This window comes from Pungitius pungitius, chromosome 5 (genome assembly GCF_949316345.1).
Source record: "Pungitius pungitius chromosome 5, fPunPun2.1, whole genome shotgun sequence".
In the NCBI taxonomy this organism is placed as follows: Eukaryota; Metazoa; Chordata; class Actinopteri; order Perciformes; family Gasterosteidae; genus Pungitius; species Pungitius pungitius.
The window spans coordinates 16,516,908-16,661,086 of NC_084904.1; the positions used below are offsets into that span (position 1 = coordinate 16,516,908).

At 44.2% G+C, this 144,179-nt stretch overlaps 4 protein-coding genes and 1 long non-coding RNA gene across 6 annotated transcripts in view; 4 read left to right on the forward strand and 1 right to left on the reverse strand.

The window, feature by feature from the left end:
- The first annotated feature begins 21,963 nt into the window (after window positions 1-21,963).
- Window positions 21,964-51,177, forward strand: mvb12bb (multivesicular body subunit 12Bb). The gene is made up of 10 exons (XM_062562434.1): window positions 21,964-22,003; window positions 23,548-23,647; window positions 27,419-27,514; window positions 29,210-29,300; window positions 30,304-30,433; window positions 30,566-30,676; window positions 36,196-36,257; window positions 45,881-45,936; window positions 46,390-46,449; window positions 50,640-51,177. The coding sequence occupies exons 2-10, from the start codon at window positions 23,555-23,557 to the stop codon at window positions 50,679-50,681; spliced, it is 741 nt and encodes a 246-aa protein (XP_062418418.1). The 5' UTR covers window positions 21,964-22,003; window positions 23,548-23,554; the 3' UTR covers window positions 50,682-51,177.
- Window positions 51,178-51,816: 639 nt separating this feature from the next.
- On the forward strand, window positions 51,817-62,571 carry LOC134129070 (uncharacterized). The gene is made up of 3 exons (XR_009956262.1): window positions 51,817-51,830; window positions 61,132-61,199; window positions 61,846-62,571. It is a non-coding gene; the product is annotated as an uncharacterized LOC134129070 (long non-coding RNA).
- Window positions 62,572-62,638: 67 nt separating this feature from the next.
- lmx1bb (LIM homeobox transcription factor 1, beta b) lies at window positions 62,639-103,852 on the forward strand. Of its 2 annotated transcripts, XM_037481763.2 has the most exons (9): window positions 62,639-62,774; window positions 63,078-63,200; window positions 63,631-63,817; window positions 97,238-97,470; window positions 99,143-99,318; window positions 99,833-99,910; window positions 100,261-100,327; window positions 101,330-101,491; window positions 102,670-103,851. In XM_037481763.2, the coding sequence occupies exons 2-9, from the start codon at window positions 63,131-63,133 to the stop codon at window positions 102,825-102,827; spliced, it is 1,131 nt and encodes a 376-aa protein (XP_037337660.1). In that variant the 5' UTR covers window positions 62,639-62,774; window positions 63,078-63,130; the 3' UTR covers window positions 102,828-103,851. The 2 variants fall into 2 exon arrangements, with proteins under 2 accessions (XP_037337660.1, XP_037337659.1); XM_037481762.2 differs by having other exon boundaries at window positions 62,649-63,200; window positions 102,670-103,852.
- A 24,063-nt stretch (window positions 103,853-127,915) lies between these two features.
- Window positions 127,916-136,788, forward strand: zbtb34 (zinc finger and BTB domain containing 34). The gene is made up of 2 exons (XM_037483040.2): window positions 127,916-128,262; window positions 131,897-136,788. The coding sequence occupies exons 1-2, from the start codon at window positions 128,245-128,247 to the stop codon at window positions 133,451-133,453; spliced, it is 1,575 nt and encodes a 524-aa protein (XP_037338937.2). The 5' UTR covers window positions 127,916-128,244; the 3' UTR covers window positions 133,454-136,788.
- A 5,326-nt stretch (window positions 136,789-142,114) lies between these two features.
- angptl2b (angiopoietin-like 2b) overlaps window positions 142,115-144,179 on the reverse strand; it is a 10,189-nt gene continuing 8,124 nt past the window's right edge. The window contains exons 4-5 of the mRNA XM_037483554.2: window positions 143,269-143,539; window positions 142,115-143,144 (exon numbers count right to left, since the gene is read on the reverse strand). Coding sequence (XP_037339451.1) covers window positions 142,945-143,144; window positions 143,269-143,539 — 471 coding nt within the window. The 3' untranslated portion in view covers window positions 142,115-142,944. The remainder of the gene's footprint in view (window positions 143,145-143,268; window positions 143,540-144,179) is intronic.

The window sequence follows — 144,179 nt, forward strand, 5'->3', positions numbered from 1 at the left end:
GCTTTATTGAAGACACAGGCAGGAGACATTGATTTATTGTGAGTAGTCTGTACCTTACGACAGTGGGAGGAAACACTTGATTAAATAACAAACACACATTGCTGTGACTCAACATGCAAAAAAATGTCTTTTTTTTCATGGGACTCAAACAGCGGCCTCCTGAGTTGTTTGACCCATCCAGCGATGTGTGGACTATCTCTTGCTTTATACTATGTCACTTGTTTAATAATGCCGTCTGTTGAAAGCACAGTGCATGACGTGTCTGGAGTGAGATTGGGTTGAAGGGGTCAATAAAACAGTACTTCCTGACTCGTTGGAGTCACTGCACCACACTATCCCCCAAAAAAACACCACTTTGGGCTTTGAATGCATTAAACACTTGAACTCGTTAATTTTTGTTAGGTATATTTGGTTTCCTATACACACGCTAGCTTTTAGTCAAATTTGGGGGTTACGTACTGTATATTGTGCACTTTGTAGTTTGCTTCTACCACTGAAGTCATCATTTGTATTGTATTATGAAATTCAGTCTATAATCCTTTTTCAGCAGTGGCTGAAAACCTGCATTGTCTTCCTTTCGTAATCAAATGCATGTGTTTAGTAATGTGAGCTAGATTTGGGTTGTAAACACTTGGACCAGAGTTGCCTGTTTATTTGGCCCAATTCTCTGGTGAAAGGATTCACTGAATAGTTTTTCATGAACACATAATGGCTGCCTCATGGATTATAATCCATTTCACAGGTTTTGCCAGGAGACAGCCTGTACAATCTGAATTGGCAAACTCTTATTTTTACACAGCCAAAGAGGTCATTTTGCACTATTTTCAACAATACATCAAAGTGTTCACACCAGACAATCACCAATTGTTCCCGGCCTCAAACAAAGAGGAAACACAGGACTATGAAGGGGAATGAATGGGCTTCACATTTGCCCGATCTGCCTAGCAAAAAGCAGCGTTTGCTACAAAGAGTAATACTACCTATAATTTCATTCTGACTACCATGCAAAATGTATTCACAAGTATGCTACATGTGTAGCAGACATTTCAGCTAATTTGCCAATTTTGCCAATTTCATCACGCTTCCCCATCACAACAGAATGTGAGAATGTTCAGTGCAACATTACCACCTTTGTTTAACTTAAAGGCATCGGGGGAAAATGACCTATATGAGTTTTTATTACATATAAAACCTGTGCAAAGTAGTTTTCCTGTGTGGGACCCAGTTCCATCACAACGTTTATATGTAGTGGCCAGGCAGTGGCCCTGTCAGGTTGGTGGAGTCGGGGCAACATTAAGCACAGACAACATTATTTCCCTTCTACATATCTTAGGGTCAGACAGGAGCCATTTCTCATTTCACTGTCTTTGATTCAATAATACACCCATACTCTGGAAAATGAGCAGCACGACTGATTGCTTTTTTACTTTTCTCTGAAGTTGGCTTGTCATCGCCCCCACCCCTCCCTTCCCTCTCTTTAACAGCCCTTCCCAAACTTGAGTGAGTCCACCCTCTTCCCCCCCAGCCACTCTAAAATCCATCACCACACATCTCTGTCCGTGCCGGGGAGACTTGGAGTCGGGTGCACTGAGTTGTCCACGCTCACCCAGGCACCAGTGGACCTCCGATGGGGGGGGACACACGCTCGGCTGCAGGGAAACCTGCACGAAATTAAATTCCCCACTTGGCTGGGTTAGGGCGACTCGTCCTGGTCTGCCGGCCGGTTCCTTCATTATTCCTGGGCTGATAACTGAGTGAATGGGATGTCTTGTCTGTTTAATGCCAGCTCAGCTGCTTCATGGGAGGAACGGGCTTGTCACTCTCCGCTGTAACACACTGTATCACCATCTCCACTTCATTTATTTGGCTCAGATTTCCTTCGCCCGTCAAGACACCAAGTCCCCCCCCCCAAAGACACTTGCAATTCACCACCGCTCAACCCTCAGCATCTTTTCGGAAACTATTCAAAATAACCTGTCTAAAATTTTCATTAAATTGTCATTTAGATGTCACACCGGCGATTCAGATTGGAAACAATAAAGTGGGGCCTTAATTGGTGGTTTTTGTCATACCCCCACAGAGTGTTCCCGTGGAAAGCATTGTTTAGGATTTTCTCTAATCTGTACATTTCATCAGCAGGTGGAACAAATAAATAAAAATAAATCACTGGCCACAGGAAGTGTTACGGTCGCGATGCCGGAGCCGACGGGAGGATCCGCTTCCCTGCGCTCACGAGCATCCAGCTAAAGGTTTCCGCATGAGGGCACTGCATGATTGAACGGCGTGATATGGAAACACAGGCAGGCAGCCACTGTCAAAGACGCCGCTCGCACTTGACCCCGCAAAGCACTCAGGCCCTGCCCCCCCCCCCCCCCCCCCCCCCGCCCCCTTCCTCCTCTCAGCCTCGCTTGGTGGCCTTTGCCGAATTTGAATGAATAAGTCTGTTGGTAATGCTGTGGCATACAGCGCGCTCATCGTAATTCACAGCCTTAATGCGGGCCTTTAAGTGCACGCGGCGGTGTTGAGCCCTCGGTGCCCAGTAGGGCCAATCAATGGAAAATGCTATTTTCTTATTGGCACGCGGTCGCTTAGCGCTCAGCGTCAAACATAAGCGAAAGCTTGCTGCAGAGCAAAAGCTTTCCAGGGACAATAAGTGTTTGAAAGAAGAGAGAGAGAGGGAGAGAGAGAGAGAGAGAGAGAGAGAGAGAGAGGGGGAACAATATTTGGAAGTCATTAAACATCCAACGCCCACTCCTTCTTTGTAACCACAAAGCCAATAGCATTGTTGGACAAAATGCTTTCCAATGTGACAATTGATTGCTGTTTGAGGTAGTTTTTGGCTGATTTCATAATTGGTATAATTTTTCACAAGTACATGAGTGTCATGCCATGATGGGCTTTAGAATCCTGGTAATGCAGTGGCCCATAGTTCAACCTTAAGATCAATAATGTATTAAAACCAAGAGCTTATTGAAATAATAGAAGGGGGGGGGGGGGTTCCAGGGAAGAAAAAAAAAGCACCAAAGAGAAGCATTTGATTCTACGCCAGGCCTTCACTGTGAAGTGCATTGTTTTCATGCCAGCGCTTTTACTCCAAGAAATAAAAGGACGGAGCGCGCCTCGGTGATGTGAAAACGCCGGACTCGGTGTTATTGACAAACAGTACAATGTGCGAGCAGCATGAAGCAGCACTTGATCACTCGCAGTGCAAACGAACTGTGAACACAAACTGTTCATTTTTGGGTTATTTGCATACCAGTCAGCAAGTTGATGAAATAAATGATCCCAGACGGGTTTTTTTCAGCCTACACAGGTCACGATTTTCCAGCGCCTGATCATTGTATAACATTTGGCAATTTGTGGCTCCCCACTGCTATCTCTTCCCGTTGGATCTCTCTATTTTGACAGTGTTTGAGAGAGGAACGCTCTGTGAGGTGTCAGGTGAAGACTATATGTGACAGATTTGGAGGGGGAATCAAGAGAAGACAAACAGGCAGCTAAATGCCTGGGAAATGTCTCAGCACTCAGACAAAAGGCGATAAGTGCTGTTGACGTGGACATGACAGGCCAGCAACAGTAAACCTCAGGACACGCAGTCCCACCGGAGGCCCTGGAGTGGACACGATTCTTGATGACTGCTGAATGAGCTTAACGGCTCTCATAAAGTAAATTAACATGCTCTCACACACACACACACACACACCATCAGCACACAGACCTAACTTCAACCGCCCAGGCCTTTCTACTGTAAGCGCTTTGATGTTCCCTTGTTTTTCCTCGACAGTCGGCTCGGGTTTTGATCAAGGTTTGATTTCCCGTGACATATTTGATGAAAGCGATACATGCCCTCATAGAGAGGCAGGGTGTCTCCGAACGTTAACTGTTGCAGAGCGGTATGGCGAACAGGGCAATGACGGAGGAATGTCTCCCTTTCACATTGGCGGGCAAAAAAAAAAAAAGATCCGTACCTGAGAAGTCATAACGCGCAAAATGAATGTGTAAAGTTTCCTCTCACTGGTGAGGTGATTTCTTTTCAAAGTACTTACGGCTGTACACTGGCACCAGTGTCTGACAGAGAAATGGGAATTTTGTGCTTTCATTTCAAGAACATCACAAAATCTGACTTTTCTGTTCTGAACACTGAGGAGAGCAATGCAGAATCAATATCACATGAACATACGCCTTTATTAAGTTGCCCACATCAACGTAACACCAATAAAAGGAAGATATGTCATAAAGTTGAAGGAAGGATTTTATTTGATGCATTTCAGTTTTTAAAAATGAGCCATTATCTTTTAAATAAAGAATAATTGTGAGGTACTTCATTTCAATTTTCTTTTTTTTTAAACTGTATTCTATCCTAAGTTATTATTATTATTTTTAGTGAACTAAAACTTTATTAGCAAATAATTGACAGTTGACTTAACAGTTAGTGATTTCCAGCTACAACGTTATATTCCTTTTAGTCATCACTGAAGTTAATGCTTCAGTGATGATGATCTGAATAGTATAATGTGGCTCTTCAGCCACTGGATGCTCCACCGTGTCTACTAGCTAGTAGTTGCTCACTGGGTCACTGGGTCTCAATTTTAAAGCTTTTCTGCAGGCAAAAAACATTGATCTGAAAGCAGTGAAAGTTGTGTGCCCCGATAACCCAGACAATGAGCTGCAAGAAGCTGAAGCGTTCCATGTGGCTGAAGGGAAGTGACTCAAGTGATCATTCTCATCTGCACCTACAAGTGACTTCTGTCGCATTTAAGTATTCATTTGAGCCATCACTTGTATGAGATAATGATTTTAGCGTCTTTAAGTAGAGAAGAACGCCTCCCTCCATCACTACTAGTTGCTCAGAGGAGGCAGATGGTACATACAGCTTGCCCAATATGTGACCATCCCAGTGCCGTTCCAATAACACACACATCATACAACATTCGCATCAGATGCCACGGCTCTATCCAGTTGTATTATACCCTAAAAAAAAGGATGCACACCCTGGTTCCAAACATCTGCCGTGAAATGTTTGGAGAATCAAAATTGGGATAAAACATTTGAATTACAGAACACAATGGTGATGTCTGCCCTCCTGGACTGCCAGATCATGAATATATATTGCATTATGAGGATGTGATGACATTTGGAGCAATCACATTTAACCCTCTCCTCTTGTGCCTCTGTTTCTCCTCTCTCTGCTAATGCATTTTGCAGCAAGGGATGCATCTTAAAAGATTCAGGGAGAAATGTCAGCCACGAGCAAGACACTGCTTGAGAGCCAGGGTCATTTCAGACTGGTTTCTGAATTCCGGAGAGCACATGCACGCACACACAAAGGTGCTCTGTCTTTTACGCATTCCCTCCCCCACCCACCCAAGCACCCACCCTTTTTTTTCCTTTTTCCTTTTTCCGTTCTTCCTCTTTCCACTCGAAATGTTTCTGTTGGTGTACCCTTGTCCACGTGCCTGTGTTGCAGGTAGCAAAGACGCAGTACCCCGAGAGAAAGGAGAGGCTTGACCGGTCGGGCCGCCGTCCACCACCTCATTACCACATGCAAATGGAACGGGTACACATGTTTAATATTTAGTGGCAGCAGAAATGTCAGTCTGCCACAAGATGGAATTAAACAGCACTGTCAGCGCAAGTGAACTCAAGGCTTTCTCAGCTATTTCACTTCATATTGAGTTACTGTCACAATTTATTTCACAGCGGTGGGACGACCAGTGTGAAAATGTTCTCTGATGGCTTTAAGGATGTAAGGGGAATCAGGGAAGAAGTGTGAAGGGTATTGTTCAGATGAGGCTTTGTATTTATTTCTGAGGTCTGTGACAAAGCTTTATTGTCTTAACAAAGCCCTACTATTCATCAGGATGTTTTTTTTTAGATTCTAGTTCTGTTCCATTGGATAGTATACTGATGAAATGCAAACGTGAGAGCTGGCAAAATGTTAATATTGTTAATATGCACATTGAACTACCCGCCACATACCTCCCAAGAGAGGGCTTGGGTTTAACTAATCCTGATGATCCTTCCCCGTGTCAAATGCGTTCATCCAGGCCACCCCAAGAAGGCATAAAGGATTTAAAGCGATGTGATGTTTCCTGCTCCTAGCAGCAAAGTAATATCTCTAATAGCTCAAAGAAACATCATATGCACAAAAAAACTCGCAAAAATTCGCAAAGAAAATTCCAATTGGGTTTTTTTCCCCTCTTGTCAGCACACACCGATGCTTATTATCAGATTTAGGGCTAAAGCAAGTTAATGTTCATTCTAATCAGCATGGAAGATAACACTGGGACCCACAGGGACCTAATTAAAGATACTGTACATGAGAGCTTTATCTTCGCAGCTCTGGTGAAAGTCCCCGCACCGGTTTATCACGGCAAAGAGGCAGGAAGTAGAATTAAGTGTATTTTCGGGTTTCTTATTTCATGTAAGAGGAATGTTTTTGAATGATGCATTTTTAAGTGATTTTTCTTTCATCATGTCATATTTAAAGGGCTTAATGAGACGTGAGGTGGGATCAAAGGAAAAGGGGACCTTGGACAAAAGTTGTATTCTTAATTAATTGAAAGCATTATCTTATATTGTATGAGTGAATGGCAAATGAGAAAAGTTTTACCGTGGACAAGCAGTCAATGAACTCCCACTGCCTTTTAAAAAAAATAGAAGCGTTTCATTATTCCAAGGTGAGGGCTTTAAAACAGCATTTTAAATGTTACCCCGCTGTTCAAGATCATGAAAACCTTTAATTTCATGCAAATGAACCGCGAGGAGCATGGAGCTTAATGTAAACGAATGCTTCTTTTGTACTGCTGTAAAAGTGAGCTGGAAAGAGAGGCCTGGATGAAAATTCCCAAGGATTCTTTAATTGCTATCTGAAATTATGTAAATCCCTTTGCTAGGCTGAGTGCAATTATCCAACGCCTCTCGCTGCCAGCTTTACTAATGTCTAACAAAATATCGGTGGCTGACATTTAGACGTTGTAATGCAAATGAGAATTCATTTTTCTTCCAAGACAAAGGGCAGTGGAAAGATCACACCATTTTATACAATAAAGGCTGAAAAAAGTAGGGTTTGCAAGATGAAAAAAAAAAGTGTTGATCAAGAAATGAGCCAAGCATTGAAGCTCATTTTATATCGGTGCAGCATGGTACCGAATAAGATTATTTTCCCCATTCTGCACTATTAATCTACTTCTATTGCCAGAGAGAGGCCATTCAGCAAGCAGTAGACATTAATTTAGGGTTAGAATTAATTGTAGAGCGTGTCTCATTTCTTAGTAATGATATGGGGAACCCCATTGTTGGAACACGTTCCCGCCATGGCTGTAATGTTGGACTGTTTGGGTCACATTCTTCCATTCATCTCCCCAGGTACAGAGATGGATGTAGGCCTGGCGCTGCAGCCCGGTGAGACTCCCCCACGTGTGCCGCCGCGCGTCGACACTCCCAACCTCGACCGGGCCGAGGAGCAGCACCATCTCCCCCCGTGACGCTTACAGGGTGAAACGCCGCCCTAAACGACATTTCTAAAAAAAACTGAAATCAAATTACCACCTTGCTGACATGGAGAAAGAACAGGATATTATTATTATTATTATTATTTCAGAATGGGCATTGGGTGCCAAACACACCCAGCTGTGAGATAATTCTCCGATTCAGGGAATAAAGCATACACCAACAAGTGCCCCGTCTACGGCCCCTCTACCCCTCCCGTGTGTGGTAACAAAGCCTCTGTGCTGGGATTGACACACACTTGGAGACAGTGGTAACCAGGGTTCATCTTGTGAAAAGAGCCAGCTATAATGCACTAATTTAATATTGAATCGTACGAATAAAGTTGTGTCAAAAAGTAAAAGAATAAGGTTGTTTCCTTGGCTCAAAAACAATCTTCACACTATTTTTTGAATTCTATTGTATTATTAAACACATAACTTCCATAGGAAGGCAACAGATAAGATAATGCCACATTTCCCTTCATTCCTTAAATTCATATCAGCTAATAGATACAATTATGTTCTGTTTAACATGATGTCAAGACTATAGACGGCAATGTCTAATGGGTCACACTTTGATGTACACATATTTGGATTGAAATGGGGTGTAATCAGTCTGTTTCTTCTAGAGGAGAATCCTCCCGGAGCACCACCAATAGTTTTGAATTCACCACACGGGGCCTTTATTTGTTTCAGAGATGGCCTGTCGAATGGAGGCTTTATCGCGCATACTTATGTTATCTCACATTCCCCACCTACTGCTAATGCTTCGTATTTGTAGGTATTTACTATTGAGCGTAACCCCCACAGCACCTCAAACCACCCTCCTTCTTCTCCTCATCTGCAGCTCTCTAACCTCCATCTTCCCCTGCCCCTCCACCACCTGTACATCCATCAGAGGGCTGTCAGGGTGGAGGAGCTTCGATGCTCCTTCCTGATGCGGCCATCAAGGGCCCTCCATCTAACACAAGCCGACACATCATAATAACAGTAAGAGGCCTTTCCTGTCCAGTGTCATGCTTGGGGAGATTAGTTCCCCTCCACAAAACCCAGGTAATTTGCTTTTGCTGAAACACATTTGTAGATCGTATTCTTTCAGGTTAACTAGTTCATGAGAGAAGATGAGACACTTGCTGCACAGTGTTTGCTTCTTTATACCATTATTCCCCTCAGCTGCTTTAAGTACAAACCAAAGAGCCTTTCTTGCATCTAAATGGTTTGTGTCTGTGCTTAGAAGGAGCAGTTTGAAATGTAAGAATTCTAGTGCACATTTTAACTTTATTTGTTCAGTCCATATATCTGCAGTCACTTCCTAGGATAAGAACCAACGTGGCATATTCAAATAGTGTTAGTGTGTTTGCTTGATGAACTTGAATAAAAGTTTGACTTATTTTACTTTGTCTAGTAGACGTGATGATTGTCATTATAATGACTGCGTACCCGAGATACATCCCTCATTTAATGGGAGATTAATCCGTCTATAATGCTGATGTAACAACCGTAAATTATCAAATTTGGTCTAGGCTTTTATAAAATATGTATTCATACTGAAAATAATTATACTTATTTTTTCAACAAAAAAAAAAGCAGACATCAAAACAAAAAGTAATTGAGCAGGGATTAATTCAGTTCTTTATTAATCACAGAGGGCTGCCCTAAATCCCCTCTGTGTATGAATGGGCTGTGCTCTATGTCTTCTCACATTTGCTGCATGATCATATTTCATAAACACTGCATTTGAATTTTTATGTACAGAGTATGCAATATTCATGATAAACTGAATATGTAAATAGGTAACCTTTATTTATGAGCCCCTGCCAGACTCGTGCTCTTAAGTATTACTTTGGATACTAAGATGGATGGACAAAAATTGTTAGTTAGGGGAATACTTGTGTGGCCATGGAATGATTGATAATTAACAGCTTAATCTACAAACGTCATAATTCGGCTTTCCTCTAACTTTTTTATAAGGCAAAGAAAAAAATCATCATATTTGAAATTCTAAACAATCCTCCAAAAATCTACTTGAGCTAAAATCTCCTTAAAAGGAGACAAAAGGGTTTGTTTGTGTGCTGCCGGGGGACTTCTATTAGGATGCATAGTGCTGCTGTTCAGTGCAGAGAATAGCTCCAAATTTATTTGAATGAATCATCCATAAAAGGGCCCAAAACTAGTCAAGGCTGTATTTTTTTTAGTCACACACTTAATCCTAATGCTACATTGCATTACATTTCCAGCCCGTAAGTGCCTTGGAATTACCCGTCCCATCCGGAATGAGTCCTTTTTCTTATTGTTTAGAGAGTGGTTAGCATGCCGGGGACGCTCCAAATACGATTTTACATCCACTTATGGAAATCCATTGTTCCTCGAACATTTCCACATACAAACCAATATATGCTTTTCTAAGAGGTCTAAGACCTCAATTACATCAAAAGTAGTTTGTCCTGCTGCTGGGCTGCCGGCTAAAGGGCTTGAACAACTGTGTCAATGCTACCCCCTTGTGACCGCACTGCAGCAGAATCCTTTCCTAACCTCCATCTTTCAACATAAGAAATACTGCAGAAAGGCTTCACTTCAGAAACAAAAGAACCCAACATTTAGACTGGAGGGAATCTCAACAAGAAATTGTATGAAGAAAACATTTTTCAACATCACAATGTTACAATAATGTCCATTGTTGTGCACGGGTTTCTGTGTAACACACCTTAATGACAAAAGTGTGCGTGGTATGACTTGTTTTGAAGGGCAATTGTCTTACATCCTCTCTGTAGTTTGAACTATGAAAAAAAAATTGAAGCAATAATAAAGATTAAAAGAAAGTCAGAGGGATTCTATTTGCACAATGAAATTGAAATGTGTCATCACTGCACCGATTGCATTTGTAGCTCCCAGATCCCTTTCATTAAAACCAAAGACGTCTGAGAAAGTTGCTGTGCTGACGTGCAGACAGATGTGCATGTCAGAGGCATGAGAGAGAATATTTTGGAGGGCACTCCTCCTGCTGTCCCGGCCCAGGCAAGAGAAAAGCATGCAGTCTTTTATTGTATGGACTTGAAAAGAAATAATTAGACACACAGCTATATAATTCTGCAAAGCTGCATGGCTCACTTGTCACATGTGGCAGGAAGAAAAAAGGAGGCTGGATTCTCTGAAGTGCAGTTTGCCATAGGCCGCCACTTTTATTTCCACGAGTTTGCTCTACCTTCAAACACACACAGAAGTTTGAGTGCGCTGTTTTCTTTTCTTTGTTATTGCAGAAGAATGTTGAGAAACCTAAAATATTAGACAAATATTCACATCGATTAGCGAATTAGCCACATGAGACAAATTAAACCTAGCCTAGCTATAACCTGCATGCACAATGGTAACCTAAATGAGTTCCTTGTAACTGATTTCGGGTATTTAGCGATGCTGCCACAGCCTGGTTGACAAATACGTGTCATGTTCGGTACAATTCTGGCAATTTTCTTTTACAAAATAACAACAATTTCCATCAACTTCAAAAAAGGCTGGAGGATGTTTATCATTCAATAGAAAGGATGTGCTCATACTAATAAGCATTGACACTAGCTGATACATTAGTGATGTGAAAGCAGCTTTGTAACCAACATTATCATGTATTGTTATCCTTTAACTCCAAACTAAGGGATGATGATACTTTTACTCTAATGCTACTATTTTATAATATTCACTTGCATCCCAACAAAAAGATATCGACACAATTTAAATGAAGTCGTGTAAAACGTCAAAGAGACGGGATCAGCTGACTTTGCCCATAACTCCCGGTGCTCCTCCGAGGACGTATCAGGGGACGGCACTACGTCGACGTCTTACACAGCCCCCCAGGTTAGGCCACGTCAGTCACAGGACACATGATTGCTGGAGTCCCCGCCTGCCCTCTCATTGACACCTCCCATTGACTTTCCTTCACGCAGATCACTGAGCCTAAACCATTTCATTCAGGGTGACCCCCCCCCCCCCACACACACACACACACACAAGGACAGGTTGATTTGTGCCTCGCTGGCAGGCTTCAACGCAGCTATGACTTTTATCCACTTAAGTATGTATATTTGACCTGACTGCATGGTTCCATCTCTCATTAATAGTCCGTGCACACTGGAAGGCTCCGAGCCCCGTGGATGTACAGCACGCTACCAAAACAATGTTCACATCAAAAGAAGAGAAATGGGGTTTGAATTGTTTCCCTCCCTGACCTTAGGTCCACGTATGTAAACATGTGACCTAATATCACGCTACGCCGCTGTTATTTATGTCATATAATCATTTCAAGTCCCCCAGGATGTAGTCGGCGCACAAACATAACCAAAATAAATATTTAGATTTATGTGTCTGCAACTGTCCAATAAAACATATCCTTTGCATTTCCATCCCTGGGCTTTAGTCCCAGTGGGAGTTGCTGGCTGAGAAATGTTGTGCTTTCAAGCTTCAGGGAACAACGATGTGAGCAATGTTCAGGGTGGAGACAAAAAGTGGCCTAAGTGTTGTACTGCACAGAGAGAAGAAGTAGGTTTTCACATTCCCAAAGCCTCCAAGGGTTTTAACTCTGCAGTAGAATGTGGGTGCAATCATCACACTCATCTCGGGAGAGACTAGAGCCGCCTCTCAACCGCTCACTTCATCTTTTTGTCTCATTTTTTCCGTCTTGCGCGTCGTTTTCGGGCTTCTTCACTTTGCCCGTCCTCTAATGCGCTCCGGCACTGAAATGACACATCTGCACGGCGTGTTTTCTATCAAGGGGAAGCATTGTGAAATACCCAAATGAGCCCTGCTTGTGTCATTCCCGTTTGATGAAATAAAATGGACAACTTTGGTGCGAAACAAAGTCGATAGTAAAAGAGGAATGGAACATTTTACGACGTGCTTACGAAGAGAAGGCAGAGTGTCTTGATGAAAGCTGTGCCCTTCAGTGCATTGTGAATTTCATCCTCATGCCATCCACACATGTTTTAGGGGGTTTGTGGCAGGAGAGGCATCCCCTCTGTAACCAGAGTCATAAATGAATCACTATAAAAAGGGTTACTCAAGGGCTACATGGCTTTTACGTAATTGTGCAGTGGTGAAAGGGGGTAGGGGTCTTTCCATAAAATTTCAATAAATTGTGCATTTTCTCAATGACTTGTTGCCCCAGTGAGAATAACAGACTGGAAGGAATGAAGTGCAAAAGCTGACAGAGGCGATGTCATTTTGAAATGTGACCTGTTATAAAGGTAGCAAAATGCTTTAGAGGTATTTGCATATTTAGGCTAATTTAATATAATGCCATTGTAGGCCGTCTACATACAGGACACGTGTAAAGATTGACCGCTCATTACATTTACAGAGAGTTGAATAAAAATTCACGACCAGACGGACATTCTCCCCTGAGTAAACCAGAAGCCTTCCTCATTTAATACACCTTGTAAGTATAACAGCAAGTTAAATGTATTACAATATAACACATTTGTAGCTTAAAATGTTTCATTTTACTGCAGACAACTAAATTAAAGCAAATTCCATCAAATATACTAAAGCAAACTAGTGCTGACACAGGTGAGGAAACAACATAATACTCCTTAAAGCTGCTTGACTTGGAGTATCTGTCTCTGGTATTTAATAATTCTCAGTAAATAAGTAATCATTTTAATTCAAAAAGTCCCCTTTTTCTAACCGATCCCCGCCCACTTCAAATTACAGAGAAGATGCTCAACGAAACATCAGAAACAGAAATCAGGTTGAGTAACAGAAAGCTATTCCAACTTTTGAATTTGGACCCCAGCAGATGCTTTAGAAAGCCCGATTGAGAAAATAAGTTTTTCAGGGTCTTTAAAGTTGGGATGCAATGAAATCAAGTCATCGTTCAGACTAACTGATCTTAAACCGTCTCGCCCTGCCTCCCTGAAATGGTTGGCAGCTGCTCTCTGGATATCTGGAATATTGGTTTCTCCCACTTTGTGTAATTAGCAATGATCAAGAGGGATTATAAGCGGCGGTTAACAACATTGGACTCCTCAATGACCCTGATAGATGGTCAATTATAGTGATCAGGTCGTGGCGTTTATTGGATTTAAAGTGGCAGTGATGGGCCCTTTTGGCCTGCTGTGGGTAATTATCACATTTATGCAATATTTAAGGAGACAGTGTAGAACGAGAAAGACTTGACTTAAATTTAATCATTTTCTTATCTATGTATTTATGCGAGAGTTACCAATGGACGCTCATGAATGGAATAATGTGATGAGCCTGCGATTAGTGTGGTATCCACGTGCTGTGCGGGAAACGTCACTTCTCAGGCTGAAGCTGCATTTACCGTTTCAGGCAACTTGTGCCAGAACTCGTTGTTTTTTTTGCATTTCATGGACTTGGCATGTGTGTGTGTTTGTAATTCATAGAAAGATACACTGAAAATACACTTTCAATTCTATTCTGTTTCTTCTGTTTTTCATCGTGACCCCGTGAGGTTCTGCATTTTTAAACAATGCTGAGACTTAAACACCTCATGGTCAACAGCTGCTAGTTTTTCCGGCAGGGGGATTGTCCGGATAGTGAAAAAGTGCTGTACACCAACCACAGTTGTCAATAACTCCTTCTCTTCCTCCCCATCATCCGTTACCCTCTTCCTGTTGCACAGAGAAATGCATCCCGCCGCTCTCGCTTAGGCAGCCGCAGACAGCTTTCTGATTCCAGACACCTGAATATGATCAACTATGAATGTTGCTGCTCAGCTCCTCTGCTAACCGAGGAAATACATCAGCGCTGTGTTATTTACTTTGCCCACATGGGAGAAAAAAAAAAAAAGGTCAGAGTCAGAGGATTATTCTGCACGGATCAAGTGGAACTCGATAAAAGCCTAGCAATGAAAACAATATCTTCCATATTTTAAACAGCTGGCACCAAACAGAGGGAGCCCTACTCTAGGGTGCCAATTATTCTACGGCTCAGGGTTTCCACAAACCACAGCAGCTCAGGTGTACTCTGCAAATAACGCTATTATTCCATACGATTTGTGAACAATCTAGCACCTATGCTAGTTGGCATTTATGCTACATTTTGGCATATTTCGATCGTGAGCAACTAATACTTAACGCTGCGGCTGGAAAAGGCTGATTTATTGGTGTTTAAATGCAGATGTTTTTCAGCAAGCATGGTTGTTTTCATAGTCTCGGGCTTGTTTTCCCTCCATGGACCTATTAAAGTCAGTGCAGCACAGTCTGTGCTCTATAATCCCAATGTATTATTAATCATGTCTTCCTGTGAAACTCCCAAAAAAAAAATCCCTTTTGGAGTTTTTTTCATAAACGGGAAAGTGCAGTGAATCTGAAACGGAGCCAGGTCCGAGGTGACAGGATGCTTTATTTGCTCTTGTAAATACAATGGCGGCATTGTTTGCTTTTGGAAACATGACCTGCCACAGTATATGCCTTGTACATGTAACATGTGCATGCAGCATGGTGTTCTAGCACATACTATCGTAAGTGCACGAGCGCTGTCATGCTATAGAGAAAAGCTGTTGACAGGGGTGAAAATAAAATAATAGAGCGCGTGAACAAAAGATTTCAAGGCTGATCCTTCTGTTTGTGTCAAGACTTTCTAGTATTGTATTAAATTGTCGTGTACACAAAAGTATGCTTCTAATAAGGCCTTTACCCCTCGTTGATTCCGAGGACTAATGACTTGTTTCATGTAAATGTTGACACATTTTTCTCATGGGAACTTTCCTAAATGCCAACAGCTGAAAGCTGGTGCTTTGCTCTCGTAATACCCTGAAGCATATATTTCCTGTGAAAATGGGAAACTGTGTTTGGTTGAAGCATGAAGCATATGAGAAATAAAGAAAAGAACAATTGCATTTCATTTAAACACTTTAAAAGTGAGTCAGTGACGTAGTTTGGTTAACATTTTAAGAGAAAGTTTAATCGTTCCTTCACATTTGTGCGTGGAATAAAACAGCCAGCAAAGCGATCAACAGTCCCAAAGTATACAACAATGCAGGAGTCGTGCTGAAACGTACCACCGTGTCATCATGGCAGGTGCTCGTGGCGTTTTTTCTCTCCCTCTTTTTTTTTTGCCTCGCTTGGGTAAGATGATAATCCAAGCCTAGTCCACTGACTGACTGCAACATGATTCACTTGGACAGTGACTGACTGCACATCCAATTTGTTTCAACTCCAGAGCAGCAGCTTATTATCTGGAATGCATGAGATGTCTGTGCATGAGAGGCGTGATCAGCTGGGGCATGCGCTGGGGCTGCTGGGAAAGTAATCAATAAGGGATTGTCTCTTGTAGTTTAGGCCGACACATTATGACTGAGCTGAAAATTAAACAGGCAGATATTAATAATAATGGAAATCAGAGGCTCATGGGGGAGATGAAAATATGTATCACGTTCGGCAGGGTGGGTGAATGCGTGCGTGATGGGGGGGGGACGAGGGAGGAGTTTACTCGGCATTTCAGGTGTTTTTTGTCTTCTCTAAAAATGCGAAATGTGAGACATGGATGTAAAAGTAATGGCAACGTGGGCAAAAATGGGCAAATATTACAGAGCTCCTCTATTTGGTTTTGGAAACATTCAAACGCAATCATTAAAGGAGTTTTATATACTAGTTTTATGACATTTCATTTCACAGCATTAAACATCTTGGTGGATATTTTGAGCCCCTCATGGGGTTGGTGTATATAATTGATCAATAAAAGGGAATCTTAACAGTCGAAATTACACAATAGAAATCAGATAAACTCATTGTGACTGTAGTACATGCATAAGTCATTATTTAATATGGATTTAATTTCCTTTTCAAGTTGTCCGCTCCATGTAACGTGTATATATGGCACACAGGGACTATTTCCCTACAGAAGGTACCTTCCTACATGATAGGAGAGGAGCGATGGGCAGTGAGAGCAGGCGGCCAAGGAAAGATTCTCCTGCCTTGTCAATTAGCAGCGGCAATCCGTTGCTTTTGTTTTCAGCAACAAACGCGGCGCTGCGGGTGGGTGGGGGGGGGGCTTAACAAACGGCATTACAGGCCATTACAGATGCAGTGTCATTGATTATTAATACCCTTATAAAATGCCTCGCTCCCTAGTGGACCAGGCTTGCCTGGCCAGCTCTGATAAAATGTTCTCTCTAAATCACCACATCAGGGCAAACAACACGCTGAAATACATTAGAGATTTGAGGGACAGAGTCCTTTTATGGATGTGAGAATCGCTAGATATCAAGAACAAGAAATAAGCTTTTGGGAGAGCTAAACCCCATCAACACATCTTATTAAACTAATAACTCTTTATGTTCCCTGTTTTTTTGACGTCTGACACTGTATGTGTGCGATATCATTCAATTTGAATGGAAGAAGCTCCTTCAAGGAAGGAAAATTGGATGGTAGATCACGTCCCTCCTGGAGATTTGTCCATGTTGAATATTCTGCATTAGTTAGCAGGGGAGCAGATGGCGGCGACTCGTCGAGCTCACGCTCAGCACTTTTTTTTTTTGAACTTCGGTGTTGTAGGTGTCTGCTCTGGAGCAGGACCTTCTCCAACCAGTCCCCTCGCCATGGGAATATTCCCCCTGAGATATTAATGGTCGCCCTTGCCGAGTCGACCACCTCAGCATAAAGGCCACCAGGACGAAAAAAAGAAAAAAAATAGCAATTGCCACACCTTGCTCCTTAACGATACTACGGCGACATTGTTCCAACTCCCCCAATAACACAGCAACCGCTTAGTCAACTAAAACACAAGCTGCCCTCTAAATATTTTGTGTTAGTAAGATATATTGCTGCCGGTGAAATGCATCCTTTATCACGGGTTAAAGGTCCAAATGCCAGATGTCCCTTAACACAGAGAGTGGAATATCACGCACGGAATAAGCGGTGTGTTGAGAGAGTGACAAACGCATGCCAACCGAATTGCAAAGAGGTAAAGTGAGTCCACATTGGACACACTTCCCGGGGCAGGGAAAGTATGAAAGAGAGGACAACATCTTGTATCATCTATCTTCCTTAAATGCTGAAGCCGTGACAAAGTGGATGGAGAAATTATGATAAATGATAAGACATATTTAGTCAATATCTGTAATTCTCTCTCTCTTCACTCTGCCGTGTCGGCCCCCGCGTTGTTTAGTTGAAAAGACAGCCGTTCATTTAAATAACACTTTGAAGGCCAGATTGTGATCAAATTGAAATGGGCATTGTACATGTTTATATCAATATCTTCACCCAGGAGATAGATTGTCGTGGTGGCCTTTTCTGAATATATGTCTTATTTACACAGTGAAAGAAGTGCATCTGGTTGCATCATACTGTAGGTTGTCTTTAAAACCACTTTCCAGAAAACACAAACGTGGACCACAGATATATAGGACACTTTTTAGGTTAAAGGTTTAATGTTTATTCAAACAAATCATACACACAGTTTGAAAATTATTACTATTTACTTTAAATAAAAGAAACTCAATAGCACGTAATGGCCATTTGGCCATATAACAAATATAATCTTAGTGATAAATATAAAGGATATATTTCAATATTATTAGGATATTATACTATGAAATGTAACTCATGACATTCAAAGAAACCAAGAAATCCATTATTTTTAATTGGGATTTGTTATATCTGGCATTAAGATCTCCAGAAGTAAACAACACATTTGTATTCTTTGGACTACTTCAGGAATTTGCCTGAACTTAAAGCTTTCTCAGTTCAATAATGTAAGACAATGCTGAGAACTACATTGACGTACAAATGAAACAAATAATGAAACACATCGAGGAGACATCTCCCAGGGATCATTGCAGTGGGAAGCATCCCATTATCAAGGTTACTTGCTCCGCTGATGACAGACTGAAAAGAAATAGTTTGCTTTGCACGAGATTCACTCAAATACCTCCGACTCTAAATCTGTTCACATTCATTTTGAGTTCAAATGTTCAAACCTTTATCATCAGAATGATATCACTGAGAGCCAACATCTGCTTTTCATAACACTTTATTGGAATTACTGTTTAAATCTAGGTGACCACTGGCGTATTGACACAAAACGGTGAGAGGAAGTGCTCTCGGCTGTCAATGGACTGACGGAGATGTGTGTCGGTGAGCCGCCAATATGACAGGAAGACGAGTGAAAAGCGCGAGGCAGCACGGCGCGTGATCCCCCTCCAAGGAGACAGACATGATGGGGGCTCATCAGGCGTAATGTCTTTCTACCCTGCCCTCACACCCCCTAACCCAACTGTTCAGAATCCATGAAGACTTTCAATTTCCAGCGCCCGGATAGCGCAGCAGCAACATCCAATTACCCGACTGAGCGCTGATGGAAGGCGGCAGTAATGGACCGAACGGTGACGCTGTGAAACACCTTGTTGCAAAACCGTGTCCTGGACGCCATCAGTCACACTGCAGCGGGCAAGTGGTACGGCAACAGGTAGTTGACTCAATGCACTCCGACCCCTCCGTGTGCACACACACACACTCACACACACACACAGTGTCCTCGGGGGAGGAGGACGAGGACGGGTACGGGAGCAAAAAAACAAGGCGATCAGTGCCGCCCCAAAAATGTTTGCAAAGTCGATATTGAACACCGTTGTCGAGGTTACTATTTATCTCATGCGGGGCCAAGTTGGCATGCACATCTGGCGCTGGGTACTTAGTGCAATTATTTATGATTTCCTCCAAGATTTAAAAGCTCTTCGCCCGGCCTTGTAATGCAGTAACTGATTGCACTGCTAATGTAATTAAGGGGAGATTATGATGTCCACGTGGCACACCAGATGGTGGCATTCACAGCGATGGGGGAAGGCACAACTGGCACACCACTGCACAAGGGCAGTGAGGCGCAGTCAGTCGGAGCAGTCCAGACTCCCCACCAGACGGAGGAAAGTATATGTGTGGATGCATGCGTATGTGTGTGGTGTGGTGTGGTGTGCAAGCGCAGATGCATGTGAGCGTGAGGGTGTGTGTATGATGATGGAGTTGAGTCATAAAGTGTGTACTGGTAAGAGATGAGTGTATGTAAAATACTACCAAAGAAATGGCTTCCACTAGACTGACCGTCTCTATTGGCTTGGACTCTCAAAAATGCACCATATGAGTCAAATAAAAACTGTTGGATCTCGGAGAGTTTTATTCTTCCTATATAATCTGTTAGGAACTGAATCGGACAGTTTCTACGTTTTCATCGTGTCCATGTCAGTGAAAAAACAGGCGGTAAAGATGGAAAATTAAATCACAATTGGCAAAGCCTTGGTGTTTCGGGAGATTTCTTAAGCCAAGGCAACAATGGGAATGGACCAAACTGACCTTTAATTAGAAAGAAAACATGATATTATAGAGCCTTGCGGGGCCGTATCCTATGGGGCCACTAAGGGAGGGCTTCTTAAAGCTCGTTATTATAAGCTATTCAGGAGACACAGGGACTTTTTTATGTGTAGACAGAAAGGGGAGGAAGAGGGGGGGAGGGTGTGAGGGTCATATATGAAATGAGACCTGGAGATTTCTACACAGCCCATAATGGGTTTGTACGGGTGATGGGGACATTGGGGCGCAGTAGATTTCCCAAGTTGAGATAGGGATATTATTACTCTCAGGGTGGCAACACAGAAATCTCCATCTTCAGTCCCCAGACTAGTGTCAGCAAATTACAAAACATCGCGAATGACCTTTACACACAAAAGGAAACCTTTGCTGTTTTTTCTTTTTTTTTTTTTTTCTTGCATCATTTGGGTGCAAAATTGTTCACTGAGGTATAATCTCAGTGCAGGGGCCCCTCTGTCATCCCCTGATTACCGCTCAGAAATTCAGCGTTGTTGAGACACACCTAAATATGTGTGTGGTATTTCGTACATGATGGAACGATCCGGTGTTCATGGGGTTGACTTCAAGGGAGATGTGCCATTAAAGCACGTTTGACAAACAAAGAAATCACTATTTTTAATGAACCTTTTCCCGATGCAAGCTGTAAACGCCCGGCCTCTTACGCTGCCTGCTTACCCCACAGAAATCTGCCCAAGCCGTCATTCATCTTACCCCACAATCCTCAGCATGCGAGATGCGGCACATTAAAACACTGTAATAGCTGATGGCTCTCACAGCTAGCATGTGTTGCTGATATCTCCAGACTCGCGTCAAGCGTTTATTCACCTTTTCCATAATTAGACCATTATTTTAGCAGGCGTACCTCTTCCCCCGCCGGAGCATGTGTTATTTTTTCCCACTGACACCTGAGTTTTTACCTTATCGACTTCAACACTGTCTGGATTTATAGATAAAGAGAGCATTCGGGTTTCAGTGGGTTGTCAACACCTTGATCTGGAAGTGTGTTGCTGTGGCATCGTGTGTATTTGAGTGTGAGGTGGGTGGTCGTGATCATGGACGGGTGTTACATCTTACAATTAGCTCTTCGGTAGAAAGAAATGATGAATGTACGTTTCTCAGCTGCAATAATACTCATGCACAAATCTCCTCTCTCATATTTCAATGACCGTCTCCATCACTTTCTTACTGGCAATGATACTGTATCTTGTGCACACAGTGCCATTGTATGTTATAGCCTCATGTCACACACGCAAAAGCAACACACATCTTTGGGAATCTCAAAAACTCCACCGTGATGTTTGAATGTGCAGCCATTTAAAGCCCATGGACACGTGTGACAGTGAGTGACACCGCGCTGGCATATGGCACCAACGTCACAAAACAGAGCAACAAGTCTTTGATTTGAATAAATTAGGATGATACTCGTACAATAAAATCATTTATTGGATTATGGGGGTAGAAATAATAAACTTGGCGACGTGAAAGCATCTGTTGCTCCGCCGAGGCTTTCAAATGTTGTACTGCAGGAGATCTACATCCTAATGTTACAGCTGAGCTAATATATTGCGCTTTATCTTACTTTTATCTGATTACAGTAATGACATGTGATGATTAGAGAGACAACCAACTGTCAGAAGGCGTGACCTGCAGATACATCCAAGTAATGATAGTCATTTAGTGGAGCACAACCTTAATTCAGTTACCAGAAGCAAATTGGATCTCAAAAGTTATTGCAAAGAAATACACCCACAAGTCAATGTGGCATTGTTGGCCCGGCTCTTTATTCTCAGTGCACAGAGAATTCAGTCTTTCCATGTAAATTGGCACATTAAGCATTCACTTGACTTTCTGGTGGTGTTTTCATATCGTGTTCTCTGTTCAATTCAATCTCAGCAAACCACTGCAGCAGTTCGTTGAGTATTTTGACAAAAATGAAAAAAAAAAAAAAACATTATTATTTATAGTGTATATATACAGTACATATATATATATATATATATTGTGGATGGATATCCACTGAAGTAAATAAAGTAAAAAGATGTAATTATATGTAACTTATTTCCAAGAAAAAAAGTCACCAGGACTTTCCACCTTTTAGTTTTTAGTTAATTATTTGTGGCAACCCGGAAATATTGACCTCCGTCAGGTCCGCCCTGGTCAAAGTCCAAAGTTGCGCTCAGAAAGAGACGGCCACGCGACCAGGTAAACAAAGAACAAATAACTTATCTGGGACATTATTTTGATCATAGCCGATTATTAAATACACCATTGTGAGTAACGTTAGTTAAGCAACACACAAGGGACTTAATATTGCAATACAGATAGAATTTTAACGTGAGTTAGAAATATGTAAATCTGCACACAAACAGCGTTCTTGTTTGACAATGAATCCGATGTTAAACAGCGTGTTAATAAATGCATAATAGTAACTAAATGTGGCCCCTTTATGTGTGTCTCTTATCCGATTGAATGGTGACTCCATCGTTGGTTAGTCCATGATTGACAGAATAAATAAAAATGAATGTAATTATAACGATCACAGCAAACGTACTATGTTATTCATTTCAGTATGTCTTATTAAATGTGAGCCGGCTACATATTGTGACGACGTCAAGATCCAATACAAGATTACAAGTTAATGTTCACCATCTTATTCCATCGTTTTAACACGGAGGAGATTTGCTGCTGCTCACAAATAAAAGCATTGTTCTCAGGTTGATATCTCGTAATATCGAATTACCTTCACATTAGTGAGACTAAACAAACCTCACGGTCCCCATTATAGCAAAGGCCAAACAATTCATAATGTTCTAGTAGGCGTTATGCCCGTTTAGTATAGTCATCATGAAGCCACTGTCAACTAAATATTACAGACACGTGCAGGAAAACACAGTTTTACTTTGGAGCAGGAGAAAAGTTTTAGTGGATTTCTAGTTTAGAATAAAAGCCTCCAAGCCTTGATGCCGGGCTGGAAAACGAAGCTTGTTTTGAACAAATTAATGTTACATAGAGATCCGTCATTCTATTAGCTAATTTGCTATCCTGTTTCATTTGAATAAGTACGGCTATCAAACATTTGTTAAAGAGACAGCTGTTTCTGGAGCGAATCCCCTAATTGGATCAGCTTAATTGCAATAGATTTCGTAAACATCAAGATTGAATGCAGCAACTTTGTCAGTTAGTACAAGAATGCTTTAAAGTTAATCTAATAAAATTGCGTAAGGGAACCATTGCAAAGCCACTTACCCCGTAAAAAGCCTTGCATACCCATTAGGGAAAAATTCCCTTGGACAAGAAGAGATAGCAATTGATTGGAACTTCCTTGAAAATATGTGATCACTCCCCTAATTTGTGATTTGGTGAAGTCATTGGGTAGTGTCCAATTGTGGTTTTTGTCATTGGTCTCACGTGTCATTTCGTCCTGGATTAGGGAGGCACTTTTTCTTCCAGATCCTAATAAGCCTCATCAAGAAGTCAATAACAGGGTCATTTTAGCCAAGAAAAACATTGTCCATTCTCCATTTAATGATCCCGAAGGGAGAAATTATTGTTTGTTTAAATGCATCCCTTCTCTTAACCGTTGTACCTTTTTGTACCTTGTGTACAATTGTACAGTGATATGCATTAAACTTTGTGATGTTTCTAGAATCATTTTTACAGATAATAGAACTTTGGATCATCATTAGAATTTATTTCAGATGAAATAGAAAAAATATTGACGAGGCTCTACTGTTTTTTTAACGCAGCTTCGACATGGAGGAAGTGAGCAGCCAGCTGCCCGCAGACCCCATCTCTGCAGTTGGAGTCATCACTTCACTCAACAAGGCCCCTGATGGCTACTATGTTGTGAGTATTCACTATGAACTGTCTCAGAACACATAGTTTGATCAAATGAAAAAACACAAAAAATTATTATAAGCATAATTATATTTAATCATTATTGCTATCGCAGGTCCAAATTGTCCCTGATCAAACGTCTGATCGGAAATATAATCCCTCATTGGATCTGCTCCCCCGTGTTGGTGGAACGTGTAATTGTTGTAACTGCCCGTGTAGCATAACTTACAGCCAGGATATTGGCAGCCTTCCAATGGTTCTTTTTTTAGAGCTGTTCGATGACTTATTCATCAAATCCACTTTGATGATTAGGGAGATTCCCTTCCTGACATTGTTTCTGGTTGCCACTAGTGTAACACACCAGAGGCACAGATTTAATGATGTTTGGTTGATGCCCACAGAGAATTGTTTAAATTTAGCCCATGGTTTCCCTAAGCCAAACACAACTTTAACAAAGATGGGAATTTTTAAGGATGCCGCGTACAACCGGTTGGTTTGTATGATCCTTTCATTGTTGTGAAAGAGGTTTTAAAAGAGAAGATAGCGAGTAAGTTAAACAAAGCACCAAACTGGCTCAAGGGCACGTCTTTCTTCCTCTCTCTCGCTTCCTTTTCAGACTCCTTCTTCTTGCTTTCCCCTCACTCCCCCGAACCCTCCCTCTTCCTGTTTTTTTTTTTTTCTCTTCCTGCTCCACCCTACACACCCCGGCTTTTTCTAATCCCAAGCAGATGATGGTGGGTTGGCATCCAAACGAAGCCAGTGGCAGGGAAACTACGTTGGCCCCGTCTGACTTCCTCCTCGGCTGCTGCAGTGCGCCCGTACATTTCCGCTGATGTGCACTTACTGGGCCGTTTCTGTAGGGTTTAAAGTACTCACTGACACCGGTGATAGAAACTCAGTGGTTCAACTTTAGAAATAGTTTGGACTTAATGTGATGTATAGTAGAGAGGATGTTACAGGATATCTTTGTCACCCTGTTTCACCTCATGGTTTGGACTAAATAAGTCATTTAGATCACGATTTGGATTATGAATTAGACTAGTGCAAAGTTATAATGTCCGCTTGTGCACAAATTGACCTCCATTAAACAAAGACTCTGAAGCACTATTTCAAATGCATTTGCACCATCTTCAAAGCATATTTTGAATTTTGCTCCGTGGTCTTTCATCTGCAGACTCAAAGTACGAACAAACAAATAGCAGCTCGGGGAAGGGGAAGTCTCAGGATATAACGCTGTATTCATTTTGTGTTATTCGCACCAGACTGCTTTTAGAAAATCCTCCTTAACACTTACCATACTTACCATTCTTTTTATACGGGGGATGAAAGGGCAGATTAACTCTTCTGCTCTCTGAGACGATGCGCTCGCATCTCTGAACTCGGGCAGGTTGTTCCAACGCGAGCGAACGCGGGCCCAGATCAAACAGCCACCCGACATCAAACGCCACGAGGAGACTGGCGCACATCGCGCATTGGTAGCTAAGGGCTTAAAAAGTGTATGTTTGAAGAAGCCCAGTCTTATGATCAGCGAGGATGCCCACCCTGACCTCACGTCCGCCTGTCCGGTTCTGAGTGAGCGTCAGTACTTTGAAAGGTAAAGAAATGAACTGAGTTTTCTTGTCATTTTCTTTGTCTTGAAAAGGATTTTCAGAGAATTCGGGTGGGATTATTTGCATGGGATGCTGCATTGAAGACAACTCGGAAAATATGGGACAAACCCAGATTCCGTATCTTAATTTGAAGTTAAAGATGTCTATAGATATCACGGCAGCCTCATTAACGGTTTCTGTTTGCTTCCTGTCTTTAGCTAAGCTAAGCTAACGTTAGCTCTATGCCTAATGACTTGAGAGTCGTATCATTGAAAACACATTCCCCAAACTGTTACCAAAAGTCAAATGACTTTTCAAAGTATCTGCAGCTGCACTTATTTTAATATATAAACAGTTCATCTATTTCCAGTTGAGAGGGAAGATCTAAAACAGTCTTTCATTCAAGGACTTGTTTGGCTCCCTGCACCTCTCACACGTCTTCTCCACCTGGTTTCACTCCCCAGAGGTTTTGGATTGTGTGCCTTTCATATCTTTTTATCCACAGCTGTGCTTCATAGAAACGTGCCTGCGGTGTCTGTCTCCAGAGATCCTTCACAGGACTATTTAAACACCCCCGAAAGACTTGTTTCATAGGCGGGCTTTTAGATCACTGTAAGCTTCGGATTTGAGGAAGTGGCAGTGGAATCTGTCATTGTGTCTTATATCACAAGATCCAGCCATATTTCAACATCAGAGTCATGATGTTTCTTATCAGACGTGTGACCAAAAAAAAAAAAAAATTCCTCCTTGAAGCCTTTGTAACGACGGAGACACCCGGTGCCCGACTTGAAAGTAGAGTAAAGAGAGAAGAGCCATCGCAGCCTTCTCTGCCGCGGCTCGCCAAGTGGCGCTTCTTTGCATTCGCGCTGCGTCGCCTCCTCGCTGCCGGCAGCTGTGGCAGGATGATGCCTGAGGTGCCTCCGAGGAGGAGCGTGCCCTCGTTACTCCTCAACTTGACTTTGGGTTTCACAAAGCGAGCCCTTTGTTTACGCTGACAGGATGCGCTGGCTACTGACCTGGAAAAAGTGGCCAAGACGGGTTGTCTTGTAAGGAAGAGGGAGGCCGGTGATGTATCGGCTCCTTCTGGGACTTTTTTTTATGCTGCTGCTGCCGTCGCCGTCGGAGACGCCCCACAATCCCTCTCCAACCCCTCGTCTCCTGCTCTTTTCTCTTCCTCTCATCCCGCTATCTGTCTCTGTTCCCCGCTCTGGTCCCCGCTCTCATCCCGGCTAGTCACTGGAGGTTTTTCATGCAGCCCCCCCCCCCCCCTCCTCCCCAGTCACCGAGGTCATTCATCATTTTTGTCAAGGGGGGTAATGTGTGTGGGTGGGTGCAGAGATCTATGACTTCTTCATTTGAATGAACCTCATTAGATTGACTCTTCTTTGTAAAGGATCTCTTTAGAAAACAACCCTGGCAGTTCTTTAGGTGATTCTCACATGATAGCCAGTGGAACATGACGCTTCAGACGCAGCGTATTTACCGGAACGACGGAGGAGCCTCTGTGATGCGTCCTGCTTTTCCTCATTCATTCTGCCTCGCATACCTACATTTACATAGCTATGTGGTGTTGGACCTTGAGCAAGCCTTGCGATGCCTTTGTTGTCAATATGATGCAATCTATTATTTATTGTTTTACTTGCCTCACTGATCATTGGCAGCTTTGAATAAGACTTTTGTACAAGGACGTGCTGCGTAGATTTGGGGATTTAGTCTTATTTAGAACACTTGAAGCAGCTTTAAATCCAAAGTAATTTCTTCTTAGAGGTTTATTGTCTCAATAAAAGATGGAGAAAATACAAAGAGGGACTTGAGATGACACTATTAAAGGTGCGTGTGGAGTTGCTCAAAGGCTTCCACGGTAGTTAAAAAAAAAAAAAAGATACCCTCTACATTTACCCCAAATATAAACCCAGCTCTTTCACCAAAGCACATTGAAGTTTGGTTTCCTTATTAGAGCAGATCCTTTTCAAGGCACCCATAATCAGCCTGCTCCTGAGGGATGATATTTTTAGCCACCTTTTTTGGAGGCTAAGACTCCTTTACCCACGCAGAGCACTAATGAGATGGAGCGCTAGTGTAGGCAAGCGTTAATTAAGGCTAGTATGCAAGGCAAGAGGCGAACCAACACGCTCATGGCATACATACATTAACTTTATCCCACCTTCTGCATGTTTTTTTTTTCACGTAGGTTGCACAAACAACAGATGGCTTTGACGCCGACCTGTGGAAGGACGGCTTATTCAAATCCAAGGTCAAACGCTACCTCTGTTTCGCCAAAAAAACTGTAAGTGTGAACATAAACTTCTCCTTTTCCTTTTGCATTCGACGCCAACACCTGGTCCGCTGCATGGTTCAGTTCGCCAGCAGTTATGAGCTCTGTTCTCTGCTGCCAGAATATCTTAATGCCCTTTGATCAGTGAAAGGCCCATTTTAAAAAGCATTGGCAGTGCAGTTTTGAACTTTTACATATAATGGATTTGCCTGCATATTCCAGATGAATAATACCTCAGTGAGAGATTTTTCATGGTGTGTGTCCTCCTGAGGATATTATTTATTATTTATTCATGAAATAACAATGAGCTGTATTTTAGCTATTCCAATTTATTCATTTGACAGTGTCCCTGTAGAGAATGGGGTTTGCAATCAGTGATTCTTGAAAGCCGAATTACATATTTAATGTAAAAATAGTCCTTTTCATGTCAGGAAATTACCCCACAAAAAACACTTTTAGCATGGTTGTGCTAGAAAAAGATCTCCCTAATTGGGCAGCTTCAGTGGCTGAAGTGATCCGTTAATCTTCCTCATAATTCTGTTCAGGTGGTTTTTGGGATCATCTCAGCTGATGGTTGATGCAAGCCTGTCACCCACTGCGTGGCCATGAATACACCTTCATTAGCCCATGAAGTTGACTATGGGATGCTTTCTAATTTGTTTCCATTGCTCGCAGGTAGATGGGGAAAAAAAACAAAAACGTATCGGATCAATTTTAGGATTTTTTCGTCAGTGTGTCCTCTAAAAGGCAGACTACTTGGCAGCGGCTGCCTCGTGCCTGAGCTCAATCTGGTCCTCAGTTTAGTAAATAGCAAACAAATAGCTCTCCCCAAGCTCCTGTATTTTATCTTAAATGTGTGTCCACACTGTTTTAAGGACTTTGACAGAAATGGAACATGACAGTGCCATCAACAAAGGCTATTTTGTCTGCCACTCAAAGGGGCTCCCACTGTAATTGTCAATGACAAAAACAGATTCTGTAAAATTAGCCACTGAATTATGTGGGTGGAAGTAAATATTTTGTGATTCATCATACTCTGGGCTGGAGGTGGAAAGACCCTTTTTTTCAGGCAACATCTTTCCAGAAAAAAGTGGAAAACACAAGAAAAATGTTCCATGCATAGTAATAACATTCATCCATATTCCTCCATAAGTCAGTATAAAAAAAATATATGAATAAAAAATGTCTGACGGTAATGACTCGGGCGGCAGTAGCAGTGAAATCCAGGCTTTTCGGACGCATCAAGTCACGCCTGGCTCGCCACACTCTCTACTGCCGCTGTGTATTATTGCAATTTATTATGGCAAAAAATGAAAATGTAATAGGATGCAAGGAAGAGTCATGCTTGAAAATGTCAACCACACCGTCCCTGATTGTTTTAAACCAGTCCCATTCCGTGGATTAGACTGCCTGTCTCCCATCACGCCAAGAGGTTCAGAATGATTACAAGTTCACAGATGCGTTCCCTTTTTGCAACAAAAAAAAAAAAGCTATTAGAGAGTAATTACTTCAGCTATTTTGTCAACCCTTCCCTTTAGAGGCTTCCCGGGCTTTTAGTAAATCATTGACTATTATCTCTACAATTTCTCTACCGAGCCCGGCAAAAAAAAAAAAAAAAAAAAGACTAACCTTTTCTTTTTCTTGCTCGGTGTCCCTTTAAAAAGTTGAATTTTGTACAAAGGACTTAAAATGCCCTCTGTCTGTTAGGGGGCTGACGTTGTTGTGGACGTGAAGCTGCTTGACACTAAGGACGCATTGCCAGAGGGCTTCACACCTGTGGACGAAACATTGGACACAAGTAAGTAAACAGTCGGTGGTGACCAGCAGTCCCTCCCGCCCTCTTGTTGTTGTTGTTGTTTTTTTTTCACTCTCCGACCAGCTTTTGCAGAGGTCCTCGGGGGCAGCTTTGCTTGAGATAGTGAATGTTTTATGGGTGCAGGTTAGCTTAATTTATGGCAGACTGTTGGAATAAAATAAACATTTTGCCCAGGAGGTACAAGAGAAGAGAATCATGAGTCATTGTTTATCTCAGCTGGAGCTGTGCTTTACTTTATGAGGGGCTTATTTATTTATGTATTTATTTGGGGAGAGGACGAGTGGATGGGGGTTATCTAATATTAATGAAATGCATTCCCCAATGCTTTAGTGCTTTTTGAGTGCTATGTATTTCCCCTTCACTATCCATGCCTTGGAAATGTAATAATATTTTGGTGTGGGGAGGGAGGACAGCTTGTTTATTATTTTTATTATCATTGCATTTACACTGCACTTTCCAGTGTTGCAGGGGAAATAAATGAGAGAGGCACAGATGCAATATAGAGAAGCATGGCAATGATTTTTTTTTTTTTGCCAGAATGGAGAAAGGAGATTACGTTTTGTTTGGCTACGGTGTAATTTAATGTTTTATTACTTTATGTGGATCCATGTTTTATGTATCCATGGGACATTATGTATGCGTTTCTGAATATCCCCCTTAAATCTCTGCTGTGCACTAAAGCTGATCGAGGATAGTCTTGCTTCCGTCATTTTACCCGCTCACATTTTACAAAACTATAATAACGCATGTGGATATTGTGGCTTTCCAATGTCCAGTTATTACCATTTGAGCACAGCAAATGCTTTCATTGACTGATTCTATGATTGATAATGACTAGATAACAAAGCATAAGATTATGGGCATGGGCATGGGCATTAGGCTAGAGGTTAAAAATGTCTATAGATGTCTTTTTAAGATTAATACTCAGAGATGACAGAACTGGATTCTTCCTGTCTGACACCCTCATGTGTACCTGACTCATCAGAGGAAACTGCCACTAGGAAGAGGAGACTGTGCGTGAAAATCAGCCCTCGTGCGGCTGCTGTGACGGCCGTGTATGACATCCGGATTGTTGCAAAGTCCAAATACAATCTTGTTGACTACACCTGCATAGGGTGAGCTGCTCGGCACCGTAAATACATTTATTAATAATGTTTTGTTTCTTCTATCAATCACTACATTTGATGCATTTACTAATTAGTAGCTGTTAAAAACCAATGAATGCGCTCCTTGTCGTCTCGACACAGTGAGATGAACAGTGTGGGGATATGGTACCGGATGGGAGAGGTTTCTCAGCATCGGGCATCTCAGGAAACGTCCAGTGAGGCTAAACGGGACGCTCCAGACAACACCGCAAGGTAACATCACGCCACTTCATCCAACAGCGCCTCTTGGACTTTACCTTTCCTCCAAGCTCCCTTTTTTATTTCAAACTCTTGAGTTGTGGGTTGCGCTCTGTACCACCTCTACGGCGAAGGAGGAGCCCAACATTTTTATCACTTTCAGGCAGTAAAGGTCGTGGCCGGACGCCGAGGTAGCGAGGGTGAACGGGAGAGACATGCTAACGAGACAGGATCCCTCTGAACGGGAACACGAGTGCAACGAGGGCTAAGCTGCTTCGATTTGCGGGCTCGCACCTCTGACTGCAGTGACAGGCGCCTCGCACGGCGCGGAGGAAGAGGAGGAGGAGGAGGAGGAGGAGACGACGACGCAGCCCCGGAGAGAGCGGAGCGACAGCTGCAGAGGAAGGGAGGAAAGGCTCCGAGGTGTGCAGCGCGGCGTGCTGCTCGGGCTTCCTCGGCCTTCGGGCCTCCGGAGCAGCCCCTTTGTACCGTGTCCAGATCGAACAGCTCAATTATTCATCGCGCTGAAGGACGGGGGATTTCCACAGCAAATTGTAAACAAACAGGCGAGACTCGGTTCGGCAGGAGGGAAGCCTTGGCACGGGGCCGCTGGTCGGTTTGCCAGCTTGTAGGGCTTCGCTCTGCCATCCTGAGCTGGGCTGAGGAAAAGCCATTCTGGGGGCAGAGCGGTGGAAGCCAGCAGGCGTGTTCACGCGGCCAGTCCAAACCGGCCCGAGGTCCAAATGGATGGTGGCCGATCTTTTGCTGTGTTAAAGCTGCGGTGGGCTCTCAGGCCCCCGCGCGTGCGCCTTAGTGGCGCTTACCGGTACTCCCTCCGGCCTTTTGAAGCCCACTTTTAAGTTGGGGAGGCTCGAAGGTTGGAATAAATTGCACCTCGAAGCGACTCACTCCCCCCTCCTGATACCTGCTGAGATCACAGGCTGCTGTTTTTATATCAACATTCAAATTCATTTCACAGTCAGAGAGTCTTCTTTTGAGAGTATTTCCTTCCAAGAAGCAATAACACACAAGGATGGGACCGTGGGCGATCTTTGACCATGTGTTTGGCATCCTCTCTGTGTAGTTACATGCACTTTGGCCAACAGAACATACAGACATCCTTCTTCAGTTTCTTTAATGTCACAGATTTCGATAGCGATTTATAAACGGGCTTATGTGAGTACAGTGCAGCCGTCTGTGTAGTATCACCCCTCTATGCTTTATTCATCTTCAGTAGGAGAAAATCCCGTCTTCCGTGCTTCCTTCAGGCTATCTATAACAACTTTATGGCCTTTGGAGAATAGCACCTCTTAAATTTAAGTGCTCTTTAAAGTCAGTGGAAAAGATGTTTTTAAATACAGTCAATAATGTGTAAATTTTTAATGACCCTTATAATTTTGAAAGCTGCAGTGATCCCTCTCAAATGTTGAGTTGCCTCAGGCAGCGGGAGCGTGTTGCAGTTGTCTACAATCGTACACTGCAAAATCAGAGCTTGTGTTTTTTCCCGCACCGCGGAGCCGCAGTGACTGCAGGGCGTCGCATCGTTATGGGATTCACCCCGCGATTTCATTTAGGCTAAGGGGATTTTTTTTTTTTTTTGAGGGGTTTGAATTGTTTTTAGATATTTCTGTTTTCAAAAACTATTTTTTGTTGTTGAATTAGATTACGCGTAATAGTGAGTTTGAGTCAGCACCAAAACCACTACTGTCAGTACAACTATACTGCCAATATAGATGATTTTAGTAAAAACCTAATTGAATGGAATGTGAAAAAAAACCCTATCACAGCGTGGGTTTGTTTCCTGTTTTATTTTGTAGTTTCCTGCCTCGTTGCACCTGGGTTAGCTTCACTTCCTGCCCTGTTGCGGCATCCCCTGTGATTGTCTTCCGTGTTCCTGATTGTTTCCACCTGTGTTCAATCACCGGCACATTCACAGTGTATTTAAACCACGTGTGTCTTCTGTCTCTGTTTGGTTCATTCAATGCGGTTGTAGTCTGTAGTAGTCTGAATGTTTTTGGGGCGTTTGTGTTCCTGGTCTGCGCCCCCCCCCCCCCCCCGGCCCCCCCTCCCCGAAAGCATTTTTTTGTTTCAACTTCAATAAAGGGTCATCATCAACTTATCTATTCAATATTCCCAAACTTTAATTAACGATCATCGAATACAAATAAAGGATCCTTTGGGATCTTAAAATCATCAAAATTTCATTTTAATTTTCTTTCAGTCAACTAATTGATTTGCAGCTATGAAATGAAATCGTACATGATTGAAACATTTTTGTTCATGTCAAATCAATTGAACATGTTCCATCATGTCTTGGCGGATCCTTCACGAACCTTCTGAGAGGGAACAAAGGAATGGCCATTTCGACAGTATAGGCGAGTTGTATCGGTTAAAGGTTATTGGCTCAGGCTGTCGCACCATATTGAGCCACTGAAGCCGTTGGGGCACACCCCCGTTACGCAACCGGCTGTTGAAAGCGCACTTGAACCGCGTGTGTTTAACGTCTCTTTATAGAGTTCGTCCGAAGCGCCGCGTTCTGATTCATAGCTGCAGCTCGATGTCAACCACTTTGGCTTGTTGTCTGTCACGAGCGACCGTATCAGCCGCTCCCTGACTTTGTAATGTAGGAAAACCTCAGCCATCCGGTCAGCCCTTTTAATGTGTCCAGTAAAGTACACCCCCCCCCCCCCCTCCCCTCCCTTCCATTCTCCTGGCCAACGCTGCCATTTGTTCTCCTGATAAAAGTGTCATTGCTGAGGCTGATATCTGACCTCTACAGTGACTGCCGGCATAAATTAGCCTCGTCCCGATATTGCAATTTCTTCCACTTCACTCAGAATCAAGGTTTTTGACGTTTCTCTTAGAATAGTAGGCCACTGTACACACAGACACTTTTTAAATCAAGCTGTACCGCGATAAAAATGTCAGGGCCAAGTGTCTTTTTTTTTTCTTTTTCTCTTTCATTGCGTACCGTAGTTAGATTCTTCTTTAACGCCCCAAGCCGAGAGCCGTCAGTGTCACCGCTGGCATGCATATCAATACGTTTCAGGTAGCACCGTCTTCTACCTGTGACACTCTGCAGGAGTATTGTATCAGCCTTCATTGCTCGCTGGTTAACCACGACTTCCCGCTGCACACCACTCGCACAGCCGTGACTGTCGGCGCGTCGCCTGACAGATCTCCCTCCTGAAGCGTCGGGGGGGGGGGAAACAATCGTCCGCGGCACAATCGCGCTCATTACTTCAGAAAAAGTTGGCAAAAAAAAGTACCGCAGATCAAGGGAGAGGTGTCAGGAGCGATCGAGTGATCGGCTGAGATCGTCTGAGCGCCGGCTGTTCAGTGGTTTTGCAACCAAATTTGGAGAGATCCTCCTTTTTCAACACCTGACACGGAGCTTAAAGGGGGATAATGATGGGTGAGAAAGCCGCTCCCACAAAGCAGCTCCGTCGGCACGTCGGGGGAAGGTGTGGAGATGTTGTCACCGGGGAAAAAGGCTGGAATGCGTGTCAAAACAAGAGCTCCGGCTCCTCGGTGATATTGCTCACCTCTCCGCTGACTACCACTCGTCTCTCTTCGTTGTCATCGCAGACGACTCTTTTGCTCACTCCACGTGGAACGAGTTGGGAGGACACCAGACAAAGCGCAATCTGTCGAGGCGTAATTCCAGTTTGTCAAGCGATCCTCGGCGCCGTGGCTTTGCTTCGCCGCACTGATGTGATTTTAACCCCGGCAGATTTCGTGGGAACACAAGACTCTTGATCTGCGTTTAATTACGTGAATCTTTCAGGCCGTGTTCCCAGTTTTACTGTAATTTGATGAGGAGCTACACTATAATTGAATATTCAAATTAGGAATATGTGTCAATATGGCTCTCTTCGCCTGAAATGAGGATTAATTGTTGTCAAAACTCCAGTGGCCGACATTGCTGTTGATCAGCGAATGCATTTGCCGTGTTTTTGTTTTAAGAATTAGTTGTCTAATTGATTTGCCATATGTTACCCTCTCCAATGTACCTAAAATTGTATTTAGAAATCACCAATTTGGATTGAGACAGTTTTGTGTTCCAAACAGATGGGGAAAGCAACCCTGGAGGTTGCATTCAGGAAAGCATTTCATGAGCAGCACGTTTCACGCAGAGTCTTCGGGGTTTTAAGTACCACTTATTTTTTTTTCAGATATATGGATAAATAGCCGGGCGTAATAGTTTCACTTTCTTTGTTGCGTCGCAATACTAGTTCAACATCACAGACGGCGTAAAAAGAAACACACACACACAGTCCCCGTCCATCGGATGTGTCTGTGCTTTGACAGATGTGTACCTTTTCTTCCCCACCAGTGGAATCAACCTTTTGAAAGGTAAAAGAAGTCTGCCTCGAATATGGCAATCGTTCCCGCAAGATTGATGCCAACCTTTTAAAAATGCGCCATTGGCCTGGATTTAACATGGCCAGGTGCGGATGTAGATGAGGAGAAGAAAAGTCGACCCCTTCATTGCAAATAAAGAGTTGCAGACTTGAGCTCATAAATACCACGGCCTGTCACGAGTCCTGTTTTATTGCTTTTGATAGAAATGATTGCATTTATTTGTCACATCCGGCGAGATAAGGCTTTGAAAGCCACAACTCAGGTGCATCTCTCATACGCAGATCTGCCTTCAGTCTTAAATTTCAGGGTTTGTGATTTTACATCCCCACACAAGAATTATGTTTGCCATAAACAGGCCAAATACAGAACGCAACTTCACACCGGCTCGCTCCCAAAGTCTCCTTGTCTGTCCATAGATGATCACGGTTTCATTCCTCGGCTCTACCTCGTTCTATTTGTCTTTAACTACGAACCCTTCAGACGCCACGTCCACCAGTCAAAGTGAGTCCCTCCATAAAGATAGCGCCGTCCACTTTGCATCATCATTACGAGATCATTTGTTTTATAACACAATCCTCGGCGCTCATTTTACCTTCGGAGCGTGTCATGTTATGCGGCTCTCTCCGAGCTGTGAATAAATTTTTTTTCTCCCCTGGTTGCGGTGGATTTATCGATCCGTAGGGGTGAGTCACAGGGTGTAATTCATGATAGCTTGATTGATGAGGATTTCAATCTTATATGGTTTGTTAACTTTCAACTGCCCACAAAGTGCATTCTGTGCTGTTTTCTATAATACAAGGCCATGAAACGGTAAAAAAAAAAAAAAAAAAAAAAAAAACAAGGCTTCCCTTGAATAATGGAATCTTTCAGTTCCTCCAGAATTTACAGGATCCTCCCCGAATCCCCCGGTAAAAGGTCTGTTCAAGCCGCTGGGCAGCTGACGCACAGTTTAACTTTGACCATATTTCACCTCTTAGATTCATCTGCTTGCTTTTGTGATGAGGATTAAAACGCCTTTTGTGTAAGGAGTGAGTGTCCCTTCATGCTCAACACATTCCAGGCGTTATATTTGAATTCCCGAGAAATGGGCCTTTGCATTTGAAAAGGAAAATCCTCAGTTTTTATTTAGTTAGTGTATTTTTATGACATTGTTGCTTTCTTTCTCCCAGCTGGAGGACCACGACTAGGCCGGACCACGAGCCCCAGAGCGGTGGCCACTACACCATGACAGGTAAATGTTACATTTGAAATGTATGCAATTGCTTATTATTTACGGCTTCACTTAAGACAATTAAAGGGATTTAATAGCATGCCCAAGATGCATTAGGTCGTAAAACGGCTTACTTTTATTGTCTGGCTGGAAGGCTTTGCAGTCAGCTCCCAACTATTTGGAGAAGAGGTCTAATACTGGTGCTTGCGCTCCACGTGCACATAAAGGCGTTACCTTGATCTACAAACGCTCCTGAGCCTAGATCTCCTCGGCGATGGATACTGTACAGAGCTTTGCTCATCCGAGCGAACGTGACTTCCCAGAGGAGCTCGGCATTACACTCGAGAACGTTTAGCAGCTGTCAGAGACGATCCGTCACATGCCGTACTCCCGCGCCTGCGCCCGCGCGTTGCGCCGGACGGCTTCCCGTCCTCGCCGCCGAGGAGAGAAAACGCAGCAGTGGGACAAACGCTGCAGGACTAGAGCAGAAGGGAGGCTAATTCGTGAGGAAGCAGAGCTTAGCTGCGATAGCCTCCGAGGCGCCGGAGCCTCAGAGAGCGTGTGATCCACACGAGGTGAAGCAGGCACACGGGTTTTTATCCAGCTGGAGAGAGACACCATGTGGTGAGGATTCCTCCTGCTGCTCACATCGAGGCACGCCCAGGCCATGGCGTAGCACAGCCTGCCTTTTTAAAACAAAACACATGCTGTTTAAATGAAAATTAAAAAAACACAATTAGAAGTGTCTGAATTTTTTGTTTACTTTAAAATGTGTTATGTTGACATACCCCCCAATAAAAGCATTTTGAATGACAAGAAATAAAAGACATGATTCCGTTGCTATGACTGCCATGATATAAGTTAGTCAAGACAAGTGTGGCCCTGAAGGAGCAGACATTTACACACAGCTGAGTGCTCTGTGGCATCGGGTGTGCGATCCCTCCGCTGGGACGGGCTTTGAGTGACAGCGAAGAACATGCACATACTGTACAGTGCGTTGCCAGCACTCATCCTTTATCTCCAGGAAAAAAAACTCTCCTTTGCAGCTGTGCGCGCTCCCTCTTCCCTCTACCTCCACGTGTCCCCCGCACGGTTTCAAGGAACAAATGATAGTGGAGTTGGCCCGAGATTCTTGGTTCTTGGCTTTATGTTTTTTTTTTTTTTTTTTCTTGAGGCCGTGTGCTCGTCAGGCGTTACAGCGTCACACTGTGCGTGTGAGAGAACGCAACCCGCCTTCATTAACACCGGGATAGCCTGCGGACCAAGTGTGAGGTCGTAGCCGACAGCCTATTTGTGTTAATTGTTAGCGGCCTCTCTCTGTGTGTGTGTGTGTGTGTGTGTGTGTGTGGGGGGGGGGGTGGGGGGGTTAGGGGGGGCTGACAGCTGGCCAGGTTCGAGTTGGTCTAAAACCATGTGCGCTCTGTCAGGGTTGTACAGGCGCCTTCTTTAGGATTGATGAATTGCCTGCTTTCTTGATTAAACCCTCCGTCACTTCCCAACAAAACAAAAACCCCAACAGAAAAAAAAAAGAGAGCGAGTTGAGTGGAGGAGAGGTAACACGTCTGCTAAATCTGTCATCTGAAGTCACGTCATGTACAAATGTGATGCGCAGGAGCTTTGACATTTATTACCAGAATATTAAAAACTAATTCATTTATTTTGCCGCCCTTCTTTTTTTTCACTTGACAGTTCAAGCTCATTTGAAAAGTTATCAGGTTTTCGTAGCGGCTCCACCCTTTTGCTTTCTTCACCACGCTGCTTTGATCCACGCCAAGTCCCTCCGCCAATTAGGTCTGTTATTCATGCTCTGACAGAAAAGCAGGATAGTTTAAAGGTAATTAAACACACATTCATGAAATGTGTCTAAAAAGCATATGTTTGATAAAAAACGAATGTGAAAGTATGAAGCCCTAAAATAAACCTGCGTGACGTGTTGCGTTCCAGTCTCTCATCATTAGCTCCGGGACAACGTACAGCATTCAGCAGGCGTCCACCTGATCACAAGGTAAACGTGATAAAAAATAATACATTTACATATCTATGGCATTGATCAAAAATAAATCCTGACATTGGCCCTGATCTAACGTAATATGGAGAGCAATTATTTCCCTATCCATTAGAGGAACTTCAATTAACAGACAGCAGACAGTTCATCCTTCAGAGGAGGAGGAGGAAAAAATAGGAGGCTCGAAATTAACTTGGGTTTGCAAAATATCTTGGCAGGATGACAGTGATTTTTGATTTTCAGGAAACAATATCGGAATTCTTATTAAACTACGTGCATCTGCTTTTAATTTGCTGCAAATAATTGGAAAATGCAATAGAGCTTTCCAATTAAAGCTCCACTTTATGCTGTTTAATAATACCCTCATAATATTATAGCTTATGAAATGACAGGTGAGTTGGTGTATGAATAAAACATAAAGCCCTGTAATAAGAGACAGAAAAAAAAAACGGGACAGTTGTTGGGGGGCTTTTAAATGCCCCACATAATTTGCATATATTAATCTCCTCTTTTCAGCCTTATCAAGAATTCCACTGTATTTGAAGTTAAAATAGTCGTGACAGGCAGGGGTGCGCTTCGTTTTTCCAAGGATTTATTACTTGTATAATTCTGGATCTTTAATAAGCCAATATGACTGATCCTCTGAGTTCTGTGGAATTTGGTTAATTGTTCCAGATGGTGCTCACTGATTATGCAAAATTACTTTATTTCTCCTCTTTCTCCCCCAGCTACACCATTTCTTGATTGACTAACATGGAGAAAAAAGATTATTTCTGGCGCCGCGCTTTCATTAAGAGGGTTCTCATCAGGTTTCAAACAAAAGTTCCATCTTATCTCCGTGTGTAGTTCCAGGCGAGGCCGTGCAGGGGGAGGCTCTTATCGCAAACCGCGATAGATCTCAACTGCTTCTGCACCGCCGGGGTTACATTTTGGAATAACACAATTCTTTAGGCTGAGGGATTAAAAAACACGATGTCTTGGGTAGCGACACAAAAGTTATTATGGTGTGCGCCTTTCTCTTTGAGAGATTGATGAAATGACTAAGCAGCGGGGCTGGTCATCCACTCGCAGCTCGGGCTCCATCCACAAGTCACCAACATTCTGTTTTGCATCAGCTAAACCGAGCTGAATGAATCATTTATGGAAGTGTTATGGGGGAGTATCGGCAGATTTACTGCCCAGCTTTTACTGTAGATGGAATGGGATTTCTATGAAACCGATCTTGATGTCTGAAGTAATGCCAAAGCTTACATCAAGACATGAAAGGAACGCTCTTAAAAGCCTCGTTTTGCTTCTTAATTCCCCTGGTCAGCAAAAGGCAAAGTAGAGTGGGGGTGAGGGGGATGGAGGGGGGGGTAATACAATTTACACCTAATGTAGACTGATGCGCACATTCTCAAACTGTATACTACTCGTAGCAACTAATGAATTTCTTCTTGATATCTGATGGCTTGTAAATTGCAGTATTTCAATTTAAGATTTAAAATGTAACATTTTGACAAACAAAAACGGAATCAATGCCAAGGGAAAAATTAATAACTGTTTTATTGCAATCTAGGAATAAGTTAAATTGTTAACTTCTAGTTTTGGAATTTTGTGTATTTTTTAGAATATTTTCAAACCTGGAAAAATATTTCAGGTATGACCAGAGCCCAAAACTTTATACACAATTCAAAAAGCATTTTGGGATCTGAGCAGGTTAAACACTCTTTAATCCCGTCAGCGTTTATGCCGCTGAATGAAAAATCTGATTGGGCTATCGAGGTCATTTTTGGAAACATGATCGATCCCAGAGTGATGGTGCCATCAACTATTTGGGGATCAACCCTGAAGGAATGGTAATAGAATTTTTCACCGGAGCTTTGAAGCCCTCAGGGTTTCAGGACCTTTTATCGCAGTCAAATAAGAGACTTTAAATGGCCGGCGCATCTGCAGGCCGGACTGGACTCTGGAGTCTCATCCCTCATTGCCTTCTATCCATCCCTGAGATAGTAGCAGTGCTCCATTAGTTCCAGTGTCCAGACGTGGACAGCCTCAATGGATGGGCCTGTCACGGCTCCCTCGTTTGCCCCGTGTACAGCAGACTTTGTTATCACACATCTAATTAGAACTTGATAAAAAATATTTCACAAAAATCTAGTCATTAAATATAGTTTAAGGAGATTTATGGTCAAATATGCCTTAAAGATCTTTTAATGGCTCTGCGGACTTGTTAAGTTTGTAATTAATGATCTTCTAATACATACTGTGGTGTGATTTAGAAAGCACAATGAGATTCTGGGAATGAAGTCGTTTTGTAAAAGGGCATCTGGGGCTCCCAGAAGCTCTGTTAAGTAGGTCTGATCGGACTGGTTCGCCGCAAAGAAAAAGTTCACACACATCGGCGTATTTGCGCGTAGACGGAGCCGCGTTTGTGGTGAGGTCCAAGGACATTCTCATAATTGTGGAACAGTTCCTTTGTCACTTCATAAAAAGTAAATGATTGTGTTTTTATTTGCGATGTAAAAAGTCTTTCATCGGGGGGGCCCACTAATCTACACACAGTGAAACTAATACGAAAAAAGCACATGTATCAAACCGTAAATGCATCACACTAATCTGTCGCCTGTTTTGTCCGGAGAGTAATGGCGTCCTTATTAGCATAATTAATGACAAATGGCAGCGCAGCATTGGTGGATTGGTTGTAGGGGATGATAAATTAGTGGATGCCCAGGTTAGTGGCTGCCAAGGAGGCCTCTCTGGCTGTCATCCCTCCTGCTTCCACCCTGGCACAGTTCATTACTCACCGTGTGAGATGCCACTTTACATTGCCCGGTACTGTGAGCACCAAGAACTTAATAAAGCCACCATAACCACGCAGGGCCCGGCGCCGCAGTCCAGAGGGCAAGCAGCTCGGGCTCGAGGGCGAAGCGGGGATCGACTCCCGCAGCTGCACCGATCGCAACGCATCACAAGTCAGTCGCCACTGGAGGGGAACCGGGGGCCGTGGGACCCGTTCTCCGGCGCTGGTGAGTGTTTCTTGTTAGGATTTTCTGGGGCTCGCCACATCCCTCGCATCATTGCGGGTTAGTTTGCCCACAGAACCGCTAATTAAGAGGGGGATTTGTGTAATTGTGCCTTCTGCTGTGTCCCATCCGGCACTTGCAATTTACCGTCAGCCCTCTGCCAGCTTTTACACTTGTCCAGAGAGGCGTACCCCATTTATGCACACATTCTGCTGCACACTTACCGGGAGCCACAGCTGGGGATCACTTCCAGTGCCATGGCAATGTCTTAAAAGACACCGTGCCGCCGATTAAAGTCTGATTGTCCATTTAATTTCATGTGAGCTTTACAATAGCCAGCCAGCGAGATCGACTGCTTTCAGAAACGGTTAATGCGGGCCTTGTAATGACACCAGACCACTTCAAGGCTTTTATCACTTTGCCTTACATGTACAGTGGGCACATTGTCACAGATGCACACGCCTCCTTATAGCGTTCTGCGTTATGCAGCGGGGTCCGTGGCCAACTCACCATAGGTGTTGCTGGCTCTGCCCACTTTCTGGGAAGACTGATGGAGCGGCTGCCTCCTGGCTGCCTCCCCACTACCAGATCTCAAGGACCGCTTGTCACAGATGGAAAAGTAAGTGGGTCATTCTATATAAGCTCGCCATGTTGCATCCCTCGGGTAACAAAAAATAAATCTGCTGAATTTCAATGTTGGAAAAATGCGACCGCAGATAGCTTTGAGTCTTTTATTTTTTCATTCTTTTGTTTTTTAAGTATTTTATTTTTACATTTGTCATGTAAATAAAACTGTACAAACTTTAAAGGCAATTTTCTACAATCATTCTTTTTTACTTGGGGTATTTACAACATTTTATATAAGTCTAGCTATTTTCCCTCCATAGTTTCACTCTTTAAACCTGAAGCAGCCCAACAAATAAAACAAACTCTCAACATCATTTCAGTACTTTCTTTTTAACTATCGATGTTTCACACATTTTAAAATGTTAACATTTCAATACATTTACATTGAATACAAGTGAGAATTTGAACACGTTGAAATTTTCTTTCACTCGTCTGTCTAGAGGGCTTGAAAAAAGATAAAAGAAAAAGAATGGGTTTCATAGATCCATAGTCATTAAAAGAATCTGAAAATAGCAACTCACTATCATCTGTTCTCATAGCACGGGTCAGGAGCTCTGACACCTCCAAAATTCCTCCTGTCAGGGTAGGGGGCCATTTGTATTCTCTCTCATTAGGCAATTTGACTAATGACCTGCCGTGGCTGCAGAGCTACGAGGGACCCGGAGCCTCGCGCCCTCTTGCAGCAGCAGCAGCCTGAACACACACCCTCTATTGGAATGGCACAGATGGCATGCCCGGGCGACAAAATAAACTACAATATGTCTCCGAGATGCTGTCAGGCCTGGGCACTATTTTTCATGTCAGAGAGGGGCTAAGGGCTGTGAGTGGGCATAGGGGGGGTCCTCCTACAGCTCTCTACTCACCATTATCTGCAGAGGTGACAGAGAGCGGGGTCTAGAATAGCATTTCCATGGTCTGCATAAGGAAATCCGCCTCCAATTGAGACTTGCGCCGACAGGGATGGCATTGCGATGTCTAGCCTGGCTACACACACACACACACACAGAAAAGGCAACATCCAATTGTTTTGGGTGTTACAGCAGAATCTGGATAAAGCTCCGACGTGTTATTTTGAGCGGCTATACTTATTATGTCTCTTATTTTATGGTACCAAACAATAGAAATCGAGGAGTTGCATTGGATAATGATTTGCGCTTGCAGACTTTTGCCCTGACTGTGACTCTCTCGCTAAATGCAGGTGTGAGACAGATTCACCCCAGGTAATCGTGCCAGATGGAGATCAATGCAATTCTGCCGAATTAGTGAAGCGTTAAATAAAAGTTCATCAACATTCCTAAAGTGCTACTCTTCGAGTTGTGGTTCAGTTAATACGGGGTATGCTCCATCACCCACGCATATTTTTACATCCGTCAGTGTCTCAGCGCAACTCTGGTGTGGTGTGTGTGTGTGTGTGTGCATGTTCGCCAGTGCGCTCGGCCATGTCTGTTGGAGCCATGGAAGTGCAATGTACGGCGCCTTCTGAAGTCCTGGGTGACAGTGCATCCAACAATGGAGGAGTGAGGGATTAGTGCTCAGCCCAGCGTACGAGGGAGCCCTTCCCGCCCTGAAACAGCCATTCATCTGTGCCCAGGGGCTGCAGATGACAATGCAGCCATTGCTCATCGCACCTGACGGAGTCATTAATAAGGCAATGATCCACACGGGGCCTGTGCTGACTCCGTTCTTTACACTGCAATCACTCAAGCCACAGGGTCCTCCTTACTTAACGCCACCTCTACGCTCACCGCCGCCGCCACCATCATCATCATCATCACGATCGCCATCGTACCAAATTTCCTGCCAGATGTTTTCATATTGACTGCACTCACATACTCCAAAAGCCAAACAACTCGGCCCGATTCCCCACACTGCAATACAATCATGAGTTAATGGAGTGTAGCCTGGCCATTTGAGCAGCTACAGCATGCTTCATAGTGGAATTCCTGGTCAGGAGATTGGATTTACATTATTTTTGCCCTTTGCACCTTTGGGTTTCTCCATGGTATCCATTTCTTACCACCAAGGCATCTCGCACGCGTCTCCATTTATCTGGATGGAAGATAGCCTCTCTGGTATAGATGGCGCTGGAATACAAAGTGAGATCTGGTTTTAAATGTAATCCTTGAGCAATAAAAAAAAAAAAAACTCTGTGGCCTTCAGCTCTGCATTCATCCGTCTGCACCACGCAGATCCATCAGCCGCTACAATCTCGGCTTCCCGTTGCTGGCTATTGATTCAAATGCATTCTCCCTCGCCCGCCTGCCTCTGCCTGGCGCTGGTGCTCCCAGCGACACACTAGAGCATGTTTGTTCACTTGTTTTTATGAGCTTGAACAAGTCATTGCACTTACCCAATCGCCTCGGTTTATTTGTTGCTTCAAATGGCCACATGTCCACAGGCCCCGCAGGGTGGGTGTAAAGACTGGGGAATGGAAGGGCCCCCCCCGGGCGAGTGGAAAAGGCGGGGTAATCCTTTCACTCTTTGCACTTTTTGAGCCACGCCAGTGGCAAAGCCGTAGGGACGGCAGATCGGTCCACCTCTTTTGACCCTGATTGGATATTCACATCAATTTGTAAGGACATCAAAGGAATCCAATTGAATGTGTTGCAGACATTAATGCCCCCCTGCAGGATGAATGGTATTAACTAAGCGCCATCATCAGGTGAACAATTGCAATTGTTCTATTTATTTGTCGCAGTGACATGGCAAACTTCTAAGCATGTTTCATCTTTACTTTTAGCATTGCTGTTGTTGTTATTGTCAGTATCATTTAGCTTAAAGAAAGTACAGCAGCACCCGTGTGCAGCCCCGCGGAGCCGTGGACTCTTGTTGTTACCACATTTTAACTGTGAGATATGAAAGCCAGGAAAGTAAATGGGCTTCCCCGTGGTCATAAGTGTGAAGGTCACGCTGTGATTACAAAGATCACATTCTACTTCACATGTGTGCAGAGTGCCAAACCGTGGACTTGTACAATAACCAAGAAAGGAAAGCCGGTCACATAAGTGTCGAAGTGAGGCATATTTTAGAAGTTCATACTTTGTAATATTGCCGTGAACAGGAAAGGCTGAAAGGAGGTTCAGCTCCAAAATGATGACTCATGAACAGCTCCGACTCACATTTATGAGTTCCTCTTCCTGTGCCAGGGCCCTGATGGACTGTGGGTAAAAGGACACCGGTTGGAAGCTCGGCCCCTTGATATTTATAACGGCGGCAAGTTTTGTGTCTCCAGATTTTGGAGTTTTTTTTTTTTTTAATGAAGCCGAGCAGCTGCACTTTCCCCTTCAGTCTGCAAACGAGAGGCTTTGTGTCCCTTGTCACCCTGTGTTAATTTGGGGCCTAATGTATTTTATAAACAAAGAGCTGCTCTCTAGCCTGACAGTCGTGACACCTTGATTCCAGTGCAGGATGCATGCTGTACGGGGTTACACCATTAATAATCAACTGGCAGCCATCACACCATTTTAACCACGATCATTATGATAAAGGGCATACACTTAATTACAGGCCTGCTTAATTATAGCTCTGTTGAAGCTCGTTTGTTTGGTCAAATGCTAATTATACCACCACGCTCTTGGCAAGTCCTCATTTCAATCCACTTTTTCGCCCTGCTCAACAGTGTCGCTTATTTTCATGCAAATGGGATATCTGGCGAAGTGTTTTGTTTCTCTTCTTTCCGCTTTTCTGTGCCTCGTCGCGTGAGCGCATCTTTGTTTTCCGAGGTGAACATCACCCCCGACAAGACGGAATCGGGAATAATCAAGAGTAATTAAACTGGAAGAGGGTTGAGAAAGGGCTGGGCTGCAGGAGAGAGTGGAGGTGCTCCAATATGCGAAGCCTTTCTTCCCCTCGGCATAGACGGAGGGAGGGGAGGTTGATGGCTTTGTTGTTTTATAAACCCACGCTTTGTCTTGTGGAAGTGCCCAAGAACAGGGATCGGGTTTAATATATATTCATGTAATTATTTGTCCAGCTTAAACTTGTTGGTTTTTCTTACTTTTTTACAGCTCTGGACGATGTGCCCTTTGCGATCTCCGAGAAGTTTTGTGAAAACCCCAAAGAGGTAAAAACTCCTTTTTGAGAAATCAGGGACCGAATGCAAAATGGTTGCTTGATGACAAATAATGTGAGTTGTGGTTGTGAAAGTTCCTTTTCCTGTAACACGTCTCGTAGTCATGATATTTGGTCCTTTCTCTCTCACAATAATGTGGCCAATAGCCCTTCCTCCTCTCCTTTCCTTTGCCCTCCTCTTCATTCCTCGCCTTTCCTCCAGACTGAGTGATGAATGCGTGCAGTCAGGCAGGGCCGGCTCAATGCAGTCCATTTGGCGAGCTGGCAGCGGTTGTCACTATAGCCCCGTTTGTATTGACACTGAGAGGGGAGAGGATTAAAGATTTTAAGCATGCTTACTTAGCCATGAGCCTAACCGCCATGTTTCTTGTGTGCTTTTTTTTTTTTTCTTCTTTCTTCTTCTTCTTCTTCCTCTCCCTCCTCCTCTCCCTGCTTTTGATTTCAGATGCAGCAAGTCAATTTAATGGGCATTACGATCAAATCCCTGGCAGAGATCGAGGAGGAAGTGAGTAGGGGCTGCAACGCTCGGCTGCCACTGACGCCGCTGGCCCAGAATGCAAAGCAAACGGTCTTGGGGTTGTAATTAAGTGTCTGAGACAGCGAGGCCCTGTTGGCTCCACTAAGCCCCGATTGAATAAAAGCATGGCCAGGCAAGGCAGCCATTCTCTCCTAAAAGCGCCGTCCTCTGTTCCAAAACACTTGACTTCCCCAATTCTTCTCTCAAACAGCTCAATCTAGCACCTAGCACAGTGCTGGAGATCCCCAGGACCCTTTTTCTGCTCCGATTCTTCACGTCTTAACTTTCCAAGTCTCCGAATCAACTTCATATCCAGTTGCCAAAATGAAGTTTGAGATCACGCGGAGCAAATAAAAGCGCTACAATGTCCTCCCCGCCTCTGATGAAACACTGTAGCCTGCAGGCATTCGGAGGAGGATAATCATCTGTGTGCAGCCCATGTGTTGGTGTGATAGAGTTGGCTTGTGTGTGTGTGTGTGTGTGTGTCTGTGTGCGTGCGTGCGCTTTAAAGAGAGTGACAACCCCCCTTCTCTCTCATTAGCACGGTATCTTGGTATCAGAACTGCCAGGAAGTGACAGACCACTGTAAAAGAACAGGTGCTGTTGGGTTTGAGATGTGTTACAGAGCAAACACTCCCTCATCAAACCGGGTGTCTGTTCTGCACTCTGCCTCTGTCTTCTGTCACATACCATCCAAATCACACAGAGTCGCCATCTTGTCATATGGTCATCTGAATGAAGCTCATTGTCAGCGAAGGTATTAATGGCATGTTTGTGTGTGTGTGTGTGTGTGTGTGTGTGTGTGTGTGTGTTTTCCAGGGTGGAGACAGGCTGGCTGCTCATCCTATACGGTCTTGTCTTGCCTGTTTGTTTTTTTTGTCTCTTCCTCCACTCCTCTCCTTCTCGGAGAGTGTGATTAGCAGAAGGACACATGGTGAGCTGAGCTGGGGAAGGGAAGGGAAAGGACATGAGAAATCATTAATTACAGCCCGCGCTGGAGCTGATGAAGTAAATGTGAGATAGTGTAACACACAGGATTTAGTGAAGTGGACGACAGCACAAGATTAATGGCGGGGCCAGGCTGATGAGGATGAAGTCACAGCTTAGCTTGATAATTAGTTTCCAAGTGGAAACATCCCTCACCATTGTGTTATTTTGAATTCCCCCCTGTTATTATTATAGCACACAATATCAGCAGAACAAGGAGGGAAATATAGTCAGTGATATTCTCACAAACATGTTGGACAGGAGAGGTGATTTTTTTGGAAAGTGATGCCTGTCTGATTCTTGGTGTTTTTTTTCTCCTTTTCTTTGTCTGGTTTTGCTTGTTTTTCCTCTGTTGGCCCATCAATTGAATGACCGCAATTTTTTCTGTACTTAAGGCCCCTGTAGACGTATAGCAGCTCATTCTAAGTAATATAAAAATAAAAATAAAAAAACAATATATAGAATCCCAGAAAGAGATGGTGCCATAGTTTTTGTGTGCGTTTCCTCCTTCTGTTGTCCAGAAGAGGTCACTGTGTCTGTGCTTAACTCTCTTTTTTTTCTTGCCTTTTTTTAAAACTGGAGGCACTTCTCAACACAGACACCTAATTGCCTCTTTCTAAACCCATTAAAAAAATATAGATTTATGACAGAGATGTAACAGTAAGAATTCTACATATGCACATGTAATTGAGGAAAGCTGTTGTAATCACAGCCACAGTTGCAGATAAGACCATTTCCTAACAGGCATCACTTAAGCCGTGTCTCGGGTTGATGTTGGTTCCAGCAATTAGGCATTCTTTCCATTTCCCAAATGACTCACAAAACTTGCGGATATTATAATTGCTTTTAGCCACGCATATCTAATTTGTGTCTTTTTAAGTGTTAATTAGTACGCGATTTAAAGTGACATCTTTATGTAGTTTGCTCTCCTGAAAAATGTTGTCGGCGGCTGGCTAATGATTTTCAGAGGGAGTATGCAAGGGTGGAAACGCACACATGACAGGATTTTCATTAGCACCTATGTGAGATGGGCTCTCGGTGTTTGTCGGCAGTTACCAGGCTGCATGTGTATTTCTGTGCCTGAGCGTTGCTGGTGTGTGTGTGTGTTGCCATGTGGATGCACGGAGGGGTAGTGGTGTACACGGGGGTACGCGAGAGGTGTGAGAGGGAGCGCTCCAAATAGAGGTGGAATTAATGAAGACAACATGTCACATATTTTTGGCAGCGGAGCAGGGACAGGAAATGAAGCCCTGCTCGTCTGGGTGACTGCCGCCCATGTTCTGGTGTGTCACTGTCCTGTCAGCGTGTGTATAAAACTGGCAGACATTGATACATGCTCTCCCTGATAACACCCCGTACCCCCATCCATCATCCCCACACACACACACTCACACACGTTATTTATTTACCGGGCCAGATGTTTAGAGTGAATTTTTGTGTGGTGGGGGGCTGAACTTCTTCCCAACTAACATGCTTGTGATATTTGACAGGTTCTGGGTAACTTGGAGCTTCCCCTCGTGTAGATGAGAATCTGGGAAGGTGGTATTTTGATGAAGAACTCGGTCTGAGCCACCGTGGCTCCGTGGCTTCTGTTTGAGATTTGGAAATTTATTTCAGTGATCATGCAGCATCACCTAGTGCTGTTCTGCAGTAATGCAACGGCCCGACTTGTTGATGCGAGCACCACTTTGTCTCCCAAAACTCCTCCCAAAACTCAATCATTACGTGTTATTATTGTGTTACAGCCCGGCTTTCACCTAATCAAACTTATTATTATCACTATGCTTTTTCACATTGTACATAATTCACTTTACTTTGGAACAATACCAGGGCTCACTATACCATATTCTTTAACATCTGTATACCAAATACAGATCCAACACCAGGGCTCACTATTCCATCCTCTTTAACATCTGTATACCAAATACAGATCCAACACCAGGGCTCACTATTCCATCCTCTTTAACATCTGTATACCAAATACTGATCCAACACCAGGGCTCACTATTCCATCCTCTTTAACATCTGTATACCAAATACTGATCCAACACCAGGGCTCACTATTCCATCCTCTTTAACATCTGTATACCAAATACTGATCCAACACCAGGGCTCACTATTCCATCCTCTTTAACATCTGTATACCAAATACTGATCCAACACCAGGGCTCACTATTCCATCCTCTTTAACATCTGTATACCAAATACTGATCCAACACCAGGGCTCACTATTCCATCCTCTTTAACATCTGTATACCAAATACAGATCCAACACCAGGGCTCACTATTCCATCCTCTTTAACATCTGTATACCAAATACAGATCCAACACCAGGGCTCACTATTCCATCCTCTTTAACATCTGTATACCAAATACTGATCCAATACCAGGGCTCACTATTACATCCTCTTTAACATCTGTATACCAAATACTGATCCAATACCAGGGCTCACTATTCCATCCTCTTTAACATCTGTATACCAAATACTGATCCAATACCAGGGCTCACTATTCCATCCTCTTTAACATCTGTATACCAAATACTGATCCAATACCAGGGCTCACTATTCCATCCTTTTTAACATCTGTATACCAAATACTGATCCAACACCAGGGCTCACTATTCCATCCTTTTTAACATCTGTATACCAAATACTGATCGAACACCAGGGCTCACTATATTTTTTACAATAAAATGCAAATATATTCATTACATTACATCTCATTCAGGTGACGCTTTTATCCAAAGCAACTTACAATAAGTACATTTAAACTGCAGAGATACTTTGATTCTATAAACTGAATATGTAAGAGCAATAAAGACGCTTTACTGCCTTTTAATGGTACAACATGAAGAATGTGGTTCCTGTGTCATATCCATGCGATGCCAGAAGGGGGCAGTGGTTGTTTGTATTTTACAATGTTACTGTAGGAGTAAAATTAGGCCTCTAGTTTTAACACAGGTGAATCACAAAATGTTGTGTCTTTAGCTCAACTTAATATCAGTTAATACAATTTATAGAGCTGCAGAAATGTCCGTTGTTTTCAGTTTCCAGTCTTCTATAAATGTTTTTGTTTCTATCTTTGGTATTAATCATTAAGGTGGTGCAGTTTGATTATACTTTGGTTCTTCTTTGATAGAAAAATATATTTGTCAACGTGTGCTGTTTTTCCTCATCCTTCTTCTGCAGTTTCACTACAACTTCACCACGGAGCGAAGCATTGCTGTGTGACCTTCCACCCAGACTGGATAATTGTAATGTTGGAATTAAGAAAAAGTTCCAGATACACCGTGATTGTAAATTGTGTAATTTAAGACAGTTAAAGTATTTTTTACAATTATTCAATTCTTGGAAGTATTTGGATGTACAACTGTGCACATTAAATTTGAAAAGATTTTCAACTTCTTTAAACTGGCTTTTCTAAATGTGTGTTCTGTCTTATCTTACTCAGATAGTCAAACAAAGGATGTCATCCCCCAAGGCAAACCAGCTCATAAAAAATGTCCCTGCACACATTCATTAATGTGTGCGCTGTGACTCACACTTTGCTCATCAGAGCCACGGCGTCGTGCTGGCAGTGAGTAGCAGTCAGGGAGCACCAAAGGGAACCGAGAGTCAGCCTCATCACACGCGAACCGGCACCTCTGATACTCATTTTCCAGTCCAAGCATCTATCCGTCACAAAGTTCATCATGGGCAGCGTGCGGCGACGGCGAGCGGAGCCCAGAGACGCGGGGGCCTTTACGCAGAGACGTCAGCAGTGACTCCTCTCTCTGCGAAAGAGAATGAACCCGGTTTCACCTCTTTGTGGCTTATTATTGGCACTCAAGTGTGGTGTTTGGACTGGTTGGACAATTAGAATATTTTTGCAGAATTTTATATCCGCAAACGCTCATTTCCTAAATGTCCGAAAACATGAGAAAATATGTCATTCTGAAAATGAGTTTTGTTCAGAAGCAGTACAAGCAGAACAATAATTTTGACTTCTTTCGTTTGCAACTAGTTTAATCAGTATTAGAAACTCATTACTGTCCCTGTTGTCAATCCGACTTTGTGAGTCTGCTAACACTCCGGCGATTGTCTTCTCCTGGATTTGGGCGTTCACAGGTGAGCGATGAAGCGCACAGCGGATGACAACGATCCTACGTGCCTTGGCGCCAACGCCTCTGTTCTGCCGCTGGAATCAGCGCGACGGCCTGAAGGAAATCCCCCCCTGCAGGGAAACGGCTTTCACGCTCCCCCGCGAAGGTGACACTCGTGTCGGCGAGGCCCTGGAGCGCAGTGACGGGCTGAGACAGCCCTCCTCCCTGCTGTGCACAGAGTGCACGTATGCAGTGTGCCGAGTTTACACACACACACACACAAGTTATTACTCCTTAGGTGAGTAAAACTCAATGTCCGTATCATAGCAACCTGCTAAATCCATTTCAAGTCTTTTTAGATTTTATTGTGTTGTAGTATTTAGAATCAATTCATGTCAAATTAGGTACAATGAAAAATTATTAAAAACAATATTAGGCAATATATATATATATATATTTTACTATAATTCCTTCAAGAAAGGTAAATATTGTTGGTCTGTTTTTAAGGTTTTGCATCTTGAGAAGAAACAAGTTGGTATCTGAGACATGACCAAGTGTGTTAAGTACACTTACAGTACTACAGTTTTGGCCTACGGGTTATTGAGTGTGCACCATTTCATTTACCCTTTAAAAACATTGTAGAGCATGTAGAGTGTGACGTCGGCTCCGCAGGTCACATGTGGCTGTTCAGACGGAGCCAATCACTGGTTCTGTGTTCTTGGTTTTTGAGAAGCTGTGAAGCCAAACTCTCCAGATGGGCACGCAGCTTTCAGAACCACAACGCCGCCGTGAGCCCGGCCCAGCATCGCCCATCAAAAAGCCGCCTCACATGCTTTCACTTTTCCTTTCGCTCCACTTTAGGATACGGAATATAATAATGATTTTCAGAGACCGCATTTTAAAATGAAAATGGAAACAACCCTCTTTTTTTCTTTTCGTTGTCTGTGAGCGGTGCGGCAGTTTGAAAGCCGCAGGAGTAGTCGAAGGCTGTTGTGCCGTCTCAATTATTTCACATATGGCAAATCTGTTTCAAGGCATCTTTGGAAGCCGCCTCGCTATCTCCCCGACCCAGCCGGGTCGCCTTCTCGCTCCTCGCCGCTGGGGTCGCTCACTTGAGGTCGTGCTGCGCTGCAGAGTAGCACATCAAAGCCCCACCCTCTGTGCGTGGGCCAGATGTCCCGTGGTCATTTTTAAACTCACACCCCGGCGCATGACACGGAGCACCGAGCGAGCATGTAGACAGAGGTGGATGGGCCGCTTGGAAATTGGAAAAGGAAGCCGGTATTTATGAGGTGGTTCGAGGCGCTGTGTTAAGACAGGCTTAGCCTGCCACTCTCCCTCTGACAGCCCTGTCCCCCCCTTCCCCCTCCCGAGCCGGGGTGACCAGAGACGGAGAGAGGTGAAAGAGTGAAGGCAGGAAACCTGTCAAAGCAGGTCCAGACCAGACCTGGACGCATGAGGAACAGGTTAATGTCGCAAATCACGCTGGCGGAAGTTGTTCGTGTTTTCGTAACAAGAAAAAAAAAAGCAGAAAACACAGGGATTGCGGTTCCTTGTGTGTGTGTGTGATTCCTTCAGCGCAGTGCATGCTGGGAAAGGCTGAACTTTCGGTGACCTAACGCGGGAAAAGCCTCGTAAGAAGAATAATGATTCCAAGAAAACCCGAGACACACAAGTTGTGGCAAAGTGGAAACACTTCCTCCGTCATTCAGCAGCTACCTCCAGCGGTGTTGTCTCTTCCCTCCGCGTTGTCGTCGTCGTCAAACGTCGGTGTGCCCCCCCCTCCCCCCCCGCACCCCCTCCCCCCGGGGACTCAAAGCGGGAGATTGGGCACGTATGTCGTCTCCGCACACGCCGCCCTTAACAAGGCAGCTCTCCGGGGGGGAGACTCACGTCAAATCTGTCTTTCTGTACCTCAGCTCGAGGTAAGATGAGTGAGGGATCCCCCCCCCCCCGCTACTCCCATCTCTCCCTCTCTGCCCCAGCGGCCGGCCCATGTGAGTTAAATTACTGTAATTGAGCAAGGATGGAGTCGGGTGTGAGGTGATCTCTCTCTTCATCCCCTCCCTCCCTCCCTCTCTCAGATATTTCTCCACATGTTGTGAAATGACCAGCAAGCATCTCCGTTTCTTTCCTTTTTTTTTCATCCGTCTAAGACTGCCCCGTAACACAGAAATCAATTAACTCCTTTCAAGTGAGATCAAAGGCCCAAATACGCCGTCCAGGTCTCTCCACCGACCTGGGGGACAATTAACTCTCCATTTGGACAGAGACCAGGCTGGACGGAGGACGGGGGGGGGGGGCTGCCGCCACTGTTCACATACGTGTGAAGCAGTTGTAAACAAAGCAGTTAGCTGTTAGCAGTTAGCTGTGGATGAACACCACAGGACCTTCCAATTAATCAGCTGGATGAAAAAAAGGTCTTTGAACAGGATTTATTTAAAAGGATGTAAAATGACAACCGTGTCGTTGGATTATGAGACAAATGGGCCCCTGGGAAAAGACATGTAAAAGCCCCCCCCCCGGCCCACCTACAGAGGAGCAAGACACCCCCAACCGAAAGAGACACACGCTGCTGATCACTCGTATCAGAGTGGTTGTTTTGGGCCTTTTTGCCGTTGTGTTGTTTGTTGTGTTACTTTGCATCTTTGTTTTGGTCTGTTTCTTTGGAGTCATTTTGTCGTCCCTTGCAGCAGATTTGTGCCTCGTCATCTCTTTTTAGACGTTATGGTTGCAGGGCAACAAAAAATAGACGTCTTTTATATCTAATTGTTGTTTTTTAATCTATCATCTATGTAAAATATGCATATCTCTATATATTTTAAATAAAGGTGTATGTATGGACTTCGTACGTTCTGGTTGCATCTCTTAGATGGCGGCTGGATGTTTTGGCTCTGGCCCAGTTGCCCTCTGACCCCTTTGGGCCTTTGTGCCGGCTCCATTTGGCACGTCCAGCGGTGCCTCTGTGGGCATGGCTGTGGCACAACGTGGTGTCGACTTTGACATCAAACCGTTTCGGACAAAGGGGGGAGCGAAGGGAGCTTTCGTCCACAGACAGGTGCACTGACCCTGTCCACCCCTGAAGGTGCCACTTGCATTTTATTGGACATTTAGGGCCGGCCAGCATTTTTTTAACAGCCACCTGGATGCAATAAAGGGCCAGCTCCTGAGCCCTGGCTGCCCAGAGGATTTCCCAGCAGCCCCTGTGGGACCTCTGGCTAGTTAAGATGTTTATTAAGCTGAAAGTGGTCCAGTGGGAAAACACAGCACTTCTGAGAGATTCAGGCCAGCAGTTTTCTTGTTAGTCGGAGCGCTCCCCGGAGACTTGGGTTTCTTTTCCTTTCAAACCTCGGAGGGAGGACAGGGTCAGTTCACAGGGCACGAGGTTGACCAACTGGTAACTAGGCTCATGAACCCAGGAAGGGAATATCTAGAGACCATCAAGGTCAGCTTATAGCCATTCCCACAGTTCCCAAACTGAGTGGGGAAGCTGAACACATCCGAGGCAGCTCGAAAATTCAATTTCCTTGATTTTACAGCAGTATTTGCAGCAGCAATAGCTAATTGGACAGTTTTCTTCTCTTTCAAATGATGAATTGAAGTATGAATGCATTAAATGGGAGTGAATATCACAGCTGCATCAAATGGGTGTTACTGTGTTTTTAATGCACAACTGAAGTCCATGGTGATGTTAGTTGTGCGTGCTGCGTGACACATCTTGACCTCACTAAGCTCGGCTGGACCTCTAGTTCAAAGCGCTGGTGTTTAGCCTCAGGCACTCTGCACTAATAGCTCCAGTTAGCCTGTTAGCCCCTTGTTTGGCTTTCTAAAGGTTGAGCCGCTACACGGTGCTTAAAGGAGACCAGTTTAGGGGGAATGTAAAGGAATATTTAGAATGCTCTGCTGGATGAACATTACATTTTTTTGGTGTTTAATTTGGAACTTTTCACGGGTCAAACTGCGGAGCTGGTGTTTTGCACATTGTGAACTGAGCAGCACATGCAGCCAGGGATCTTTTTTTAGTGCTCTCTGCCTAATGTTCAGGACAGATTGAAAAAAGTTGGCCTGTGACAGATGCTGTCTAGATCTTCACTACCAGATCCACCCAGCTGCAAAACATCTGGCGGGATTTCTACCTTTTTCTCTGAAGTGCAGCCCATTAATGGCACACCCACACTCGTACATGTGTCCATACACTCGCATTCAGTGCACAGAAAACACATCCTGCGTGTTTGACTGAAACATAGAAAAGAAATCACTCATATGCAGATGTTTGAATACATCATTTCCATCATTTCTATGTGTTACTTTTTTTGTCGTTCTTTTATGCATAGAGCGAGGAGATGGGAGTCGCTACCAATTGGAAAACGGAGCCATGGAAACAGCCCTTTCCAGCCACATTGGTACTTTTATATATGATGTGTTTTAATTACCTTAGACGCAAAGTCTTTGAGAAAATGCCATGTATTAAGCGGGGGCCGAAATGTGTGCTGTCCGCATGCGGAGCGGAAGGCCTACTTTTGTTGTTAATGGCACACATCCTAAAATCAGGCCTCTGGCCTCCTGCAGCCTTCACTGTTTTTGTATCGGAGGAAAACATTAACAACCTGATCATCTGATCAGAGCCGCGGCGAAAAGAAGCCTGATCTGAGACACTTTGGTAACAACGAGCGCCCGGCACCCCCGCGTCGCTGCTCCACTCAGCACCTCCGTGAGGCATGTCGAATGCTCCTTGTTGGATTTAATGTTGTTTAGGCCCTCATCTAGAGTCAAAGAAAGTCCCTAATACGCGTCTCGGAGTGACATTTGGAGGCCGTGGTTTCATTTTGTTTGAGATTCCCATGCAGTAAGCTGTTCCTCATGTGTCTGAACAGCTTAAGCTCACATGCAGACTTGCGTGGCCTCGCCTGCGTGAAGTGAAACAGGAGGGAACGAGAGGTCCCCACATCACACAGTAAACAGAATTTGTTATTGCTGGGTTTCATAATGGGATCGTCTGTTTCCATCTGCGACCCATCTTTGAACAACTTTTTGTAGATATTTTGAAGTTAATCCTTTGGAAAAACAAAACCATTTGTTTTAAAAAATAAAAAAACACTTTTCAGCCATTGTTTCTTATTATAACCGCAAGGAACAATTCGGAAAAGACGTTGTTCAATTCAATTTAATATTTATATATATATATAAATTTTAATTGGAAATGTGAAAGAAAACATGGACTGCAATACAGTAATTTCTTTGGACGGATGACGAAATACATGGACTGTCAAATAATTCAAAATAACATATTTTATTCTGTAATAATTTGTTATTTCACAAAAGTCCAAATGTGATGCTAATTACAGATGAACTGAACCAACACTGAGAAGTCATGTAAGTTAATAGTGTAAAATTATACTGAATGTGATTAAAACTCTTAGAGAACAATATGGATATTTCATGTTTGTAATGTTCTTTACTTCTTTAACAATATAAGAATAAGAATTACCAGTTGTGAAATTTGTGGTTGATTAAAAAACACCACGTATATCAAAAACAGAATGAATAAAAAAATAACAAAAATGCTTAAATACAAGTCCAAATCCACACACTAGAGGAATAATACATTTTTTAAAAGATGTCTAAGTACATATACTTAATACTGCACTATGTGCATTTTGCAATTCAGATTCAAAAACCTGAAATTCACAAGTTGTGAAGTAAAAATCTTTGCATATTGTTTCATTACAAATAAATATATTTTAGTGGAACGTCGTCGGGGGACTTTTATTTTTGGAATTTCACCGCATATAGAAGTCAGTTGCAGAAATACAAGACAGGGTGCATTCTTTAAATAGGAAATTAAGGGAAGAACAAATATTATACAAATATTTGCTCTGCTTGTATTTTTTAATGCAAGGTTTAACTTGTACTTTACATTAGTAAAATACACACAAATCCAGCGTTGTGTTGTCCCAGTACAATCAATCAATAACAATCAATGGCATGGGACTCGTTTTATTTAATTCTCATATTTAAATCATTGAGTGCTCCTTTACTACTGGGTCACATTATTTCAAATCAGTGTTTCTTCAGTTGTGGTTTACCTCAGCTATGGCAGGACTTCTGATGTAGAGCAGCAGAGGGGGTTGTACTGCCTGCTTTTTTCCAGCAGGAGGCGACATTGTAATTCAGATCGAGGATTTAGGGTGTTTCCTGTGGTATCAGCATACGACGCGATGTAATATGTGTTTGGAGGGAGTCAGGGGACCAGGTGCATAAATCTGACTGCATCCTGACTCACTGTCATCAGGTGACACCACAGTGTGGTTTGGAGCTCGGAATGATGATTTGTAGTAGTGATCTTTACCAAAATGGCAAGAAGTTGTAATTAATTTTTCAAAAATGCCTTGCAGACTTATTTTTCCACATTTTAATTAGATAGTAATTCTTATTGTTTTATTGTCTTTTTTTATTGCGTTAAAAGTGCACCGTCACTTGGAGGGATTTTTTTTATGCCAAAAACATCACCCGGAATTACATGAGATCATTAATGTTTAAATGTGATTATTTAATAGTCACAATGCACTCACAATTTAACTCTTTTAAAATTGTGTACTCTAAAACTAGAAACAATACTGCACCATTTAATCATTAGATTATTTTATTGATCACAAATATAATTCTGTCTACTTATTCATCTATTTAGCCATCTTATTTATTCATCCATCCATTTAATTATTCATATTGTTGATGCATGAGTGTATGCTTGATCTATGTGTGGATTGTAAGTGTTTTGTGTGATGCAGCAGCTTGGAGTCAAAGACGAATTTCCCTGTGGGACAATAAAGTATGTCTTATGTTATCCCTCCACCTATCGGTCTATGTATCTATTTATCTGTTTAAGGAATCACATGCTTTATTTTTCATCTTTAAATCATCGTTTTGTCATCCTTTTTATAACTTGTTATCAAATTAGAAAATCTGTTACTGTAAGCATTTGTTTTCACGCAAAATGTTCTTTGTATCATGTGTGGACTATTAATATAGTGACAAATGATGGTATATTTTTAGAACATCTTAACTAAATTACAGCTCAGCTTTACGCTGTGTCTTAAGCAGGTAAACAGGTCTGAGCCTCACATTTCTAACGTGTCACACAGGGCTCTCTCAGGCCATCTGTCAAGAACTCAATACATTTGTCAGTGAAAAAAAAAATAGAGTTGAATCCAATAAATCATAACATAAACAAATCTAGCCATGGGTTGACAGTGCTGTATTATACTTTAGCTAAATCCATGGGGATTTGGGATTATCCTGCAGTATCATATTTTTTTCGCCATGTGGTTGAGGGAAATGCAAGCAGAAATATGTGTCTGAGTGGGAGGAAGGCCATGTGATGTAAAGAAAACCACCCTGTTTAATATGGTTTGCATCTGTAAATTTAAGTAAACTCGAAAGAATAATGAATGCTTTGGAAATATAAAAAGATATGTGTAAAATCCAATGGCCTTCATTTGTGACTTGAATTAAAAACCCAAAGCAGTTGTTTATGCTGCTTTAGTATTCAGGGGCCCTCAGGCTTCAGGGCCCCGCATCTCATCCCCTATTTGTTATTACAGCAGTGAACCACCGCCCGCGTGACCATCAAAACGTGACAATATTCACTTTTTAAAACAAGAAGGCATCTTAAGGAGCGGGGTTGGCAAGAAAAAGAAACTGATCAAATTACAGTTGATTCTTTTCAAATTGCCGAAGTGCAGACCTTCAGTAAGCCTTCAGACTGCTGATCCGCGACCGGTCAGCGGCTCCGCGCGCGCGCGCGCGCGCGCTCCGTCCGAGCAGCGCGCGCGGAGCCACCGTAATGATTTACGTCACTTAAACGTCTGTATGTGGGCAAACCGGAGAATGCCAAACAACATTTCCCCCGGTTCCTTAAAGTGTTTCGCATGAGAAGCTGCTGCACAGTATCCGTCTGTTTCTAAGATGCTCAAGTGCAACTCGGCATACAAATTAAAGGAGACACATTTTCCTTTTTCTTTCATTTGTCCTTAAAAAAATGCATCATGGGGAGTTTGGAAACACTCATTAAAAGATCAAAGTGAGTTAACTATCAAAGTCCTCCGTGCAATTTAGGGAGCCGTTATGTCTTTGGTTTGCTGGGGGTTTTCTTTGAGGTTTTCAACTCAGGTATTTGATTTTAAAAACGCTTATCTTTGAGCGGTTTTTTTTTTGGAGGGATGAGCTGTCAAGCAACAACAACAAAAAAGAACAGATGATGACGTAGATGCATCTTTTACTGCTGTCCACGTATTCGTATTTTGATGCGTCATGACTTGACGTCGAGGATTATTATTTTCTGAGACATTGATTAAAGCTGCGGGCGGGTTTAAGGCCGGACTCGGTGTGAGATGTGAGGCTTATTCTCCGATGAAGATGGAATTAAACCGATGATGGTCAATATGTTTACACATATATTTATATTTGATTGATGCCTTTGCTGTGATTAGATAGAAATATATGGACGTCCTGAAATAATTTGCTCAAATAATCCGTTTTGTTCCATAATTCTTCATTTTATCAGAACAGGACAACATTCATTTATGAATAAAGACGGATTATTTTTAAAAAGTAGTGACATAAATATTTGGTTTTCCAAACGCACTTTTTCTCAAACTTTCTCCTTTCTTGTGTAACAAATTGTAACTAATTTCTCGGGCAAAACGGTTCGATTGATTTCGCATAATTTATTAAACTTTCCTCAATTCAGTAAAAAAACAACAACTTAACTCTACCTTTTCCTGAAATAATTTGCCACTCATCTGTATTCGAACCTAATTTCTTTTCATTCTCCAAGTCATTACACTCACGTTGAAAACTGATCGAAATCCCAGCAGCCCGCAGGAATGTGCGCCACTAGAAGGGGGCATTGTAATGGTCTCTTACCTTTCCGATGGATGCCACAGTTCTGCTTACTTTAAAGTAAATTGCTTAACTTAAGGAGACCATTGCTTTCTGTACTGCACACCTGCTGCAACGGCTTTATTTTTCTCCCCCCCCCCCCCTTTCCTCCCTGCCTCACAGCGGCAGAAGAGGGGGGGGGGGGGGCTTGTCATGTAGAGGCTCATTAAAACACCGCCGGCTAAAAATTGGCAGATTGATTTATTGAATGAATGTTTGATGTCCTCGTGAACACAAGTGACCTGGCCAATAGGCTGACTGCTGAATGGACGAACAGGGGGGGGGGGGGGAGGGGAAAGGAGGAGGACGTTAGTCGTGATATATTAGACTCTATGTTTTAAAAAAAAAATGTATTGATTATATGCTATGGTGCTCAGCTCGTAATGCTTCTTAGTGGTAAGATAATCCACTACTGCATGTGAGGCGGAGGTAATTGACCCCATGCTGCTAGAAGTGCTGCAAACAGAAGAAAACAACAAAACACACACACACACACACACACACACACACAAAGCTAAGCCAGCCAGGGGTGGATGACTTCATGACTGATTCCAACAGAGTAAGTGTACTAAACGTCTCCTTTTAACGAACACAACTAACGTGTGTATTATAAAAGACTGCGGCAATGGGTGCAAGTAGCCCGTTATGTCCTGTTTCAGGCTCCCGGGATGCCCGTGGGATACCTCCAGTGAACGGCAGAGGGCAACGCGTCCGATCCGGGCTACAGGTCAGCAGCAGCAGCAGCGGGGCCTTCGCACGTGCAGGACAATGTGCTTCCTTTATTCCAACAGTAACGCGGTGGTGTCCGTTAACTGCGAATCCCCTCATTAGTAAAGCAGCAGGCGGTTATTGTTTTATTATTATTATTATTATCATTAAGGACGAAATCAAATGCTTGCGTCAGCTTGTCTGGTTATGTCCATTAAGCGCTGCTGTACGTCTCCTATAGTGTCCGGTCCCCCGTGCGTCACCCTGCCGGTGTCCGTGTCCGTGGCTTTATTTAAAGAGCTTGATCTCAACGAGCCTCTCGTGCAGCCCTGTCATTTCAGACAGGCCTCAGTGCAACAGCCTCACCTTTGCAAACGCCTTGATAGCACCTCCAGATGCATGCACTGATGTCCCGGTAATTATTTTGCATGCGTGTCATTTTGAAATAACGCTCATTTAGGTTTTTTTTTTTGTTGGGGGGGGGGATATTTAATTATAAATTAGGTTTAACAGGACAGATCTTTTACATAACATGCACAGCCGCTATTTCTGCAAAAATAAACACAGGACAGGCTTGTATTATTTGTCATATTATTACTATTGGCCTACCAATGTTATTATTATTTGTATTATTATTATTACCAGTGCTTCTCTGTGGGCCGCAGATGGAGAGCTCGGTTTGTCGCTGTTATCGACCCTGATCGCCAGGTGCATCAGCTGAAAGGAGACAGCAGCCTCGACTGGAAACAATACACAAAGGGGCAAGAAAAGGCACGTGATGCTGATCACTACTTTTCACATTCTGACGGAAATACAGATATGAATTCATGAGGAACAAAGAATGCCTTGCTTCAAGGTGTCGTATAGTTATCGTTTGCCGCATGATAACGTCACATTAGGGAGTATAATTCCCGGGATATAATACGCCGAATGGTGAAGTTATAGTCTTTGTGTTCATATGATTTTATTATTATTATTTATATATCGTGATCGTTGTTATTATGACATCGCATCGCTGCTTCCGTGTAAAATCCGGCCTCTGTAAAACACCACTTTCCTCTCTGCTCTTCTTCCATGTGTGTGTGTGTGTGTGTGTGTGTGTGTGTATGTGTGTATGTGTGTGTTGTTATTGGACCGAAGACTGTACTCCTCTCCAATAGCATCCTAGCGGCAGTGAATGGAGGAATGAAAAAAAAAAAAAAAAAAGAGAAGTGCATCCATGCATGCAGGAGTGGGAGGATCCACTCGCTTCGATCTGGATCGGAGACTCTCTGCAGCGGCCGGGACACAAGCAGCCGAGCGCCACAGAGTTACTGCCGGGACATCTACACACACATACGCCCTGCTATTTTTGGATTTGTTGTCAAGTTGTGTCGCTGACCTCCGCCGCCGCCCCCCCCCCCCCGCCGACACCCCCTCTCCGGTCCCCCCCCCCCCCCCACCCCCTCCCCACCACCGCCGCCACCACCTCTACTCACACACGCACCCGAGCTTTAACAAAACTGTTATTCCGCGAAGAAGTCCGCCAGCTTTCTCGCGTCGGCTCGAGGACGAGAAGATAAAAGCTTCCTCAGTGCCCTTCTGATCATAACAGGTGACTGTTGAGAGAGTTTTTGTTGTTGATTGTTATTGCTCGTGACATCCCGGAGAGACGTGGAGCCGGTTCACACTTGCCTCTGCCTTTTAACTATCGCAAGCATCACCGTCGACTTTCGTTTTTTTTTTTTGTTTTTTTTTGCATTTCATCTCCGCTCATTGGTTTTTTATTTTTTTTTATTTTTTCCTGCGTGTCCGAGCGGGCTCCGAGAAGCTCCCAAGCCTGCAGACGGCCGCGCGTGCGCCCCGGGATCTCTTCCTGATCTCAAGTTTGACCGTGTTCTTATGGATATTGCAACAGGTCTCGTGTCACTGGAGCGCCTCTCCGCGGCGGAACAGTCCGAGACGTGCATCATGCTGGACGGCATAAAAATGGAGGACCATCCCCTGCGATCGGGACAAGCCATGCTCGGGGTCATGCTCGGTGAGTCTCCTTCTTCTTCTTCTTCTTCTTCAATCACTGTGAGCTAACTGAGCTCTTCCACACCTGGATGGCAGGAGGCTGCTCTTCATGCCCACTGCGCCTTTGCTTGGGATCATCACACGCTCATGTTGCATTGAAAATGGATTTAAAAAGAAATGTATTGCAATGATGTAAAATGTAGTTTTAAACCAAACATGTAAGACATGGCTGCCTGAGTGATGTAATTTACAGGCCTTATTGGGGAGAATATTTTTTTTTTTAAAAGCTCTTTCTTTTTTGAATTAAAAAAAAAATACAGCCAATAGATTGATTTAGCCCGCCGCACTTTAGAGTCATCCATCCGACTCAGGGCCTCCTCCGCTGTTGTTGTTGTTTTTTTCTGACGTGCTTCCCCCCCCCCCCCCCCCTCCCGGTGCCGTTTGTCTCGCAGGGAGCGACTGTCACCATCCGTCCGTGTGTGAGGGATGCCAGCGTCCCATCTCGGACCGCTTCTTGATGCGAGTCAACGACTCCTCGTGGCACGAGGAGTGTTTGCAATGCACCGTGTGTCAACAGCCGCTCACCACCAGCTGTTACTTCAGAGAAAGGAAACTGTACTGCAAGCACGACTACCAACAGTAAGCACCAAATAACACACACACACACACACTCATCTGCTCGGCTTGTTCAAACGTCTGCGTGGGGGGGGGGGACAAAATAAAGGAGACACCAGGGGTGGTTCTGGGTTTTTCTTTGGCCAAGGGAGGCCCTGGGTGTCATTCACAGTGCAGGGACACAGCGGGTCAGCTAATGCGGAGTTCTGCTTGAATTGTAAAAAGATTTACCAAATACACCCGTCAACAGGAACACACGTTGTAGCATCATTGCGCGCGGACCTATTTTACCACAATGATGAAATCTCAAGTGTGTGTGTGTTTTTTTTTTTTAAAACCTCGCTTAAACATTTTTTTTTCTATAAACCGTGAGCTGTGGAAAAGTCTGGTGCAGAGAGTTTCCAATGGCCGGGCGCACCGGGGTGTATTATTGCGACACGCTCGGCTTTCTTATCGTCGCGGTGGAGTTTCCACGGCTCGTGTCTGCGGGAAGGAGCGCGTTTCTTGTGTAAAACAACGCGATCCGACGGAGGCCCGAGAATGTGGAGGGGAAGAGTCTTTCTGGTTCTTCATCCCTTTCTCTGTCAGGTATTTCCTGGTGGCACCGTGGAGCCTTTTTTTCTACACGCTAATCAGATTATTCACAATACGGGAAACATCATTTGTGGGAGTTTCTTTAGATGTTCACAACGCACTTTGGATTTATTTTCCGATCGGCCCAAATTTGCCTTTTTTTTGTCAGTCGAATGCCTCGAATGGGCTAAAATGTTATATTTTTAAATTTTGCTAAATATATTAGCAATATAATAATAATATATTTTATGTTCAGAATCAATTAAGTTTTTATTTTCATTTAATTCTTCTTTTAGTTTATTTCATGATATCTCATTTGTTTCGGATATGACGTGTTTTTGATTGCGGTATATGCGACATGGCAATAATTTAACGGTTTAATGGAACGCAACCTTTTTTTTTATATCAGTTAAACGTACCTGCAAGATTCATGCCCCAAGGTAGATTTTGTGGTTACACTTTAAGTATTTAAGCATGTGCACACGCCTGACTATACACAAACCCACCCATCATTTAGTGTTAAATTGCAAGTTTAACTGTTTAAAAAAAAACTCATTTTGGTTTAAAATGCTGGAGTTTGATTAAAACAGTAGACTTGAGTAATTAAATCCAGATTGTTAATTTTAAAGTGTGTTAAAAATGTATTGTGTGAAACTCAAAACATAAATAAATAAATAGCAAGCATAACTATTAATATTACAGACCCTAAAATAATAATTCCAATAATTATAGATACATTGCAATAAAGCAGGAATTGCCCCCTTGTGTTTTTTGCTTTATAGGTAATTACAATACATTTTGACATTTTATATTGGGCCTGTGGCAGAAAGTATATGGCAGCCATTAGCCATGGAGAAGGAAACATTAGTAAACTGAATTATAAAATGATCACCTAAAATCAGCAGCAAAGCCAGATTTAGTGGCACAAATAAGTAACAACAATGTGGAGGGTGGCTGTTTGGCCTGTGAGGACCCCGGGGTGCTCATTGCATGAGCGCTTTTCATGCTTGTCACTACATTTTCAGCTTTTTGTGTGCGGCCTTTTTAACAATTCCACTTCGAATTACCGGGACATTATCGCTCTCTGCTAGATACCTTTGCAAGCAACAAAGGGTTACATCCATCGCCGCGCGTGCCATTCATCCAGCTTTTGTGACACCAGTGTAGTCGCCTGATGACAATGGAAAATTCATAGCAGTAACTACGGGATACCGGAGCAGAGCCGCGGCGTCACGGCTCAGAGGGCTGCAAGCTGAGACTGTCCGGCAGGGAGAAGGATCTCTTTCTCATGCCTGTTATATAGCGGCACCACTTGTACTCTTGCTGTTGTTGTTGTTGTTGTTTTTTTGTGTGGTGTGTAAAGACAAGAAGATGGCCACAAACACGAGGAGACAGCTTTCCTTTCGCTTCTCGCTCTTCTCGCCTCTGATGGGCCTCTGAAGCAGCACATCTGAGTGTACAGCTGACCACTTCCCCCCCCCCCCCCCTTTTCTCTCCCCGCTCCGAATGCTGTGAGCTTGTGTGGCACGTCGGCTCAAACGCAGCGACCCGCTGGGCAACGTCCTGCTCTCACACAAACAAATTTCAAATCTTTTAATTCACCCTCTTCCCCCCCCCCCCCGCCCCCCGGTTATTCTTTGGTATATTTTTCACCCCTCCCAGGTTAAATGCTAGCTGGAGGGTCCCTCATCCCATAGACGAGTATCCCTTTTTTTTGTTTACCCTATTTGCATTGATGGGATACTTAAAGATGTAATTGGCACCTTTTTGACTTTTATGACACCCATTTAAGATGCATTTGTCAGCCCACAAACTGCTTTGGGCTGCGTAGAGAGCTCTTTACCTTACAGGGGTCTTCATGCCTAATTACATTCCTGCAGCAACTGATTCATGCTTCGTAATCAGCTCTCACTAGCTATAATAAATCAAGGAATTGGCAAGCTTTTTAAATTTTTTTTTTTTTTTTGCACCTTTGGAACAGGTTTAAGTGCAGGCGGGGGAAAACAATTGTGTACCGGGTTATTAAAACTCCCACCAACACAGTTCAACACATCCTACTCCATACAGTGCAATTATGTAGTAACAAGATCGGATTATATTGGCCTCTTTTTGTGCCAACCGACTGCCCTGTACTTATCGCTCCTGTCTTTATACAATAAAAATTGTGAATAAGGAATATTTTTTTTATGTCTCCAGGATTCAGGGTCCCAAAAAAAATCTCACGTGTACAGATTGTGCGGCCATATTTACTACAGGAGAAAAGACCATTTAGTATATTCCAGAAGAGGAGTAACACAGCAATAGAGCGCCGCTGCCTATCGGGAGAATATTTCAGAAGAATGATATAATTGAAGGCAAATAGGCCTAGCTGTCAGTTGGACGGGAGCCATAGCCGCAGAGGAGGAACAAGCTTGAACGAGACGGGCGGTATGTAAAAGATAGAGTGGAATTACACCTCCCCGAGAGAGTTTGTTGTGCCCTGGTGTTTGGAGGTCAATTATACGTCATTAGGAAAGAGGGAGATCTTTTCCCCAGGGAGACCTTTCCTCTAACCAAGCAGATGCCTTGAAAGGAGCCATGTAATAAGGACTATCACTTGCCCAAAGTGTTGGACAACACCCCTGTAATGGACTGCCTTGTTAGAAACGCAAAGTGACATTAACATTTTAAACCAAGCTGTATTTACATTTTTTGTCCTGCTCATGGATTTATTTTTTCTCTTTTTTTCTTTCATGCTAAACGATATTTTAAATATACTTCAGCACGCCTGATTTTTTTTTTTGTTGAAATTTTAAAATTCTTGCGCAGTGAGCAAAATTAAATTCAGGTCACGCTAGTGTGGGCAGTAGAAAAACACGGGAGTGATGGAGCCATAAAAGCAGAACCTGTCTCACCTCCCATGCACGCTGGACGATCCCCCGGTGTGCTGAGAGCTGCTTTTTAGAAATGTTTGGAGTGCCCTCCTGTGAAATTGTTGTTTTTTAATTAGCTATGCTTGGGACTCGGCAGCAGTGTGTGCCGGGTAGATGCTGACGGCTGGCTTTCTGTGTTAGCTCACCGAGTGTGTGTTTTACTATAGGGCACTCCCGCGTGGCCTGGCACTTTGCAACACACACACCACAAAAAAAAGAAAAAGAATGTACTTTGTGTTGTCAACCCAGCTGGGTAGGTTGGCAGTTAATTAAAGACTGTCCTCAGCTCTTCTAAAGTATTTCAGAGAGAGCTCTGATCGTTTCTTCTTTTCATTTAAAAAAAAAAATTGTATTCTCCCTAAAAAGGATAAAAATGTGTCTTTAGCGGCCGCTGCTCTTGCGTAAATAAAAGACGGACCTGTATAGAGAGACAAATCTAATGTTAGAAGCACTAAGCCGGATAATATTGCTTCAGCTTGCTGGGGTTTCCAGTGCTCGGAGAGGAGCCGGCTGAAGCTGGCCCCGTTCCTCTGTAAGGAAGTATTGGGTTTTATGTCAACATGGCTCGGCCTGTCCCAGCAGCATACTAGGATGCATCATCCGTCATCTCATGGTTTGCTAACTGTCCCCCCCCTCCCCAGCATATTCAGACCCATTAAAGGACCTGCTGGAGTGGTATTTATTTGCATCACTAGGTACAGCTCAGCATGTCTGGTTTTCTTGTATTTTCCGGTTCCCACAAATAGCTCTTGAGTGGTAAATACTTCATTAAAACACATCAAGCCTTGTGTGTGTGTGTGTGCATAGTGCTGTTATAACATTTACACCAGGTACCACTATGGAAGCTTCAATAGCGTTCTGTTGATACTCACTTCATGTTTTTTCGCGAGGCTGATTTCATGAAGGTTTTGAAGGCAATTCGTGTGTTTTAACATAAATGAGTGGCAGCAGTATGTGTGTGTGTGTGTGTGTGTGTGAGGGGCGAAACTATAAGTATACTACCGTGTATGCAGCAGCAGCTGGAACACAAAGCACTTTGCAGGATGCTCTGGGAAGCCACAGAGGCAAATGCCCATCACCACTTTGGAGGCCAGACTGGCGGCGAGGGGCGTGGAGAGCGGTCTCCGTGGCTTCGTGCGGGGAGCTGCAGGGCAGGGGAGGAGAAGGCTCCGCGGAGGGACGTGCCCCCCCGGTGTGCTCACATTACAACTGGATGGTAGCGGAGGGGTGCAGAGGAACTCAAGCATGCAATTTGTTGGTAGCCACAATTCAACCTCATCTCCCAAAGCCGGCGCTTAGGCAGCCGGTGGGACGTGTCAGTCAATCGGGAATGCTAATCAGTGACGGAGGAGAGAGAAAATCCTCAGCTCGGCAATGTGGTGATTTTCATTACTGGCTCCGAGTCCGCGGGCCTTCAGGTTTATTTTCACAGCGTGACAACTCTTCATAACACAAAAAAAGGAAAGCGACCACAAGCCATTAAATGCAATTTACACATTAGATTTTGGCTAAATCTGTGAGAAACTAGCAAAATAGCTTTCTTAGAGGAGCTAGCAGAGAAATACACACACTCAGCAAATGTTTTCAATTTCAATTTGCCAGATGATCTGTTTAAATCAGAAGAATGAGCAATTCTTCTTTTGTGCTGCGCTGAAGTATAGTTTGTGTTTCAAATATAATTTACGCCGTGTGTGACACTTGCAGAAATGTCTCCGCTCATTTCCTTGCATCTCTAATGACATTTCATCAATTAGTCTCATTCTGCCTCTGTAGTTTGGAAATAACCCACCCCTGTTTCTTCCAGGCAGCCTGGTCGAACACGCATGAGAAATTGAGACACGGCCTCCGCTGCCGGCCCCAGCTATGCATGTGTGAGCCCACTGTGGAATGTTTTTCCAACACGTAGGCTTTTCACAGATACACTAGAGAGGACTGGCATCATAGTGGCAAGTGCTGCATTCAGACTGTTGTGTGCCCAAGGCTTACTCTCACACTCACGTCACACATTCTAGCTCTACATGGGAATGGGCATAGCAGTGTGTTGGTCTATACACCCCAGGTTTGTGTGTGTGTGTGTGTGTGTGTGTGTGTGTGTGATTGCTTCCTCTTTGTGCTCCTTTCTTTCGTTGTCTGTAATCTAGGCTCTTTCCTCACATTTCCTGTCTGTCTATATTTTAAACATATAGATCAGTGCCTCATCTAAGTTGCTCCATGTCTAAATTTCAGCCCTCTAGATTTAGTCTTTTTTTGTTGTTTTGTTTTACAGATAAACAATTCTTTGTCTTTTTCTCTTTTTTTTCTACCCCTTTTAATCTTCATCAAATGAGATTAGCCCTCAAATACCGGTATTCCTTCCCAAAGTGACTGACAGAGATTTGCACTTTTATCATTAAGTGTGACACTAAGCCGCTCGGAGCTTTGTCTTGAATGGAGGGCCTGACGGAAACGGGGGCTCCTAATCCTTTTATTTGTGTCAGACCCAGAAATAGGGAATAATGGGGCCGGGGTGGGATGGGGGCCGCAGAATGCCACGGCCCTTCAGACCCGGCCTCCACAGCCAAGTGAGCATGAGACTCATCCTATGTGGTCTTTGCACTCCAGCGGACGCACACACACACACACACACATTTGTGCATCTACAGTATGCCGAAAAATGTGTGCTCGAGCAAATGCACACAATCACGAGCGCGCCGTCTCCTGTGCCGACACATATGTCCCCCCCCCCCCCCCCCCTACACACACACACACAACTGTCGACAGGTCGTACCTGCTCACGGCAGAGCATGTGACCGTCCACCCACGAGTGCATGCATCGCGGTGGCGGGAGGTTGAGTCTAGGATGAGATTAATAAAGTTTGCCGGTTCCCTGGTCGAGGTCCAACGCTAGGCTTTTGTCCGCGGCTCACATCGGGTTGTGGGGCTTCAAGCTCCTTTTGTGTGTGCACTCTGGTGGTAATCCATCTCCAGCGGGAGTCCCCCGGGGCACTTTATTTACTCATTCAACTGTTGGGAAGTCTGTTAGACTGCAGATCAGATGCAGTGAAACCAATGTGATTACTTTAACCACCACTTGCAGATTCCTGCCCAGCGTCTCCTCTCGCCCAGAGCCGGTGAGTCCTGCAGGTGGGAGGGGGCGGGCGGGGGGGGGGGTCCACACTGGCTCATCCAGCTCCCTCCGTCCCGTTTGCCAGCCTGGTTCGAGGGGCTTATGAAAGTTCTGCATTAGTTATTGGAACTCCTGTGCCCACACTCTGTAGAGCTGACTTGAGTCCCTCATTATCCTCCTGTATTTGAGTTTATTATTTTTCTCCGGGTTGATCTGAAAAAATTTGGAGCTCCAAAATTGCTGGCTGACTGAAATTTGTCTCGTTCGCGCCCGATCATAATTCAGCACCACAAGCAAGTGTGGTGCCGCGGTGTGAAAACTAACATCTATGTTTTATTGCAAACAATGAGATGGATTTGGTTATCCATCCATCAACATAAATTCAGAGCTATGTATTTGGGACTAACCCCCGTGTTAAACCGTTGCAGGCTGTCAGGCTCCCTGAATTTACTCTCCGCCTCTTCCCCCTGGCGTGGCTTTGGGAATATGGCAGAAGTCAGCTGCCAGAACCCGGCATCCACAGTGAGAGCCCCCCAAACTCTGCTGTTTGGGACCAACCGCTGATTGGTGATGGCTGTCTTGGCAAGAAAAATAACCCCCGATGAAAACAGTGCAGATTGGGTTTCCACGCATCTGACTCACTCCCCACCGAACCCCCACGGCAAGCCAGCGTGATTTGTGCATGAGGTCGCTTGACCCATGGAAGCTTCAAAAAGCAGCGAGGGGAAATATTTGGATGATCCTGGTGGGGGAGTGGAGACGTGGGAGGGAGGGAGGCGGGGATGGTAGGGGCTCGGTGTAAGGCATGGCAGATGTGGAAGTCTCCGTAGGTGCGCGGTGCTGCTGCGATGACAGGGACGTGTGTGTGTGTGTGTGTGTGTGTGTGCACAGGGCAGACGACTGTCCATCCCGGAGTCTTATCCAAACACCCGGCACTAGTGTCCCTGAAGGACAGCTGTAACGCAGACATCGCGTTCTGCAAAAAAAAAAAAATGGTGGCTAACCGTAGAGGAAACTGTGCTTAAGGGAGTTAGGAGAGAGTTGCAGTAGAGGCGTTTCATCATCAGGCCCCTGTGCCGCTGATACTGATCGTTTGTACCTCTCAGACCCCATTCCTTCTCCTCCCTTTCTACCTTTCTTCTGCCAGTTGGATATTAATGATTCCCAAAAAGCTCTGGAAATTCCATGAATCCTGAAGGCTGCAAAGTAATCTAGAATGAAGTGAAAAGCGAAGGGTGATAAGGGGATATTTTTCTTTTGTGCATGTGTGACTTCGTAGTGCTGTGTAGATGGAAATTTCTTCCCGGTTGCCTCGATAAGAGAAATGTGTCGCTGCATTTGAAGGCTGAGTTGTTTGGTCCGTTCGTCTCCATTTTCTCCGATAGACACAGTGTCGTTCGATTCCACCTCACATCGCATTATTAATGCACAGAATCTGGGGCCGCTGCACTGGAAACCCCCCCCCCCCCCTTTTTCAACAGAAATAGCTGTAGTACACTGCGTGCGGCTTGATGCAAACCCGGACTCAGCAGTTTAAAAAAAAAAAAAAGCAAAGCTCTGGCCTGAAGCAGCTCCAATCATTCTTCGGGCCCTGCGCTTGTCGCTGCCTCCTCCTGAGAGGCGGGTGGGGTAGACTGACCCCTCGGGTGTCTGTCTACCTCGGCGTTGGCCCTGCAGATACCCGCCTCACAGGGGGAGCGCCGGAGCAGCGCTCTGAAACCAGAGCTCCGACCGTGGTGTTGTGATCCCAGCTGGAGAGACAGCTCTGACTCCCGAGCGGAGCCCCCCTCGCAGCGGGCAGCCGGGGTCACCGGTGGCCTCTCAACCCCCGTCACCCCGCCGCGCGTTTGCACAAACCGCCGACTGGTACTGCATTATTTATTGACCTGAGGTTTTGGGTTCGAGCCACACGTATCAATCAATTACCTCTACCGAGCGGAAGGTTGAGCTGCACGAAATGTTAGTTGTGCCTTTGCACATTTTCAAGACGAGTGCTTTCGCACGTCGGCCATAGAGCGCTGTCTGTGAAATGCAATGTCATCTGTTATGTCGACGTTGCATGGTCTCACTTTAAAACTTGTACCCGTGAAGTAACCATAAAATCTGGCCTTTGCAAAAATGCCACTTTGGAGACTTTGCGGTGTGCGAATGTGTCTGCACGTGTGTGTTTTTCCAGTTTCTCCGTACGCCATGTTTATCATATGGGATCCTGTAGGTTCCAGCTTCGCTTTGCATCCAGTCGGGCTTTTGAAGCATTCCTGTGTGAACGTGCTCGCATTCGCGCGCAGCCCACATGTGTGCGTGGCGTCCCCCCCCCCCCCCCCCCCCCCTCGCGTGTGCGTAGCGGGTCTGTCCCTTGGCCAAGCTTTGGACATGCTGTTGGCAGGCGACACAGTCTGTGGATTCCCCCCCCCCCCGCCCCCCCCCGTTGGTCTTGCTGCTCTGGAGGCAGAAAGCGGTGCGTGCCACCCAAACCCCCCTGCACCCCCTCCTTTCTATCATCGTCCAACCGGCCTTCTCCCTGCTCTCCGTGCTCTCCTTTTCCTGGGCCCCAGAGCCTGGGCTGTGGCCTGTGGATGAGTGCTACATCCTGGCTGTCAGCACAGGGGTTAGCTGGGGATTGGCCTGTGGTGGAAGTGCAGTATCAGGCCCTGTCTGTCAGCTCCTCGTTCCACTTCCTCCCGCCCCCTGAGCGCCGGGCTGCAGTCGGTGGTGCGAACATACGGCGAGCTGTGACTGACTGGGATCCCTGAACTTGAAAGTGAAAGGGTTGCCCTCAGAATAGGTATATTCATAACCGTGCCAATGAAGAGTGGCTGTTCGGGACCCTTAAGTGCTCGTGGTGTTGTGTTTTTAAACAGACCGCGGAAGCTTTGACATATAGTTTACTATTTCACCCAGTATTTCATTTCAGGGACTTTTAACAGTCGGCGTCTGACTTCCGAGGAAGGACCTCTCACCCATGTGAGCTGCCTGGCAACCGTTTTTTACTCATCAGATTGATATTCAAGATATATTATAAACCTTGTGGCCATTTTCTGCCATTATTCGGATTTTGTGCAGCTCCGTGGAAGCTTACCTTCACTCACTGTGTATGGATCACATTATCTGACATACACTTACATACATGCTTACACACATGGACACGCATCTGTACTGCAGATGGTCGCTGACAGGCCTACACATGTCGGAGGATTTGCGACTATAATCAGATTAATTGGTCCATCCCTCCTTGGAAACATCACACGTAGACATAAAGGCCACTGGTAGCTTTCAGCTGGAGGCAGCTGACAGTAAGCAGAGGCCACGCAGCAGGCGCGAGGTCGGCGGGGATGCAGCACGCTCTCTGGCATCAGCATCTCGTCATGGCGTACACGTTCCATAAATGATTACAGCATTCGGCCTGGTTCTGTCCGTCTCCTCCTGGCTCATTTCAACTTTTAGCAAAATTCGACACAGAAACTTTTTTTTTCCCCCCCCCACAACATAAACATGAAAGTTGGTGTTGCTTGGCAGAAGCCTCGGTGGGTTCAAAGACAGTGGTAAGATACGCTTGGCCTGTGGGAGGAATATTATAAGAACATTAACCATAATCCTTATTAACATTCTCCCAGCTACTTGCAGGTTCAGCGCCCTTAGTGCGCAGTGTTTGTTTTTCTTATTCCCCACAAGTATGTCTATGTTAGGGCCTATCTACACACATGCTGCCATTCATGATTTTATTATAGGGTTTAGCCTCACCGCAACTCGTACACAGGGACGACTAATGCTTTCTGTCTCCTTTTCAAATAGTCAAATGTTATGTTATCTACATATCCATCTTTTTGCATTTAATTCAGTAAATACATGTTGACAACTGTTGTTGCATTAAAAAGATTCAAACTTCACTTTATATCATTTAAATATTGCCTTGAATTAACACAAAGAGGCATATGTCATGTAAATTAAACTCTTGACAAAACAACTTGAGTCAAGGTGTCAGATGTAATGGTTAGCTAAGCCAATATGTTTGCTAAAGCTAATAGATAAACAGTTGAAATTATTAAAGAATAAATGGCCGCAACAACTAAAAGTAGTGAATAAATATAAAAAATGTCCACTCAATAATAATAATAACTTAATGTTTTATTGTTAATAGTTGAATAATATTACTTTTAAGACTCCCCTTTTGTGAAAATATGACATTTATACACATCTCAAGAATATTCTCTGTATGACTTTTGTTCACTGTTATTTATTCTATCCACTTACCAGTGAGATGCGGTTCACCAAATAAAAAAATGCAGATAGTGGTGAGCTGTCAAAAAATGACATTCTCGCGGCTACTTTCTCGTGATTGTCCAAATGTTGAGTCTGCCGGCTCGGGCTCGTGTGCCGAACAATGCGCTGCTGGCAGCACGAGCAAAACGACCCATAGAAACCAGCCTTTTGCCTCTTTAACTCACACATTCTGGCTCTAATAAGCTCCGACACACCCCAAACAACCGCCCTCTCAGAGAGTACATCCAGTGCGGTTTGGGGTCCAGGGGAAGCCTGTGGTTCTGGAGCCAGAGACGGAGTCGCTCCCTGCCGTCCCACAGAGACGACAGGAAGATAAGAAAGAGAAGTGGCCTCTCGGCGTAAAAACATCCCACCAGGAACTGACCTAACATGCGGGGGGGGAGAAATGGAGGGCTTCAGGTCTCCAGTACAAAATCTTCACCCTGACTGGAAGAAAATACGAGACATTTGGTCAAAGCGAGGATTCCTTGATTAATGGTAACTAGAAGCGTTAGTCATTTAGAAGCCTTCAGAACCCACTCCGAGATGTTATTGTCGTATCGCGAATATCCATTTGAAGTTTATACTACAACTTTGGATCTGTGACAAGGCTTCTACTAACCAACAGCCACAGAAATAAAGAAGGGGGGTGGGGAGGGCAGCGAAGTATAAGCGACAGACTCTTGGCAGACGTAGCCCCCTGCACTTAGAACGCCGCTTATATTTTGAAATATTTGCGAAGGCAAGGTGAAAAGGTAGCCATTTCTTCTAGACTATGCGCAATAAGGGAAACCGTAGGGAAGGAGGAACAGCGAGAGCTTCCTGGAAGCGGCACTAACCCAGAGATCGGCAGCGTTAAAAAAGATTTACACCCCCAGCTCTCAGACAGTTTTCTTTTGCTCAATGGTTCGTCTTTTACAGATATTTCAAGGAAGTAATAAACTGCACTGACAAGCATTCGAGTGGCTTTGAAACATCCCTCACGGGCGACACAGGTCCATCACTTCTGTCGCGTGGTTATCGGCGAGCGTATCGCGATCAGCTCGCCCTTGTTTGTATCAAAGAAATGTTGCGTAACAAACTGTAATCCTGTTTCATTGCAACTCCCCCCCCCCCCCCACACTCACCCCCACCCTCCTCCCCGGGGGCAAGTCAGTAGAGCATTCATCTCGCGGTTCAGGCCTGCGGACCTGGCGGTGCGGTTCTTTTGAAGCGGCGTGCGCGGTGTGCGGAGTGAGGCCCTGCGCCGTGCACCATGTCGTCCTCCCACCGTGCTGCCCGACATGTTCTGCTGGCCTCGATGGGCCCGAAGCATTCAATGCTACGTTGGCCAATGTTAATGGAAACTCTTACTTTGCCTTTGCAATGGCATTCTTTTTTTTATTTTTTATTTATTGTTGTTGTCGTGTCTTTGATATATTAAAGAACCTTGGAGCTTGGAGAGAAGAGTGGAAAGAATATGCATTATCTGCTAATTATTAAGATTAAGGCTCGGATAAATAAAGCGGGACGAATGGGAACATTTGTCTTGAGTAAAGCCGTCTCTCTGCGTTCTCCCACCACAGCGGGGACTTTAAGGTATCTCGCTGGGACAGAGTGTCCCCTTTGAATCTGCAGCTGGGACCGGGGTTGGCAGAGTACTCGGGGGGGGGGGGGGGGGGGGGAGGGCGGCTCACGCCATCATAGCAATGTGTGACGAGGAAACATCTCCAACCTCGCGCAGGTTCAAGAAGAAAACAGCCTGCTTCTGGTTAGTCACTCTGATTCACAGTGATAAACAATTCCTGTGGTCTCCTTCGACGAAACATCACTGGCAACCAGCGAGTGTTCACGGGGGGGGGGTTGTGTGCTTCTATGTATGCTTGGACATGCATCCGTTTTTGCTTTTGTGTTTAAAAAAAAAAAAAATCACTATCTTACCAAAAATATCATGATTGATGTATCTGGTTCTATTTGCTCATGCGTTACATTTGTACATGCTTTAAATGGACTAATGTGATGTTGATGTGGTTCGGCGTGACATCAGAGCAGTTTGAAACATAGTGATTTTATTAACCGCCGTTGAGATGTTTCAATAGCCGAAAGGGTAAAGAGACGCGCATGACGTCTCTTCGTGTTAAATCTGCAGCAGACAAACGTCCCCAACTTCTCCCAAAGGGTGATGGAGGAGTTTTAAAACATTACACAGAGGGTATGTTGTCTTCTTTGCCCTTGCTGGTAACTGGACAGTTTTATCCGCTGCTGCACTTCCACGCAGATGCCTGGCACCGAGCCTCGGGGTGATAAAAATGTCTGCAGAAGGTAAGTGTTGGTGGTGAGGATCCATGAGGTTAGCAGGTTTAGAGCTCTGTTGAAAAGACATTAAGCAACAAAACAGGAATAACCAACAAACAGCCGGTTAGTCATACAGTCATCTCCAAACCATTGGGAGGCAGGTCTCTGTCGGGCTGTTCTTTATTACTTTGCAGTCCAAAAATCAGGCCAGTTAAGTAAAAAGAACAATAGTACCGAGGAAGGCGGGGAAGCTTTTGAGATTTCAACCCACAGGTTTAACACCCTGTGTTATTTTTCCACTGAAATTGTGTTTCACTTTTTTCTTCTGAGGCAAAGTCTCCTTCCACCAGACGAGAGCCTTTTGTGCGGCTGAGGCCGGCTTCTCTGGTGCTGGTCGACCCGGGAATGGCTTGGATTGAGTTGACGTCTTCGACTAGCCAGGTTCGCCCAATGCAATATTACACCGAGGAGCAGGGTTAAAGAATCACTTTGACCTTTTACAACTAAGGGAAATGTAATCCACATGCTTGTTTTTCTTCTGTTGTCCCGTGTCTTCGCAATTCAAATTTCAGGAGTTTGGCCACTTTATGAGCCCTTGCCAAAGTAGCAAGCGATTTCGCCTTTGTGTGTGTGAGTCCTGCGGGAGTGGGAGTGGTGTACCACCTGGGCCCTGCCGGTCCAGTCATTTGCTTGAGGCTGCCGCTTTAAGTGGGAATTATTACTTGAGAGATAAGTATGGAGATAAGCCAGTCGTGGCCTGCAGAGATGTATGAGGTGTCTGGGAGTGTGAGAGGTGCACCTGACCTGGAAATGAATGGTGTGAAGGTACAAGTGCAGCACATGAACCTCCTTTTTCATCCGGGCCCTGTCTTGTAAGTGCAACGCCTCAGATCATGACATAGATATTAAGATGTATTTCTGTGGGAGTATTCGATGTTATCTGGTGTTTAGGTTCAAACATCAGTACTTTTTGCAGTGTAGCATTAACGCTGGATGGACTATGAGGTGTGTGGTGAGAACGTTGAACCTCATCCTTTACTCTTTAAATGTAATAAGTACTGTCCCCAAAAGCTATATTGATTTACTTAAAAAAAAAAAAAAAACGTTTATTTCCAGCTACAGTAAATTCAAATGGGATTCATTGCATCAAGTCAAAACACAATTTCTCTTCATTTTTTGTTGAAGTGATTATGTTTCTGTTATACCAAGGTGTGTGGGAGAAGCATACATCATGTTTGGTGTGTTAAGTCACAGCTCCAAGGCCCGCACCAGCCGTCATTCTTTGAAGTGCCTTTTCCCCCCATCAGGTGAACTTGTGGCCCCGTAGCATGATTATATATTAGACGATCGCTCACATGTACGAGACGAGAGAGTCGACATGTTACAGTCTGTCAACGTCGAGAGGAGAACCAACACCCAAACACATTTGAGCTCCAAACAGGATGACACTTACATGCCAGAGGAGTTTGCTCATTGGACGGCTGCCAAAAAAACTCAAAAGAAGACAGACCAGATCACCGTGATCCTTCACTGAGTCACAAAGTACAGCGTATATATCTGCCGTGACCATCTTTGTGCCAATATGCAAATGTGTTACGCCTCCTGAAGTCCTATTTACATCCGGAGCCAGCACGCACAACAGCAAGAGGCACCTCGGAAGACAAAGAGAGGAGTTCCTACAGGATGATTGTGTCGTTACCTATCTATCACTCTTTTGACTTAATCCATTTTATTCCTTCCGAAAAGCCGCGTGACAGTGTCTACGCAGCTAACGAGAACATGTCTTCTTATCCGCCAATATTGCCTTTTTTTTTTTTTTTCGCCAAAACTCAAACCGAGATTTATTACCAGACAGCCAATTAATGTCCACGAAGGTCACCCGCCGTTATGATTGAAGCGAGCGCTGGTGGTTTGACCCGCCGCGCTTACAGACCCATAGGTGGCCCGGTCAGCTTGTCAGTCAGGTTTGGGTGTTTTTTTTTTTTTTTTTTTAATCATTTCATCTTTGCTCGGGGGCTCTCCGGAGACCCCTGCAACGTTTAGCAGTCTGCGGCTCGGGACCCCGGGGCTCGCCTAAGCTCTGCCCGTATCCGTGCTGCCATTATTAGCTCCGCTCTCCAGAGCACGCCGCTCATCTCTCCCCCGAGAGGGCGCCTGAGAAATGAAGCGAGCTGGCTGGGGCGCGGCGGTGGAGGGCCAATAGCCCGACATGGAACAGTAATTACTCCATTGATATTCCTCACACAATAACACTGTCATCTCTCATTTGCATAACCTCGGCTCGGCCCGCCGCAGCAGATGAATGCATATGATCTTGTCAGGAGGCGGCGGGGGAGCTTAGACGGGGCTGTGAGTGGAGGGGTTTTTCCACCTTCACTCCGAGGTGCCGTTTCTTTTTCAAACACGCGGGATAAACTGTCTAATTTGCGATTGAGTTGGCGGAATGAAAGAATTGATCCCCGCTCCGAACCGTTAGGACGGAGCGGGGAGGCCGAGGTGCATCGAGGTTTGCAACATATACGTATGTGAGTCTGCCTTGGAGAATGAGAGTGTGTTGAGGGGGTGGGGTGTCAGCGGATGTCACAGGGCCCTGTCTCACTCCCCGGTTAATGGCCATTGGTCATAGGCTGTCTCCCCTTTATTTCTTTTGCTCTCCTGCTCTATCCTTCCAGGTCTCCCACTGGAGCAGCGCCCTCAGGCACCGCATCATTTATTGCTGTCAGGAGTCACAGGGGAGAGGAGGGGGAAGAGCAGAGAGAGAGAGAGAGAAGGGAGGCGTGGGGGCTGGGGGGGGGGGGGGGGGTGTGTGCAGGAGGAGGGGAGACAGGGAGAAGATGTGCTGCAGAGAGAAGCCAATGGAGGCAATGGGGAAAGGCAGGCACGCTAGACTGTCAAATCTCAGCCGTTGAATATTTAATGGAGCCTGGAGTGTTTATTTAGTTAGCCTGTCGATTTTTACCGCTCTGTCAATAGCGGCTCCCGTGTAGCCTGCTGATGATCTTTAGTGTCTCTTCCCCCAGGAGAGGCCAGGCACTAAATGCAATTATGGATTTTCCTGCACCGCAATGTGTTTGATATTTTTACTGATCTAATTTGCAATCTGGTAGTTTATTGTTTGGCATTTTAGTGGCGCTCAAGTGGCGGGGCAAATTTGATTTCCCCTCATAATTCTTTATAACTTCATTAATGCTGTTAGCACATTGGCACAGATCTTAAATAAAGCTAGAGAATCATTGCATGGATGAATGCATTCCTCATTTTATTGTCTCCTTGCTCCTTGCTTTTTTTTTTTTTACTGATTCTGGTTCTAATTAAAAATCATCCTAGTGGTGTGCTGTCTTTGTGAAATATGAAATCATAATCTGATTTGAATGTCTCCTCTCACAGATGCATGCGTATTCAACCGCACGCCCAGATCTGTTGTGGGCAGGATGAAACCAAATAAAAACAGTGGCATCCAGCATCTTCAGAGACAAATGGGCGCATTAGCAGATGAGCAGCAGAAGCAACAGAGGCGAAAATAATGCGGGCGATTGCCTCAAAGAGAGAGACGGCGCGGCTCTGCGTGTTCCCGCAGAGCCGTAGGATTTTTCCGGCCCTATGACGGATGTGTTAGTTAGAGGCCCAACATTAGCCGTAATGCTGTTAGCATGTAGCTGTGTGAGTGATGTGCTAGTTAGATGCCCAGCAGTAGAGCTAATGGTGTTAGCGTGTTGAGCCTTCAGAGGGATGCAATCGGTTAGGCTGTGATGGATGAGTGTCGTGCCGCAGAGGCCTGCGAGCCTCCTCATTCGCCGAGCTGTCAGCCTCTTAAGTGGACGTGCACAATTAGTACTGAAATCAGAGAGCGCTTAATCTGATGGTAGGCTTTACGTTCGGTCGGAAAAATGGCTCATCTAGCCGGTGGTGAGTGAATGATGGCCGCTTAGAAAAAGAAGAAGGGAAGAAAAAAAAAAAAAAAGACGAGTCGAAGCGACGTGAGAGAGAAGGCGCTGATACACATCTTTTTCATTCAGTGTTCCAGCAAATCTACAGTCGGTGTGACGCTGAAACTTGGTCTTGGTTGAGATAGTATTGATAAAGGAGAGCTTTATTTCAAGAGCTCTTATCCCACAACCTCTTCCCGGTTTCAAAAACCTTTAAAAGGATCAAATGAGCCGTTGTCAGCGCGGTCCTCTGCTGCCGAGGGGGAATGAATGAGAGTCGGATGCCGTTGAATGTCGTGGAAAAAAAATAACTGGGCTGCTGGTTCGGGGGTAGAGGACATGCCACTCAAACACCCGCCAGCGCGCCACCCATTCCTCGCATCTTGGACGTCCCAAAACAAACAGAGAACATATATCAAAGGCAGAGGTAGTGTAGCTGTTAGCTTATTGTTATTTTCTTCATTCCGCTCATTGCTATTGTGTTATTCCACATGCAGAACAATAGTTTATTAATATTCATGGATGACTAAGATCATTTCTTTCCAGACTGAAAAGCCCTCTGAAGATGCTCAACAACTAGCTATAAATTACAAACATGGGGATATTATTACTATTTCTGATGACTCATTTGGAAACTATCTTCATGAACATCCCTGCAGTGTTACCATATGTACTCTCTAACGTCGCAGCCCCTCAATTGCCCCTGTTAAGGTCAATTTGAACACATCAAATAAAAGAAAAAGGCCTCCTTGACAGCAACGATAACCGAGATCTGTCGTCAATATCGGCTGCAGCTCTCCACCCTTCCCCGTTGCATCCCTCGTGGTTTCAGGAGAGTGCAGACCCTCCCGGCCCAATCTCAAGCACGTGAGCAGATAGGAGACATGCTTGCACTCCGACCGCGCATACATTTCATTGCCCTTATCAGCCTGAGATGACAGTGGGAGCTAAGCAGAGGAGGATTTCTCTTGGAGCAGGAAATGTCATTTCTCTGCAATAGTTTATGATTCATCCCTCCACCTTTGACTAAATAATGAGGGATGACAATTAGAGCGAGCCATGAGAGGAAGAATCAAAGGGGTTGAGATCCCCCCCTCCCACCCCCCCACCCCCCACACTTGGCAGAGTCGGGCCCGTCCTGCGTGTGCTCCGTACAAACTGGATCCAGATGTCAAAGGGTCTGTGCTGCCACGGCACAACGGGCTCTCTCTCTGCCAGCCAGCACAAGCGCTCAGCCTCCACGCCGCCAAACGGGAAGCGAGACCCTCCCCGTGTGAGAGTCTCGGGGCGGACGGAGGCCCCCGGATTCCAGCTCACAGAGCCGGGGGCTGCAAACGTAATCATTTCTTTGCATGCTGTGATTTATCTCGCAGTGCGCCCGGGCCTCTGTCCGCTCTTTGTCTCTGCTCGTCCCCAGTTTCGCGTCTCTTACCGTTGCCGTGCGTGTTTGCACTGGATCAAAATGACGATTTTTAGTAGGTGTAATGTGGTGTAATAGATGTATTTGCATGTTGCCACAAAAATTGCCCACTGATATAGCAGGTATAGATTTATTGGTGTTTTGATCATAATCCAACTTTTTATCCCTTTATCCAAAAAGAATAAAGTGCAGCCCTTGTGAATCGATGCGTCGGTTGCCAGAGAGGACGCGTGGGGGGGGTGAAGTCGTGGGGGTCGGCTGTTGTCACTCAGCTGGATCAATGGTCCGCCGTGGCAAAGAAAAGGCCAGCGGACCGCTATTGATATGTTTAACAAATTAGCCCTGATGACGGCAGGTGTGATTGTGGAGCGAGGCTCTGGGGTCAGCTCGTCATATGGCGGCTAACAGACACGATATTGCGGCGTGTCCTGATCTCTCCATTCCCTCACAATGGCATTAGGGGCACCCCAGGGAAATAAAAGTGTCCCACTCCCCTATCCCCAGTGCTCTTCAAATTAACTCCCCAGAAGGTTAAGCTCCCCGATTCATAATTATTCAAGCCCACCAGCAACACCACCACCACCACCACCACCACCACCACCCTCTCCACATTCACTTCCCCAACGCCTCTCTCTCTCTCTCTCGCTGCCACTTCTCCTGAGTGGCACTTGGCTTTTTGTGGGAAAGCCCAGGAATTAGATTATATAAGCCTGACCCGTGAATGTACAGCCAGGTGACGGGAGCGGGATTGGACTTGATCTCTGCCTGTCTAGCTGTCTCTCTATTCAATCTAGCTGTCTGTCTCTCATTTGGTGTGTTATTGCTTGTGAGCGTCCCTATGGATGAGACGTTTCTCCCGCCCCTGCCGTTATTCCGCGATTGCACATATAGCTCTCCGAGGGGCGGCCAGTGTCAAGAGTACATCTCACTTGCGCGGACATGATTTGAATGATACAAGGTGATGTTGGCCTTCAGTTCTCCCTTGGAGGGCTCGTGGCATTGAATGTGTGCCGCCGTTAAACAAAAGCCGGTGACTGTTAGAGCACAGAGCGAATCACGGTCGTTCCCAAACTGCAGATGCAACGGTCTAATGCGCATCACGTGATTGCAGTTTGAGGTTATTTCCTCTGAGGGTATTATTTCTTCTTAATATCTATGATCTTAAGAGGAATGTTAGCGGTTGAAAGCAATGCACTCTGTTGCTTTAAAGAGCCCTTCCATTTGAAATACAGGATTATCTATGGTTTTTGGGGGGAATTGGCTGAGTTCACCCAACTCTGGATTTCACTAGAAAACAAAAGCAAGAGAACCTGAGCGGTTCCAATCAAGAGAAGGTAGGATACCAGTGCAGATTAACTTCAAAGTATTCCATCAATCGGAATAAGTGTGAAACGGACTCCCAAAAGGCCAGAAAAAGACCTGTGTGTTTTTATTTTCACTTGGTGGAAATAGAGTAGAGTAGCAGCACCACTGCTGAGGACGCGTAAAATAAGCTGTTAATAGTTGTCACTTTTTTCAATCAGTGCAGGTCTTCTGTGGGGGAGCCCTGTGCCTCCAAAGTCAATTGGGTTCCTCTGGAGGCCGAGGTAATGTAATGAGGGAGCGCTCCTACTGAGGGCCCGGCCTCCTTTTCTTTACAATCACCTAATTAATCTCCTGATTCCTCAACTCACCATGTCATGACAGATACGTTTGTGTTTGATGCATAATGGTGAATTGTTCTGCGCTTCCCGCATGCACCTTCGTTTTGGAAAGCGGTTATAAAGCCCCATTCCTTTACAGCCCACTGAGGGTTACATACAAAACAACATTCCCTTTGGGCCCTATTAGGAAACAAAGAGAAACACACACACACACACACTTCTCAAGCAGGTACCTTAATAATATGTTGGCAATTTAGATAATGACTGGGAGTGAGATAAACTGAAGTGTGTATTACAGGTAATTGGATCTGCAGGGTTGTTGGCTACCTAAGCATCTTTGGGGTTGTGTGTTGTGGGGCTGGCTCTTTGACTAACGGGGAGCACACAAGGGGATGGACGTTCAATGATACATATTCAGAGGCTCTCTAGCATACATGCATAACAACAGCCCGAGATATTAACCTCCCAAAACCACCAAATTCATCAGAGCCTGGAAGCAAATCGGAGCTGGCCGCGGGTATCTGGCTCTGGACACGGCACACTTCTACATCTTTTTCTCCTCGGGTTCCCCGGCTCTCGCGTGCACGTCCAGTTAGTCAGAGGATGACAAATACAACACCCGGGGCTGTCAGAATGATCAAGTTGAGAGAGTTTTTTTTTCTTTTTCTCCAAGGTGAAGCGTAGAAAAGTTGGAGGCATAATGAGAGTTGTCAAGCCTGGGAGGTGAATTGCAGAGCGTAGCAGGCGGTGGGAGCAACCGCAGGATGCCCTCGGGGGCCTGGTGGGCTGGATCTTCTTGGCCTTTAAAAAGATTACCGTGGCAGCGTAAGGAGCAGGTCCACCCAGAGGGTTTAGGGGAAGATAGGCCAAGCAGCCCATTACCAATACAGCAGAGGACCCTCACAAGCTTTATTAATAATCTGATGATGAATCACTACTTTAATTGGACCTTTATAGCTGTTTCCTAACCCCTGGTACCATCTTCTCAATTGTATTTTTAATTGGCTGCTAGTTTGTTTTCATGTCATGCAATAATCGTATTTGTTAATGATGAAGTTTTTGTTACTTATTTCATGGAGGATAGGGGTAGATGAATAGACATCGTGGCTAATGTGACCACTCTCTAGCCTATGCTCTTTTTTTTCTCCTCAAAATGCTGAATTGGCAGTGGATCCGATGTCCTTGTGGCAGTTTCAAGACTACACACAGGGTCAGATTTCTCCCACTCTTAATTAGATGAGGGATTGTCTAATTAAATCAAATTCATTATCCACAGCTCTAGAAATCAAGAGGCTCTATTGGAAATAAGGTTAGGCTCCCCCTCATCCATCATGCCTTAACTAACCAATTTACAGGCCTGCCTTTTGCATAAGGCATTATTACCTTGTCATAAACACTTACCTTTAAAAACCTTGAATCAAGCCGTGATATGCTAAGCTTTTATCACATTAGTTTGTGCTACTGTGTCAGCCTCTTTCTGCCTAAGATAAAGTAGGCTCCGAATAATTGTATTAGCCACATTAGGCAGAGACAGTGCAAACGACTGCTATTTAAAGCTGGCTGATAATTCTGTGTAATTAAGACAAAGCACAGGTCCTCACGGCAGAGGGAATGAGGGCTTTTCTGCGGTGAAACACACTTTTCTTTAAGGAAGCAAAGGAGGTGCTTGCGAAAAAAAAAAAAAAAAATGACTCCAACGTCCCAGTCTTCAGAGCTGTGACCGTACACTCTGCAACGATGTCTCAATACTGCGGCTGCGGGTCACGAGTCAATCTGCATGCATTGTCTGGCCAACACAAAAAGCTACCGTGATGATCATTCTGGGCTCAGTGGATTCATCCGAGCAGACATTCATCGTATGGTTTTGTGTTTGATGTTACTGATGCCGAAAGTGATTAAAATTCGGTGTGTTAATAAAGTGCCACGGCACTGTTTGGATCTTTGCATATTTCCATCGGATTAGCGGAGGTTTTAGCATGTGAATAGTCTAATAAAGATGTGACAATGCGGTTGCTTGAAATTTATACCAGTCTACCATAGGGCCACAAGCCTCTTCAAATGCTGCACGCTGGTGGAGCCGTATTCTGAAACACATGAGGCCTGTCCCCTGATCTGTGTTTGAAAGTAAATTAGTAAGCTCCATTCTAAAGCCAGTGATAGCAATGGGCCGAGAGCAGTGATTTGTTGGCAGTGTATATTACAGCCCGCGTAAGGGAGGGAGGTGTGTGTGTGTGTGTGTGTGTGTGTGTGTGTGTGTGTATGAAGCATTGGACAGGGGGCCTTATCACTCAGTGTTTACTCACAGTAAATTGAGTTGAAATAATAGCCTTTCTCTGAGGCTAAACAATGGAGCAGGCTGCAGGCCGAGGGCCCACGCTGGTGCAGAGCTGGTCTGCGCCACTTCAAAATGAAAGGCTGAGCCCGGGGCCATGGGGAGGAGGAGCAGTGTGTGTGTGTGGGGGGGGGCTGCCTTTATGTGGACGGCTACACCAGTCACAGAACAGACACCCCTCTGACAGGCACCTGGGTAGGACAACGGGGACAGAGGAGCGTTGAGCTGGGAGGGGGGGGGGGGGGGGGAGGGAGGGTTGGACTGATGAGGCCTCGGGGCGCTGTCATTAGGTCGCTGGTGGAAAGGAAGATGACTGCCCCGAGGACAGGGGAGCGACAGGTCCCGGGGGTCGGGGGGGACCTCTCATTCCCCCCGGGCCTGCACAGGGACTGGTGGGACGTGTCGGTCTGTTAACCCCCCCCCTCCCCACCCGCCCCCAGCTTCAACACGCTCACATAACCTCTGGCTATGGGTGAGCTACGGGAGCCTAACCTGCGGAGAGAGAGAGAGAGAGAGAGAGAGAGAGAGAGAGAGATAGAGAGAGAGAGAGAGCGTGTGTTTGTGCGAGCGGCAGGCTGAAGGAGAGACAGAGAGAGAGGGAGAGAGAGAGACCCAGAGAGCACATCCACGCAGCGCTCACACCCTCCCAGGCCATTGTTTTCTGCGTGTGTGCGCGCTTCAGCTGCACCTCAGCTCTGCCTCTTCCCCTTTCATTCATCATTCTGCAACATAAAGTGCTGCCACAGCGTTATAGAAACAGCTGCTTTTTTCCAGACAGCCACAGAGAATGGGGCTGCTCCCCGCCACACAAAGACACTCCTGGACCTAAAGAGAGTGTAAAATTGGCGTGTGAATACAAACCTTTTTTTCCTCGCCGAGAGGGCTGACCACGGGTGTCACTGCGGCGGGAGACATTGTCATCGCCTCCGAAGACAAATAAGCAGCCATGTCGGCCCGATCATGTGTACAATGAGCGGCGGGTGGGGGCCACCGGTGAGGTTTGGCGTTGTTGTTTAACGGCCAAATATGCATAACTACAGCTGCCGCAGCCTCTCTTGAGGTTTCATATCGGGGCGTTTAACCAGGCCTTATATGTATGGATCCTCCGAGTCGAGGCACCTGTATCCGTGTAGGGGGGGGGGGGGGGGGGGGGGGGGCGTCGCTACGATACAATGTCAATTTATTGAGTCACAAGCTAAAGGGCAGAGGGGGGTTGGGGGGGGGGGGGGAACAAACCGTGTCGGGGCTCTGTTAGGGGTCGTAATGCAGTCACTGAAGGGCCACGGCTGGATCAGTGAGTTTGACTGGAGGTGAGGCGCCGCGGGGCCATGCAGATACGCTGTCGGTTGGGGGTGTGGAGGGACCAGACATGCCGTTGCCTTGCTTCGCCATTTCATTTTGTGCCTCAAAGGCTTCACGTTGAGAAAAGGGAATTTTGTCGAACCTGTTCTGCTCCAGCTGCAGAGATAAGATTTGAAACCACACAAACCGCGTGACAGTGTGCGCGGTTTGTGTGGGAAAGACAGACGATAGGAGAGAGGACTCCTCTGCCAGACCTCCTGGGGCCAAATGCATGCTGGAAAGCTTGAAGACATGAACAAAATAGTTTCACAGTAACAGTACCTGCTACAATGGAAAGAGAGTTTCTCTTTCAAGATCAAACCGCACAAACGCACACATACACAATGCAGGTTGCAGCGAGTCCAGACAATTCATTTATTGTTCTTTGTGTGGAATGTATAGCGCAGATAAATAAAAATGTTGCATACTTAAGGTGGGTTTTTAAAAAAAAAACACAAGGACTTGAACAATGTACTCTAGTTTAAAGTTCAGATTTAACCATAGTTTCCCCTGCAAACCCTCAGGATGCCTTATAAATAAATGTAATGTTTTTCCAGAAATAAATGACAAGTAGCAACTGAAATACATGTTAAAATGATTCTGCAGTAAATTGTTTGAGTAAGTATATAATATATAAATATAGCATTATATATTATATTTTTTTGATTATCAAAATGTTCTTGATCACGGTGCAGTTCATTTTATATTCTGTTTTCTTTTTAACATTGCATCATATTTTACGAGACCATCATGTTTTGCATTTAAAGTCTGAAACTAATGCAAGTACCGAGAAGCGCCGTAATATATAAAGTATATTTAGGTATTCTGCACCAATTGTCATTTAAAATCTAAGCGGTAACACCACACGGTTTCCTCTTTATATTTCAGATTTAGTCATTATTGGTGATGCCTCTGTGGTTGAATGAAAATATACAAATGGAAATCCGGTTTGTGCAAAAATGTGATAATATAAAGTAGCATCTAATTTAAATTAGAATTAAATAGCTTACTACTGCATTTAAACTCTTAGTAGCTCCTTTTGAAATGAAATATAGTTAAAGTAAATAAGTAATAAGTAAATTGGGGTAAATTTAACATGACCCATGGTAAATTAAAATATAAGCAGCACACAATGTGAGTGGAGCTTCATCATTTGTATGTGTGACTCGCTCAGCAATGCACCCTTAAAAAAAACAATTGGGGAGGAATGTTTTAAAAAAAATGATGACGATGATGCAAAATGACCTTTCTGTCCCCGTCAACCCAAAGATCCCTGGAATTTGTTGGTGGTCTCAATAATGTAGAGGATGGTCTTTAGTGAAACAGCAGGTTTTGGGTTTGCTCTGCGGTGTATGTGCGCCCCTCTGTCTGTTTGACACATTCCAACACTACAGCCCTCTGCGAGGCTCCTAACTACCAGTCAGTCGCCATGGTTACAGCCATACATCCATGCCAGCCCCCTCGCACTCAAAGACATATTTGTTTGGCTAGTGTAGCTACGTTCCTGACAAAAAAACACAGCTTTTTAGCATAACACCTGCTAATCTTGGGATTTAGCTCTTTGAAGAGGATTGCTGATCAGAAATTCAAATATATTATTTGAATGCTAATCTGAATGTTAATCCCTGGTCCCCGGGTCTTAAAGCATCCTGTCTTTCAATAACAATGTTTATTTTTCATTTGCTTTCCTTTTTTCATTTTCTCTCACACGCACACCAACCCCCCCCCCCCCCCCCCCCCTTCTCCCCCACAAACCCTTTTTTATGCGCTACTCCCCCAAAGGGCTCTCACGGATGGACTCATCTGTTGAAGTATGCGTCAATGATGCTCCTACAGACGCGGATTATTATCAAGGGTTTAGATGAGAATTGAAATTACCCAGGTTCAAAATATTGGTATTGATCCCGCTTTATTGATGCATCTTAAATAAATATTTTGCCACTTTGAAATGGTGATTGTTTTATGTCCATCCATGTTTTTTTTTTTTGCATCATCATCATTTTAGTTCTTGTCTATTTTCCCCTCAATTGCTTTGCTATGTCGCTCGATGTTATCTGCATCACTATGTCTGATCGTTAACAACTGAAGGAGAAGAGTGGGTGGCTGATCCGGGTGTCCTTTAAATTAAGTTTTTGCAGATAAATAAATGCCACAAAAAAAAAAAATGGGGAGATAATGAAAGGCAGACGAGACCAAAACATATACATCCTTACAAAAGCTTTTACTGCTTATTGACTTCTCTGAGTTGTTAACATGGTGTACATTACTCTGTAATTGCTCACTGTATATCCTGATCCAGTCAGGAGCCTTCAGCCCGGCCTGCTCTCCTTTCCTTTGCCTCGGTTAAGACGCAGGGACAGAGAATCACGGGCAGCGGGATCACAGACGCATGAATCCGGATCTTGTGAAAAAGGACTAATTCCTAGTTTGCCGCACATTCTCTCACTCCACCACCCCCCCCCCCCCCCCCCTCAATCTAATTTTGGGCTTAGACTGAATCTCTGTTAAATAAACAGATCCCCCCTCATCCTGCCAGCCTCCATCACAATGATCTTCAGATCATCTCTGGCCATTAAAACCTGGGCAAACACTTTACTTCACACCAATATAGTGAAGAGCGGAGCAAGAGAAAAAGGGGAAACACACAAGGGCTTTTCCAGTCATTCCCAGATTGTCTCTCTTTCTCCATTGCTACCTATTAATCCAGTATCTTTCAGCGCTAGTAAACTCCTCAAGATGGACATTGCTTGGTTCACGGTGGAACGGGGTCAAGCTCCAATGGCCTCCGCACAGAGCTGTGGAATTTTTCATTAGTGCACAGCTGGGTCACAAGTGGCTCCAAAGCCGTCTTAATATTGTGTAGCCCCACAGATTAGGACCGGAGAAAAGAAGCCAAAGCGTGATGCTCTCCACCAGACCCTGTCTTTGCATATTTGCAGACTTGTGCTTTAGAGCACCTCATATTACTGTTTGTTTTATTTCTTAGACCCAGAACCTCTGGGTCAATAGTAATTATAAAGCCCTCCAATCCAAATGTTGTTATTTAACCATTCCAGCGCTGAATCTTGCAAGAAGAGTCCATTTATTTTCTTACAACAAAGAAAGTAAAGTATGTTAACGTTACTTACCCTCTCTTCATCAACGCATAATCGTGACGATTTCTAGTCTAGTCTCATTTGAGAACTGTGTGTATCTGTGGGGCAGTTACAGTCCCCCAAAGCTCTATAGCATGGGATAGCCGTTAGACTTATTGAAGCCATCACTCTCAGAACAGAGACCCAGTGATAAAAATGTATAAAATGGGTGCAGAGGATTTTACAGGAGCCGTCCGGGGACTTATTCAGTTTGGTTGGTTCTTGGCGTTTTGCTTTTAGAGGCACCGTGTTGTCAACGCGTCGCACATCCGGCGGTGATCAACCTTACAAACCGCTTGAATTTACCCGAGTGACAAAAGGCAGCGCTGAGCACTTCATAACAGCCCAGTAATTCCCCGTCTCTTCATTTAATTCTGTGAACACGTAAAAAAAATAAGCAGAAAAAAAAGCCTTTGAAAAAAGCAGTCATACATCTGTGTATCTGTTGCTCCGAGTGTAATTTGTTGTGAGCACTAAAAAACTGAAGCCTAAATGCAATGTTTTACTTATTTTACATACTCAGGAACAGCAGCTGTCCAAACAGCATCATGTGTGCCTGCCTGCTTACTCTTGTATTTCGATGTGTACTTAGCCTCCTCTGCAGCCCAATTCACTGTCCTTTTCACTCCATGAGCTTTGTTCTACCTGTGTGGCTGGGCAGGATTATTTCCACGCTGTTTTCCTTGTGACTCATTAGCAGACGCTTTGGTCGCTTGATGCTGCAAGACATTTTCCGGCACGCCTCTGTTGCTCTTGGAGCTCCGTATTTAACCGAATCATTTACATTTTCTTCCATATAGCAAAGCAGTCAGTCAGTTTACGCCGCATCAGAAGTCAGAATGCATGTTAGCGCCTCGTCCTCTTCAGCCTGTGTTCCAAGTGTTGAGCAATCTGGGAAACCCACAGCTTGGAGGACAGAGATCATTTGAATAACGTCTTACGGTTTAGTGTTTCTTTGTGCAGCTGTGTGTGTACGGCGTTATGTGCAGATGTGCCCGACGCGTCCTTCTCTCCGGGGGGGGACGCGTCTGAGGAGCTACACATTCCAGCACACGCTGCCAACGTGCTGCCATACCTATTCTCACAATAACGGGAGACCGGAAATCGCCTCCAGACCAAACTGTAACCTGTGTCCTTTTCACACGTTCACCATCCACTCAGCAGCTACTACGAAGTGCGCCCCCTCTGAGATGTAGGGCAGGTGCGTGTGCAAACAATAACACACCGAACACTATCATGCTTGCCGTGCCAAGTGCCAACGCCGGGTCTTATTCCTCCCCTGTGAGCCTGCAGGCAGCCGGTAGCCGGGCTTCCGTGCGGGGAACAAGCAGAACCCTGTGGCCAGAGCCGCGGAAAGGCACCTTTGGGCTATTAACGGTGTACACATCTCCTGTTAATGTGTTTTACTTTTACCTGCTGGGAGTTTAATTAAAAAACAAAGAGCCTCAATTTAAAGGCCATTATTATGCTAATGTAGTAAGCACCGGATGGTGATTAAGCAGCTTTTAGAGCTGACTGGAGCTGGCCCTTGGGAGCAGAAGGATGGCACTTTTTATTTGGCTTCATTATTCTCCATGAATCTATGCTCCAGAGAGAAATGCTGATTCTTAGAAACAGGGTCAGCTTTGGACGCAATCGGAAGGTTTGTTTCAAACCTGGCGGATGAAGAATGAATCAGGATATGCTATTTAAACATGTACATCCATTGTGTTAAAGTGAAACCATTGTCCTCAGCATCTAGCGCCTGCCTTCTAGAGGGAAACGGGGCAAAGTACTTTTCATGACGTCGAAAAAAAGGTCGAAAATGTTTGCCTTAACATCTGGGCATCAAATGTCTTTCGTCTTTGGCAGAAGCTTTAAATACTGTTGCTAAGAACCAATTTTCGCATGCTAGGACATGTCTCATGAGGAGCTGAGAAGTGGCTGTTCAAGAGTTCAAAGAGCTCTGCTGATTCCCCGTGACGGAGATGTTTGTTGAAGATTCCTCCGGAAAATTTAAAGAAAAAAAAATTGCTTTCAATTAATGTTGGTTCAAATTTATTTTTAAGGCAATAAAAACTTTTACTGCTGTAAAATGAGAAGATCAACGCCACTCTTATATCCTTTTGGTAAATATAGGGCTACCACCAAAACAGAACAGCTAGCCTAGCTTATTTTAGTTCAGTTTAGCTTAACTTGGAGACACGGTACAAAAGCAACACAGCGTTTGTACCAACAACTCTACAGCTCACAAATAAATGTGTTTAATCATGTGTTTTTATTCACACAAAACCCAAAGTGTACTTTCAGAGGTGCTTGTAGGCGGACTGAATCTGCGGTTGAGTTCTTTATGCTAAGCTAACGGACTACTTTGATATTTACTGAACAGATATGGGAGTGCTTCCCAAGCTTCTAACATAAGGCATGACATACAAGACTATTCCCTATTCTTAACAGCAACATCTGTTTTCCGATTAATGCCAAGCTAAGCTAATTTACTGTGGTTAGTATCCGTATTTGTGTGCATTCACTATCATCTAATTCTAGTAAAGAATGCAAATGAGAGTATTTCTTTCTGTTAAAACTCTCATTTGCTTTTGAAAGAAACTAGAAAATATCTCATGTTGATCCAAGAGGCTGCAGCTAAATCCGGAAGAATCGAGCGCGTGCGTTTGACCGATGTCTCCACGCGCCCTCCGTCCTGCCCTCGGGCCCTTGCCTGACCCGCCTCCCGGTCCTCACCTCTGGCCTGATTGGCATGGCCACAGGTTTCCCGCTCCGACACGAGAGCCTATCTTCAAAGTAATAGCTTACAGCTGCTGCCCGGATAATCCCCATCCCCTCTGTCTTTGAAGGGATGCGGTGACATAACAGCTCGGGCTACTCTCCCATAAATCGTTATGGTGTTTCTCGGAGTGTTGTTTGATAGCAAAGGGGAGGTGAGATCGTTGCACGTGTTGCTAAATGTGGCCTGATTATCAGGCTCCATAAGCAGTTCCATACTCCCCCCCCCCCTCCTCCTCTTCCCCCTCTCATTCTTCCTGGTTCCTTTTATCCCGCCCTGTCCTCCTGATGATTATCACTGCGACAGAAGCCTTAAATGTAATGTCGGTAGAAGGGAACTCATCGGCAACATGTGGTGCGAGCTTAAGATGTTGTCACATTTTAAGTTGCCTGTAATCTGCTCAAAGAGAGAGAGAGAGCGCAAAGTTCTCCAAAGTGCCTGGAAAGAGCGGGGAAGAAGAAGAAGAGTAGCATAGAGGCCAAAGTCTCACATCCACACTTGGCTTGTCCCAAAGTGTGATGAATAACAGCGATCCCCCGGTGGCTTTTGTCTTCGTCATTTTCATTCGCCTTTTTTTTTTTTCTTCCCGTTTGTGGTTTTCTGCATTTTCCCAAAACACAGCAGTATTACAAGCCTCAACGGTGTGATAATCTGTCACGGAGAGGAAGAGGGCGACAAGAAAGAACAGACAAGGGATTACAAGCATATGGACACAGGATTAAAAGAGGGACGTAATGATTCCCTCGGGAAGATGGTATGTGCTGAGACGGGCTTTTTTTTTTTTTTTTTCATTTATGACTCCACTTCTGGGGAGGCCTTTTGGTAAATATTGACACTTGTCTCTGCTTGAGATGCGGCCATTGATCCACGCAGGAGGAGTCTCATCACTTGATCTGTGCGCTCAGGTGTGGGAGGAGGGGGGTAAAAAAGCAAGCGCCGGGGACGTGGGTTGTCATGCTGGTGGTCTTCTTTGTGGTGTCTTTCATACAGAGACTGGCTTAAAGGAGTCGGGCAGCTTGCCTCTGCGACACCGGGAGTCATGTTACCCCTAGCAGCTGAATGTCCAGAAAGTGGCTTTTGGGTGAAAGCAGGTCTTAGTGACAGGTCACCGGGATCAAGTAGAGCCGGGAACGTGGTAAATGATCACATGGATCACTTTAAGTCTGATTCCACACAAAACTACAGCACTTTGGTATATTCATGAAATCATGGTTCACGTCATCTCCTCTTGGCGCCATTGGCCTGGTCCTGGAACCACTAATCAGGTAATGTTGGAGAGGTTGAATGGCGTGCCTCCCCCTGGTCAACCTTCACTGCTCACACAGTGGTGTTGTTTTAAAGAGCATTCTTTAGCGGCTGAACTTGGAAAGGTATTAAAGTGGGATTAGGCTCCTCCACAATCCACTGCTTGTGTCATTCAGGGGGTTTGTGTTCTCCACTCCCCACTGCCACCTCCCCACTCCTCCTCTGTTTGATTGTGGCTAGCCGCAGGAGTGGGACTGACTGTGCCTTTCAAAGGAGAGGGGTAGGGTTAAATCCCTAGTCCACTGCTCCCTGCTAATTCTCCTTGTTCCTTAGAGAAGGATTTACTTCTGCTGCCAGCTTCTCAAAGGCCTTCTCTGCCCATCCGAAAAGTCGCCGTTGCCTTCCTGTGGAGGTGTGGTTGCCATAGAAGGGGCGTCACGCATGGCTATTCCATCTGAACCCCGCTGATAATGGGGACCGGGGACTGAAAACAGGCAGAAAGTCCGGATTAGACGCGAGGACAAAGCAGGACAGGAAGATTCCAGAAGGGACGAATAGGAATTACAGCAGCAAAAATAATGCAAAGTGACAGAGAGGGGAAATAGAAAAATAATGGCTTACAAGATTAGACGCGGCGAGGAGAAAGAAGAAAGGAAAGCGGGCTGAATGAGAATGTTTTCATCGGGATGAGAAGGTTTGAGAGAGCGGTCGTAGGTGAATGCGGAGCCCTGGACGTATCAGCACTGCGCTAACAAGTCATTTCCTCAACTTTTTGCTCTCTTTCTTAACCCCTAAGCCGGCAATCATTAGCTAAACATTAGAGTTAGAGCTGGGAAGTCGTCTTGACAGATTCATCACCTCTTTTCGCTGATCCCAGTACGAAGCACTCTAATCCCTCTAAAAACTAGAAACAAGTCCCTGAATATTCAGTTCATCCCGAGAAGAGTTTGTCCAACATTTCCTCTTCTAGTTGGATTTTCTTTTACTTTTAGTGTTGTTCTTGTGTTTTGTTTAGCATACGAAGTTGTCAGATCACTTAAACTACAGCCGTGATTGTTTGAAAAACATGCCAACATTTCTTTTTCAAAGGATTATCTCCGAGGTGTTTTCCATAGTTGAATAATAATCTTCTATACTTATTGTAATAAATGAAAGATTAGTGAAGGATTATGTGAATCCTGTGAGTGCCAGCCTCTGATATCTCTTTTTCTTTTTTGCCGCTACATGATGGTTAAAAAGTTTTGTTCTGTGCCAGATCCAGGGCGGGGTCAGAATAGTTGGATCTAGGACAATAATCAAAAAACTGATTGGATGTAATTAAGATAACACAATGCTGCATAGACAACAACAAAAACAACACTATCGTGTTTCCAGCGTGCATACAGCTGCTCACACACATGCACTTGCACACATGCACACACGTACCCACTCTCTCACACACACATCTCTCGCTATCAGTACTCAATCAGCACCTATAACAACATTACCATAACAAAACCATGCTTTGGTTTCCCTCCGCTCATATTTACACATGACGTTCATCACCATTGCTCATCCCTGTCCTCAACCAGCAGATGATGTCAATTGCTTCCTTTTGCTGCCTCCCTGCCGCGCACAATGAAATAGATGTCCACCACAAATAGATAGGCGGCTGCCAGCTGTCTTCCAGACCGGGGCAAACAAAGAGGCCACTAATAAATCCAGCTTTACGGCTGGACAAGATCAACCACACTCCCCGCCTTCCTGCTCCATTTAATGTGGCTTCTTCTGAGCAGCAGAGAACAAATTAAATGCCTCTCTGTCACCAATAAAACAATGCAAACATCTTCCCGAAAGGACATAAAAGAAGATGGAGGCGTTGGTCGAGGAAATGGTGATAGAGACAGCGCTGCGCCATAGACTGTGAGCTGAAATGTGAGCAGACCACAGGGCAGCCCGGTAGTCACGGCCGCTGATATGGTATCGGATGCATGTAAAGGCGTATGAGAGGGACGTGCAGATTGACAGCAACGGCTTGATTGGGATCATCAGGTTTCGGGAATCGCTGCATTCGAAAACATGATCCAGCCGCTTCTAGATTTGTAGGGAAGGTTCGGTGCCCGTGACTGAGCTTGTCTGGAATTACGCGGAGCCGGGCCCCCGGAATAGAAATTATAACGGACGAGTTGCTGCAAAAAAAGGAGTCACCTCCTTAACTGCCTGCAACCTCAGCGAGCCAACTGGACTCTTTATGAGCAGCCTAAAAAAAAAAAGCTTTCGGGATAAAATGAATCCACAGGAATGATGCGTTCTAAGGCTCGGCATTTGAAAGTAGTAGTCTCTCTTTAAAGCGATCCTCTGTATCCTTTGCCACTCAAGTTTTTTTTTTGAATAACATGATCATTTGAATTTCTTCATGTACAAAATAACGAATGCTCTATTTCCTCTCTCAGGGGATGCTTTCTCTTAGAACCACAATATTCCCTCTGGCGTGGGCACACACCTACAATCCTCCTTTCTCTCTTTATTCGACAGGTTGTTTGCCACCAAGTGTAGCGGCTGCATGGAAAAAATCGCCCCCACGGAGTTTGTGATGCGCGCCCTGGAGTGCGTCTACCACCTGAACTGCTTCTGCTGCTGCGTGTGCGACCGGCAGCTGAGGAAGGGCGACGAGTTTGTCCTGAAGGAGGGTCAGCTGCTCTGCAAAGTCGACTACGAGCGGGAGAAGGACTTACTCAGCTCGGTTAGCCCGGATGACTCAGACTCAGGTGAGCCCCCCCCCTACTGCGCCCTCTCACACCAGAGTGAGACCCAACACGGTGGTGTCATCGTCATGTGGCAGCGGGGTGTTGTATTCTGTATGCGGCGTTCCACCACAGTGGAACCAACGCAGACATCCTCCGTGGTGGATCTAAACTAAATCATACTGCTTTTAGTTGATGATGTTAACGCAAAGATAAGACAATATCGCGTTGTCCATGCATGTGCAGCCAAGGCTATAAAAAACGTGCACAACGTGGGTCTATCTGCAGCGGTTCAAATGGCCGACTTTGTAGCGTTCTCATTCAGGCGCGCAGCCTGGTTTTATGATACAGTAGGAAGTGGAAACAGGACGAAGCCAAGCCACCCTGTATTAATGGCTCTCCATGCGTGAGCTGGATCCGGTGCTGGAAAGAATTAAATCACTGCATCATGGTGAGTGACAGAGGGATTTGGGGCCTTTCTGCCTCCGCTCTTATCAGCTCTAGTGTTCCTCGCCTATAGCCTGCACACACAATGAGGCGTCTCGCCAAGCCTCACTGTTCACTGCCATCTGGCTCACATTTAAACATGCACAAAAGCGGTGGAATTTGTCAAATACATCTGTGCCTGTGTCAACTTTTGTCAACTTGTGGGAATATTTGCTCTGCGTCTTCCTTGTTGGGATGTGTCGCAGTGCATCACGCAGGCACGTCCTATGCGCACGTCTCTGACATTTCAAGATGGAGAACATTTTCACATGAGCAGAGGTTAGCCGTGGCTTGTGGCAGACAAAATGGGAATTTTCAGTGCAGAAATGTAGCCACTTATCAGAACCAGACAACAGGAGGAACTGAGCCATCATGTGCTCTTCCCTTGACAGCCTCTAGACCGCCAAATCAGGACGTACTTATTTTCAGCCCCATGGACGGCCAACACATGTTTTATAACTATTTATTTATTTTCATGTTATGTTGTGGCAAGTAAAACTAAGATGCAGAACGTAGTTGATACTAATATTGAATTAAGTAAGCCATATTCCATTATACGCCATGCCACAAAAGAGAAAAATTGAGTTTGGACCTAAAAGATGTCACATTGTTTTCATACGTGGACGTAGTATGTTATAAAAAAAAGTATTTTCTTGAGAAAATTTACAATGTAGGATAGACGCATAGAAATGACAGAGATTTTCATGAACTGACACTGTAACGTCCTACTGCCAACAGTAAACATCTCGCAATCCATATGAAAATTGTCATTATTTTAAGGTCTGAAATTGAGCAAAGAAATTGGATCAATGGGGTTTTGGCTTCTGAAACGTACTCGTTTTTCATTTTGCACTTGACGCAGTGTTCTTATCAGAGATTGATTTAGTGTAAATCAGACAAAGCTGAGGGCAATAAATTACAAGTGGCACGATGTCACGTTCAATGACAAATGTGCATATCTAACTGCGTTCTCCCACAGCAAGCGCTGCAGACTTCTGTAAGTCTAATCGTACATGTGGCCTTTTCCTTTTGTAATAAATTGATAACAAAGTATCAAAAACACATGTCTCCTTTGATTATGCACTTGTGGTGTGTGAATCTCCCGGAATGGGGAAGAACGGAATGTATTAATCAGCCTTCTGTCACTGACTAAAGGGTGTAGCTAGTTCAAGCTTCGGCTGATGACACAGAAAAATGTCTCTCTCTGCAGAGAAAAGCGACGACGAGGAGTTGGATATCAAGCAGGAGAAAGGCATAGGAGGCCAGGGGAAGGCGGATGACAGCAAGGATCCCAGGAGACCCAAAAGACCACGGACCATCCTGACCACTCAACAGAGACGGGCCTTCAAGGCCTCCTTTGAGGTGTCCTCAAAACCCTGCAGGAAGGTGAGCCAAAGCATAAATAATCTGTTAGCAAATTGCCTATTTTCTTTTCCTATTCCCCGCTCTGTATTTGGGGGGTGTATGGGGGTTTGGATGCTGACCACGATCCCTACAGTAGTTTTACAAATAAAATTCTCAAGTTAAAAAAAAAAAGGTTCTCCCGCACCCCAAGGCTGGGCTTTGAAGTGGCGAGCGGCACTCTGGTCTGTGTTAACTGAGGCAGGCTGGTGTAACGCAGACAGCGTGCACCAAATGTCACACTGAGATAGCAGAGCGGCCTCGGCGGCCGGCGCCCCCTAAAACAAGGCGCCGCACCCGGGTCCGAGACTTTGAAGAGGCAATAACAAAGAGGTCCCAAGAAGAACCGCTGTACTCATTCAACAGTTCAATGAAATCAAAGCGAATCAAAGAAGCAACGCGAAGGACACGTTAAGGAGGCAGAGTTGTTCAGTGTGCTGTGAAATGTGTTGTTTTCTTGTGCGATGCTGGAAATCTTTTTTTGTCTGGCCGCTTCCAGGTGAGGGAGACGCTGGCCGCGGAGACAGGACTCAGTGTTCGGGTGGTGCAGGTCTGGTTTCAGAACCAGAGAGCTAAGGTGAGAGCGGCTACTCAATTGGATTTTGCCTCCAACAGCCTTGTTCCATCGTAGAGTCCAGCTAATAAATCAGCACAACTATGCGTGTTAAACTTATCACTGCATTCCTTTCTCAAATGTTCAAAAAAAAAAGGAGTTGCAAATCTCGCTCACTCTTGCATTAAATGTCTACGCCCTCCTCTTTTCTGATTATTATCTTGTGAAAACCTTTGATACTTGACAATGAAGTGCACTCAGATAGCGATTCTGTGCAGTTCATTTGAGGGTGAACAGCGAGGAGCATCCTTTTTAAATTAAAGAGCACATGTTAGTTTTGGGGGATCCTCACAACTTTGACTCCTCCGTTTCAGATGAAGAAGTTGGCAAGAAGACAGCAGCAACAACAAGAACAACAGAATTCTCAGAGACTTGGCCAAGGTACGAGACTTCACTCACGCAGACCAAACAATGGAAGATCATCCTTCCAAAGCTCTTTCTCTGGGAAACTATGTAGTAGCTATATGTTCCTATTTTGGACAATTTTTACCTTTTGAAAACCCTGTTTCGCTCACTTTGTTTGCTTTTTGTTGCTTCATTCTGTTGTATCAGCTTCAGGGAGTGAATGTATCCGTGCTTACCTTAAATAAAACGCCTGTAGGTATGTGCAAGGTACATTCATTTATTTCAAACACAAACAATTAGAAAAGCAGAGAAATTATATGTGATATAGAACATGTTACAAGGTGGTCTTTAAGTTCGTTGTTTCATAGCAATATAGTGTTTTAAATGTTGACCGTAAGCTGGTTAGAAGCTGCACAAGTGCTTCTTCAATCTGTAAATATGAGCTGCATTCTGTCAATAACAGATTCAAAATGTGTCAGTGTATAAACAAGAACACTTAAAACATCAAAAACAAGTTAGAAAGTCTCTCTGGAAGGCAAACAAAATAAATGGCAGACGTCATTGTTGCAAAAGCCACTGTAAAGGAGAGGGTTAGGGGGGGGGGATGGGTTCCAGGGATGAAGCCGCAAGAGTTTTGTGTGTCTCTCACAAGTGAGTTGGCCCGGGAGCGGTGTGTTTGTGAAGGGAATTGTGGGAGAAGCCACAGGAAAGACTACTGTTGGTTTCCATGGAAATACTAACAGAGGCAACCAAGCAATGCAGGTATTTGGAGGCTATTGTGTCCGGCACAGACATTTAAACTTAACAAGTTTTGCTTCTGGCAACACAAATTCCTGATTCTAATTTCTGATTTAGGCGAGTTGGAAGATCATAAGATTGTCGCCAAATGGGACCCAAAAGAATCCCAAGAAATCGGGTCTTACAGTCAATGCTCTTATCGTCATGGTTTCCCCGTCTTGGGCCACGTCTTCCTTCCCTACAGATGCGTTCACATTTTGCATCAAACCAGTTTTTAAATTATTTTTTTTATCATTGCAGAGGTGATGTCCAATCGGATGGAGGGGATGATGAACTCCTTCACACCGCTGGCTCCGCCGCAGCAGCAGCTGGTCGCCATGGATCAGAACGGTTACAGTACAGACCCGTTCCAGCAGGGACTCACCCCCCCACAGATGCCCGGGGACCACATGAACCCATATGGTGAGCATCCACCAGCTCCCAGCCCCTCCACCCCTCTGCCAAGAAAAAAAAAATGGACAAAACACACACCCGCTCCTGCTCTAAAAAACACACACACACACACACACACACACACACACACACACACACACACACACAAACACACATGCCTGTCCCTTGATCAACCTCATAGCTCCCTGGTGTGGGACATGTGTTCAGGCCACAGCTCCCCTGATTTAAGCCGCTCGAGGAGACGTACGAGCAGCTTTCCCTCCCACGTGAGATAACACACGCACGCTCGTTTGGTTTTTTTGAAGTTTATTTTCAAATCTGTTTAATGTGTTCTTTAAACTCTGCACGTCCCGCTCTGAGATGTGCCCTGGTTCTGATGATGTTTCCCGATGGCTGGTGAAAAAACATGTGGTCACCGTGGACGGCTTGAGAGGAAGCACAAAAGCAGACAGTGATTGAGGGTAGCGTGAGCTAATGAGTCAATATGGGGGAAAACAGCAAGTGTTTGACTTCTGTGTGACGTAGGAAAGAATTAACATGTCAAAGAAGGAAGGGGGAGGGGGGATGAGTCAATCAAGCGTTAGTCCACAGGATGTAACTGGAATAACACATTTCTAAGTGGTGTCCTAAACAAACCCCACAGGGACCATTTCCCAAAGTTCATAACTTTTTTTCATCATTTGCCTCCATTTAGTGCATCGCAGTAGTAAGAACCCAAATCCCCCGTCTCATCACTCCTTTGGTTTGGGGAAATGAACAATATTGGCTGGGCATTAAAAGATATGTCTTGAAACACTGTCCCCATTTTGTGCAACACTATCATTAAGATCCAGAGTGTAATAAAGTTAACTATTCCCTTCAGAGAAATAACACGTTGAGGTTTTATGAAAGGCGGAAGCCGTTGCTATTAACCAGATCTTTTAGGAGGATGCCCCTTGTTTACATGCTCCCTCATAGACCCCAATTGTCCCAGCGAGGGCAGCAAAAAGTTAGCTTTGATATCGAACAAAGCAGCCCCCCCCCCCAATTGCGATAACACACAACAGCCGTTCCTCAAAGTGACTATTAGTAATTATGATTTCCCAACGCCGCTGTAAATCTCCAGTACAAGATTACGAGGATTTTACAGTTAAGTTGCGGGTCTTTTGAACTCCGCCACCTGACGGCTTGCTCCATTTCGTTCACAGGTAATGATTCTGCGTTCCACGACATAGACAGCGACACGTCTTTAACCAGCCTCAGCGACTGCTTCATGGCGTCGTCGGATGTCAACTCCATGCAGGCCCGCGTGGGGAACCCCATCGACCGCCTCTACTCCATGCAGAACTCTTACTTTGCATCATGAAAGAGAGAAGAGCGGGAAAAAAAAACGAATTCGGCGAAGGATAAACTGCCCATCTCAACCCATCGGCCAGGAGTTTCCACACCAACACGGACACTATGGGAGAAGAAAGCTTGCGGGGAAAAAAGCTCCTGGTCATGTGCTTACTCGGAGAGAGTGAAACCACTTGATGCAGGACAGTGACGATTCCTGGAGGAAAAAAAAAACACTTAAATATTGTTAGAGATTATTCAGTAGGATTGCTTACCTGTCACAGGAGATATTAGTTTATTCTTTGGTTAAAATAAGAAAACAAGTAGATATTGAAGCCACTTATTACACCCTATCAAAACCAAATGACACAGTGAATTTATACAGTGCATGATCAATTGTAAACTAAGACCTTTTGTAAGCCCCGACCCCCTGGTTAAGATGTGGTGTTCGGACTGTTTCTTCTTTACACTACATGGATTTCCATGTTCACCGTTAGCATTTTGATCACTTTCAATAGGTTTAGATATTGTGTTAATAATAGTAAATAGGTGCAGCATGTCTGCAAGAGTGACTGTACAGTTGTGTATGTCTGAGAGTTTGTGGTGCGAAAGAATTGCTTAGAAGAGAGAGAGAAAAAAAAAAGGAGTTGGACAGGTAGGATCAGTGAAGTGTAAATACTTTCCCCAGGCAAATTGGATGTGCATGTAACAAAATGGAAAACATTCTATTTATTTAACTATAACAGGCTCTTGAAGGTGCATATTAAACATGAAAAGCTTTATTTAAAAAAAAGGAGAGCATTTCTTTCGTTGAGCAATTAGTGAGTTCCTGAGTATCTCAACTCATCTGTATGCCTTTTTGATATGAAGATTAACCCTTTTGTTTTGTTTTTCCTTCAGCCAAGCTGTAAATGAGCAATGTTGCTATTTATTTCGTACAGACCATAAACCTTTTGTTGTCATTGTCATATGTGCATTCTCAAAATGTTAAAGTTGCTAAATGACCAAAGTTGACTGGTTTGATGAATAAACAATGTCTTTCTCCTGATAACATTAAATAAATGCCATTCAGTGATCATTCTAATGTTAACATGATCAATTCCCAAACATCACTTCCGTATACCTCTTCTCAACTTACTGCATTTGAATTTGTCAGCCCTGCTAGCAGCGTGGCTCTCAGGATAACAACATCAGCCTGTTGGTCATTATGGATAAATGGACCAGTGTGTAGGATTAGGGGGCATCAAACAGTTGCCGCGGTTGCTCATTGCCTTCAAATCAGCTCATCCCTTCCTTTCCAAGTGTGCTGGAGAGCTACGGGGGCCTTCAGTTAAATAAGAAAACGCTCTCTCTGTAGCCACGGTTTGTCCGTTCACGGTCACTGCAGAAACTCAATGCAGTGACCACGCACCTTGTATAGCCGTTAAGGGCTCATTGTGAGCTAAAATTAAACAATTCTTATTTTGAAAGGATTGTCCACTAATGAAAACATAGTCAGGAATGTTATATTTAAAACACACTCTTTATTCTCACTAAATCCCACACAATACTCCCTCGGTTATACAGACGATTGCCTCAAAATGTGGTACAGACAGACACACACGTAGTACATGACTTGTCTCTGAGAGCGGGAGCACGCCAACATGTGCGTGTAGTGAGGGGGAGGTCACGGAGAAGTCCAGGTGACAAACAGCTGCAGAACCCCACCTATGACCTCAGGGCTCGCGGCGCGGCTCTCTGACAGCTGCTCGTTGTGGGCAGGCGAGCTTCCGCTCACTGTCCTGCTCACGTAGTCACACAAGCCAGCAGGTACACGCTGCATTTGTGAGGTTCTGTGTTACTGTGACTCAGTGTATCACGTGTGTCATCCTCGTGGCAGGGTTTAATAATCTCGGCTTCTATACCTAAGCGCATGAAATTGTCAAGTTGTGGGGGTTTTTCACTAATAGGTCTTCAATCTGACAGCCAGGTGCTTCGACATGATGGCAACGTTACCCCTTCCATTTATCACAGCCGGGGGGAGAACTGTGCAGTGACATCACTTTATTGTGGAACCTGATTGGATGAGGTCTGTTTCTTGAGTTTCTTGTTGCTTCTCTGCATAAACTGTCTGAGGTTGCGATGCATAAGCTGAAGGAACAGCACGAGGTACGCAAAACCCTCACTCTGTCTGTGTTTACGCGTGCATGTGTGCATGTGTGTGTAACCAGAAGCCGGACTTATGAGAACAGTGAGCGGGTTAGCGTCAGGTTTCTAGTATATATATATATATATATATATGTAAGGGGATTAAAGTGTGAAAGACTGGGTAAACAGATGCAACAAAGGCCCATTTACAGTAAACACGGATGGGGCTGCTACGCACGCATTGTGTTTGCACGGGACAGACGGTACAATTGGTTTGAGCCTCTCCCTCTTCACGGCAGGCCAGGTGAGCTTACAGCGAGGTGTTTTGGCTCGGACTAGAACAGAAGGCTCTGCTCCTCACATGGAAGTGGAAACGGGAGGGGAAAACCTTTAACAAACATAAATGATCCCACATTTTTCTTTTCAAAAATGTATTTGTTTTTTATTTCTGTTCAGGCTCATACTGTCCGGTAATTAATCCTGTAATGTAAATATGACAGTTGTATACAACGCCATTTACCAATATAAAAACACAACCAAACGTATCTCCATTGAGGTGATCAAAACAGAGATGAAAAAGGCAGAATTAACAACTGATTTATATGACTATTTACTGACCATTTCTTCACCAATCAGGCCTCTATTCTGTTTCGGCTCTGGGTACTAAACAGTATTAGTGGGTAAAACCCCTAAAACTAAAATACATCTTCCCTAGGATGCATTTTGTTCACCATTTCTACCTCAATTCAAGCCTACAAATTGCTGTAAAATATGAGTGAATATAACCTAAGTCACTAATTGTTCCCAACACTTTGGGCGTGAATCGGCCAAAGACGACAGTTAAAGGTTTGGGTAAGCGTGGCCTCGATATGAAAACAGTCGTGCTGAAACCCGAGCTGAAGACACACACACACACACACACACAAACTCACGGAGAGTTAAGAGTGGGCCTTCAGTAAACTGTTCACACATTTACTCTTCTGCCGCTCTGGCACCTCATAGGAAATGAGCCTAGTGACAATATTTTCATTAGATAACCAAAATCCTGAAATTTTCCACCTGAGACACAATTGGAGGTTTGTGATTCATTTTTTTCGCTCTTAACTGTTAGCCGCTCCTGGCGTGCCAATGAAAAACATACAGAACTGGATTTGTTATTCAGGGTAATTTAAAGCCAGATTCTCACCAGCCGTCCCATAACAGCACAGCGTGACCTAAAACGGTAGCAGAAGAGTAAGGCCGCATCATCACACTGAACCCGATGGAGAGAGACTCAATCAAACAATGCAACACTTGTTAAAACGGCCATTGGTTTGAATTTTACTGCACTTGTAATTGGCATTCCTAACTTTCTTTTCTCAACATCACATATACAACAGTATATAACAGTAACATTCTTTTTTTTAATGGACAAACCCCGCCCTATTAGAAACTCAGACATTTGTTGGGTTCACGACAGTCTAGATTTCTTCTCATTATTTCACAGAGTTCAGAGGAGTTCACGGCGAGTCCCAGTGGGAACAGGGGGGCTTTCTGAGTGTTTTCGTTAGGCATTTTCCACAGCTATTGGTTAATTGCTCAGGGAGATTTTTGACCAACGTCTGACACGTATTCTTTGAGCCTTGAGGAGCAGTGCGTAATCAAAAGACAGACCAAGCTGCAGGGTTTGACCGTAGAGAAGGTCACAGCCAAAGTTCCCAGCGTGTCCTCACAGCAGACTTTATTGTGTCAGGCAGCAGCACCGAAACACTGCCGTGGGTTTTGAGGCTCTGTTTGCACGCAACATGTCCCAAATAGATGTGGTCACCGAGAAATTTAACCGAGATACCGCAAGGTTTTCACTACAGACATTTGGACACTGTGGTCTTAGCGGAGAGGCTGATGGGCCGAACAGGAAAACATGTAAACAACAACGGCAGCAAAGCCGTTGTACAAAGGGTTCAGGAGCCGTCCTTTATTTGTTCCTCGCGCACGAGGACAAACAAACCATTTGACCCTCGAGACATTTCTGGGACTTGTCTTTTTTCAGCCTCCTTCTTGCTGAGAAAGAGATGCTGTGGGATTCACCTCCCTGCGCCCAAGGGTGCAGATAAAGCCCTGGATAGGGCTCGGTAATCCCCGCCACTATGGGAGCCCATCTGCTTTGGTTTTCATTTTTCTGCATTATTGGTGCTTATTGGTACATGGAGCAGGAATGCAGCCGGGGTGTTTGAAGTCCAGGAGGAAGGTGATGCCAGGGGCATTAGTTGAAGGAATGATGACCTTAAGGTCTAATACAAGCCAGCACTCCTAACCTCCAGGAACCTCTCCCTTGAAGCTGGAATTCAAGTCCTGCACTCTTGTCTGCACAAGAGGCTGTGGATTTTGCAATTTGCCAATTCATCTGCAAGTGAGTAAAGTTCTTAGTCATGGGAGTTTCTGGTATGATGATGCACAAAAAAGAGCTAATAATGCTAGTTTCATAATCAAATCAGAGATGAAAAAAATACCACACTGTCATTCGTGGTCCTCCCTAGAAAACAAAATATATAGTGAACAGTATGTGCTACCACAGCAATCTGTGTCACACAGTTTATAATAGCAAGAGCAATACATAAAAGATGCTTTGAGAGGCTGTAATCCGGCACAATGGTACTTGGAGCTAAACGCTAACATCAGCATGCTGACATGCATGTAGGATAAGATGTTTATTAGTCCTGCAGCGGGGCAATTCACAGGATTGCAGCCAAATGCTGCATAATGCCAATAATACTAAAATTGCCCCTGGTCAGTCTGAGGGGGGAAGAAAGTACATATGAAAAGACATATATAATAGAAAATAACAACGTTCAACAGCAACATGATAAATGAGGACAACATGATGAAATCAACATACGTTACATATATAGCTAACATTCTAATTGTCATAATCAGTGTATCAGCTCTGGGCTGAGATGAAATCATCTTTTAATTCTACAAAGAAGAGTGTATGTTCCCTAACACATGTTTGTTAAGCAATCAATGACAACATCAATTCATCAAACTCTCGTCAGAGCGATTGGTAATTAGCACCAATATGTTCTGCACTTCCTGACATGTGTATTCAACAGATACCTTGTTACGTTGCTTCGTAATTATTCCTTGTCTTAAATTAAGTTCTGGCAAATGAAAGGCATTGGCACAAGATAACTTTAGTTCGTCAGTGTGTGTCTTACGTCAGACCGGAGCGCAGAATTAAACCTGTCACTGAGGCCGATAAAGGCACCAATCATATTAACAGAGTTGGAGGAGAGAAGCGCAACTCAGTTCAGATTACCCAACTCTTTATTCGTGTCAATAAAGATCCCCTTTTACGTGTGTTACTCCTCTTCCCCCCCCAAAAACATTTTTGTGTATAAAAAAGAAATGTTATCAGTGCAATCTGAACGCTTGTTAAAGTTTTGAATTCAAAGTAACTGGTCTTATTTCTGTCCGGACGAAGTTGCGGAGGAGAGGAGGGCGTCTCTCCTCTGGCTCGCACACGTCTTAAAAACCTCACCCCTGGAAGTGGGACACACGGAGCAGCAGAAGGTGAGCCCCGAGCTGAACGTTTTAGAGCCCCCGGATGTTTCCACAGAAACTCACCTGTGAGGCTCAATAAATCACTCACAGTGCGCGCTCAGAGGAGAGCGCGGACAGTAAATCTGAAAGTCAACAGCCAGCGAGGGCTTAACCAAACTGTTAGGGATTCTGTATTGGGCCCGTTTCCTGACACGTATGCCCTGTTTATTACATATCCCAATGACTCCAGCGAGAGGCTTTCTGGAGGCCATCAACGACATATTAGACGTACATTTGCTCCGATGATAAAGCTTGACCTCTGTCCTTCAGCTTGAAAGTTGTACCCTTTGTGTGTTTGTATAAATTAGATCCAATTGAGTGATTCCCAGAGATCTTTATAGAACTGTAAATCAGCGTTTCGTGAGTGCCACGCACTATTGCACGGAGATCATTTAATGACCGCTGGGCCACATTTGACCTCCTGCACGACCCGTTCTAACTCGATAATCAGTGTTTTCAGAAGACAGGGGTCGGCGCTGCTCTGCCCTGGTGTGACCTTTTTCCTCGCAGCGAGAACCAACGTGATTATCAGTTCATCACGGCAATTATGATCCATAAAGTTACATATGAATATCATCTGTCAGTTGCGTCTCTCTGTCCAACCCCCAGAGCCGGAGCTCCTCTAATAGAGCTTTGATTTGGAGTGCATTGATTAGCCTCATGCTCTCTTCCAGTTAACCGCAGGCGACCATCCTTTGTCCACCGCCCCGGCCTTTTGGTGTGCTTTTGACAGTTTTATTGTAAGTACTAAAACAGCCCAAATAAACCTGCGGATAAACAGCCGCAAGCAAGATAAAAGCTTGCTAGCTTTTCAAAAGGTTAGTAAATTTCACCATATGGATTTTTTGGTGTCTCTCCCAAATGTCACGGCTTAATTATTAACCGTGAGGCCATTTTGGAAGGAGATTTGCACCTTTACAATATCGTTGTGCCTGCTGAGGTTAAGTGTTGAGAGAGCAAAGAAGGACATTGTCCTCCATTGTGTTTAATGAAGATGGATTTAGAAAAGAAATGTAGGGTGCAATAAAGCCAGCCTGACCTTTAAGGCCGCGCCACAAGTCAAAACACACACTGGCGGTCTGAGCAGACCAATGGAATGCTTCAAGTACAACACGGTTTCACAATGGGAAATTTAACTCAGCGGAGCTACAACATATTTCATCACTAATAGATACCAATTACATATTTGCTGTCATTGAAGGCCTGACATTAAATGTTCAGTGAACATTTTTTTCCCCTGCTTCTATGAGCCCTAACTCCAGATCATAAGCAGTCATGAATGCCTCGGAGGTCGTGACCTCCCAGTGTGGCCGTTATGAGTAAATATTGATTACACTACAGTCAGTTAGCGAAGTGGAGCCGCCAGAGCAGAACACAGCCGTGCACTGTGGTGTTTTTTTTTTAAAGGAGCAATATCGGGCCTAATCCCGTCCTGGGCCCCGCCCCTGGGCCCCTGGGCCCCTGGGCGGCGGACTCCTCTCTGCTGTGCACATCAGCGTGTGCCGCTGTGGGCCGAGCTCACGTTTCTCAGAGCCCCCGCTCGGTGAAGTCAGACCCTCGGACTCTTTCCACGGCCGCCCGTCTCAATGGGCTCCTGAGGAGTTTTCAGGTCTTTGTGCTGCGGGCTGCCTCGGTGGGGGGGGGGGGGGCACGGACTCGCATCTGAGTTGTTCCTCTGCCCCCACCTTCACACATGTCATCAGACCGGCGGTGCCCGCCTCCGTGAAGGCTCTCTGTTGACTTCCTCTGCTGACAAGCGAGAGGTGACCGGCTTCGCGGCGTTGAGCGCTAACCGCTGAGCAGGGCCTCGAAAAAGAATAAGTACAACTGTGTTATGGAATATTTGACTTTTGCCATATTTATGCTTTATATACTTTGGCCTGCTCCATTAATGGACTCCGCTTGGGAGCAGGCAGTGGTGTTTTAAATTGATACCACTGCAACTTCCTAACAAACATATTGTTTCTATTTAGCTAGCTAGATATATACATGGTATATGTATATATATATGGTTTGTTTTATCTGCAGTGCAAACATGACGAGTTGGAAGAAAAGCGCTGCTATGCAGATTTTGTTTCCATCGGCAACACGTTCTCAGTCCCGACTATGAACTCCAGGTCCGTTTTGGACGTTTCAGGGATGCCGTGTCAGTTTCTGCTCCTAAAATGGATAGCATCTCTTCATAATAATCTTCCAATGTTGGTTAGCTTGTTTTTTTAGTACAACACAAATACATGGTTTGGCTTGGAGAGGTTGTGGTTTTGGATAAAATCATTATATTTTGTTGTAAAACATAATCAGTTTCTCATGTGGTTGAGGGTCATTGATCAAGCGCCAGTATTTGATGAGCTGGGATTAAAAAGCCTTTCGTACATTACAAATGTCCCCCTCTTTTCATTATTTAAGCTAAGCTAACCAGCTGCTCCATATTGACTTTACATGTAACAGAACAGATGAGCATGATATCAAACTTCTCAATTAACTCTCTGCAAGAAAGTAAATTAAATGTTTGGTGAAATGTCAAATCCTATTGCTTTAACATTCGTCATACTATAAACTCCAGTTAAATAAGGACATATAAAAGAGCAGACTCTCAGTCATACACCCGTCGCCTTGACCCTTAGATTGAAAGATCTGATTTTCTTCTTCAGGTGTTGTGGAACTGGAGGCTCGGGACGAGACAGCATGCCCTGACAGAGAGCTGCCATTGTGCACAGCAGACACCTACCCACAATCCCTTGCCTGTGGCTTGCCCTTTGAAGGTGCATGTCTCTTCTTGACGTTTCTTGTCAACTCGCCTTGGGAACATTGGATTCTGTCCTCTTGGTCCACGGTTTGTGTTCAAACTGTCTGGGAAAATGCAGAAGATATACACAACTTCGATGTCAGACCAGGGAGGTACACAGTCATTAATCCTCAAAGTCGATATTAACTGTGCCAGAGAAATGTGTGCGCCGCCTGGGTTCCCCACATTCTGGTCCGACGTGTTGCGGCTAAGATTCAGAAAGGCCGTTAAACCAAATACTGTATACTATACACTCTTTATCTATTCCTATTTTCTCCCCTTCTACGACACACACAACAGCTGACGGGGGAACGCGGCATATTTTTGTCACTCGAGCAATTGGAAGCGAACAACATTAATAGACCATGCTGGTTGTAATACAATTAAAACATAACTATGCAAAGTACACGGGGTGCCGCCGCAGCGCCGCGTCTGCAGAGACAGGTGCCAGCCGTCTTTAGTGTTCACGACAAAGATCCTCCAGCAAATGGCATCACAGCGATCAGACCGGATTAACATGTGATGCCTCAGAGCTTGAATTTCAGTCCGACTTCAGCGGAAACCAATCTGAAACTGTGAATGATCTCAGCAGGAAGAGCCCCAGTCTATAGCAATAAAGTAATCCGAGGCAGATATGTGGGAGTACTTGCGTGTAGAAATGTGGTACACTGTCATTACTTAGCAGTGTTGTAATGATTGGAGAGTTCTTACAGTGGGTGGCAAAATCGGAATAACACAACGACGGTATCGCGTGACTACATCTTTTTTTTACAAATCAAATCATTTGACGATCGCTGTTTGCCCTCCGTTACGTCGCTGTGGTACGAAAGGAGCCGCACAACAACATTCTGCATGTCTGAACAGAAAGCTCCAGGTAGCGAAGGGCTTGAGGTTGAGCCCACTCTCCCTTTCATCCGTCTTCTTCTTGGCGGTGGTCCTGTGTCCAATCCTGGCCACTTCTACGAGATGTACACAAATTGTCAGTCAAGAAGTGACTGTTCAATAATATAGCCCAAGGACCCGTGGGCCATTACAAGGCCATTACCTGTGAAATCCTTGTCTGGACAAGCAGAGGGAAACTAATGTGTTACTGTGACGAAAAGGTCCTCACGGTGAGCAGCAAGAGCCAAACACGGGGAGAGAAAGGATCAATTGCAAATTAAGCGAGTATCTGTGAGTGGAGCGACTGAATGTAAAAAATTCATTACGAGACGTGCAGTTGTTTAGTTTGGTGTGTGACAGTTGGTTGACTTGCTCATGAATTGGGCTGTATTGTGTTGACAGATGTATTCGTTCACATTTGTTACCAAAAAAATAAATAAACGTGATCTGCAGAAACAATTCTAATGACCACCTCGTGATTCATCCATCTGTTTTGTGCGATTCGGAGTTTAGGATGAGTGTATTTGAGATAAAGACTTACACAGTAGCTCTCACGTTGGTGAGGAAACGTTGTGCGTTGTGTTGACAGCGGCTGAAAGCTAAGCAGAGAATTAGGAATGAATGAAAATGAATGTCTCGTCTTCCACTATTCCTGTAGGTTAGATTTGACATCATCAGAATTAGCAACTTCATCGCAGCCACAATTTCTTGAAACTGATTATTTACTTTCACATCCATCTTCATTTTCTATCACATCGTGGACTTCAATTATAGATTTCCTTTCATATTTCCTCTGTGGTTAAACTTGTATATGTAACAACAAAAAAGAAGCCATGAAAGTGACACTGACTGGAAACAATAAACAAGTAATAGTCAATGAATAATGGAATTCCTTTAAAGATTTAAAATGCAACATGTTTCTTTCCAACTTTCCAACTAGCTTATGAAATATCTACAAGCTAAGTGGCCATGACATTAAAGTGTGTGAGCATTCACTCTGTTCTGGAGTGAAGCAAATTTTTTGTTCGGGCGGGGGGGCGGGGTTGTGTCTTGGATTAATTAAGCTGAGGAACTCCCAGTTTGGGGAGCTTAGCATGTGCAGGGTGATGTTTTCCTCAGAGTCTTTTCCACAGGGATAGGTTTGCACTCATCTTTGATAGTTAACCCCATGTGACCCTTCCCTCCAGCCAGTCCCACTCCCACCTCACTAGTGCTGCTTCTCATTAGAGCCCGTCCACTAGCCCGCCTGCGTCTAAGTAGGCCGCCACCCAGCCCACTGACGCACTGGTCCTTAAAAAAAAAAAGTGTGCATAATTGCTGTGAATGTGTGACTGTCCAAGTAAATTGATGTGAAGATGTTAGCATTCGACTCATAGAAATATAAATGTATTTAGGCTCATATTTGACAGAAAATATTACAGTTGATTACAGTAAATTAAAATGTTACTGTTTCAATATGATTGAAAAAGTCTATGTTATACATATTATCTTTACATAAATTGGTTATGTTACACATACTTTAATAGATAAAAAGAGCTTGCTTTGGTTTTCAGGACACAATGTAGTTTATATTAAACACATGCAAAGTTAATCTAAAATGTCTTTCACCTGCAAAACAAATCCATTTGCTCATCGCACCACATGAGATAAGCTGTGATCATTTTTTACAGCAGAGGCAACAGGGTTGAAATTGCAGCTGAGTCATTACCCCGTATCGTTGCTATCTCAGTGTACGAGGAGACGTGAATTTGTCTGACCCCCCCGGGGCAGCACAAAGGGCTGAATTCAAAGCGGGGCACCCAGGGGCCAAGCTGGCGGCGGTCCCAGCTGAGGAGCAGCAGCCAGCCACCACCTGCATTCTGCTGCTTGCCCAGTCTCCCTGGATATGACCCCACCCCCCGCCCCTTCCCTCGGCTACTTCAACTACCACCCCCTCTGTCAAGCCTCATCTGCATCGCGGTCATATCCTACTCCCACTCTTAATATCTGCCCAGTCAATCTGATCCGTCCATCACACAGTCCAAACTATGGCCTCAGCTGCGAGCGCTGCTTTCATCGCGCCACAGAGATGCTGCCGAGCTGATTTTCCGATCAACTAGTGACAATGAATTGTGCAAATGTCTTTTTTTATCTTCTATCAGATTGGGATTCAAACAGTGTTTCTTATTTCCGGTATCACATTTTAAGGTCTCAGAGTATGAACTAGGATTTTGGTGTCTTTTTTTAAATTCATTTATTTTTTATATAATATTCTATTTTTTACGTAGATACTTGAAATTTCAAACTACTCATTTGACAGATTTCTCATGTTTTCAGAACATCAATTACATAATAAGCAAAGTCAACCTCATCTGATAAATCCTCCTAATAACCTCGTATCCAACCACTTTACAAAACAAAGGTTTTTATTTTCACTAAAGTTGTTTTAGTCTAATGATGGTGGCTATCTGGTGACAAAGTGAACTTTAACACACATTTCGGCTGCTGAATCAGTATGTATGTACATTTATGCATGTGTGCAAAAAATGATCAAAAATGGTTGGATTATTTGCTTTTAACCTTTCAAACTCATGTGTTTCTCTCTGGCTCAACCGTCAAGAGACACAGTGTGTCTCTCTTTTAGCTCAATAGTGCCCCCTGGAAAAGAGTTTTTCCACTGCAGCCAACAGAGTTGGATCAGTGTAAAAAAAGATGGCAGCCTGGACATGTCATTTAGTCATCCATCTAACACCATAGAAGTTCTAAAAAGGTCATTTTCAAGTGTTAATATTGGTATTTTTGAGGTAATTTTACTGTTAGGACGCCTGTTGAACCACACATACAAAGCCCAACACAATCTGTGTTCACTTTTCTTTTGGTAACCTGTGGGGTGATATATGTTTTTATTAGCATGCTCGCTAATAACAAAGGATCCCCTAATTCACGCTGTCTTTTTGTCTCAGTGCACTGCAGTTTTCCATTTTCACCCCTTTTGCAATTTCATTTTCCCGTCACACCAAAATGTCCCAACCCACATGACCGTTTGCCCTTGAGAAGAAAACAAAAAAACACAATATCAAAACACTCAGCTTGGAGAACAACAGAGCCAGACAGGGAACACCGGGATGCCGGTACCAGACAATAAGAGAGCAAAAAAAAGGTAGAAATTCTCCTCCCAGCTGTAGACCTCGTCGGATCCGTGTCCTGAATTCCTGAGCTGCCACGGGGACCCCTCGGGGCCCGGCGGAATGGCGGGGTGCGTTGTGGGAGTCTGTCCTGTTTCTGTAAGCCCAGGCAGGGGGTTAGAGGATGGGGATTGTTCTGATAGCGCTGCATTTCTGACCCCCTAATGCTCCCGCCGTCTCCGCCGCAGAGTCTGATTCGCGCCGAGCCGTCGGCAGCCCTTGAAACTTTGTCTCTTAGATTCATGCCAAGACTAATTCGCCGTCTTGTTGTGGGCGACAGCGTTTGACACCGTGCATCAGCTTCCACGGTGAACTAATGGCAGAGTTCACGAAAGGTTAAAGGGTTAGTGCGCCTTACTACTGCTCAGCCTTGATCACCAAAGTAATTATGAGGGACGGAGGGAGGGACTGAGAACAGGCCCGAGGCTATGGACGTGGCCCAGTACAAGAGCACAATGGTCACATGTGTGTGTGTGTGTGTGGATGTTTAATGCGGCTGGATGGCCGTGGGTCTGTGCATATATTTGCAGTGAGAAACACAAGTAATACACAAACACGTCATTTAAATAGTTGACAGTTTAACCGAGATCAAGCTGATAAAGACATAGTGACACCAAATTTGGCTTTGGAATAATATGTGCCAGTGCTGAGTAACTTAATGAAATAAAACAGATTTGAAACTCTGAATGGTCACAGATGTGTGGAGTTTTTTTTTTTTCTTCTTGCAAGTGAAAGAAATATCTCAGATGGAAACCAAATCCTGTGCGTTGCTGCTTCAGCAGAAATATCAAACAACTGGAAGGAGCTCTCCAAAACTTGGCGATTGTTCTTTTGTCTTTGAAGTTCTACACGGTCCGGTCAGCGGCCGCTGAAGTTGAAGCTACAGAGTGATCACAATGAATCATGATAGTAAGACTCCAATTCCCACTTGGAGATCTAACATCTTTGAGGGAGGAGGGGGGGGGGGGGGGGTCACCGGAGAGAAAGAAGAACTTTGCTCCCGGTCGGTTTGAGGCTGTGGCGCTGCGTGAAAGCCGACATGTCGCATTCGCGTGTGTTCATCGACGTGCAGCAGCTCTCCTCTGGAGCGCGGGCCGCGGCTCCGGGCCCGGCTCGGCCTCTGAGAGAGGGGGGGGGGGGCGGTTCTGGAGGCGATCCACTATCAGTAATGGGTCAGGGTCACACAATGGGGGCACTTTGTCAGATCTGTCGGGGATGCACTGCGGTAGGCAAAAGGGGTCTCTTTGATCTCTGTGCGTATGTTCACCGAAGTGTGCCGTGTCTGTAAACCGATCCGCTCTCTGACATTTCCCTCCCATAACCATTTCAGGATCCCCCCCCCCCCCCCCCTGAAAAAGATGAATGTTGTCTAGAATTAACCATGAAATTACAGATTTGCTGCTAACAGCCCATATAGATAATATGTTTGTCTTTGCTATTGTCTCTCCATCGCATCAAAGAGTGAATGGGCAGTTGGTTGCTGTGTCCGTGTGTGCATGCGTGCATGCGTGCATGCAAGTGTGCATCTGTGTGTCTCAGATAGGAGGCCGGACAGGCCGGTGTTTGTAGTTTTTGTCGTCCTAAAGGCCCCCGGTGGGTGTGCTCACTTTAAAGGGCCCAGTGAACTGTGAGGACTTGAGACATGAGACTGTGCCGCCCAACTGGCCCCCAGGACACGGGTTCACCCGGAGAATGTGAGCTGAGCAGGGGAACTGGGCCGAGACGGGCTCCCACAAACCTCCACTCCATTCCTCAAGACAGCAAAGAAAGACTCTCGCTTGTCAGAGGGAAACTCTAGCTTGCTTTGCTTACTTGTTGTGTCTGAATTACATCAAAATCTACTATCTTTGTCCCAATTGGTGTCCTTTTAAGATGGTTTCTTCCCACTTTATGGAATTTAGCAAATGGTAAAAACACAACACAAAATGTACAGTTTTTTCGTCATTAGTCAGTAATGAGGGACGGAGTGTATCATCGTTGGTTTTGATCTTTTACTGGGATTTGTTTAAAATAACTCAAATTTAGGATATTGGCCAAGTTGAAATACTATTTAAATGAATTGAATTTGAAAATTCTTTTGATCATAATAAAAAATGCGATCTGAACACCGAACAAACGAATCGTCTTCTATTCCACTTCCATCTAATACCTCTACTACAGGCAGAATTTAATGGGAAATTGTGTGAGATTCATTTTACAGGCAACAATTGACAACCGGGCTTGACTTAAAAAAACAATGGAGCTAATAATACCATGCCTTCATCTGTAATTTATTCAATGTGTGTTCAAAGCACACAAATAATCCCTTCTACAGCAGACAACCTTGTATAGTTTTCGATATCTTCATACTGATTTACAGATATTACTCTAATGTGCAGATTTTCACCACTTCACTTTCTGAACTTCTGACGAGCTGTGCTGTATGTCTGATTTATTTTTAGCCATGAAGATGGTTTGAGGAAGCCCGTATAGATTGCACCCTCCCCAGGGGAGATAAACAGAGACTGCAGAAATAAAGCCAACCCCAGCTGAGTGTCGATATCAGGTTATGATGTTTGCTGTTTTAACATGAGCCTCGTTTCTCTTTTCTCCTGTTGTTTCTTCTCCTCTGCAGCAGACACAGCCTGGGGGCTGCGTCTCCCCAGCTGAGACCTTCGCTTAAGCTTTGTTGAGGAAAAGAAATACCCCTGTTGTTGACTTTTTTTTGGTGCATTTCTCTCATTGCACCTCTCATCAAATGGCAATTTCCATCACGTGATTGCTTTTGTTGTTGTAATTAGCACTGTTCCTTAAGTAATAATAAATAAGCCTTATTTAAATGACGACAGAATGGTCAGAATATTGCCTTTTGAAGCTGTTTAGCTTCAGTTGGACAGTTGGTGAAAAAAAGCAGAACTTTATTTCTGTTACCATTTAAAACTATTGTCTCAGAAGAAGAAGGAAGCGCTTTAAAAAAACCCAGACAACAATCATTTTGCATTGATGAAATGTGGCTACGGATACTTAATCTGTGATCTCGGAAAACAATGAACTGTACTTTATAATCTGGTCCCTACAGCACTGGGAGACAATGACTAGAATACAACCAGCACCAGCATTTTCCTTAATGTTCACAGAGCAGCACTCTGGAGCGCTGGGTGAGGTCTGACGGATGTCAATTAAAGGCCTATTTAAATATTTAAGCAACAAAGTTTGCAAGCCGTCCCTTGGGTGCAGTTATTTAAGGGAGGGGTGTGTGTGTGTGTGTGGGGGGGGGGGGGGTGTAATGCAGCCTCAGCTCTCCAAGGACCAGCTGAATGCCAGGCAGGCAGCGTGGATAGTTGGGAGGCATCGCGGCTAGGGTTACAGTGTGAATTAAAGCTGACACTAAGAAGCGCTCCTCACAATGACCTGCAGAAAAGAGCAGACAAAAGAGGCTATTTTAAAGCAGGACAAAGGGGAGGTTAGTGGAGATACCTGAGCTCAGGCTGGCCCAGTCAGCGTGTCTGTTGAAGGACGAAGGGCTGGTGCCGCGGGACCACCGCGGCGAGACCCGGCAGGAGAAGAAACACACGGGGAAGCACATTCCTTCACAGACATAACACCAGAGAAGACACATGAGACACACACACACACACATGCAGACACACAACAATATCCCCTGCACGAGCTGTAATTTGTACGACATCATTTTTGGTATTAATATCAGTGTTGTCAGCGGTGGTGACTGGTGGTGTTTCTGGTCACACTCGCGCACACACACACACACACCTACACGCGGGGCATTTCATAATAGTTCAAAACAGAGAGGGATTGTCAACAATCTCTTGTGCTCCCTTGAGGACTTTGTCATCTGAAAAGCATATTTAACCTTTCAGATCTTTTCAAAAATGTAATTTTCTCTGCAGCAAAACCTAACTCAATCATTACCATTGACATTTTGTGATGAAATTTACACACCAAAATGCCTCCGCTCTCTCGTAGCAACCCTCAATCCCCCCTCAACCCTGCCTCGTGCTCGTGAATTCCACAAGAGTTTTCGCTATCTCCCCTTCATCATGCTGTCACCAGGGTCCTCAGCATGCTTTCACCTCTGTCCTAATCCCCCACTTCATCTGAAAGTCAGGATGACAGCTCTGGCTCTTGTCCTCTGTGTGTGTGTGTGTGTGTGTGTGTGTGTTTGTGTTCGCTCTTTTTGATTTTGACAGCATCCACCTGTTCTTGGAGTTGGGAGGCTACAGTCAGAGAGGTAGACGTGATGTTTGGACTGACTCACTGTGAGCTTCACGTTCAATTGCTCCAATTAACTATTTTAGTTAAAACGAATAGTAAACTACCAATAATCCATCCAACTTCCAACTGTGGTTTGTCTAATTGTTTGTATAGTTACCTTTACCTGCAGACATTTTGTAGCTGGCGTTGACTGGCGAAGGGTTCACAGATCGCCCCGGTGACAACGAATACCAATCGAAAACACAATCTTTGTATTCACGGTGCCACTCTCGCTTGATGCATTCGGTGAATACCTTCAGCACTTGAGACTGAGACAATGAAGAGGCGCTGCGGTCTTTGAGATTGTTTTCCATGAATGCTAAATGCTCTCAAGCTGGTCACGCCTGACCAGAAAAGTTTGTTTTTATACTGAAAGAATCAAAAGACTAACGCAACGTGCCACAGCCAAGACAAGTAATTAGAGGAAATGTGTGACCATGCCGACGGAGTCTTGAGGAGTCTCCTCATTTAAATGTGGCGTTAAATTCGATGCACATAACATTGTTAGTAGGAAAAGACTAACAGAATAACACTTGAACTACCAAAAAACCCCAAATCCTTTTAAAACAATGTTTTACATATCTAATATGTGGTCGCTGTAATTGCTCCTGAAATCCATAGTCATTGTTTTGTGTATAAAGAGGTTTGGGGTTTTGTCCCCCATCTCTCAGCAAAATGTTTTTTTTTTATTGCCACCGCAGGCAGGAAGGAATATTTTCAGCTACAAGTTACTGTTTCAATGTATATCGACAAATGAGAATATCGTTTTTAACATCTTGCATTTTTCCCTTTTTTCATTGAATTAAGTATTGCAAAAAAAATAACATAACAACTTCTATCAATTCAAACTGTGGAGAAAAGTCATGCAGTTAAGCCTACCAAAGGTTTTGTTTTTCCCAATCCCAGAACTCCAAAGATTTTGAACTTTTTCACCTGTGCTTTTCCTGCTGTGATCAGTCAAAATGTCTCCTCTGAAAGGTGCCTTCCGTTTACGACTTCAAAATGTATTTCTTTATTTTACATTGGGTCTCTAATAATAACATCGCTTTAGCCAACATTAATATGATTTGTGAGGTCACTTGGTTTTCGTGATGAGTTAGTACAGATGCATGTTTTAAACGTGACGCCTGCTCGCAGTGCCCACAGTCAGACAGAGAAGCCCCAGCAGGAAACCAGCAGCTTATATGTCTCCGGTCTCTACTGATTAACATGGATAACTTTGACCCACAGAACGGGTGAGGATTCCTGTCTAATTGAATTACAGTCAGTCTCCTAGCCTCCAAATATTGTTTTGAACTTATACCCCTTTCTGTCACCAGACACTATATACATCCAAAAGTTTCTTTTTTTTTCTCCTTTCAAAAGTTTGTTTCAGGCTTTGTTACAGAGAACACTTGTTTTATTTCTTCAATGATGAGACAAATGGGCTGAATTCTCACCCACAAAAGAGTTACTAGGTTGAGAAGAAATAAACCCCACGTGAGGAAGTCCTTCATATGTTGTTAGGTAAAGGCACATGCTGGCTTTGTAGCAGGTTTGTCTGAAGACAAAGTCACTAGAATCTTACTTCATTATGCTGAACTAAACACCTGCTGTGTTTTGGCCCCAATATCTTCTACTTACAATGGCTTTTATATGCATCCAATAAAGCTGAACTCATGAGGGCATACAGAGCACAAACCGAGCTGTGAGCTAGTTGAGGTGGTTTTAAAAAGGAAAAAAAAGGGGTTTTTTTGAGTGCCGGTCTCATACTTATATTAAGGCCAAAGTTATGTCACTTACTGCATTGTTCTGGAATGAGGTGAAAAAACATGGCTGCCAGCTCTCTTCCCCCCACAGGCCCTCCAAAAACCCAAAGGCAGGACTTCTGTGGCGTTTCATGCGTGTTATTCCTTCTGCATCATCGGAAATCCCGCTGATGGCGACCCCTCCGCAACGCAGGATCCCGAAAGGAGAAACAGCAGTGTTTTCACTTGTTAGCGTCTAGCAAAAGCTCCCTTATATAAAATGCATTCGACTTGGACATTCAAGTCACACAGACGTGAACATTCTATTAAATATGCATATCGCAAGTGTCCACATCTGATTCCAAAGTGGACAGTCTAAGATTTATGGCATCATTGACCCTCATTGCTTTGCTGCTTCCTCTGGGGAACCTGCCACAGGCTGCGTGCCAAATGCATTAAAAATTTAAAGAGGTGATGAAGAAACTATCCAGAGAAGACACAAACACATCAGTTCTGCCACAATAAGACTTTTTCCCTTCTTTCCTTTCCTCCCTCCCAGCTTCTTCTTTCCAGTTGAGCTGTTTTACCCTGAACACTCATTGCCAGACATTTTAACTTATCTTTTCCATCAGGACAACTTGGCCATTCAAATGTATGTTGGTGGTTACCTGGAATTGGGAAATCGGACAAATCATTCTCTGTAAAAATCCCCCTGGGACACTGAGTTTTTTTTATGAAATGAAGAAATCCTCGGGTTGGTTTCCAATCGGTGGTTCACTGATAAAATGATGAGCAAATGACCAATACGCTTTACATGCCAACATCGCCCACCGGAGATATTGGAAACTTCGTCATGGCGATTGCAAAGTGACACAGTGAAACAGCCCTGCAGACGGGGGATTGAAGGAGGCTCGGGGACGGTTGAGGGAGTTTCTTTTTCTTTAGGCTGTTTGCTGCAAGCACAACACCTGCATTCTTTCCCTGCTCTCCCGAGGTCTCTGAATTTGACCTCGGCGTACGAGTAAAAGGGTATCCAACTTCTTCAAAATGCCAGAAAGCCACATAACTCTATTGTTCCTGACATGTTCCTCACATAAAAAGAAACCCCCTGTCTTAACGTGACGAGGCTGACATACCTTTCTAAGGGCATAGGCGGAAAAGAAGAACCCTCATATTCTCACAGCAGCTTCTCTGATTTGTCCACACTTGGTAAACTGATAAAGTACCTCTGGAGTGTCTCATAAATGCTTTGTATTGACCTAAAAGCATTTGCTGACTACAAACAGGGGGCCGTTTCTCCTGTGGCATGGGGATGATTCACAGGATCACTGTCTTGCTACTCTAAGCTAACCTTCCAGAGACAGCAGCACCTTCCACGGCTCCAGGCCTTCAGCCTGAAAATCTCTCCTCTGCGGGATGGATTGGGTTCCAGGACCCTGTCCTCTCCTGGGACCGACCCAACCTGGGGAACAGAGGGCTTTCATGGGAGATCACAGGTGCTTATATACAAAATGGCAATTTTCTTTTCCATAATTCCATGTTACTGCATTACCAGATCTTATCGTGGGGCCAGTATCTCATTCCTGAGGTTTTAGACGTTAATGAAAGATGCTTTGCCTCCAGCCACGTGGGGGCTAAATCAACAAGCCTAGGATTCCTGTTGGCCTTTGTACGGGAACACCGAAGGCAGAGAGTGGACTGAGCCGAGGTCAGAGACAAAGCAGGAAGCTGAGGATGGAAATGCTGTGCCTAAACCCAGCTTGTCTGCAATCCAGCCCAGTGGTTCCCAACCTTTTTTTGTTAAATGTACCCCCCATAGCCATGTCGATTGTATCCTTCCTACTTAGTGCCCCCACCCCACGTGTTCCCAACATGTTAGTAATAATTGGATTCACATGGGATGTTAACAGCTTACTATGAGTCAAATTATAGATAGGTATGTATTATATATACGTTTTTTTATGTACCTGAACTGGATTCCTATTAGGTTGGCTTTAAGCGAGGCTTATCTATTTCATTCATTCTAAACCTTTTATCCACTATTTCATCTATAACTTATTTTTCTTGTTTATTCTTTACTTTTGTCTTACTGTTTCATCTATTATTTTTAGCTAGCCATGTAAACAGTTGATAATCTAGTTATTTTTTTGAACCTTCATCCATCATCGACTTTTTTAGCTTTTGCCTGCTAGTTTCCATGTAATCTCAATTTTCTAATCATACCCATAATTTCTAACTAACTTTCTGTTAGCTGGTGCACTTTATCTTCAGTTTTATTTCTATTTTTATTTTTATCTTTATTTCTTAACTTAACTAACCCATAGCTTTAGCTTATTAACCCATAACATATATTTCACTATATATTATTATTTTATTTTTTTTATCTTATTCCTGCACCACGTTGTCTGTTGTCATTGTCGTACTGTCTGCCGTCATGCACCAACTACCAAGTAAAATTCCATGTATGTCTGACATATTATGGCAATAAACATTTCCTGATTCCTGATAAGGAAGATTTTCTTAAATTAGTTATGCTCCACGTTCTTCCCATGTACATGTTTGCACCAGTGGAGAACAAGTAGTAGGGAATATATCAATGATCTAGTGTCCACTAGCCAGCAGACTGAACATATATTACCTTCCTTATCTTTCTACCTAATGTTTATTTTGCAGATAAATGTGCAAATGATTCTAAGCCTGATGGATCTGTGTACTTTACCATGATATAAAACACAAAATACTATCATTATTTTAATTGAGGGGTTGAAACATGTTGATGAGTAACTTTTGTGCCCTTTGTGTGCCCCTGAATCACACTAAAACCACCTCAACAATAGGTGTTGAGTAAATGTAATTCCAGCCACTTAGGATCATTAAAAAGAGATCATATTGAATATCACTTCTCGAGCGGGAAAGAGAAAGCGAGAAAGAAATAAAGAAGAGATTTGTTTGTCAGTCAATTCTGACCCACTCAATCTCCTTAGCCCTGTGAAAGAGGGGGAGGGAAAGGGTCGGGGTCAGCTTTCTGTAAATCTTCTGATGAAATGTTGACAAAACAGCCAATTTTCTGTAATTTTCCTGCAGCCGTCTTTCAGCAGCTTACTCACTCAGAACCCCTTCATTTCAAACCGCAGCACACCGCAACCTCTGACATGTATCTCGTCTCTTACTTCTTTGGCCTGGCAGAAAGACAGTAACAGTTGTGCCTTTTAGGTCAGGTGGATGCCGTTTAAGGAGGCAGCATAATAAAGGACGCCTTTGTCTCTCGTACAGGCTCTCTTGGGCCCCAGTAAAAGGATAAGAAATGTAGTTAATAGCTCAGGAGTGGCCTAATCATTAGCTGCCATTACTGCTCCAATATCAGCAGAGATGACAGACTTATCAATAACAAAGGCCCAGCTGAAGCCTCCGCCGCTCGCTGGTTTTGATCTCTGCTCCACTAATCAGAGCTTTCATTTGAGCTAAGCACCGGGAAGCACACCTCTCATTCTCTTCATGCTGTGCCAGATATCACTCATCTTTACAAGCCACTCTGTAGTCCCTCAACCCCAGGCCGCCATTTCCACAAATTGGCTTAATTTCTCAGGCAAATATATGACACATTTGAGAGCTCATTGTCATCGCGGGGCAAGTGATTATTGCACTTATTGGTGAAAGTCTCTTGGCTTTTGAGGTTTTCACTTCAATTGCTTTGGTAGGAGTTTAGCAGATTTTTTAAATGAAATAAAGATGTATCAAACTGACTATGATTGTGTCGTATGAATGTTTCATAAGCGTATGCTGTGTTCTGTTTGATAGTACAAATCCAATAACACAGAATGATTTTGAGACAAGTTGTTCGTCCAATACAAAGCATTAACTAAAGAGCAACACCTTCATATTACGTATATGTAAAGAGCAAGAGTTATATTAAGAAAAGGGTAGAGATATGCTATCTATAAAATAGATAACTATTTGAGCAGAAGTGCTCTCGCCATAGAATATCACGGGAAGGATGTATATGATCATCATTTTAACATACATACTTTAATCTCAAAATTTCTCCTGTTCATTCTTCCACCCAAAGCTCCTCCGTCAAGGAGAAACCCGAGAGGACCAAAGAGGTGCTCGCGCACCTGGACGAGCTGGCCCTTTCATTTACAGTCATGGTGAGGATCAGGCACTGACTGACTCAGACACCTGCTATTGGGAAATATGTTCTCCATCAGTGAGCTATGGACTATTTCTAGACAGGAGCACTGGGAGACCATTGTACTCCCCAGCACTGACAGCCAAGGTATTCTGGGTCTCTTGGCACACATAGAAAACAATGTGTTATTCATGTTAGGCTTAAACATTGGACTACTTATTCAACGTTACCAAACAAACAGTGGTTAGAGTGGTATTTGTTGATTGCAGCACAATTGTTTGATCACTTTGATATCGTATTAACATTTTGAGCATTGCATATTCCAAAGAAAAGGCAACCATGTGTGTTTTTATATATATGTAGTTGCAGTTGATGGAATATCATTTGAGATATGGAAAGATCAGAATGAGTTAATGTTGTTATTACTAATAAACAATGTTAACAGAATCACTGAAATGAAGAATACATTCCTATCATTCAGATAAACCCTAACCTTTGGTCTCAGGCTTAACATGAAACAGTGGAGCTCCTTATTCCCTCAGTTTGATACATGATATGTGCTCTTTAAACAAATCATCTGGCCTCTGCTCCTATACAGTCTTATACCCGGGCAGGGGGTTTGTGGGATTTTGCAATGTCATCTGGGATTAAAAAGGAGCAGCACATCAGAGCCCCAGGCCACACCACCTGGAGCCCCTATACGGTCCCGGGCCCTGCACCACTCAGTAGCAGCCCCATTAGCTTACCGCCAAATCCTGGTCAACTAAATGACACTGAGCAGACAAAGCCCCATTTCAGAAAAGATTACAACTTCAACAGGAAACCTTTTGATTATGAGTTTGTTTGAAATGTTATCAATACCACGATCATTCCAGGCGGATCAACAAAAGCATCTCTAATCACCATATCTTGGCTGCACCTTCAGCTGTGCATCAATCTCCAGAAAAGAAGAAAAAAAAAAGAGAAGCAAATTAGGGTTGAGAATAGAGGAGTGACTTGTTTAACAAGAAGCACGTGCAATGACAAAGCGATTCCTTTCTCAACGTTGATCACCCACCTGCACACAGATTAGGTCAGATATTCACCTGGGCTGCCAACCTGTCACTCACACTCAATAAAAAACAGAAACACACACAGCGGACATTCATTTCACGTTGGTGCTCCCAACAGTAGACAGGAGACAAGACGTTACCCGTCTCTTTTACCAACAGACAAATGGACACCGTACACACACTGTTTTTAAGCAGCATAACACGGCCACGAACTTCCGCCCTGTGGTTGGTGTCACAATATTCACAATTAAATACAATATGCTGTTTATAGACATGAACGCCGTTGAATAAAATTAAAAAATAGTGAAATGAACAAGTTTTAAGCCAGACGTTTGTGTTGATACAAAGTGTTTACAAAATAATTATGGTTTTATTGCTTGATTATTAAATTTAAACGGCAGTCTGCAGTCCAGATAGGAGTTGTAACAACACTAAACAAATCTCTGTGTCTATATTGGATGTTGGCCAAACAACATAAAGCTCAATTTAAGTTCTGTTTTCTTAGGATCCTGCTTCAGGGTTACTCTTGCAAAAATGTCCCATAGTGTTATTTTTGCAGTACATCCAATTAATGGAAAAACTACTCAAATTATCTGAAATTATTTGCAACTGTCTTGAGGAAATGCCTTTCTCTTTCTCATGAACTTTTCTTTTAAACCTTTCTGTGTCCAATAGTTCCCTCATTTGGAAATACATAATCCAATAATAAGGAGTTGGTTAAAATATATAATTGAGACCAGAACCTGAAAACACGCACAAACAGGAAAAAAACAAAAAAACATAATTCGATCAAATAAACATGAAAGTTAATAAAGTATTGTATAAATCAATCGGAATGCTTTAATTATAATGATGATACACCTCAATCTTTTTTTTGGGATTAACATCATGAAAGCGGAAGGGTATGAGTAGTTGAGGTTTGATCATCAATTTGGTCTCTAGCGCCCCTTTGTGGTTTCTATGCAGAACACAATGACATTTTCGTTTGAGATAATCACATTTTATCATTCGCCCAAACTTTTATGAAACAGCACAAATAGCGGAAAGACTAGAAAATAGCGATCAATGCTTGACATGTGTGTATTCTTGACCATTGCCTCTGAGGTTGTCTCTATCTTTCAACCCCCCTTTTGTGTGGTGACGGTGGCGTTGGTGGTGGTGGGGGGACGACAGCTGCACAGGTGCACATCTGGAAAGCTAGAGATCAATGTCATGTCCCATTTTATTGAAGAAACTCGTGTGATGAAGTAGCATACACTATTTACAAAAAACAACAAATTCACTAAAAAACACAATTCAATTCAGAACACAATTTGGCTTTATTGGCATAAAAGTAAAAAACAAAAACGAATATACGTATATTTAGTGGAAGCAGATGATACGGACCCATGTATGCTACTGTGACATGGGTGTAGTCAGTAGATAAGAATATCAGTACATACATTAGCCATGTCATCTTCAGACAAATCATTTGGAAACAGACCGTAAGGCACATCACTTTTATCTTTACGCGCGTATATGTTCTCCAGCACGTCGTAAATTCAGAACATGATGTCTTAGCACATAACACTGACATGAGCAAGGGAGGGGCTGCCGCAAAACACACGGATAGAATGAATGCAAAGAGCCAAAAGAACACTTCCTGTTGATGCAAAAATTGCAGCAGCAACTGTCTGACACATCTGGACTGGAGAGGGGGGGAGGCCTGGCTGTAAGTGTACGCGAACTACTGAGGGGAATGGACACCGTTTAATGCTAATCTGCAAGACGGTGAGTTTGATGTACTTCAACTTTCGCTTGGATTTATGGCCATAAGGCGTCTGCAATGTAAGCGCGTTTTTGCACTGACAACGAAATAAATGGCGATATGATTTCCCGGGACCGTGCGCTAGCGACTGGAAGCTAAGCTAGCGTTAGCCGCTACTTAGCGCTGGCTGACATGGGGGTGGTTTGCTAACTAGCGTCAACGGTTAGCATAAGAGCGCTAGCTTAGTAACGTCAGCTTTTTCATGACAGCGGAGATAGTTTGCATCCGCGTTCGACGTTACTTAGCTAGTAGCCCGCACACTGTTGGCAAGCTTTTTCACTACCTGAAAAAGCAGGACCAAGCCGCAGAACGACCCTCAATGCGTTGAAGTGTGAAGTCTGTCTAAAAGTCGAGCTTTCATTTCGGAAATAATGACTCGATTGTACACTAACGTTAGCTAATGTGGCTAACCCTGTAGTTCGCTAAGCTAGTGCTTGTGTGCTGCTTAACAGTTCTGTGTTTCGGCCCCTGACGACCGATGTAGTTGCTCAACTGACGCCAATTCACTTACAAGTTACAGTAGAAATGACACATTTTAAAAACACCAATCAAAAGTATGCGGCTGTGACTGTCAAGCTAAAGTTAGCTAGCATACCCCCCCCCCTTCCTCCTGTACCACCTATAGCTAACTGACGGTAACCACTAAGGAAATGGTTGGCTTTGAAGTTTCAGAAACCACACATTTTCTCCCCGACGTGAGGTTACTGTGTGTAACTTACGTAACTAACTTGTTACGATGGGGTCAACAGTACACGCAGAGTTACCATGCACGAACGCCTTCATGAATATGTCAACGCAAGCACGTAGGAGAGACTTGCTGTAAATCGCACTGTACGTTAATGCGGGCACGTTAACATCCAGCGTGTCACCAACTCAAATGAAATTGTTTTCGCCGGGCGTTTGTTTGGCTGAAATATCCATTATGAGTATTGTGTAAACGCCGTCTGCCAACAATCTATGTGCCGGGTAAAGTTAGTTGTACGTGATGCTAGCGGTGTGTTCAGGGAAGGACGAAGTGCAGGGACCTGACATGTTAATCTCTGCGCCTGGGTTCAGCAAGGCCACCTGCACTCTGTCATTACGGCTCCTGTGACATTCATGTCGCTCTGAAATCTATCTACGTGCTGCATTAAAGACCAGTGCGTTTTATTCCTGTGAAACGAGCCTAAATACTTTAACTTTAAGGCATGTTGGAACAGAGTGGAGCCAAACCAATTGCTGCTTTTGCACGAGCAACCTTTATGACTTTGCACCCATCCAACCCAATCTTTTTCTTGTCCCTTTTTAGTTGGAGATCAGCAGTAAACGCGTATTGGTTTGAACCGCCAGCTGAAATGAGCGATCGTATAACACAAGGCGTATAATTACTAGGTGCATACGTTTATCTCTGCTGAAAACAGGACTTGTTCACAGTTCCCACAAGTTCCCACAGTTTTACAGTTTATGAAAAATCTTATCTGCAAAATGGAACTCCCAAAATTATGTTTGGGATCATATTAATAATTATCATATATCATTCTTAATTGTTTGTAAAGCGTTTGATGAAAGCAAATTATGTAATTTTCCTCTAAATGTTGCAATTGAATTTTTGGGTAACCTTTTAAAAAAAAAAGATGTTATGATATTGTGATATTTCTCTCTTAATTATTAATACACATTACTACATGTACTGTTTTATATATCTGAACAAATTCAAAGTTAAAATATTTTTTATTTAGATTTAGAATAACTGGAAATGATCTTGTTCCTGGTTTCCCCCCCCCCCCCCCCCCGCGGCCGGCCGGCCCAGCAATACGGCCAAGGAGGAGCACCTGGAGCTCCAACTGTCTGGAAGTCAAAGTTTAAGAGACATCAATGTTACATAAAGACGGTTTCCAGCTAGGCGGCAGGGTAATCTCAGCACGCCGTTAATAGAACAGGACAAACTGCTCTCTCGCCCAGCTCGTAATTCCAGTTCCTCCTGCGTGTTTCTTTTTTTCCCAGAGAAAACAGCAACGTGGCTTTGCGTCTACAGGGCTAACTATGGCTAACTAACTTATTTTTAGTTCTATTAATCTACTAATCTGTCAATTTTTTTGTTTTGTACAGTTTTTTGGGTTTCGTGATAGAAATCCGGTTGAAAAATGTGCACAATAGATTTGACACGACTTTGTCAATATACACCGTCATATCGCCCATCAGCCCTCGGGTGAACAGTCGAGGTCAGAATGATATTTTGGTTCAACAAGGAACCCTTTCAACTGGGTACTCTCTTTGGGATGCGTCACTTCACTGCTTTTGGCAGATGCAGATATTGGAAACAGAGATTAGATTTTCTTGAGGACTGTAGATGCTTTCTTTTTTTAAAGGAATCAATTTAAATCACCCCCCCCCCCTCTTAAACATCTTACACTACAGTGTAATTCTGTTAGTGTCAATGAGTGGGCTGAAATTCAAGATGGGTATTTTATTGTTTTGATGTTGAAATAACAGGATGCACCCGTAGGCTATGCATACAACATTTAGCTCTGCATAGTGGGCTCCCGCTACGGCTTAACAATTTCCACAACGCATTTTATTCTCGCCCAGCAATATTCTTCACATCACACCTCTTTGTGTCAGAATCTTGTCTATTCTTATCTTCTTCTCTTTTTGTCATCTGTTTGAAATTGCTCTCCCACCTTTGCCGGTTTAGCAGTTCTCTTCTGCCTCTGGTTTTCCCCACAAGCTGTTTTTTTTTTAAAGAACGTGAAATGCTGCTGATGTGGAAAAAAGCAAACAATGCTTGCTAGCGGACTTTGATTTTTCTTTTAATGTTTTTTTTCCTTCTTGTTTTTTTTGAGTGACGTGCCTTAGTTACAGGCTTACGGTGACGTCTTGAGTTTCGCTGACCCTAATTATCCCGTTGTACTTTTCTTTATACCTGCATACCCGAAGCCGTGTCAAAAAAAAGTTTATTACCACGCACGTAACTTGTACGGATGGTTTAAACATTTCCATGCATAAGACCCTCACCTTGTATGACAGGTGTCTTGGCGAGCTTTAGCAATTGGAGAAAGTGTTTATGCAAGAAAAGTGCTGATTGGGACTCGGCGTAGGAGATTGTGCTGAATTGCCAGGGAGGGAAAGGTGGAGGAGGTGCACAGGGTGAGAGGGGAGAGATGGGAGTAAGGCAGATGGTGTGGGGGGAGATGTGGGATAAGCTGTAAAACTGACACAATATATCAATCTGGCCCTTCAGTTATGACTCCTAACAGATATCTGAAATGGAGGGTGTGCCTATTAAGAATGATATTGCTAACATCCAGGATGTTCAACAAGGCAATACTTAAAATCTGAAATTGAAAGCCCCAATATACATCAATGGCAAAGTGCATTTGTGCATGTTGAAGCTGGGAAAAATGATGTGCACTCATTCCAATGCAGAAATTTGAGTTAAGGATTCAGTTTCTAAGCTATTCTATGAAATGGCTGGTATATAAATTGTCGTTTCAGTACCATATAAGATAACTCTGTCATTTTACACAACCTACTTCCTTATACAGTATAGTAGTTCTTGTTAACTGTGAAATAAAAAAAATGCTTAGTTTCAAACATAATGTTTTTTTTTCTCATCAGGCACCCAGCAAACTGGAGAAACAGATCCAAGAAATGGACGACGGCAGCTACATCGAGTTCGATGTGCCGGAGTTCAGTAACACTGTCCTGACCCAGCTCAACGAGCTGCGGCTGCAAGGGAAGTTGTGTGACATCATCGTTCACATCCAGGGTCAGCCATTTCGAGCCCACAAAGCCGTGCTGGCTGCGAGTTCGCCCTACTTCCGCGACCACTCGGCTCTCAGCACCATGAGTGGCCTTTCCATTTCGGTCATCAAAAGCCCGGAGGTTTTTGAGCAGCTCCTTTCGTTTTGCTACACAGGTCACATGTCCCTGCAGCTCAAGGACATTATCAGTTTCCTCACGGCTGCCAGCTTCCTGCAGATGCAGGCCATCATCGACAAGTGCACACGAATCTTGGAGAGCCTCCACTCCAAGATCAGCCTTCCAGTCGGAGCCTGCAGCCCGGAGAAAGACGACCTGCAGGCCAGCGGCAATGGGGTCAACGACAGCAGCCTCTTCGTAAACCCCACCCAGATCTCCCCCCCTTACTTCTCCCGGCAGACTCAGGCAGGGCACGAGGCGCGCTTTGAGCTGGCAGCAAAAGGCCGGGGCCGGCAGCAGCCGGAGGAAGGCCAGTCGGACCGCGGCAGCAGCGACAGCGTCTCGGAGCACGATGCTCCCATGGAGGCCGAGACGGAGCAAGTGGAACTGATCGGCAAAGACGGGCAAGTAACAGACGTGCACGTGAAGATAGAGAAGGTCGACAGGCCCACGTACTCGGACAGCTCCTCGGCCGGTGATGACGGCTACCACACGGAGCTGGTAGATGGCGAGCAGGTGCTGGCTGTCAGCGTGGGCTCGTACGGCCCCGTCATCCAGTCCACTGCCTATTCTTACTCAGGGCTCTCCTCCCCGGGCTTTCTGAACCTCAGCAACTCCAGTCCCTCGCGCTCCCTACTCGGCGGCTACAGAGGCGGACGGGCCAGGGCGAAGCGCCCCCTGGCCATCCCGGCCGCGGTGCTGGGTCACATCAAGCCGGCCTCGGATTACAGCGAACCGGCGGCGGGCGCCACGGGGCTGGAGAACGACGTGCGGGAGCGCAGCCTGCGGAGCCAGTGGTACCCCTACAACGAGAGACTCATTTGCATCTACTGCGGGAAGACGTTCAACCAGAAGGGCAGCCTGGATCGCCACATGCGCCTGCACATGGGAATCACCCCGTTTGTTTGTAAGTTCTGTGGCAAGAAGTACACGAGGAAGGACCAGCTGGAGTACCACATCCGTGGCCACACGGACAACAAGCCCTTCCACTGTCAGATCTGTGGCAAATGCTTCCCATTCCAGGGCACCCTCAACCAGCACCTGAGGAAGAAGCACATGGGAGCATCGGAAGGCAGCAACCACATAGACTCTCCGGAGACGACGGAGGGAGGCTCGGGGCAGAAGGAGCAGGAGGACGCGGCCGAGGGGACGGCCTCGGAGGCGCAATATGCAGAAGAGGCACCAGCTGCTGACGCGGAGGAGAGTCCGAAATGCAGTCCGGAGGAGGCCCAAGCATCAAGATGTGATTTTTAGATCCTGCTTTAGCTTATGGAAGCTTTACAAATGTTTATCTTAACTCCCCTTAAAGGACTTTTTTTTTTTTTTTAATCAGCTCCCTCTACTATAGACTTTTTTTGCGTCAAGGGGTTCCTGTCAATTTTGTGAAAGTTAGATGTTGAATGCAGAGATTTAATGGGTGCTTTATAGAAATTTGATTCTTTCAAGCAAAGGGAGTAACAACTTACTATTTTTGAGGAGGTCCCAATAATCAAGACCCCTTAATTGATTTATCTTTTTATCTTTCCATGTTTTTTAAAACACATTTACAGAGTTATATAGGCATGTTGCAATAATTGATAATGTGAAAGCTCTGGTAAGATGCTTGTCATATCACCTTTTTACCTGACCCGTTTTTGCACATGTGGCCACAGGAGGTCACTTACTCACAAGGAATGATTTTTCTGCCAGTGCAAAGCTTCGTGTGACATATCCGTTCAATACCTCATGATGCAACTACATACTCATAACAGACAGTATTTTAACTTCAATGAAACTCACCAGGTTCTACCTCATAGCCAAGAACCTACCAGGCACAGATGTGTTTTTTAGTTTATGTGTGCATTATCTTATTGCCAAACCCTGTAAAGAATATTCTCTCAACACAAAGCCTTGATTCTTGGGGGAAATATTCCTTGCTGATTGTATGGATTGTGGACAGAGTCCCTGAAACATGCCTCATGGTCAGCCAGGATTAAGAAGGTGCTATGTTTGGAGTGCAGACAATTTTGCTAGCTTTGTTTTGTTTGTTGTCTGCAAAAGCAGACAAAGGAGTGAGAGGATGGCCCCCGGCATATCGTCAAGATATCATTTCGCTGTCTCATAACGTTTGTTCCACACAACCCTCAAGAACTGTGTCTCTTTTCACTACGGGAGCTCTCTCTCTGTTGGCCAAAGGGTGGCTCTCGATACGGTCGCCCATGTGATGGGCGAAGGTCGTCCCACCGCGCAGTCATTTGTATTCCTCTCCACTCGGCTGGCAGACTTACAGTATACTTAAGTGTTGTACGTGTAAATTGTTCAGCTTTTAGGTTAACGCTCAGTTATAACTCATCGTAAACTCGGCACAATACGGACGGCTCCGCATCTGTTCGCATCAGTCAATGTGGTATACTAGTCTGACTAATATGCAAAGAGAAAGAACAAAAGGAATCTCAGCCATTTCAACATGGTTTTCATCCATTATTTGAAAGAGCTATCGGTTTGTGTCCTTTTTTTCTTTTCGTCCTACCTCTCCGTGATGGGACTATTAATCTGTGATCTCTGTTCTCTGTATTATTTGGAGGTCAAATGCCGACTTGGAACAAAACGTCCTCATTTGTCGACCCTGCTCCGTGATGCTCACATGGACGGGGTAAATGTTAGAGGTAGCCGGTGATCCAAAGTATTGATGCACTTTGCAGAGTTTAGTGGGGGGGGGAGGGGGGAAGCCATTGAGAAAACATGCTAATTTCAGTTTTAATACCGATGCAGTAGTGTCCGAGTAGGACTAGTTTAAATCAGAGATCTTTATTCTCAGTAAATGTGATGTGAACATTGATGAGACTCTGCAATCCCGTGAATACTATTGGCTTCAAGTCCTGCATGTTGGAACGCATTTTATCTATACTGTTTGAACCGTGGGGATCGGGGACGGGGGTGTTTTACTATATATAGAGACTTTGGTTTAATGCCATTGGGATTTAAAGGAATCTGCTTTCTCATTAAATACATATACGGCACTTAAAAGCCCTGAATAGTTATCTTGTCATGTTTAAGAAATTTAAAGCTGTGCTGGGTGGTGCTCTATGTGCTATCCTGCTTTCCTATCCGCCATCCAGCTGTTTAATAACCTTTTTTTGAAAGAGCACCTGCTATATGCTTTTATTTTGTCCCACGCTGAATCTGTGTCAATGAATTGGTTTTTACTATTTCACCGTTCCCGTTTAATTCTCCGATCAGGTGAACGTTGCGTTTATTTTTATTTTTATTTGCGTTGTTGTTTCTTTTCCTCCCGCTGAATGTGCGGCCGTTGTCGTCACTCGTTGGCAGTTCAGAAAGCAAAACCAAAATGTGGGGAGATGTTGCAGAAACCGGTATAGCTAGCTTTTCTTGGTCTTTGTATGCAAGGATGTATCCCACACACACACACACGTATTGGTCTTCACACCCACAGCCTGTCGACCCGTACACTGCTGTACAGTAGAATGTCTCCTCTGGGCTTTTTGGTTTTTATGTTTCTGTCGAACGCTGATGTGGCTGCTGATCCGACCTCATCCAAATCAGCAGCCGACCAATCAGAATCTGCCCACCGAGCAAAAGAAAGGCTTTTTCGTTTTGTTTTGTGATTAAATGGGTACAAACATTGTGCCAAGAGTTCACGCCAAAGAGCTAAGGGTGATTTGTAACCATACACTTTGACTGTATAAGCATAATTGAATGCTCATTTGGAAGATTTAGTTAATTTAATGTAGGACTAGTTCATTGCTATTCGTAAGGAATGTACGTTTCACAGCTTTATAACAATCACTCGTATAAATTTTGCCAATTTGCTAAGACGACATTAGGTGGTGAAGTCATAAATAACATGATATATTAAGCCATACAAAAGCTGATGCTATAAAAGGTGTGCAATAATAGTATTGTAATTGTTTAAAGCCAATGTAAACAAAAGAGAGAAAATAAAAAGTGGCATCTTGAATTTAGTGCCTTGCCACAAGCTTTACATTTTAGATGCTGGCACTTAGATCCCTGTGCCTCTTTCATTGTGTAATGGATTGAATAGAGAGATTATAATATAAAATCCCCACATCGGACACGAAGTCATTAGAAAGGACTTCATGTCATTCTTGTCCATGTGGTTGTTTTTTCAGCTCAAGTCCTGCCCCCTCGTTTTTGCGTTTTATCATTTAATCGTTTTTTTTCTTTTGTTCTTTTTATTGTCACAAAATGAATTTTGAGGCTTAACTGATTCTGTAGCAAATGATTACAACCAAATGAGGCGCTCCGTGTTTAGAGACTACACTGTATCCCTCCTCTCCGACCACTGAGGACAATCCTGACGATGTACGGTAGTTTCGGGCATTTCGGTGCAGAACGGAGACGCATGAGAGACTCCAATCTGCTTCCTCTCGGAGCGCTCGGACCACCTGTCAGGGGAACATGCCGCTTGCGTGTTTAGCAGAGAATAGACTAAACAGAGGAAGCTCACCCCCATATACTGTAGCCAAATTGCTCGTCGCTCCATCACAAAATTGTATGAAAATGCCAATGAATAATTCTGTAATTCTTGTATTTGTGTCATCGATTGTGCACTTAAGTTTATTTTTTATTTTTTATTATAGTAAATACCAATTCCATCCAGGAAGTCTAGTTTATCTCCGTAGTTCCCCTTAAAGGAGTTTGGCTACAAAGCCCTCAATCATTGTGTTAGGGACCTTTTCCCCTTAAATGGTGCTTTTAGAATATACTTTTTGACATGTGATCATGGATCGAGGGGAGATTCTTTAGATGCTTTTCATGAACTTTAGTTACTTATACACACTTACACAACTAACTGAACTTGACACACACTCGAATCGGCTTTGTGACCTCTTAGTTCCACTTCTGAGAGGAACAGGAGATGCATTATGGGCCACAAGTAATCAAAAGGAAGTGTTTACAGGGAAGGCTGTCAGACTACTTTTTGAAATTGCAGCTCGTCCTATTCTTTTTATAATAAACTCACTTCAGGTAGTTTACAAACACTGATACAGGCTTAAAAAAAAAGAAAATCTTAAGTCTTCCATAGCTTTTCTGTCAGTTTCTGTCCACTGTGTATTATAAGAAGAAGCAATAACCTTTTTAAAAGCGGTGCATGGGGATCATCAAGTCTAGTGGCCCGGTGGCCTGGTGGCCCGTCTCCGGGTCGAGTGATATAAGGGACCCTGGGCCGCTCAAACCGCTGTTTGGGGGGGCGGGGCTTTCTGCCGTCATGTCGAGGCTCAGCGACGTCCTTCAGGCTCCACGGGCAGCGACTCGGTGGTTGTTCAGGTCAAAGGGGCCACGTTTTCAGTTACTCCCTAAACTCTGCACTCTGCAGCGTCTCTGGCTCGCACGTGTTCTTGGTGACAAGGCGAAAAAAGAAAAAAAAAGAAGCTTAGAACTCAGGGTATATAGCGTTAAAAATGGTCTCGTTGGACATACATGCTCATGTCCGTAGTATAATTGTGCGCTTCTCTTCAGGTGGGGAAAGAATTCCTCAGTCACTGGTTCCCTAACTATCTGCCTCAAGGTCTCAACGAGCCCACATTTTCCCCCAGAGCGCCGGCGCCGGAGACCGCGAGCCGAGCCGTGACGGCGCAAAGGCCCCCTGCTCCCGTTTTGTCCACTCTACACACAACCTCACAACCCAACTGTGAACCTCAGAACTCTACTGTTTTGTACATCTATGAAGTAAATGAAGCTAGCTAGAGCTGATTTATTGTATCTATTGCCATTTATGAATTTATTTTATAGCATGAAATAAAATATATTTATTCAAATTATATATATTTTACTCATAATCATTCTGTGCTGCTTTTGTTTTTGTTTTTAAGCTTGTAAATTGCTTTTTTACTATCAAAAAAATGTCAATAGAATAATGCGTTTGTAAAATAAAGACGCTCATTTGGCTCCGATTTGTCTTTTGTGATTCCCATATTGTATTTAATTGATTATGCATTTACATGTGCATGCACACTCGATTGAGACACATCAAAGCAAAAGAGAGAGAGTCCAATTCCTTCATTCTGCCATAAGTAGTATTGTTTAAGTGCAGAACAGCGAGCCTTCCAAAATATGTGATGTATTTGCACGCGGGGGCCTCCAGAGGGAGCCAGAGGTTAGCAAATGCAACCTCACGTCACTCTTCATCAGCACCAGGAGCTCTGCAGTTAAACGGGAGCGAGGACATTTGACAAAAGAAATGTCGTTAGATTTTACTGTTGTTTGCTACAAAAGCAAATAGCCTTAAATTAAAAATCACTAGTTTGAACAGTTTTGTTATCACTGGTTTCTGAAAGGATCCTTTCCATGTGCTCTTGAGACTTTTGACATTTATCTTTTGAAAAAGTCACAGAAGTGGTAGACACAGCAAAAAAAAAAACACTTAACCCTTTAATTATGAAAATGAATATATCACCAAACACTCTGCTCTTCAGCTGCGTCTACCGTCAGACTTTCTGCACCATCACAAGTGTGTAAAAGCCCCCCCACAGTGTTACAGCTGTCTGGAGGTAGGAAGACCACCATTTTCTTGAAATAGTTTCCACCTGTTCTCCATTGCATGACGCAGTTTGTCACTGAGTTTAATAAATAAATATTCCAGTGTGTGAGACCTTTGTATTTTGTCAAATATATCGCCACTTGCCGATCAGTAAACAACAGCTGTTTAATCCTGAATGACCCTTTGAGGATAAAAAGACCCCCAGAATACAATACCTGGAAACTTGTATTTAACTTTTCCACAACCATTCTTTAACTGCACGCTATGGTAATGCCGTATTGTTCAGTTCAGGACTGGGTCATTGTCGAAGCTCTTCCTTAAACACAAGTTTTTTGCAACATGAAGTTTCCATGTGATCATTGGAGTCCTCCATCTGCCGCCACGCAGACAGCAGAAGGTTGAAAATGCAGAAAGCTTTTAAAAGGTTACGGGCGGATATCTTTGTACAAGACTGTAACACTGGAAGAGTCACAGTGTTACCTTACTGAGGAAAATTCCTCTTGTACATCCTTAAGAGATTTCCTGCAAGTTCCCTGCAGAGTCCTCACAGTTGCTTCGGAAGAACATGAAACAATGGTCATGGCATGTGGCCGCAAAGTTTTAAGCAAATCTGCACATATCCAAGGTTGCAAATGAGTTCAAATGCTGAGCTTTTGGAAAAAGGGAAGAAAAAAAAAAAAAGCCCTGCATTCAATAGTTCCACTATGTAAGTAATAAACAATGAAGTGACTCTGAAAGAGAAGCCCGACCACATTATTATGCGTTTCTATTTTTAAGCATCCCTTAATAACTCCCATATGGCTCACAATGGTCAGTAACAGGGAGTCGTTTGTATAAATGACAAAAGGAGTTAGCTACTTTTTAATTTTGCACCATTCTGTTGAATTTCACTAATTAGTCTTCCATGTTGTTTAGAGTTGTGTTTTCCCAAACATAGGGCTGTGCTCAAGGAGGCGTTTTGGCACCTTGGTGGCATGTCGAGAGGGGACAGAGAGGGAGAAGACGTCCAGGCACGGGAACGATTGCATAGCTGTGGTTCGTCAGCGTGTCTTTGGTCTGAGGTCGGGTTTGCGACCCAAAGACGTCGGAGGAGGGAATGGAGAGGAGGAAAGAAGGTGACAGAGATCGATTAGGATTCCTCCTGCGGACGGTTCATGGTTACCTTCAGAATTAGGCGGGTTTGGAACTCGGTTTTTCTTTCCTTACAGCAGGAAGCACTACCGTTTAATTTGGTGGATTTTAAAAAGACGAATTGGCCTGGAGTGCATGGAGAGATTTGTAGGATGGACCCTGGTTCACAGCCACTGGAAAATATACAAAAGACAACAGTGCAAAAGCCACTTCCACACGGCTATGTAACAGATCCTGAACACACATGCTGATCTTGATTGAGTTGGACTATCATTTTTTTTTATTAACAATACGTTATAAGCAATTTTGCATGTGCAGTCTCTTCGGGGGATGCCTGCATGTGGTTCTAGCCAAAGCATGACATGTGTGTGGTTAAAGTCCCCTGCGAGTCATTAGTGGAGAGCTTTCTACTGCAGGACCACGTTTACTCAAAAGGTGGAGTGAAAAAAAAAAAAAAACGATTCGTGGGAGCACAGGAAAATAAAAATGGGTCCATTAAAAGTACAAGGACGTGAATTTTTACAGATGTGAGACAACGGTGCGGGCCGGTTTTTGAAGGGTCAGGTTCGAAGGCCCGGGAAATGCGGTTGTTTTTTGTGCTGAGCGAGCACCGCGTCAGCTCATGGTTTTCCATGTTGGTGGAGGGGTGGGGGCTGCACAGGCCACCCTCACTGAGGGTTTTCCATCGCGGTGAGTCCTCAGACGTACCCGGCATCCAAGGAGTCTGTCGTCTCTGTTTATGGAGACGAGGGAACACAGTCACCGCGGGAAGGTCAATGGAGAAAGCAGTCTGGAGCTGGGTTCAAAGATCGGAATTGCTGTAAAATAAAAATAAAAGTTTGGACCGATCTGGGAAGACAGAAGGTCCATATACGGGGCATTTATTTGTCCCATCTATCTTTAGTAGAATATGCAACGATGAATGTCTCCCTTTGTGCCGTCGGAAGCCACTTTGTCACGGCTAAGAATGCTTTTTAGCTTTGGACTCATGAGCCAGTTCCAGCAGTCGGTGTTTGTAGATTTCAGCGTTTTAGCTGCCGTCACATAAGCATCCATCTTCGCTTTGGCAGCAAAATGACGCTAACATGGTAAGTTAGTTTTTATGCAGAGCAGGGAGGATTAAATACAGATCGGTCACGTCTTGCTCTGTTAATCATTGGTCTCTTTGGACATTCTCAGATTCACTCTGACGTGTTCAGCCACTCGAACTTTGGCTAAATTGATTTCAAATACGCTCTAAACTGTCGATAAACTCGCTCCCCGGAGGGTCACAAAATATGACATTAATGGAGTTCGATTCATTGCAGCGCAAAGTCACTTTAGCCTCGTTTTCCAGCTGTATTTGGAAATCCCATTGACACATAATAAAACATAGGTGGTTTCTGCTGTCAGTGGAGGCGACTGCTGGATGCATTAGTTTCACGAGCCAGTCACATTTAATCTGTCATTTCCTGATGTCCTGACTACACGCTGACACTGGGCCCGATGGTCTTTGAGACACATGAAGACGTTTTTCATGAGAGCATCTTTATCTGTTACTCTAGTGTACAAACATCATTTCTGTTTGTTTCATTTTTTTGAAGTGATAAACAAAAGGAACAAATGTGTTGCCCATTAGGAAATAATTAAAACAAAATTAGTTAAAAACTGTGGTTGAGTGATGCAGTGGATCAGTATCACTCAACAGGTTTAAATTGTATGCTTTTTATATGAAAATAACGGCAATATTTGGAGTTAATATTCACATTGGTCAAATATTTGATGTTATACAAATGTAAGTACTCCACTTAAAATCCTAAATATAATTTATATACAACATTTTTATATTTTACATTACATGGCTATTCCATGGAATAATGTAAAATATAACATTAGATATCATCAGAATAATTCTTACTTAGTTTTGCTATGGAATGCATTGACATATTGAAGGATTTCTATCATGAATTTGTCTCTACATGTTTTATAAATCATTGAACCCGCATGCTATGGGCTAATATTAATTCATTAATTAATAAAATGCATGGATCTCAATAGTCTGTCTCTTCTCGTGAGAAATACCTGATGGTACGACAAACTTAACGTCACCACAGGGTGCTCAACATATTTAGAAAATTGAAAATCAAACCCTGATGTTTAGAAGTATCCATAAGGCTGGCATAACATATCTTAAGTCATAAGTCAAATTATTATGAACATGAATTAGATTGTATGAAGGGTTATGACTGCTACACCAAGAATTGGTTTTATACCAACAGACGCCAAAAAAAGAGACAGAAACACAAGCTGTACATATTTTATTGCAATGTAATAAGGTTTTAATACATTATATTACAAATATCTGCTATGTACAAACGCAATGTGTTGGATCTATAGACATCAACAAACGACTAAATTTATACAGTAAATACAGTGCTTGATCCATACAAGCAGATTGGTGGATACCTGGTGAAGACATTTCAAGATTATAAAACAAGTTTGAAAGTGAACCTCCTCAAATGTTGATGGAGTAGATTTTGGTTATTTGTATATGAGCAAACTGTTTAGCTTCAGGTATTGCTGTTACCAATTGGGTTTTCCTGTTAGAAAAGAAAATAGTACTGTTTTAATAGCATATTAAGGTGTTATTACCCTGTATTACACGTCAATAAATGTCACTGTTAAATTACATATTTTGTGTTTAGAATGAAATTAAAAGTCACCGGATATGATTCCTGTGTCAACCTCATTTGCAAAAGCATCTTTACATACATACTTAATATATATTGCAGGGCTTTCCTCTGATGTCCTATTAAGTTCTTATGGTTTTTCTCACTCGGGTCAAATGAGAACACTGTCAACCAAACGGGTTTTTCTTTGATCAAAGACAGTGTATTAAAAATAAAAAAAAACTCCTGAGCAATCGGAACACGTCTCTACTGGGTCATACACACGTAAACGGGACAAAAGGTACACACAACTGTATAACGGTACACAAAGTGCAGGAGGTGCTGGTATATCAGCCCGTCTCGATATTGCACTTTGTCCGACTTGGTGTCGTGCCCCTTACAGAAGGAGGTGGCAAAGTGGGGCTTTCATTCGAGACACGGTGCAGTTTGTGTTCCTTTGATGCTCAGTGGAAGGTGTTTGGGTTTGGACGGATCATCATGACCACTTTCTTTAGTGAATAGGCTCCTCCCCTGAACTCGGCCCAGTAGACTCCATCTTGGTAGCGGCTGCGGTAGTGTCCTCCTCGGTACCAAACTCCATTCAAATTTGAATGCGCACAAGAGTTGTACCACCAGCCTCCTTTTTGGTAGTGGGCACAATTGCCTAGAAATATCAAAAAAATAAAAATAAAAACAAATCAGGCTCCATGCTTGAACATATTAATCGTTTTAATCTGCCAGTTGGGGCCGTTTAACACATTCTAACAGTATCCTTTTTTTTTATTTACCTGTATATGCATCATGGTCTCTGTCCAGTGTTGTGAACTGTTTGCCATTATGCCAGGTGAGGGAGTCTCCAGCGTTGCCATGGTAACGGCCCACCCTCAGCTTGTAGAAGTCGATCTCAGGCTCCACTCTGAAGCTGGCATACTCTGCAAACACCTTCCTGCCGGACCAGTCCTCCAGCGTGACCAGTAACTTGTAGTTTCCCTGGTTGGTCAACCAGTAGATGTTCTCCAGACCAAGCCAGTACTCGCCATCAATATTGCCAAAACCTTGCTGTGAAGGTCAGCGATAAGAAAATCACAATCAGATCAGGAAATTATTGCCGCATGCTATCGTCTCTCAAATAAAGTTGTTTGTCGTCTAGTATAAGTATAAATGAAACCCCCGTGAGTCAAATTGGAAGCTAGCATTTTGGGTTTTCCACTATTATTTTGTTATTAAAATCCCAGCAGGAAAAGTATATGTAATAAGAAATCCAACATGCTGGATGCTGTCATACTGCTTTGTTCTGGCTCTGATGACATTGTAAGTTGGTTTGTGGTATTCCCTGCACGACGCATGCTTTGAATCACAGACCATCACGCAAATTGTACTCCTGTGGTTGAAAGGTTTTTGGAAAGTCTCGGATAGATCCCCATTGTTGCCTTTAGGAGAGTTTCAACCAGGTCACGTGTGATTGAGTTGCCAGCAAACAATTAACTGCCCCCTGAAGTTCTCCTGAATAACCCTCCAAATCCGTGATTATCTTGTACCTTGCGAGGCAAGATTCAGATAATAAGTTACATCGCAACCAACGAATGTGCGGCCAAGTACACACATTCCCATATTTCTATTTTACTGTGAACTAATTTCACAAAGAGCAACATGTCTTGCAGGAAGTAATAACTCACGTCGTTGGCAGTAACCGAGGCCG

What these genes read in the sequence shown, in the direction of transcription:
- mvb12bb (XM_062562434.1), top strand. Translation starts at nt 23,555, where the DNA reads ATGGAGGAAGTGAGCAGCCAGCTGCCCGCAGACCCCATCTCTGCAGTT. An exon ending in TTTGTGAAAACCCCAAAGAG is followed by an intron (nt 45,937 to 46,389) that starts GTAAAAACTCCT and finishes TTTTGATTTCAG; the next exon opens with ATGCAGCAAGTCAATTTAAT. An exon ending in TGGCAGAGATCGAGGAGGAA is followed by an intron (nt 46,450 to 50,639) that starts GTGAGTAGGGGC and finishes CTTCTTCTGCAG; the next exon opens with TTTCACTACAACTTCACCAC.
- lmx1bb (XM_037481762.2), top strand. Translation starts at nt 63,062, where the DNA reads ATGGATATTGCAACAGGTCTCGTGTCACTGGAGCGCCTCTCCGCGGCG. An exon ending in CCTCAAAACCCTGCAGGAAG is followed by an intron (nt 99,319 to 99,832) that starts GTGAGCCAAAGC and finishes GGCCGCTTCCAG; the next exon opens with GTGAGGGAGACGCTGGCCGC. An exon ending in GGACCACATGAACCCATATG is followed by an intron (nt 101,492 to 102,669) that starts GTGAGCATCCAC and finishes TTTCGTTCACAG; the next exon opens with GTAATGATTCTGCGTTCCAC.